The sequence below is a fragment of the Carcharodon carcharias genome, chromosome 21, assembly GCF_017639515.1.
Source record: "Carcharodon carcharias isolate sCarCar2 chromosome 21, sCarCar2.pri, whole genome shotgun sequence".
NCBI lineage: Eukaryota > Metazoa > Chordata > Chondrichthyes > Lamniformes > Lamnidae > Carcharodon > Carcharodon carcharias.
In genome coordinates this window covers 83,050,629-83,180,713 of record NC_054487.1, presented here as the reverse complement: position 1 = coordinate 83,180,713, position 130,085 = coordinate 83,050,629, and the positions used below count along the sequence as shown (strand labels likewise).

Here is a 130,085-nt window from a genome sequence, read left to right as displayed (position 1 = left end):
ATGATTAAACTGCATCTGAACTCTCCCTGTAAGACTTGTACCTTCATAATGGAGAGTTTCATGGCCCTTTTGTTGACTGGTAGGTGGTTTTGGTTTGCTAACTATGCTCCCAGATCACTGGAGTTTACTTCATCCCCATGGGAGAGGCGGTGTCAGGGTACAGCATCTTTCAAAGCTATTGTCACGGTTAGCAAACAGAGAAGCATTTGATGATGTCACTCCAAATACGATTACAGCATTTTGTGATTATCTTTGAATAGAACTGAAGGTTAAACAGAAAATTTTGCAATACAGAATAAGGTCATTCCACGCTTCTCCTTCCCCTTCTCCCTACCAATATTTTCTTCCAGGCAGCGCATTCTAGAACATAACAACTCACTGCGGAAAATAAATTTGCCTCATCTTCCCTCGTGTTCTTTTGCCGATTATCTTAAATCTGTGCCTCTGGTTACCTTTTTGTCATTGGAAACAGTTTCTCCCTATTTACTCCATCAAAACCCTTCACAATGTTGATCACCTCTATTAAATCTCCCATTGGCCTTCTCTGTTCTGGGGAGAAAGATCCCAGCTTCTGCAGACTCCCCACTTAACAGGAGTGCCTCACCCCAGACACCATTCTGGTAAATCTCCTCTGCACCTTTCTCCAAAACCTTGGAATGCTATCTCAGAAAGTAGGAGAGCAGTGCAAGAGGTAGCAAGTCCCAGGGATTCAGTCTGATTGTAACATTTCCATTAAGGTGATAATTTCCCCTTAATCTAGCCATGTATATCTCGTGATGAAAGTATAGCAAGGGAGCCGGGCTTGAGTTTCATTCACGAATTCCTCGTCCTTCTGTGGACAGTGTGACAATTTTCACATTTTGTAAGTTTTTAGTTTTCTCCTAGATATAGGACACATCCATTCGCCACATATAATCACAGAATCAGCCATGATCTTATCGAATGGTGGAGCAGGCTCAAGGGGCCAAGTGGCCTACTCCTGCTCCTAATTCTTGTGCTCTTGTGTTCAAACAGCACAGAAGGAGGCCATTTGACCCATCGTGTTCGTGCCAGTTCTGCGAAGGAGCTATCCAATTAATCCTACTTCCCTGCTCTTTCCTCAGGACCCTGCCCATGTTTCCTTTCCACGTATTTATCCAATTCCCTTTTGAAAGTAAATGTTGAATCTGCTTCCACTGCCCTTTCAGGCAGCGCCTTCCAGATCATTCTTTTTCCTTCGTGTACAAACCAGCATTGCCCTTAGATTAACAAGCAAAGTATTCAGACCTAGTCCTGGGATCTTTCCTATTTTTAGTCTGTGTCAATGATTTGTTAAGTAGGTTTTCCACATTTTCAGATTATACGCAAATAGAAGGCAGGGCAATTTTTAAAACTTCATTCTTGGGAGATGGGCGACACTGACCGTCCAAACTTGCTCTCAAAAAATGTTGGCGGGACTTCTTCTAGGATCACCAGTAGCGGTTTGATATATCGGAGAGGCCACTTCAGAGGACACATAAGAGGCCACCGTGTTTGGTGTGGGACTGGAGTCACATAGAGACCCAGGCCGGGTAAGGACAGGACATTTCCTTCCCCAAAGGATAGCGGTCGGGGTTTTTGCTGCAATCTGCCAGCGTCATGGCTGCTTTAACCAACCCCCCCGCTTTCATCTCCAGCCTTATTTTAAAACCGACTTCAAACTGCCAAACTGCCCTGGTGGGATCTGAACTTACATTCTCAGGATTACTAACCCAGCAGCAATCACTGTACTGGCTCTACTTGTAAATAACGAAGAACCAATGCAACCAGACTGAGTACAATTTAAATCTTTATGTAACTGAACTAGCATGCAGCAAGTGCAATGTGGTTAAGTGTAAAATAATTAACATGAGAGCAAAGTATGTGTTAAATCCAACCTTGGTGCAGCATGTTGATCAGGACGAATCAATGAAACCAGTGAATGAAACTCAAGCCTGGCTCCCTTGCTATACTTTCATTACAAGATATGCATGGCTAGATTAAGGGGAAATTATCATCTTAATGGGATTGTTACAATCAGACTGAATCCCTGGGACTTGCTACCTCTTGCACTGCAGATGAAGACAGTACAATTCAATTTCTGTAAAAAAAACTTCTAAATAGGAGCACTGCAACAGTCTGGTCACTGATAAAAAGGCAGGGGATCCACTGAGAAAGTAGAAACGAACGACAAAGACGATTTTCGGTAACAAGAAACGATGAGATATTTAGGGTTTATTTACAAATCCAGCAGCGATGTGAAGTGATTTCCTCTTTGCGCCAATGTTACAGCCTAATTTTGCGTTCAGGATCCGTAGAGGAGGGGGTGGGTGGGACTCACTGGGGGTGGTACTCTCACACAGCTGCACATTGACACTGTAAGGAATGGAAATTCAGTGCAGTGCTACGGTAAAAGCAAAATACAGCAGACACTGGGAATCTGAAATTAAAAACAGGAAATGCTGGAAAAACTCAGCAGGTCTGACAGCAACTGTGGAGAGAGAAACAGAGTTAACGTTTCGAGCCCTTATGACCCTTCTTCAGGAATGACGAGAGGTAAAAATGTGATGAAATTTATGCTGTTTAAGGGAGTGGAGCAGGTGAAGCTGGAAAAAGGCCAATGACTTCTTTGCAAAGACATCTTTACCAGCCTCTCCTTAGCCCCCGCCTATTGCTGGCCTCTTACAAGCTTCACCTGCTCCACCACTTAAACAGTATAAATTTCTCTCTTTAGCTCTGAAGAAGGGTCACACTGACTCAAAATGTTAACTCTGCTTCTCTCTCCACAGATGCATTTAGACCTGCTGAGTTTTTCCAGCATTTTCTGTTTTTATTTTAGTGCAGTGCGACACCTAGTTCACAATATGCATCAACGTAAGTGCGCAGAGGGCAAGCATTCTCCCTTTCCTGCTCTCCAATCGACTACATTTCTTTTGACCATGCGTGTATCCAGGCATACACACCCACAGGCAAAGCTGTCTCCCAGAGAGCCCCACCCAAGCAGGAACAAGTAGTGTAAACACAGTTCTGCCTCTCAAACCAGAGCCAGCATTTAAGTGCAAGGGAACTGATGACATTTATTCAGGTAAATTGTTCAGGGGACCGAAGTCAATGGTTATGGTCATGCGGGGTAGTCAGAACTTTATACTGGAACAAACATTTGTGTTTCCAGAGTGGTAAGAGAATGAGGGACATGGTGAGATGATGGGGTTCATCCTTAGGAATGGCTGATGTTGATATGACCTTCACATATTCCTAAACCTGCTCCTGCACTCCGACCTCAAGGAACACTGACTTTATTTAAAAGTACCGGGGATGCTTGTTAGGAGAAAGAAAAGCAGAATACTGTGGATGCTAGAAATCTGAAACAAAACCAGAAAGCTCTGGAAATAATCGGTAGGTTATGGCAGCTCCTGTGAAGAGAGAAACAGAGTTAACATTTCAGGTCAGTCAGGACTGGGAAATGGAATAGGTTTTGAGCAAGGAGAGGGTGTGGCGGGAGGGGTGGGGTGTGGGGGGGTGGGGGGGGGGGCGGGGGTGGGGGAGTGGTGGTGGTGGTAGGGGGGTGCGGGGTGGGGGGGGTCGCGTGGGGGAGAGGGGGGTGGAAGGACAAAAGGAATTCCCATGATAGGATGGAAATCAGGAGAGATTGAATGACAGAAAACATAGTCTTCCAGAGCCAAATGGAATGGAGATAGAGCAAGAAAAGAAACAAAGATATGTCTAGAGCAGATGTGCTCTGCCATCTGAAATGAAAAAAAATGAAGTAAGCAAAGGAGTGGAGGTGGTAGCTTAGCGGCATTGTCACTGGGCTAGTGTTCTGGAGACCCAGGGTAATGCCCTGGGGACCCAGGTTTGGATCCACCATGGCAGATGGTGGAATTTGAATTCAATAAAAGCTGGAATTGGAAGTCTGATGATGGCTATGAAACCATTGCCAGTTGTCCTTAAAAACCCACCTGGCTCACTAATATCCTTTAGGGAAGGAAATCTGCTATCCTTACCTGGCCTGGCCTACATGTGACTCCAGACCCACTAGCAATGACTCTTAAATGCCGTCTAAACAATAAATGCTGGTCTACCCAGTGCCGCACCCCACCCCCACCCCCCACCCCCCCACCACAGCCCATGAATGAATGAAAAAAAAAAGGAGCAGAGGTTATGGGCTGAAATAGTGGAGCTCAATGTTGAATCTGGATGGCTGTAAAATGATAAGCAAAAGAAGAGGTGCTGCTCCTCGAGTTTCACTGGAACAGTGCAGCAGGCTGCGGACAGAGATGTCAGTGTCAGAGCCAGGCAGAGAATTAAAACGACAGGAAGCTTGCAGACTGAACAGAGGTATTCCACAAAGCGGTCAACCAACCTGCATTTGGCCCTGCCGTTGCTTCGTTCCATTTTAGCACTTGAAAATGACCGTCTACAAAATTCACTGCTGCTTTTGAGCTCAGTTTGAAAATATATGGCTTATGTATTGTGTTAATAGAAGTGCACAAAAAGTGGAGGCATCAGAGGATAGTACCCATATAAAGGTAAAGTAATTTGTTAAAATTTTCTTTTAAAACTATAAAAGTGTGTCACTTTCATCAGCTTTAAGGGAAGGAATCTTTAAATTACGCTTAAGACATGAGTGACCGTGGGGAACCTGTCTCAGAATAAGATATCCAGGCTGTCTGATTGATTTTACACAATGCATTTGAAGGAATGGGAATAAGCAACAAAAAAAATAATAAAGCAAAGGGCGCTGGATCTTAACTAACAAATCTGCAACACTTTATGCAATCAGGATTACAGATCTGTGATTCACTTCAGACTCTGAGACACTCTTAATGGATATAATTTCATTCACAGGCCTTTGAAACAAATCAGCTTCTTTAAGCCTAATTAATCATCAGGTACAAAAGGCAGGGTTTCAATTAAAAGAAATTCTGTTAAATCTTCTAATTACGAGAGCCTTTTGAAGTTGCATCTGATGGACAGCACCACTGAAGTCTTTGGAATCAATCAAAAGGTAGGTGCGGAGTCTAGCAGCAGAATTCAGAAAAAATGCAAATGCCAGCTAAGCCTGTAAAATAAGCTTTTAGATTGTGTTGGTGCATCGCTGCACACAACAGCTGGACACTTTACATCTCTATCCATCTCAGAACCATAGAGAAACATGAAACATTGCAAGTGTGGAATTGAACTAGAAAATGCTGCAAAGGGACAGCAGAGACCCTCAGCGCTTTGTAAAGAGAAAGTGCTAAATCAGAGTAAGACCTTTCTTCAGTTCTTAAAGGGTTACGCCTGAAACAATCATCTTGTCTTTTCTCTTTGCAGGCGCTGATGGGCTCTTCTGTGCATTGCCAATAATGTATGGCCTAATTTTACACTTTTTGATATTAAAAGTAAAGTGTGTACATTTTGCCCATTATATACCCACTTGAAGGCAACTAGTTTAAATCTAATAGGAATGTAAGAAACAGCCACCTTGGTAGCACAGACTTTCAGTGCCGGTGTGGTGTCAGATACGTAGGCCATATGTCGCAAAGATTGGTTCACCAAGTCAAACAATTTGTTCCTCTGGCTATTTGAAATATGTAGAGCACAGACTGTACTCAACCAGCCGGCACTTCCAAAACCCAAATCAAAATGTCTACTGTTAGATGTGATTCTGCAATTGTGCAGCACTTGCTGAACAATCCTGAGTGTGCTAATAGCTACACTAACAACCAATTTACGATAATCACTTGAGCTCGTAATGTGGCTCATTTATACTTGCTAGAAGTGACATACATTCATACACAGGGACTTGCTCTCTGCAAAAAAAAGGAATATGTCCAACCCTTTTGAATTATCCGGAAGCATGGGGAACCAATAGTTTCCCTTGGCTTTCTCCATGGAAATACTTTGGCCAATCAGAGATGATATCCCAATCAACCAGCACCCTTTTCTCCTGTAGTATAAATTGTTTGAAATTTGCAATTCTTGCATTTGTCCTGATGAGTGCAAGATGAGAAACTTTGACAACGTGTCTCTTTTCAGCAATATTCAAGAAATGTAAGATTTGTTACTAGTTGCTCATTCCAATTCTGTTGAGTCATGTTTAAGGTTTGTAACTCAGTTAGTTCTTTGGAACTGTGTAAATGCAGTTTGTTGTTGCAATGTAGTTCTAGGTTACTAACAAAAGCCATCATAAATTCATCAGACTTCTTAAGAGTTTTTTTTCTGGCTAAAGACCCAGCAGCTGACACATAAAAAAACATCCAAAATTCATCCCCAAGTTCCTGCATTATGATTGTGCTCAGAAGTTGATCAATGACATGGCTGCTGTTGTTAAGTAAACCATCTGTGATTTTATCCAAATGTCAAATAAGAGACACACTGACTCTGGAATTTTGTTTTCTTGGAGCATTCCATTGTTTTGTTACTTTTTTTTCCCCAAAGTGTGACACAGTGAACTGCATGTGACCATTGAAGTATGATAGAAAGATGCTACAGTTGGGAATTGTGCTTTGGATGTACATTTGATGATGCAACATGCAAGTTTAACTTGGACCATCAGTTGTCCCTCAATTCGAGGATGACGTCTATGCAAGTTTGTGAGCTTCTGCCATGGGTCTTCATGCGACTGAACAGGCTGATTCACGACCCACAGATCATTGGGCACATGGGGCAGGGCATTCCACAAGGCAGTGGGATCGGAGTGCCGGACTTGCTTCCTTTTCTTTCCTTCTCTGCTGCCGCTCTGCGTCATCATTCAGACGTTGGGACTCAAAGTGTGATGCAGCTTGATGGACAAGTTGTCGCCATTGGTGGTGAGCTCCTCCCAGTCATTTTTGTCACTGCTGCCGCTCCTCAATGGGAGCTTCACAGCGTCTTTGAAGCATTTTCTTTGTCCTCCGCTGGACCATTGGCCGTTTGAGAACTGAGAAAACAGGGGAGACTGTTTTTGGCCATCCGGACGCAGTTTACAGTCCATTGAAGTTGAATTTTCAGGAGCTTTACCTGAATGCTTATGGAGCTGTTTTCAAGAATGACATTAGCGTTTGCTTGATGGTCTACCCAGTGAATCCAGAGGATGTGGCTGAGGCATTGCTGATGGAATTTCTCTAGCGCTCTTATGTATTGCTGATACACAGCCCAGGTCTCACCGCAGTTCATGAGGTTGGTGATGACAGCTGCTCTGTACACTAGGACTTTTGTTGACTTGCAGGGGTCTTTTTGTCAAACATTTGGTGCCGTGGTTTGTAGATGCTGAACTGGCGCAGCTGACATGATCTTAGATCTCCTCATCAATGGTGGCCTTTTAAGAGAGGTGGCTGCAAAGGTATGGGAAATACTCCTTGGATAACTGGGATAGATGGAGGAAGGAAGCGGGAGTGAAGGGCTATAAAGTCAGAGTGACTAACTGTACTTAAAACTATTTGTTCCTGTGGAGGGTATAGACCCGTTCAGGTCTGTTGGGCTGAATGGCCTGTTTTCATGTTGTATGTTCTGTGAATTTCCACTCAATATCTGAAAACCCACTGGCTGATATTAGTCAGAAAAAAGCTCTGTTTAAAATTTCAATTTCATGATTTGTTGGTGTTATGTAAAAGCTGAAAACTATTTTATTGTTGACAAATTTCCAAGGCTACTTTCTCCAGATATGGAAATAGTGTTTAAATAATGAATTAAATAATCTTGTTCTGGGGTCTCTCTAATTCATCATTGAACTGGATGGTAATATTAAACAACCCTATTGATATGAAATAATTTACCACAGACCTATTCAAATTAATCTCATTTGTCTGTAGTGTAGTGAAAGTTGATAAATTCAATGTTTCTTGCACTATAAAGTTGGAATTGTGCAACAATTTGAATTAATCAATTTAAACAGCACAGCAAGATGGGAATTTAACACTAAAGGTGAATGATTAGATCATTTGAATTAGGATCAGACTGGGGGTTACTTTGTGAACCTTAATAGCACGCAACTGAAAACAACAGATATGAATTAGTGGAAACAAAATGGACTCTGTCCCAAGAAACGCCCAATCTAAGCATTTTATGTATCATTTTAAAAAGTAAATAAATGTAACTTTGTTTTTACTGATAAAAGTGGAGTTGGGAGTTTTGGACATTGTGGTGTTGCTATTTAAGTGACAGAGTCCCACAGTTTAGAGCGCAGTTGTTAAACTTAAGTTCACTCGAATCTGCCTGGGCTGCAATTGCCTTAAAGTGATTTGCATGTGCTTTGGTTTTCATCTCACATCAACCTGCACCCACCCACCCCCACCACGCCTCCCCCACCCCAAACCCACCCACCACCTACCCCTGTTTCCCCCCTCCCCACGCCGGAGACTTAATGACAAGGATCTCTTCACAAAAACAGGAGAAGATTTGCACTTGTGAGAATGAGTGTCTTGCTTAAGGAGTGTTCATATTTCATATGGGGGGGTTTCGGGTTTTACATTTGGTGAGTTGCAGATGGGACACTCTTAATGTGGTGTGAACATCATTATTTTCAAACATCATTCAAACACGAGAGAGTTTATTAGCAAAGTGTGAAAGAGACCCAGCAAGGGGGAATGTGCAATGAAAGGTGCATGAGGCGGAATGCATTCAATCTCTTGGCAAGCTGTCTCTTGGTGGTGGGGTCAATGCCCTCCAACACTATGACCTTTGACACAGGACCTAGTACGTCTGTTATAACTGACCCACAAATCCATGAAACTCACAGCCAGACACCGCTCGGAGGGTTTGGATTAAATAACTGCACATGGGAAAAGCACACAAAATGTACTGCACAAAATAAGCGCTGTCACATCACTAACCAGAGGTCCAACTCACTATACCTTCCCCCCCTTCAATCCAGCGCTAATCCAAAATTTTCTATACATGTTAACTCTTAAAATGATGCAGCTGCTGAATTGTCGGAAGGTTTAATCCAATAAAGCAGCCAGTAAATCAGATTTGTCCAATGGTAAAGCTGGATGATGAATGAAGTACACTAATCTCGTCAGTGTAATCACAAACTGGGATCAATGACAGATTTACAATCTTAAACTTTTATTTAGTGGACAATGAGTTTTTGTGAAATTCACCATTTCAGACGGCCCAGAGATGCTGCTTGAAGCTTATAGTTGATGAGGTCGCATTGCGATATTACATTACTGCTCTGACTAAATAGTTTCAGCAGCTTATCAGTGTGAAACCAGCATTGTAACCCTGAATTCAGATTCCGATCTAAAGCCAGTACAGTCCTGTGAGAAACAGCTGAGAACCGCTCTGATACATAGTCCAACGTCACTTCACCCACCCTGTTCACCTATCACCCCTGCGCTCCTTGACCTATATTTGCTCCTGGCTCCTGGCAGTGTAACTCCATTCAGGCTTAGCATTCAACTGGACTTGGTACGGTCTTTGTAAACTTATTTGGAATTATTTCAGTCTGAGCAGAGAATCCAAATTTGCATCTTGTGTTCACTTAACATTACAAATGATATGGCTGTTGAGCTGGCTCTGCATATGGACATTCATACGCTATCCTCTCTCCCCTCACTGGGCAGAATGCAATAATCCTACAATCATACAGCACAGGAGGGAGCAACTTGTGCCTGTTTGGCTCATTGAAAGGGTTATTCCTACTCACTGCTCTTTCCCCATAGCTCTGCAATTTTTCTTTTCCTTTTCAAGTATTTCTCCAACTCCCTTTTGAAAGTTCCTATTGAACCTGCTTCCACCACCCTTTCAGACAGCGCATTCCAGATCCACAACTTGCTGCATAAATAAGTTTCTTCCTATCTCCCCTCTGGTTAGTTTGCCAATTACCTTAAATCTGTGTCCTCTGGGTTGCCAACCCTCCTGCCAGTGGGCACAGTTACTTCTTATTTACTCCATCATAAGAAGGATCACATGGACCACAGCGGTTCAAGAAGGCAGCTCACAACCAAGTTCTTGAGGGCAGTTATGGACGGGCAATGAATGCTGGCCTTGCCAGTGTTAAGAACAATGTATAATTTTTAACTTGCATATGTATGTATTTGTGTCTTACGTCCCTAAGGTAAAAAAAAAAGTTTTAGTTTCATTTTTGGTTCTTTATGAGCCTCTGGTGCCTAGAAGTCTGGATGGAGCTGTGGCTGGAAGGTCAGTCTTTTGGGTGTGTTTTTAGTGACAGTGGTCAAGTGTTACAAAGGCACAGAAACACAGAGAAAGGCAGGGAAGAGTTCAGTGAGTGTCAGAGAGTGAAGACAGGGATTTTCAGCTCTCTGAGATAAGAAGCACTACAAGGTCACTGGAAGACTGAGTTTAGAGAACTTGTATTTGTCCTGCAGTGGAAGAAATAGTGAGTTTAGAGTGTGGTTTTTGGGTGTCTCAGGAAAGGATACAAGGTGGATGGGAAACATCAAGTGAATGCTCAAGAATTCACCAGAAGAAAATCATTTGCATTTGTGCCAATCCCAAGCAAGGAGCTTTTGTGTCAAACTAGTGGTAACTCTTCACTGGTTTATGTGTCTGTAAAGATATTGCTGAGGTAAAGGTATATTGGGATAATGAATCATCATCTTGTGTTTGTATTGAGATCTTTCCAACCTTTTAGTCTGGTGTAATATAGTTCATTTTTCTTGTTTAATAAATATTTTATTCTTTGTGTTCAAAGTTCATCAGCAGACTCCTGTGAATTTGTTCAGTAACTTTCCTCCATGGATTCTAAAAAAAAGTTAGAATCTATCGAATCAAATTTCACTTGGGGTCAGACTCGTCCAGTATTAACAACAGGTGGGATCGTAACAAAGCGAGGGCTCCAGCATGATCATAAATCTTTGAATCTGGGTAGGATCTGTGAATCCTCAGGGGAGAATTTTCTCCCTGCTGGGCAGGCTGGTCGGGAGCTGTTGTGGGCGGGCACAGAGCTGATTGCCCCCTGCGATCGGCTGGGCGCTGCCATTTCATGTGGGCAGGCCAGATAAGGCCCGCCCAGCATGATGTGCACCTGGAAGGGCTGAGCACTACCAATGCGGGCAGAGGGAGGAGGGAGAGTCGGGGCCTGTGCTCTTTTGCATGAAAGAGCGCAGAAATCTCCCTGATGCATGGAGCTGCCTCAAGGAGATTCATTTGATGATGAAATGTTGACATGTCCCATCATGTGACAGTGTAACATGAGCCGTGACATGCCTATGAATTTTAATAAAAGTTATATTTAAGTTAGAAACCCTTCACGAAACCTCATCCTACCTGTGGATGAGGTTCCATGAAAAATGTAAAGGCTGCCTGGGCTCTTTGGAATGTTTGAGGACTCTGGGTCTATACTCGATGGAGTTTAGAAGGATGAGGGTGGATCTGACTGAAACTTACAGAATACTGAAAGGCCTGGATAGAGTGGACATGGGGAAGATGTTTCCATTAGTAGGACAGACTAGGACCCGAGGGCACAGCCTCAGAGTAAAGGGAAGACCTTTTAGAACAGAGATGAGGAGAAACTTCTTTAGCCAGAGAGTGGTGAATCTATGGAATTGATTGCCACAGAAGGCTGTGGAGGCCGGGTCATTGAGTTTATTTAAGACCGAGATAGATAGGTTCTTGATTGGTAAGGGGATCAAAGGTTACGGGGAGAAGGCGGGAGAATGGGGTTGAGAAACTTATCAGCCATGATTGAATGGCGGAGCAGACTCGATGGGCCGAATGGCCTAATTTCTGCTCCTATGTCTTATGGTCTTATGGTCTTTGCCTGCCCGCCAACCTTAACCAGGCAGCCTTGACAATTACCTCAATTAGATTATTAATGGCCTTAACAGGCCTTTGACAGTTCAGTGGGTGCGCAGTTGACTCCGGTGTGCGCCTGCCAAACTGAAGATTGGAATGATGTACAGTGATGTCGGGACACAAGCCCGATGTCACCATGCGTCATTTTACACATTGGGGCCCCCGCACAGTGGACAGAAGATTCTGGCCTTCAAGAAATAAGTATGTGGAGCTACTGGGCATATAAACAAGGTTTGCTGTGAAGCATATTACAAAGGTTGGAACTCAAAAAGGGCTTTAACTGCTGCTGAGGCTTTTCTGGGAGTAGAAAATGTAACAGTGGATTGTTTGAAATCCTTGATTTAGGCTCCACCAAGAAAGTTAGCAGATCAATTGAAGGTAGAAATAAAAGCAGGATCTCATAAGGATAATATGATTCAATTTATTAGCCAGCATTTTAGAATTAAAAGGGGAGAAACCTGAAACTGGTGTATCACAGCTGGAGTTAGCAAGAATTCAGTTGCAGTTGAAGCCACTTGAGATAGAAAAAGGAAGAGATGAAAAAACTCGAATTAGCAAAAGAAAAGGAAATTGAAATGAATAAGTTCGAATTGAAGAAAGAGGAAAAGGATAAAGGAAATGAAAGATTGAAAGAAATTGAAATGAAGAGAAGATTGAATTTGACCTCCAGAGAGAAGTTAGCAAGGGAGGAAAGAGATAAGGAAAGAGGTAGAGAGTTTCAAAGAGAAAAGTCAATGTGAATCGGGGGAAAACCCTCCACTGGTTGGAGTCATATCTAGCGTCAAGGATAAGGATATCACTGCAGGACTTCCTCAGGCCAGTGTTCTAGGCCCAACCATCTTCAGTTGCCTCAACGATGACCTTCCTTCATAATGTCAGAAGTGGGAATGTTCACTGATGATTGCACAATGTTTAACATTATTTGTGTCTCCTCAGATACTGAAGCAGTCCATGTCCAAATGCATCAAGACCTGGACGATATCCAGGATTGGGCTGACAAGTGGCAAGTAACATTCATGCCACATAAGTGCCAGGAAATTACCATCTCCAAAAGAGAGAATCTAATCATTGCCCCTTGACATTCAGTGGCATTACCATCGCTGAATCCCCCACTATCAAAATCCTGGGGTTACCATTGACCAGAAACTGAACTGGAGTAGCGATATAAACACTGTGGCTACAAGACAGGTCAGAGACTAGGAATCTTGCGGCAAGTAACTCACCTCCTGACTCCCCAAAGCCTGTCCACCATCTACAAGGCACGTCAGGAGTGTGATGGAATATTCCCCACTTGCCTGGATGAGTGCATCTCCATCACTCATAAAGCTTGACACCATCCGGGACAAAGCAGCCCGCTTGATTGGCACCACATTCACAAACATTCACTCCCTCCACCACCGATGCACAGTAGCAACAGGGTGTACCATCTACAAGAGACACGGCAGCAATTCACCAAGCTTCCTTAGACCGTATCTTTCAAACCCACAACCATTACCATCTAGAAGGACCTGGGCAGCTGATGGGTACACCATCTGCTGGAATTTCCCCTCTGAGCCACTCACCATCCTGATTTGGAAATATATCGCCGTTCCTTCACTGTCATTGGGTCAAAATCCTGGAACTCCCTCCCTAACAGCACTGTGGGTATACCTACACCACATGGACCGCAGCGGTTCAAAAAGGCGGCTCACCACCACCTACTCAAGGGCAATTAGAGATGGGCAATAAATGCTGGCCCAGCCACTGAAGCCCACATCCCATGAACGATTTTTTAAAATGATCTCACACAGATAGCTATTGTGGGGAAATGGCCATATGATAACCAACAGGGGAATTGGAGGAATGGAAAACACGGTGATGAAAAAGATACTAGTTCTAGGGAACAGACAGAAGGAAGCCAAAATAATGAAGGAGATAAGCTGGAACCTTGTGGTGATGTAAAGAAAACAGTATGTTTCCATTGCAATAAAACGGGACATACTAAAGCTAATTGCTGGAAATGAATTGGTTGGCCTGTTGCAGTAATAGGGATGCCTAAAGAATCTTTAGGAAAAACTAACTTGGGGGAGGAGACAAGTGACAAAACAGGAGCCATAGTGTAGGTGCAAAGCGAAGGCTCAGAATCTACCAAGGAGTTAGAGATAATTCCTCAGACTGGTCACGTAAATACAGAAAAGCAAATTATAGAAGGGTTTAAAGATTTTGTTTATAGAGGAGAAGTATCCCCTTATTCTCCTAATCAAAGGGGAAAGCCAATAATGATATTGAGAGACACTGGAGAAAGTCAGTCACTGATGCTGGCTGATGATACATTTGTCTTCCAGCGAGGTTAATGAAGGAAAAAGTATTCATTGGAGAAATATTGGCCTCACCAAGTGCTTTGGAACAATCAATAGAAGTGAAAGAAACTGAGGTGTTACAGGGGGAATATCCTGGAATGTTTCCTGACTGTTTAGTGACTAGATCACAGGCCCATAAAATTAGACAGGAAGAAGAAGAATCTATGACAAAGGGAAATGAAGTAGAAATTCAATTCTCTGACACTATTTTCAAAAACCTAAGCAAAAAGGAAGAAGGTAAAGAAAATGAGACTGACATGTTCAGCTCATCTTCTTTGGCAGAAATGCACCAGGTTGAAAACAAAAACAGAATTACCTGGAAAAACTCAACAGGTCTGGCAGCATCGGCGGAGAAGAATAGAGTTGACGTTTTGAGTCCTCATGACCCTTCGACCGATCCTCAGGTTGATCCTGAGTTGAGAGAGCTGTATCAAATAGCCTACTCAGAGACCTGAGTGTTATTATTTGAAAGGCAAAGTGCTAATGAGGAAATGGAGACCACCTCAAATATCAGCAGATAAGGAATGGGCAGTAGGTCATCAGGTGGCAGGTCCACCTGGGTATCGTAACAAAACTTTACTAGTGGTCCAGGAAATTGCAATGGCTGGTCACTTAGGCATTAGGAAAAATTAATCTAAAATAAAGAAACATTTTTATTGGCCAGGATTGCACAAAGATGTGGTTAAATTCTGCCAGACGTGTCGTACTGTCAGGTAGTGGGAAAACCCCAATCAACCATTAAATCTGCATCTTTAATTCCGATACCAGCTTTTAAAGAACCGTTTAGCGGTGACTTAATAGACTGAGTAGGACACCCCGCCCACCTAATGCTAGGGAAGATAGTCATGATAGGAGTGTGTTTACAATGGTAAATGAAGTAGGGAGCGAAATAAAAATATCAGAGCAATTCAAGAATGAATCAGAAGTCGTAAATCCTGAAATCAACCCTCCAGTAATCAGATTTGATAATATTGAGGTGCTTGAAAATTTAGATGTAATATTAAACTAACCCCCAGAAAATGGCCGAGGTCACTTGCAAAAGCTATTGCAAACTCATAAATCGATTTGTGCGAAAGCCCAGGGAAAACATCTTTGGCCAAACATGACTTTAATGTAGGGAATGAGTCACCTATGGAGCAACACCCTCACAGACTAAATCCAGAGAAGTTAGCCCAAGAGGGAGGAGATCAAGTTCATGTTGGAATCAAGTCACAGTAGCTGGAGCTCACCTATTGTAATGCTGCTGAAACCTGTTGGGATGCAGAAATTATGTATAGATTATCTCAAAGTTAATGCAGTAACAAAGGTAGGTTGGTATGCGATTCCACTGTTAGAAGACTGTATTGAGAAGATAGGACAAGCATAGCTCATTACAAAAATTGATTTATTGAAGGGATATTGGCAAGTTCCATTAACCGATACAGCCGAAGAAATATCGGCTTTTGTAACCCCGGACGGACTTCATCAATGCAAAGTTGTGAATGAGAAATGCACCATCAACTTTCCAAAGATTAGTCAACAAGGTTGTCGAAGGATTGTACCACTGGGCAGCATTTTCCTGTCGACGAGCGGGGCGGGTGGGGGGGGTGCAGGGGGGGCGGGGGGGCAGGACCTGCTAGCTGACAAGTAAAATGATGCGTGGTGATGTTGGGCGTGTGTCCTGAGATCACCCCGCGTCATTTAGGTGTCATTCGGTGGGGGCACAGCCGACACGGCTGCACACCCACTGAACTGTCAAAGGCCTATTAAGGCCGGTTAAAAACTAATTAAAACAATTAAATGAGCTGCTCGTCCAACCTTAAGGTTGGCGGGGGGGGGAGGTGGGGGCAGGCAAAGAGCCCAGGCGGCCTTCGCATTTTTCATGGAACCTCATCCACGGGCGGGATGAGGTTTCATGAAGGGTTTAAAAGATCAGTAACATTTTTTCTAAAATTTCATTAACATGTCCCAGCTCACGTGACATGAGGGGACATGTTTCAGAAGCTTAAAAACCCTTTACTTAAAAGTTTTACACTGAAACTAATCTCCCTGAGGCACCTCCATGGCTCAGGAAGCTCTTTGTGCTCTTTCAGGCGCATGCGCGAAATAGTGCAGGGATCCACTCAGGGAATTCCCCCCCCCCCACCCCCACCCCACCGGCACATGGAGCACACAGCGCTTCCGGGCGAGCCTTAATTGGCCCGCCCACGTAAAATGGCGGTGTGGACTCGATTGGGTTTGCGCACCGCCCCCCCCCCCCGACCCCCCACCCACCTCCGCACAACCTCCTCGACAGGGGACATTTCTGGCCACTGTGCGATTATATCGATGATTTGGCTGTCTTCAGCCAAAACTGGGGCGGGGAGAGGGGGGGTGAATTAAAGCATTTGAACGGATTGTTTGAATGGTTACAAAAAAGCCAATTAGGTCATAAACTTGGCAAAAGGTGAATTTGCCAAAGCAAAAGTAGCTTATTTGGGTCACACTGTGGGACAAGGCCAAGTAGCGCCTAGAGACGCAAAAATAAGGGCCATCTTGGATTTTCCAGCGCCTTTGACAAAATTACAGGTTTTGCAGTAAATAGGCATGAGTGGGTTTTATTGGCAGTTCATTCTGAATTTCAGCTCTGTAGTGGCTCCCCTGACAAGATTGTTAAAGCAAGGCAAGAAATTTGAGTGGATAGAGGAGTGTATAAGTGCCTTTGGCAGCTTGAAAGCTGTACTGACAACTGCACTGGTTTTACCAGCACTTAATTCCGTTAAGCCGTTTAAACTGACAGTCGACATCACCGATGTGGGTGTTGGTGCATTGTTATTCCAGGAGGATGAGGTGGGGATCAAACGGTCAGCTAGTTACTTTTATCAGAAGTTGAATTCTTGTCAGCGAAATTATTCAACGGTGGAAAAAGAGACTGAGAGTTTGGTGTTGGCTCCACAACGTTTTGAAATCTACGGGCAGAATCTTTGGGTTGACGAGCTGGTCTGGGCCCCGCTCGCCGATGTGTAAAATGACGCGCAGTGATGTCAGGCGTGGGTCCTGATGTCACCGCACGTCATTCAGATATTCACAAAAGCTCCTTGCTTGGGATTGGCACTCGTGCAAGTGATTTTCTTCTGGTGAATTCTTGAGTATTCACTTGACGCTTCTCTTCCACTTTGTATCCTTTCCTGAGATACCCAAAAACCACACTCTAAACTCACTATTTCTTCAACTGCAGAGCAAACACGAGTTCTCTAAACTCAGTCTCCCAGTGACCTTGTAGTATTTCTTATCTCAGAGAGCTGAAATTCCCTGTCTTCACCCTCTGACACACACTGAATGCTTCCCTGTCTTTCTCTGCATCACTGTCTAGGTGTCACTTGATCACAGCCACGAGGCAACAGCCCAGTTTTTTCTACTTTGTGTTTCTTTTCCCCAAAATCACTGACCATCTAACCCCTTTTTAACCCATCTCTTTAACCTCAGGGACTGTAAAACCTCCGGTGTGCGCCCGCCGAACTGTCAAAGGCCTACTCAGGCCATTTAAATACCAATTAAAATACTTTACTGAGCTGCCCGTCCAACCTTAAGGCCAAGTGTCCAGGCGGCCATCGCATTTATCATGACACCTCATCCATGGGCGGCACGAGGTTTCATGAAGGCTTTTAAAGTTGAATAAAATTTTTCAGTAAAGCTCATTGGCATGTCCCAGTTCATGTGACACTGTCACATGAGGGGGTGTGGCTTAAAATTTTTTTTTCTGTCTTAATTAAAATTTTTAAAGATCAGACTAATCTTCCTGAGGCAGCTCTTTGCCACAGGGAGGTTTCTGCGTTCGTGGGCACATGCATGAAACAGTGCAGGCCCCGGCTCAGCCTACTCCCCCCTCCCGCCCGCACAGCGCTTCCGGGCGCGCGTCATGCTGGGCGGGCCTTAATTGGCCCGCCAATGTGAAATGGCAGCGGGCAGCCAATCGCCAGTGGCAATGGGCTGTGCACCCACGCCCGCTCTCATCCAACTCCCCCCGACGGGGAGAAAGTTCTCCCCTGTATCTCTAACAGCTCTGCACCTACAGGGACCATAAACCTTTCTAGTGAAATTTAATACCAGGAACCTGAGACTGTTTTGTTAGAATTTAATGTTCTATTAACTATATAATTTAAAAGTGGCTCATGTAGCAGGAAGAGACAATATCACAGCCAATGCCTTATCAGGAATTTAAATGTAGAGGAACATGAATGTCGTGCTCAGAGTAGACTTGTGTGAAATAAAATTATTATTGAATGGTCAAGTATCCTTGTATATTTGATGTAAATATATAGTTCTGTATAATCAAGACAGAGGTTAATAAGAGGGGATTGTTTAATAGAAAATGAAAATGCCTCTTAAAGCTGGCTTTTCAATTTTTTTCTATGGGGAGGAGTTAGGAACAGTGCATAATTTTTAAGTTGAATATATATGTGTTAAGTTATGTTAAAAAACCCCTCATTTTTAGTTATTTATGAGCCTTGTTTCCTAGCAATCTGGGTGGACCTGTGACTGAAAGGTCAATCAATATATATATATATAATATATATAGATAAAATACATTTTTAATGAGGTTTTACTGTCCCTGAGGTTAAAGAGATGGGTTAAAAAGTGGTTAGATGGTCATGATTTTGGGGAAAAGAAACACAAAGTAGAAAAAACTGGGCTGTTGCCTCGTGGCTGTGATCAAGTGACACCTAGACAGTGATGCAGAGAAAGACAGGGAAGCATTCAGTGTGTGTCAGAGGGTGAAGACAGGGAATTTCAGCTCTCTGAGATAAGAAACACTACAAGATCACTGGGAGACTGAGTTTAGAGAACTCGTGTTTGCTCTGCAGTTGAAGAAATAGTGAGTTTAGAGTGTGGTTTTTGGGTATCTCAGGAAAGGATACAAAGTGGAAGAGAAGCATCACGTGAATACTCAAGAATACAGAAGAAAATCACTTGCACGAGTGCCAATCCCAAGCAAGGAGCTTTTGTGTCAAGCTAGTGGTAACTCTTCACTGGTTTAGATGTCTGTAAAGATATTGCTGGGTAAAGGTATATTGGGATATTGAATCATCTTCTTGTGTTTGTATTGAGATCTTTCCAACCTTTTAGTTTGGTGTAATAGAGTTCATTTTTCTTGTTTAATAAATATTTTATTCTTTGTGTTAAAAGTTCATCAGCAGACTCCTGTGAATTTGTTCAACAACTTTCTTCCACCGTTTCTAAAAAAGCTAGAATCCATCAAGTCAGCATTCACTGTGGGATCTGACTTGTTCAGTATTGACATCAGATGGGATTGTTATACCAGCAACACTCACATCCCAAGAACGAATGAAAAAAACATAATGTTTAGCACCTCTATTAAATTTCCTCTGAACTTTCTCTGCTCTCGGGTGAACAATTCCGTCTTCTCTACTCTCTCCGCATAGCTATTCCAATGCTCTCATTGACTGCTTCCCATCTTTCGCCATCCATAAACCTGAGCCCATCCTAAAGAGCTGCCTGTATCCTAACATGCACCGTGCTTACTGACCTACATTGGCTTCCGCCCACCAAAGCCTCAATTTTTAAATTCTCATCCTCAAGTTCAAATTCCTCCATGGCTTTGTCCCTCCCAATCACTTCAACTCCCCTAGCCCCGCAACTCTCTGAGTTTTTTTTATTCTTTCATGGGATGTGGACTTCACTGGCTGGGCCAGCATTTATTGCCCATCCCTAGTTGCCCTTGAGAAGGTGGTGGTGAGCTGCCTCCTTGAACCGCTGCAGTCCGTATGGTGTAGGTACACCCACACAGTGCTGTTAGGGAGGGAGTTCCAGGATTTTGACTCAGCGACAGTGAAGGAACGGTGATATATTTCCAAGTCAGGAAGGTGTGTTGCTTGGAGAGGAATTTCCAGGTGGTGGTATTCCCATCTATCTGCTGCCCTTGCTTCTCTGGGCATTTGAGGTCACTTGTGGTTTGGAAGGTGCTGTCGGAGGAGTTTTGGTGAGTTTCTGCAATGCATCTTGTGGATGGTACACACTGCTGCCACAGTGTGCCGGTGGTGGAGGGAGCGAATGTTTGAGGTGATGGATGAAATGTCTCCAAGTCTCGTCTCCACTGGTGAAAATCTCCAATGTTAATAGTTCCACCATTGGCAGCCATTCCTTCAGCTGTCTGGACCCTGAGCCCTGGAATTCCACCCCAAAACCTCACTAACTCTCTCTCTTCCTCGAGACCTTGAGGATGCTCCTTCCAACCCCCCCCCCCCCTTTTAAACAAGATTTTGATCATCTGTCCTCCAGCGTCTCCTCATGTGGGTCCATGTCAAGTGTTGTTTGATACTGCTCCTGTGCAGAGCTGGATGTTTCACTACCTTAAAGGTGCGATATAAGTATACGTTATTGTTGTCGTTATTGAGATCCATCATTCACAGTCCCATTCTAGCAGCTAGAAGTCTGGTAGAACGTTACCCTTGCACTACAGAGTTTAGAAACTTTTTCATTGGTCACAAAACAATAGAAACTGGTGAATTTAATTTTATTGGGCCAAGGCAATTTTCAGGCACTCAAGGAGGCCACCTAGGAGTTAGGGCCCCTGCATATGGTGATGCTTGCTTTAGGACCCCTTTGGTCAATGAGGCCAGTTCCCTCGGGTTGTCCAGGACTTTGGCAACTTGGCAAAGCAAGAGGCCGCCACCAAAAGTATAACTGCATTTGATTTGAAGTTTGATCTGGGGCCAGGAGGAAAAGGAATGCCCCCAGTGTCCTGGCTCATTGCAACCCCTGAACCTGTGATCAGCGCTCCTTCTCAGTCCCCCTCCTCTCCCTCCTCACCTGCACCCCACCACCCCCCACCCCCCTCCCACAACCCCACATCCCGACACGTAAAGACATTTGGCCTGGAATTTTCTCAAAACTGCTCCCACTGGCAATTTTTTGGCAAAGTCAGAATGGGAACAACTCTGAGGAAATTCTGGCTGCTGCAGGCGTAAAAGATCCCAGGAACTACTTGAAGAAGATTAACTCAGCACATTAGCTGTGGTTTAGTCGGTACCACTCTTGATTCTGAGTTGCATGGTTTTGGGTTCAAATCTCACTCCATGGCTTGAGATGTTAAACTGAAGCCCCATTTGGATGGGTATAAAATATCTCATGACACTATTTCAAACAAGAGCAGGGGAGTTCTCCCTGATATCATGGCCAAAATGTATCCCTCAATCAACATCACTAAAACGGACTATTTGGCCATTTTGGCATTGCTGTTTGTGGGATCATGGCTGTGTGCAAATTGGCTGCTGTGTTTCCTACATTATAAGAGTGGCTACACTTCAAGGAGCACGTCATTGATTGTAAGGTGCATTGAGTGGTTGCAAAAAGTGGTATATAAGCGCAAGTCTTTCTGTTATGTGGGACCTTGCTCGACACAGAATGGTTGCCACTTTCACTATACTGTAAGTGTGGCTGTGCTTCATCACTGTTCAATGTATATAACGTATTCTAGAATGTCCTGAGAGATATCATAAGGAGCTACAGAAATGCTAATACTCCTGAGTTCATTTTGCACAAAACCCCGTGGAATTACATTTAATATTTCTCTGGTATTCTCTTTGTTTGTGCCCATTCGAGAGATGAATGTTATTGCTGAGAATCGGAACGTTATTCACTTTCAATCTGCCAGATGACAGCCTCAAGCACTCCTAATGGAACAAGAGCCAGGGAATGGAACTGAGGGAGGAACTCTTTCAGGGAGTTGGCTTAAGGGTTGATGGACCAAATGGCCCCTGGTGGTGTTGCAGAATACAGTGGGTCGAAGTTACGCTGCTGTCCCTCAGCTCACGCAACTATTTAAATAAGGCACCAGGCCAAAACAGCGGCTTTAAAAGCGGCGCGATTTTTAATTTTCTTGCCCAAAACTGAAAGTAGTGTTTCCGCACGAATAAACCACTTCAATTTGTCTCTATGCGCAAATTGAATCAGCTTCCACCCGTTAGCAGCAACAGTGAAAACTATTTTGCGGCTTGTGCCAGGCCTTTAGTTGACTGTTCTTCACTATTTCAACCCAGATGATGTAACTGCCTTCTATTCTCCCCTTGGTGGAAATGACACACATACTTCCTTTGCCAGGATACAAATTACCGATAACCTTGGCATTGCTGCAAAGGCTCCAGCTGCACCCCTTGCTCGAGCAGAAATCCTCCTTCTGTCTGATTCATGGCCGAAAGGTTTCAGCAGCAAGTGAGAAGGGGTATTCCTGATCCATAGCAGCCAGACTCACCCTGCCCCGCAACTATAGCCTTACCCAAAAACATGCCAGCAGAGCAAAGTCTCGACAGAGGAAGCTTTCTTCCTACTATTTTTACAAAAACGTCCCTAAAACATTAACAACCATCTCTGAAATGGCCTCCTACCCAGCGTGCGACTAGACCCAATTTGTTATCTCTGAAAGCCGTTCTGCCCCACAGTGGCAAGTTATCAACAACACAACAGGTCTGGTGGACTTTCCAACTGCTATTTATCCACAGTTTATTTATAAGCACACGTGTTTTACAAGGTGTTATTATTTTGAGAATATTTAGTTCCAATCTTGTTTCAGTGTTTTGCCATTAATAGTCAATATGACCTTACAATGACCATGCATTAATGTTTTGAAAAATCTGAACAATATTAATCTATCAAAAGATTCATTAAGATTCAGTTTGGCTTTTGGGTTTTGTGTTGCGAGCAAAGTAACACATCGACAAGCAGCAAATTAAATTTTCTATTTCTTCGGAAGACTTTCTGCAGAAATACCTATATCTTGGGGTGCAGTACCTGAGTCATTTGAAACTGGTCGGAATTTGACCAGCCCTTTGGCAATGGGCTTGGAGGCAAGCATGCCGGCAAAATGGGTGCCCGACCTCCTCCAGCCACCATGCAATTTTGCCAGCAGGAGGAGATCAGCTGCCCATCCTGAGCCCAATTAATGGTCAATTCCGGCCTCCACGTTCCCCACGTCACGAGGACCTGTCACTACGTGGGGAGACTTCCAGGTGAATCCAAATGGCCTTCCATTGGGCTCTGGGAGAGGACCCCTCCTTTTTGGGCACTCCATAGCCCGGAGAGGGACCCCATGTCCCGTTGGCAATGGCCACCCCCAAGGCGACAGCATCATCTTCCCTCAGGGGCACCCCTCTCACAGGAGCCTGTCTGCCTGTAGTCCCCAAATCCCACTTACCTGACCTTGAGGGCACAAGGCCATTGATGTGCCCTCATCCTCCAGGCGCAGTCCTGGTAATGACCATCACTAGCAGTGGCGCTGCTGAGCTGTGACCCTCACAAGCATGCTTGCAAGAGGTGACATTTGGAGCCCACTTCATGTCTGGGTCTGTCGTAGACTAATTTACACAGATTGATTGCTATGACTGGCCAACAACTCCATTATCGTTGTATCATGTGACTGCCAGGATGGCAGAAGGCGAATGAGATGAAACTTGGTCTTTTAGCATTCAGAGTTCCTCTGTTCCTAAAAATACATTACAAATGATCACAACAATTTACACTACAGGAGAAAAAGGTGCAGATTGGTTGGAGGTGGATTCTGATTGGCTATGGCATTGTCATGGAGAAGGCAATGGCGAACTATAGGTTCCTGGGTATTTCAAAAAAAAGCTTGAACATATTCCTTTTGTTTGCAGAGAATGGGTCCCTACATATGAATCTATGTCACTTATAGCAAGTATAAATGAGCCTTGTTACAAGTCAAAAGATTATCTTAGATAGAGAAATAGAAACATGGAAAAGTTACATCACAGAAAGTGTCCAATAAAAGAGAAAGAAAGGAACTAGCCCATCTTCTGGCACCTGGCCTGCAGCCTTGCATGTTACAGCACTTCGAGTGCAGATCCAGGTGCCTTTTAAATGAGTTGAGTGTTTCAACCTCAACTGGCAACCACCAATTCAGACAATGGATTCCAGATGTCCACCACCCTCTGGGTGAAAACATTGTTCCTCATGTCCCCTCTAATCCTTCTACCAATCACCTCAAATCTATGACCCCTGGTGATTAACCCCTCAGCTAGGGGAAACAGGTCTTTACTGTCTACTCTATCTAGGCCCCTCATAATTTTGTACACTCAGTTAGGTCACCCCTCCTTTATTCTAAAGAAAACAACCCTAGCCCATTCAATCTTTCTCATTGCTGCAATTTTCCAGCCCTGGCAACACTAATTGTTAGTGTAGCTATTGGCACACTCAGGATTGTTCAGCAAGTGCTGTCTAATTACGGAATCACAGCTAGTAGGTAGGCATTTTGTTTTGGGTTTTGCCTCAGCCAATCGGAGTCATCTTGCCAAACAATCAGCGCTCTTTTCCCCTGTAGTATAAATTGTTGCGACCATTTGAAATTTGGCACTCTTGCATTTGTCCTGATGAGTGCAAGCCCAGTCTCTCTTTTCAGTAACATTCAAGTTAAATTCTGCAACTGTAAATTAACAGATAGACCAATATCATAGGAAACTTTGATCCTGAGCTTCTGGGCAACCCCCAACATTGGAGGAAGTGCTGAGAAGCAGAACACCCTGTGGGCCCATGGATCACGTTCCAAATAGAAAGATCTTGCATTTATATAGCACTCACCACTTGAGTGAGACCATTGAGTCAAGGCTGAGACCTGTGCTTCCCCAGACATGGTGTGGCCAGACTCTACAGCCTTGTCCTGCTCCAGCACCCCCCTCCCCACCCCACCCCCAGCCAACGTACTGTTGTTGCACTGCCTCTGAAAGGAGGTCAATCACCCCTAGGGTCAATCATGGTACAGTAGTGGTAATGGCACTGGACTACTAATCCAGAGCTGGAGATATGAGTTCAAAGAAGGTTTAATCTTCAGTGAAGGTTCTCTTGACTGATACCTTTAATGAAGGGGTCATATTATGAGGAAACATTGGGCAGACTGCGCCTGTAGCCATTGGAGTTAGGAAGAATGAAAGTTGATCTTCTGGAATAATCTAAGATCCTGAGGGGTCTTGCCAGGATGGATGCTGAAAGTATGTTTCCCTCATAGGAGAGGCTAGAGCTAGAGGGCTCAGTTTAAAAATAAGGGGTCTCCCATTTAAGATATAGATGAGGAGAAATTTCTTCTCTCAGAGGGTCATGACTCTTTGGAATTCTCTGCCCCAGAGACCAGAGCAGGCAGGGTCAATGATTATTTTTAAGGCAGAGGTAGATAGATTCTTGACTAACAAGGGAGTCAGGGTTATTGGGAATGGGCAGAATGTTGTGTTGAGGCCACAATCAGATCAGCCATGATCTTATAGACTGTTGGAGAGGCTGAAGGAGTCAAATGGCCTACTCCTGCTCCTAATAGGTATGATAGTATGTAAATCCCACCATGACAGCTGGGGAATTTAAATTCAATTTACTGAATAAACCTGGCACAAAAAGCTTGCCTCAGTAATGGTGATACCGAATTCTCAGAAAAACCCATCTGGTTCATTCATTCAGAACCAATGTAGTTGACTGGCATTGCCACTGACACCTACATCCAATGAATGAATGAATATATAAGAAAAAAAACTACTCTTTCCTGCATTTACGGGTCTTTGGAAGATCAGTTATGGAATGTATGTTTGCTCTTGCGCTGAATCTATCAGATATTAGAGTGGGTGGAATTTCCTGGGAAATCCTGGATTTCCTCTCAATGGGGGTGGGGTGGAGGCCAATGGAAGACCTGCCCATGGCATCCTGTCCACCTCCCATGAACCCTTGGAATTTTCCAGCATCTTCTGACTGGAGTGGCATTCTGGCATAACCATTGACCCATAAGCAATACAATGAGGATAATTTGTAATTTCTTTTACAGATCTGTGGAGTCTGTAATTATTTTTTAAAATAGTTTGAAAAGGACTTTTAAGAGTTTGCATCAATTGTAAAGAAATCATTTGTAATTTTCTTTGACAATAAGAAATACTGGTCCATGTGACCCTTGACCTGGAAGAAGTACCAATAGGAAGGAAGATAAGAAAGAAGTTGTGTGGCTGGCAGACTCAAAGGAGAGCTACAAACACAAAGGGGAGCTCCATGCAGAGGAGCTGGAGGGTGAAGGCAATCAACACACAGACGCAGACAAAAAGAGAAAGCAGACAGAGGCAGAACCCGGAACATGGTGAATTCATGTGAAGAGAAGAAGCAAATCTTTCTCAGATAGAGGTCAGTTGTTCTGTTTGGCAGAAAAAGAGACAGGAGCTCTTGGAGGCCATGTGTGAGCTGGCTAAAAAGATCGAAAAAGGGTTGGTGTTGGGACCCTTGCTCTCCCTGATATATATTAATGTCCTCAACTATGGTGTTCAGGGCATGATTTCAAAATTTGCAGATGAAATGAAGATTGGAAATGTTGTCAGCTGTGATGAGGATGATCTTGAACTTCAAAAAGGTATAGACACATTGGTGGATTGGGCAGGCAAGTGGCAGATGAAGTTCAATGCAGAGAAGAGTGAGGTGATTCATGTTGGCAGGAAGACTATGGAGGATAGTATTAAAAAAGGGAGAAACTCTAAAGGAGGTGCAGGAACAGAGGGGCCTCAGTTTATATGTACGTAAGTCATTGAAGATGGCTGTGTACGTTGAGAGAGCAGTTAATAACATATAAATCTTAGGCTTTATTAAGAGGGTCATTGAGTACAAGAGTAAGGAGGTCATGCTGAACTTGTATAAGACACAAGGTAGGCCTCAACTGGAGTACTGCATCCAGTTCTGGGTGCCATACTTGAGGAAGAATGTGAAGGATTTGGAGAGAGCACAGAGGAGATTCACAAGAATGACACCCGGGATGAAGAACTGTAGCTATGAGAATAGATCGGAGAGGTTGGGACTGTTTTCCTTGGAGAAAAGAAGGCTGAGACGAGGCTTGATAGAGGAATTCAAGATCCTGAGGGGTATGGACAGGGTAAATAGTGAGAAACTGTTCTCACTCAAGAGAACATCAAGAACTAGAGAGCACAGGTTCAAATTAATGGTCAAAAGGAGTAAAAGTGATGTGAGGAAAAAGGTTTTTTACCCAGAGGGTGGTTGGAGCCTGGAACAAACTTCCTAGAAGGGTGGTGGAGGCAGGTTAGATCAAGGTATTCAAAAGGGAATTGGATTGCTACCTGAAAAGAGAGAATGTGCAAGGTTACTGGGATAAGGCAGGGGAGTGCAGCTAGGTAGAATGCCCTTTCAGAGAGTCAGTGCAGACTTTGTGGACCAAATGGCCTCCTTCTGCACTGTAGAGATTCTGTGATTCTGTCCAAAACCTAGAAGGCTGTGTAAATAGCTCGGAGATGCTAAAGAACTGGATGTTTGCCCAGAAGTGGCCAAACCATGAATTGGTTCGTTGTTGTTGGTAGTTCGGTTGAAAAGGAACTCTGGAAAGCTACACCATCAGGATTGTTGGAAGCCAAAGGAGGGAGAGTTCATGGCAGAGTGTCTTGCGGATGATAGGTATACCCATGAAATGTGAAGGTGAAAGTTGCTGTTGGATAGGACTCCTGACCTACCCTGTTTGAATAAAGAACAGTATATTGTGGAACCGTGTGGCCAAGTGGTACACATTTGCGTGGGGACTGATGCAGACGCTTGTGGCTGCGTAAGATATGTCTATTGTTGTATCGATTATTTAAATGAAATTTACTTTTTATTTGGAGTATCATTTACTTGTTAATTCACATGTGATTTGCATTAGTTCTGATTCATGTTAAAATAAAAGCTACAAAAAGTGGAATCATATTGCTGCCAAATTTCACGCCGGCGGTATTTTACGGTTCTGCCGAAGCCAATGACCTTTTGAATGGGAAGCGATGGCGTAGTGGTATTGTCACTGGAGTAGTCATCCAGGGTAATGCTCTAGGGACATGGGTTCGAATCCCGCCAAGGCAGATGGTGGAATTTGAATCCAATAAAAATCTGGTGACCATGAAACCATTGTTGTAAAAAAACCCATCTGGTTCACTAATGCCCTTTAGGGAAGGAAGTCTGTTGCCCTGTGGGACATCAGCAGCAGAATTGTACTTGAATGCAATCTGTAACCTCATGGCCTGGCATACCCCCCACTCTACCATTACCATTAAGGCAGGGGATCAACCCTATTCAATGAAGGGTGCAGGAGGGCATGCCAGGAGCAGTACCAGGCATAAGTAAGTATGAGATGCCAGCCTGGTGAAGCTACAAAACAGGACTACTTGCGTGCCAGACAGTATAAGGAGAAAATAATAGACAGAGCTAAGCGATCCCACAACCAACAGATCAGATCTAAGCTCTGCAGTCCTGCCACATCCAGTCGTGAATGGCAGTGAACAGTGAAACAACTCACTGATGAAGAAGGCTACACAAATATTCCCATCCTCAATGATGGAGGAGCACAGCACATCAGTGCAAAACATAAGGCTAGAGCATTTGCTACAATCTTTAGCCAAAAGTGCCAATTGGCTGATGCATTTCGGCCTCCACCAGAGATCCCCAGCCTCACAGATGCCAGTCTTCAGCCAATTCGATTCACTCCACATCTTATCAAGAAATGGCTGAAGACACTGGATACTGCAAAGGCTGTGCACCCTGACAATATTCCGGCAATAGCACTGAAGACTTGTGCTCCAGAATTTACCGCACCCCTAGCCAAGCTGTGCCAGTACAGCTACAACACTGGCATCTATCTGGCTATGTGGAAAATTGCCCAGGTATGTCCTGTGCACAAAAAGCCAATTGTCTCCCCATCAGTTTACTCTCAATCATCAGTAAAGTAATGGAAGGGGTCATCAACAGTGCTATTAAGCAGCACTTGCTTAACAATAACCTGCTCACTGATGCCCAGTTTGGGTTCCGCCAGGGCCACTCAGCTCCTGACCTCATTACAGCCTTGGTTCAAACATGGACAAAAGAGCTGAAGTCCCGAGGTGAGGTGAGAGTGACTGCCCTTCACAGCAAGGCCGCATTTGACCGAGTGTGGCATCAAGGAGTCCTAGCAAGACTGGAGTCAATTGGAATCAGGGGGAAGACTCTTCACTAGTTGGAGTCATACCTAGCACAAAGGAAGATAGTTGTGGTTGTTGGAGGTCAATCAGCACTGCAGGAGTTCCTCAGGGTAATGTCCTCGGCCCAGCCAGCTTCAGCTGTTTCATCAATGACCTTCCCTCCATCATAAAGTCAAAAGTGGGGATGTTCGCTGATGATTGCACAATATTCAACACCATTAATGACTCCTCAGATACGGAAGCAGTCCATGTCGAAATGCAGCAAGACCTGGACAATATCCAGGCTTGGGCTGATGAGTGAAAGTAACCACACAAGTGTCAGGCAATGACCATTTCCAACAAGAGAAAATCGAACCATCGCCCCTTGATGTTCAATGGGGCATTACCATTACTAAATCCCCCACTATCAACATCCTGGTGATTGCCATTGACCAGAAACTGAACTGAACTTGTCATACAAATACTGTGGCTACAAGAGCAGGTCAAAGGCTAGGAATCTTGTGATGAGTAACTCACCTCCTGACTCCCTAAAGCCTGTCCACCATCTACAAGGCACAAGTCAGGAGTGTGATGGAATACTCTCCACTTGCCTGGATGAGTACAGCTCCCACGCTCTCAAGAAGCTTGACACCATCCAGGAAAAAGCAGCCTGCTTGATTGGCACCACATCCACAAACATTCACTCCCTCCACCACCGACGCACAGTAGCAGCAGTGTGTGTACCGTCTATAAGATGCACTGCACAACTCACCAAGGCTCCTTCGACAGCAGCTTCCAAACCCCACGACCACGACCATCTAGTAGGACAAGGACAGCAGATAGATGGGGATACCACCAACTGGAAGTTCCTCTCCAAGTCACTCACCATCCCGACTTGGAAGTATATCACCGTTCCTTCACTGTTGCTGGGTCAAAATCCTGGAACTCTCTTCCTAACAGCACTGTGGGTGTACCTACACCCCATGGACTGCAGCAGTTCAAGAAGGCAGCTCAGCACCACCTTCTCAAGGGCAACGTGGGATGGGCAATAAAGATGCTGGCCTGGCCAAGGAAGCCCACATTCCGTGGATGAATTAAAAGCAAAAAAAAAAAGAACGGCTTGTCGCATTTTATGGTCCTGCCCCTGCGATGGGGCCATAGAATTCGGCCCTTGGTAATTTCTTCATTTAGGGGGTCATTCAGTAAATATGGTTATTTTGGGCAAAGCTTCCCACCTGAGGATTGTAACACCTGATATTGCCCCATTTTCCAGTCCCTCTGGTGTGTATGCCAGAGACTGGATTGAAATGTTGTCCCTTTTATTTTTGGATTGTCCTTTTCGATGTTTCATAATTTGAAACTGAAAAGTAAAGCCTGAGATGAACAACGAAGGGCATTGGTAAGAAATTATTAAAAAGTCTCAGCATCATAGAAACGGGGCCTAGCATTGGATATATGATGGAGTGCACTTGTCTGTAAGTAATTGTGTTAAAATAATTAACGCCTCGTTTCTTTACCCATTAGATGGTACAAAGAAGCAACAACGGTGTCATTTGTACTAGCTTGTAGCATTAATAGGCTCCACAGTGTGTCATTAATTTAGAAGATGTTACAGGGATGATCAACTGAGAAACTGGTGGAATTTGTTTGTCTATTTCACGGGGTGACTGTGTGCTTTGTTTCCTCACAGAAAGGAACAGAATAATTGCGCAGATTGTTCAGTCACCACTGAATAAAATACTGAACTGTACAATTAGGTTGGATTAATTGAATCCCTGAGAAGTGAACATTTCTATTTCACAAGCAGACTTTTGTTTTAATGTTACATGTTCCATTGTGTTTAAATTCTTAAAAATGCTGCTCCGTGTGGTTGCTGTAGTGAGTCATTTCAACTTTTCCACAACACAATATGGACGGTCGGACAATTCACTTTTAGTTGCAAATTAAAGTGGATTTGCTTTATTTTACTGACTTCAGAGAGAAAGAGGAATTTGGATTTTTGTAGCATCCGTTACTTTTTTGGAGATACCAAGGTGTTCCAGTCAACAAATTTTTTGTTTTGAAGGGCAGTCACTGTTTGAACGTGGATGAACGTGACGGCCAATTAAAGTATTGCGAAGCTGCACATAGAGCAGAGAATTGAATCATCAATTTATTAGTCAGTTCTGATTAAACATCATTGACCTAAAACATGAACTCTTTCATCTCATTCTCCACAGATGCTGCTTGAGCTGCTCAGTATTTCCAGCATTTTCTGTTTTAAGTTAATCTGCTTCAAACATACGAACATAAGAAATAGGAACAAGAGTAGGCCATTCGGCCCCTCGAGCCTGCTCTGCCATTTAATAAGATCATGGCTGATCTGTTTGTGTTTCGAGTTCCCCCCAGTAACTTTTGATTCCCTTGCCAAACAAGAATTTATTACCTCTGCCTTAAAAATATTCAATGACCCCACCTCCACCACCTTCTCAGGCAGAGAGTTCCAAAGAAGCACAACCCTCTGAAAGTAAAAATTTCTCTCCATCTCCGTCCTATACGAGTGACCCCTAATGTTAAAACAGTGCCCCCCTAGTTCTGGACTCACCCACAAGAGGAAACATCCTTTCCACGTCCACCTTGTCAAGACCATTCAGGATCTTATGTACTTCAATCAAGTCACCCCTCACTCTTCTAAACTCCAGTGAAATCCAGCCCAGTCTGTCCAACATGCCCTCATAAGACAACACCCTCATTCCAGGTATCAATCTAGTAAACCTTCTCTGAACCACCTCCAACGCATTTACATCCTTCCTTAAATAATGAGACCAAAACTGCACACAATATTCGAGATGTGGTCTCACCAATGCCCTGTATAACTGAAGCATAACATCCTTACTTTTATGTTCAATCCCTCTTGTAATAAAGGATAGCATTCCATTAGCCTTCTTAATGACTTTCTGTACCCGCATACTAACGTTTTGTGACTCATACACAAGAACACCTAGATCCCTCTGCACCTCAGAATTTTGAAGTCGTTCTCCATTTAAGTAGTACTCTGCTTTTTTGTTCTTCCTGCCAAAGTGAACCACTTCACATTATTCCACATTATACTCCATTTGCCAGATTTTCCCACTCACTCAACTTATCTATGTCCATCTGTAACCTGCTTATGTCCTCTTCACATCATACTTTCCTACTTACCTTTGTATCATCTGCAAATTTAGCTACCATGGCTTTGATCCCCTCATCTAAGTCATCGATATACATTGTAAAAAGTTAAGGCCCCAGTATAGATCACTGTGGGACTCCACTCATCACATCCTGTCAATCAGACAAAGACCCATTTATGCATACTCTCTGTTTTCTGCCAGACAGCCAATCTTCTACCCAGGCTAATATGTTACTCCCTACACTATGAGCTTTTATTTTCTGCAATAACCTTTGATGTGGCACCTTATCAAATGCCTTCCGGAAATCCAAGTACAATACATCGATAGTCTCTCCCTTATCCACAACACATATTACTCCTTCAAAGAACTCTAATAAATTGATTAAACATGATTTCCCTTTCATAAATTCCATGCTGACTCTTCCCGGTTACCTTGAATTTTCTAAGTACTCAGCTATGACCTCTTTAATGATTGACTCTAACACCTTCCCCACGACAGATGTCAAGCTAACTGGCCACAGTTTCTTGTTTTCTGTCTCCCTCCCTTCTTGAATAGAGGGGTTATATTTGCTACTTTCCAGTCTGATGGAACCTTTCCAGAATCTATTGAATTTTGGAAAATTAACACCAACGCACCTATTACCTCATTATTCACCTCTTTTAAGACTCTAGGATGAAGTCCATCTGGATCTGGAGACTTGCCAGCTCTCAGCTTCATCAGTTTGCTCAGTACTGCTTCCCTAGTGATTGTAATTTCACCAAGTTCCCCTCTCCCCTCCACCTCCTGATTTACAGCTGTTACTGGAATGTTTTTTGTACCCTCTATAGTGAAGGCAGAAGCAAAATATTTTTCATTTCATCTGCCATTTCCTTATTATCTACTTTTAACTGCCCATTGTCACTCTCTAGAGGACCAACACTCACTTTACCTACTCTTTCCCTGTTTAAATACCTGTAGAAACCCTTGTTATCCATTTTTACATTTCCAGCTAGCTTCCTCTCATAGTTTAAGTTCTTTCTCCTGATTAACTTTTTAGTCATTCTCTGCTGGCCTTTATATTCTGACCAATCATCTGTCCTGCCACTCATCTTTGCACATTTCCATGCCTTTCCTTAAGTTTGATGCGTTCCCTAACCTCTTTAGTTAACCATGGATGGTGGGTCCTCCCTTTAGAATTTTTCTTTATAGTAGGAATATACTTAGTATTCTGAAATATCCCCTTAAATGTCTGCCACTGCTTCTCCATTGATCTATCCCCTAGCCTAGTATCCCAGTTCACTTCATCTTGCTCAGCTTTCAAGCTCACATATTTAAGTTTAAAATACTAGGCTTAGACCCACTCTTCTCCCTTTCAAACTAGATGTAAAATTCAATCATATTGAAGTCACTGCTACCAAGTCACATATTGAAGTCACTGCCTTTACTCTGATGTCATTAACTAATCTTGTCACATTACACAGTACCAAGTCTAATATAATCTGCTGTCTGGTTGGTTTCAGGATGTGCTGTTTTAAGAAACTATCTCAAAAGCATTCTATGAAATTCTCACCAGGGTTGAAGAAGAAATGTTACTCAGGGCATTGAGAGAATTCCCTTCTCTTCTTTCAGGTGATGCCACAGGATCTTTTTACATCCAACTAAACAGGGTGATGGCAGCTTGGTTTAACTTCCCATCTGAAACCCAACACCTTCAATAATGCTGCAATCTCTCAGCGCTGCATTAAAGGGTCAATTTGACAGTAATAAAAATTTGCATTTATATAGCACCTTTTTCGCCATAAGGATTCTCACTGTGATTAACAGCCAATGAAGTGTTGTCACTTTTGTTAGGCTGGTCAGCACATCGGCCAATTTGCAAATGGTAAATGTCCAAAATATCAATGCAATGAGTTTCTTTCATTTTCTTTATTCGTTCTAGGGATGTGGGCGTCGCTGGCTAGACCAGCATTCATTGTCCATCCCTAAATGCCCTTGAAAAGGTGGTGGTGAGCTCCCTTTTTTGAACCGCATGCAGTCCACCTGGTGTAGGTACACCCACAGCGCTGTTAGGGCATGGTTCCAGGATTTTGACCCGGCGACGGTGGTAAATTTCCAAGTCAGGATGGCGAGTGCCTTGCAGGGGAACTTGCAGTTGTTCCCATGTATGTGCTGCCCTTGTCCTTCCACATGGGAGATGTCACAGGTTTGGAACGTACTGTCGAAGGGGTCTTCTCTGAATTGGAATGTAATTACGGACAGAATTTTATGTCCCGCGGGCAGGCGTACACCCAAACCAATCAGGTATAAAATCAAACGAGAAGAAGCTGGGCGAGTGTCCCAACATCATCGTGCGCTCGCGCGATATTTCACTTGACAGGCGCACACAAAAGGCGCCATTGTCTCCAATTTTTCACGGCCTGTCCAACCTCACAGTTGGCGGACGGACGAATCGGCCAGGCGGCCTTTGCATTTTTCATCAAACCTCATCCAAGGGCGGGGTGAAATTTCCATTTTGAAGTAAAATAAAAATAAATATCGGTGGACAGCATTTTTATCGGTTATGTTTTCAGGTGATGGATTGTGATGCATGGACACTTTTTGTTGTTGCAGGTTTTAAACCTGAGCATTTTCAGGTCCGCAGCTTTCCTGAGTCAGCTGTCTGGCCCCAGGGTGCTCTCTCGCAGCGCTCACCTGCACCTGCAGTGACATCTTCTTGCCCCCACCCAGGCAGTGCTGATCCTTTCAGCACGTGTTTCACGCTGGCTGGCCATTGATTGACTTTTCTGTTTGCTGCTTTTCTGTTCTTCCTGCCAAAGTGGACAAGTTTACATTTTCCCACATTATGCTCCATCTGCCAAATTTTTGTCCACTCACTTAACCTGTCTATATCCCTTTACAGACTACCCACCTCCTCTTGACAACTTACTTTCCTACCTATCTTGGTGTCATGGGCAGATTTAGCTACCATACATTTAGTCCCTTCATCCAAATCATCGATGCAGATTGTAAATAGTTGAGGCCTCAGCACTGATCCATGTTTTTTGAGGAAATAACAAGCAAGGTGGATAAAGGGGAACCTGTAGATGTGTGTACTTGGATTTTCAAAAGGCATTCCATAAGGTACCACATCAAAGGTTGCTTCACAAGATAAGAACTCATGGTATAGGGGGTAACATGGATAGAGGATTCGATCCATGTGGCACTCCACTAGTTACAGCTTGCCAATCTAAAAAGGACCCATTTATCCCTACTCTCTCTTTCGTGTTAGCTAACGAATCCTCTATCTATGTTATCCCCTATACCATGAGTTCTTAAGTTGTGAAGCAACATTAGATGTGGCACCTTATTGAATGTCTTTTGAAAATCCAAGTACACACATCTACAGGTTCCCCTTTAGCCACCTTGCTTGTTACTTCCTCAAAAAACTTTAATAAATTAGTTGAACACATTTACCCTTTCACAAAACCATGTGGACTCTGCCTGATCACATTATGATTTTCTAAGTATCCTGTTATAACCTCCTCCTTAATAATGGATTCTAGCAATTTCCCAAGACAGATGTTAGGTTAACTGACCTGTAGTTTCCCGCTTTTAGTCTCCCTCCTTTCTTGAATAAAGGTTTACATTAGTACATTTTTCCCTCTTGTTGGTTCCCTCACAACCTGCTGCAAGCCTAGTTTAGCAAATAGGCCTTTGAGAACTTGTCCAGTTCAGTTTGTAGTGGTGCTACTGAGCCTTTCTTAGTAATGGACATTGAAGTCCCAACTCAAGAGTACATTCTGTGTCCTTGTTACCCTCCGTGTGTCTTCCAAGTGGTGTCCAATATGGAGGAAGGAGCACTGATCCTTCAGCAGAGGGAGGGCGGTACGTGGTAATCAGCAGGAGGTTTCCTTGCCCATGTTTGGCCTGATGCCATGAGACTTCATGGAGCCCAGAGTCAATGTTGAGACATCCCAGGGCAACCCCCTCCTGACTGTATACCACTGTGGATCTCTCCTGCAATGGGGTGGGAGGAATCTGAGACATTGGTTGTAAGAAATGGTTTGTTGAGTTTGACTATGTCACACTGTTGCTTGTGGGACAGCTCTCCCTGGGCACAAGTCCCCAAATGTTAGTGAGCAAGAGTTTGCAGGGTTGATTGGCCAGGCTGTGCCTTTGTTGTTTCTGGAATCTAGGTTGATGCCAAGTGGTTGATGCCAGGTGGTTGATGCCAGATGGTTGATGCCAGATGGTTGATGCCAGGTGGTTGATGCCAGGTGGTTGATGCCAGATGGTTGATGCCAGGTGGTTGATGCCAGGTGGTTGATGCCAGGTGGTTGATGCCAGATGGTTGATGCCAGGTGGTTGATGCCAGATGGTTGATGCCAGGTGGTTGATGCCAGATGGTTGATGCCAGATGGTTGATGCCAGGTGGTCTGTCTTGTTTTACTCTTATTCAGCTTTTATGTGATGGTTTTATACAACTGAGTAGCTAGCTAGGTCATTGCAGAGGGCATTCAAGAGTCAAACACATGGGCCTGGATTCTCTGGTCCCGCCCATGATAAGTGTAATTGTGGGTGGGAGGGGCAAGTATTGTGGGAGTGATAAAGTCAGCTTCCTGTCGGCATAAAAACGGGTCCCTCAATGGCACTGCGCTTTTCCCACCATGCAATGTCAGGAATGCCATTTAAATAACATTACAATATCATGAATGCTCATTATCAAGGGAGCTCACCGGAATCACGCTCCCATTGCTGGATCAAAGGGCCACTGGTGACCGACACTTCACTCATGACTTTGAGGATTGTTTGCCTATCTTGCATTGCGCAGCCTCAATGTTGGTTTCGCAGGCAGCACCACTTCACTTTCAATGGGAGTTACAGAGGCAAGGTTCTACATCCCAAACCAGTGGTAAGGCAGGCGTGGGTTGTAATGTGCTGCAGGGCAAGGGCTTAACTGGGGGCAACGGGGAAGATGAGACAGAGGTACAGGAAGGGGCTGGAGGGCAAGAGCTTGACTGCGGGGGTGGGGGAGGGGAGGGAAGACTGGGGAACGTTGCACTCAAGACACATGACTGCGGGGCGCGAGGGAAGTATCCTCTGGGCCAGAATTTGGAAAGATTCTCTTACAGAAGGTCATAACTGGGCCAGGGCCAGAGTGCAAGGATTGCAGAGTGAAGAAGCGCTTCAGATTACATCATAGAGCTTCTAGAAACAGTCCTTGTCCCAGACCTTGGAGGGGGAGGGTATGTCAGTCCACTGTCAGATATGTTCAGCTTGGTGTGCACAGGGCATGGTCATCACCTAACGCACAGCGTTCCGGGGGGTTTCTAGCATGGTACTCACCCGCAGATGCTACAGTCACAGACGGGGAGGCATCTGCAGCCTGTAGATCAGGAACAGGTAGTGCAGGGGTGGGCACTCAATGGACTCATGGGGTTGGTGGGGGAGGTCCCTATATGTGACGTACAGTAGGCCTCAAGATGGGGACGGGTAATGTCGACTTGGAGCATAGGCACATCCACCTCAAAGGACTCAGGGATATCAATCACAATTACAATGGGATCCAGGATGACAGGGGGAGGACTGAGAGTGATAGGAGGGAGGGATACCTGAGCGTTATACTCCTCCAGGACGATGGGAAGGATTTTCACGGTCAGACAGGGAGGGTTGAAGCTGGCCTTGTAATGAAACCTGAGGACCACCATCTTGAAACCGGAATGAAACCAGATGAACCACCCAGCATTGACTAGGCAACAGTAACAACAATGGCAAAACCTGCCCTGTTAACCCTGCAAAGTCCTCCTTACTAACATCTGGGGGCTAATGCCAACATTGGAAGAGCTGTCTCACAGGCTAGTCAAGCAACAGCCTGATATAGTCATACTCATGGAATCATATCTTACAGATAATGTCCCAGACACCACCATCACCATCTCTGGGTATGTCCTGTCCCACCAGCAGGACAGACCCAGCAGAGGTGGCAGCACAGTGATATACAGTTGGGAGGGAGTTACTCTGGGAGTCCTCAACATCGACTCTGGACCCCATGAAGTCTCATGGCATCAGGTCAAACATGGGTAAGGAAACCTCCTGCTGATTACCATGTACCGCCCTCCCTCAGCTGATGAATCAGTGCTTCCTCCATGTTGAATACCACTTGGAGGAAGCACTGAGGGTGGCAAGGGTGCAGAATGTACTCTGGGTGGGGGACTTCAATATCCATCACTAAGAGTGGCTCAGTAGCACCACCACTGACTGAACTGGCCGAGTCCTAAATGACATGGCTGCTGGACTGGGTCTGCGGCAGATAGTGAGGGAACCAACAAGAGGGAAAAATATACTTAACCTCATCCTCACCAACCTGCCTGCTGCAGATGTATCTGTCCATGGCACTATCGGTAGGAGTGACCACCGCATGGTAATTGTGGAGATGAAGTCCCAACTTCACATTGAGGATACCCTCCATCGTGTTGTGTGGCACTATCACCGTGTTAAATGAGATAGATTTCAAACAGATCTAGCAACTCAAGATGTGTTATGGGCCATCAGCAGCAGCAGAATTGTACTCGAACACAATCTGTAACCTCATGGCCCAGCATATCCCCCACTCTACCATTACCATCAAGCCAAGGGATCGATCCTGGTTCAATGAAGAGTGCAGGAGAGCATGCCAGGAGCAGCACCAGGCATACCTAAACATGAGGTGTCAACCTGGTGAAGCTACAACACAGGACTACTTGCAGGCCAAACAGCATAAGCAGCAACTGATAGATAGAGCTAAGTGATTCCACACCAATGGATCAGATCTAAGCTCTGCAGTCCTGACACATCCAGTCGTGAATGATGGTGGACAATTAAACAACTCACTGGAGGAGGAGGCTCCACAAATGTCCCATCCTCTATCATGGGGGAGCCTAGCACATCAGTGCGAAAGATTAAGTTGAAGCATTTGCTACAATCTTCAGCCAGAAGTGCCAAGTGGATGGTACATCTCAGCCTCCTCCAGAGGTGCCCAGAATCACAGATGCTGTGTCCCTAATGGGTCCCTCAGAATCCACATCCGATGTGGCTCTGGAGCTGGAGATGAGGGGCTGGCTCCTGGTGTCCCTGGGGTGTTTGGCTGTGGTATGTAAGAGGGTGGAGATAATTAGCGCATGGCAACAGACTCCGAGACATAACATTGCACTCGCAGTCTCACTGTCTGGAGGATCAGCTGGTGCAAGGTCCTCACTTGGGTGCATGCTGCTGACCTCACTGTCGCCACAGGCACTGTCCCTGTCCTTTCTGGCCAGCTGTACTGTTCACTGATTATACTGGGTGAGAGCCTTGCACTCTGGCATCCCACCACTGGTCTCTTTTTTGTTATGGACAAGCTTGGCCTACATGAAGACTGATGGAGAGAGTGTGAGCAGAAGCACATCAGGTGGATGATAAGGATACTTGCTTTGTGTGAGTGCTGAGCGGAGCCGTGTACAGGATGAGGAATCAAATTGCACGGGATGTGAGCCCAGATGGAGACATCAGGGTGTGTGTGTGTGTGTGTGTGGGAGAGTGAGTGCTGATGTCCCTTGTGCTGGTCGTGTGTGAGACCCCTGCGGACTGTCGTCCTGTGAACGTGTGATGGGCTGGTGAGAGTGTGAGCTGAGAGGTATGAGAAGGTTGGTCTTACCCTGGCTGTGCAGATGAGATCAGTCATCCGTTTGCGGCACTGTATCGCTGTTCTCCTGTGGGCCTGGTGTTGCTCACTGCTACATGCACCCCATCCCAATGTCTTGTTGAATCTCCGCTGGCCAGCCCCAGAGTAGAGAAGATCACAGCGAGCCTCAACAGCATCCAGAAAGTGACCCAGCGAGGTGTCACTAAACCTGGGGGCTGCACTGTTCCCGCTTTTGGGGGCCATCTCTCACCTGGAGCAGCCCTGGGCTACAGATATTGAAAGATCTGTGTGTGGGTGTCCAGAGTGAGGATCCATTGAAATTATGGCTGGTCTGGCGAATCACAGGCTGCCTGCCGGCTAAACAGCTGATGCTGATTTAATGAGGCGAGAAGCGGGTAATTGGGCGCGAAAATGCGCCATTGCAATCGGCGGAGGAAAAGCCGCTTTTCCCACCCACAATGCACTTAGTCCAAGGAGGGGAAAGTCCTGTCCATTGCTGTGGTTGTGGAGCCACATACAGGACCAGGCTGCAGAAAGGCAACTGGTTACCTCCCCTGCAGGACATTAGTGAACCAGACGGATTTTTACGATAATCCACTAGTTTCATGATCATTATTAATGAGACTAGCATTTTGATGGCATCGATTGACTGCCCAAGACATTGAAATCTCCCTGCTCCTCATCAAATTGTGCCACGGAATCTTTCACATCCACCTGAATGGAAAGACCTGTTTAATACCCCATTGGAAATTCAGCACCTCCTCAACACAGCTCTCTCCCAATGTTGCAGTGAAGAGTCAACCTGGATCACCTACTCAAGTCTTGGAGTGGGGCTTGAACCCACATTGCCTCATGCTTGTCCAGGTTCGAACTGCTAGATCTGTTCTGAATCTATTCCATTTAGCGCAGCACACAGCAGGGTGTTGTCAGTATGCAGACAGGACTTGGTCTTCACAAGGGCTGCGGGGTTGTTATTCCTACTAATACGCTGAAGGATAGATGCATCTGCAATAGGTGGGTGAGGAGAGATCAAGCCAAGTCAACTCAAATAGTGTTTGTTCTTCAGCAGTGCCCTCTCCAAAGACCTGAGTATAAATGCAATGTTTACTTAATAATTATATTCTGCAGCCTTTAAAAAATTGTTTATATATAAATGAATTGACTCCACTGTTGTTGGGTCTGTACTGGCCTGGTCAGTTCAGTCATCTTGATCCCTTCAAGACAGGTCGATTTTGATAGTGTCAATCCAGCGTTTCCTCACTCTCTCTCTCACCCTCTTGTTGTGTGTACCTCTGTGTGCAGGGCTATAAGGCTGATCCACATTAATGTTGCTTCTTGGCCATGCCATGTTGTCATTATATCATTCCTAATTGTTTGCATCCTGGATACACCTTGTATTCCTCTAGACCAACTTATCTCTGCTGTTAGCATAATTTCCTCGCCAACCTTTCCCTTGCTCCAGCATGAGAACCATCTCATATCCGTATAACTACATATAGAATTACTTAGCGTTTACATCACAGAAACAGGCCATTTGGCCCAATTGGTCCACGCTGGTGTTTATACTGTATCCTCCCACTCCTCTTCATCTCACCCAATCAGCGTAACCTTCTATTCCTTCATCTCTCATGTTTATTGAACTTTGTTGTAAACATATATGTACAAATAGCATTAAAATAATATATATCTCAGCCTCCTGTGGCATTGCTCTTGGGGAATTAGGCAGAGTTGCGCAAACGTGACTCAGACCCCATTTTCAAGTTACACACTTTGTTTTGCATTATAATTTCCTACTTCCACATTTACATTGCAAACCGCCTATGTAAACTTGTCAGGCAGCACTGGCCAGTGGTGGCTCTTTACCATGGTGCTCCTCACATTAAATTGGATGATAAGTTATTTTGTAAGGATAGAGCATTATACAGTGCATATAATTCTACTTCCAGGGAACACAGTTTAAGAATGAGAGGTCTCCTTTTTAAGCCAGAGATGAGGAGAATTTTTTTCTCTGAGGGCTGTTAATCTGTGGAAATCGCTTCCCCAGAGGGCAGCGGAGTCTGGGTCACTGACTTTATTCAAGGCTGAGTTAGATGGATTTTTGATGGACAGGGGAGTCAAGGGTTATAGTGGGGAGGAGGGGTGGTGGGGGGGGAGGGTGTGGGTGCAGACAGGAATGTGGAGCTGAGGCCACAACCAGATCAGCCATGATCATATCGAATGGTGGAGGAGACTCAAAGGGCCGAATGGCTTCCTCTTGCTCCAAAGTCCTCCGTTACTATGTCCTATGTTCTAAGGTGAAGCTGTGTTAATTCGGCTCCATAAAGTCAAATTGCTGTTAAGTAAACATGAGGTGGGGTCAAAATTTAATTGCTCTCCATTGAGCCTGACAGAAACCGAAGAAACTCCCAGGAATGGATGTAGTGCTAGGAACCAGGCCAAAAAGAATATTGCCTTGTAAAGCTCTTTATTCAGGCCATGGGAGAGGACTGTTCTGCGGTGCCTTTTGACTTTGTAAACTGAATTTCACACAGGCAAAAACAGTTAATGTCAAAAAGTCACCAAGCAGCAATCAAGAAGGATTTGCTTATACATTGTGATTTATAACATGTCCGAAACATAGCAAAGAGTGTCCTGGACAATGGGTGGAATCGTCCCAGATTTGCACTAAGTGCGGTAGCGAGCAGAGAAAATGATGTTTTACCCGCCGGCTGCGATGGTGGGTTTTTACGCTGTATCACCCAGTCATGAGTCACAGGGGATAGTGCGCTGTAACATCAAACCCCATTGCTCCCCGAACCATGACAACTGTGAAACGTTTGACCAAACTACCAGATCACCCCAGTTCTACCTAACTCTTTAATTTACAACAGAATACGAGCACCAGGTTTGTAAACTTAATAAATAAATGACTGTTCATTGAACAAATTGTCTTTAGCTAATGGTAAAAGAAAGAAATATGAACTGCTAATTTCTAACACTATAACTTAAACTCTACCCCCATCTTAAATCCTTATATATACACACACACACACACACAAGCACGCACGCACACACACACACACACACACACACACACGCACACACACACTATCATCTGGCCTGGCAGGCATCCTGCTTACACTCTCTCCATCTCTATGCATGCAGGACAAGCTGGCACACAAAAGGGAGAGTTCACACCGGTGGTGGAATGCCTGAAATCAAGGTCCCCATGGACTTTGAAAACAGCCATCCAGCTGGCTGGTGAGGAGCTGGACCGTTCCTGTGCTGATGGTGAGATCAGCGGTGCTCAATCAAGTGCGGATCCAGCAATGCAACATCCATCAGATAACCATGCTATGAGTGATGTGCCCTGTTTCACAGGCCACTGCCGTGCACTAATTATCTCCCCTTGCTTCCACAGACACATCGGCCAAACAGCTGGTAGAGTCCATGACCCAGGGCTTCCAATCAAGCCCAGAATAAATCCCTGAAGAGGAATCTGGTGGCACCTTCCATGAAGTCCCGTCACAGCGCTCACCCACACCCTCCAGCAGCGCAGAGACACACACCTCGGTGGGATCTATCTTTAGAATAGCCTCGGGATCACAATCTGGTGCATCGTCTGATCCATAGCAGGTGGAGATAGGAATGTCCCAGGTCCCCGGCACTCAGAGGACTGCTGGAGGTCAGAAATTTGCTAAGTCCGAGTCAGATGACAAGCCTCTGGTCTTGGTCATGTCTCAGTTGTTGGAGCTGCAAAAGCAAACTCAGGAACATAAGGAAGGGATGTCCGCTGCACTCCTCGGATTGCAAGGCACAATGGAGGAGTCCGTCCGCCTTCAGGTTAAGGTGATAGCACCGGCATTGCAATGCACCAAGGATAGCGGCCACCATGGAGACCTTGGTCCAGGACTACGCTCCTGCACTGCTGCACAGGCTCAACTCCATCGCTGACACCATATTTGGACTCTACCATTGTGTACGCAAGAGGGGTGCCGGGAAGCTCGGACTCACTCCTCAAGTCAGCTGGGAGCCCCAGGCACCCATAAGGAGGAGGGTCAGCAGGTGCACACTCCGAGTCCATCCATCCAGGTGACTCCGGGAGTGTCCAGCCCATCCGACCCCTCTCTTCCTGTGACCTCAGCTGTTCTCCTGAAGGGCTCAGGTGCTGAAGGTGGACAAATGGTCAGATGCTTTTAAAGTTTCATGGCTGCGTCTCTATGATATAACACTGATCACAGAGCGCAAGCGATCTGCCCTCGGCCAGACAGGAGTCAGACATTCTCAGAGGCTGTGTGAAGATCTATGGAGCGTCCTCTTTGCATGTCATCATCATCCTCCTGCAGTCGAGCGACTATTAGGGCCTCCACTGCATCTCCATGGCAGGACCATTCTCACAGAGGGTATTCATGCTGCCATAAGCCAGATTGGAGTCAGACAGATGCAATGTGAGGATCTATGGTGTCTTCTCGCTGCATGTTGTCATCATCCTCCACAAATCTAGCAGCTATGAGGGCTTCCCAGGCACACCTGCCTCATCTGGCCAGAGCGAGGACCTCATCCTCATCTTTGCCACCTCTGAGGATCTCTTTACCCTCATCCATGTCGGTGCCCTCCTCATCGGAGGAGACGTGTAGCTCTTCCACCTCCTCCTCAGCCAGCTCATCTCTCCGTTGGGGTGCCAGGTTGTAAAGGGTGCAGCAGACGGTGACGATGTGTGACACCTTCTGCAGACTGTATTGCAGGGCTCCACCAGACCGGTCCAGGCACCGGAACCTCATCTTCAGCATCCCGATGGTCTGCTCCATCAAGTTGTGAGCTGCTGCATAAGCCTCATTATAGGGTCGCTCTGCTGCAGTCTGAGGCTGCTGCACGAGTGTCATCAGCCACGTCCTCTGTGGGTAGTCCTTGTCCCCGAGGAGCCATCCCTGCAGCCTCTGTGGACCCTGGAAGACTTCAGGGATCTGTGACTGACTGGGGATGTAGGAGTCGTGCACACTCCCTGGAAACAGTGCGCAGACCTGCAGGATGCATTTCTGGTGGTCACACACCAGCTGCACATTCAGTGAATGGAACCTCTTGTGGCTGATGACGTTCACCGTGTGTTGCGATGGAGACCTGAGTGTCACCTGAGTGCAGTCGATCTCACCCTGAACCTGTGGGTATCCTGAGATCTGGGCGAATCAAATCCCTCTTGCATCCTGGCTGTCCTGGTCCTGGGCGAAATGCACAAAGCTGTGCGGCCCTCGAGAAGATGGCATCCGTGACCTCATGGATGCATTTGTGGGCGGAGGATTGTGAGATCCCACAGAGGTCACATCTGGAGCCACGTAAGGAGACACTGGCATAGAAATTGAGCGCCACAGTCACTTTCACGGCCACTGGCAGTGGGTGCCCTTCATGTCTCTGTGGCGCCAAATCCTGCAGCAGGTGGCAGACGTGACCGACCGGTTCCCTAGACATGCGCAGTCTTTGGCGACACTGGTTCTCGGTCATCTGCAGGAATGAAAGGCAACGTCTAAAGACTCTGGGTGTCGCTAGGCACTGACCAGCTGTCGCTCCTGGGCAGTGTGTGTGGGAACCCCAGCTGCCCCTTCTCCATGAGGCTGCTGCTCCTGCCTCTGTGCAGCCAGGAGCCTCGGTCGCTCTCTCCTCCATCATCTTCGTGCTCAGTAGGCCATCAGGCATATAGCTAGTTCACCAGGCTCCATGATCCCGATGTACTCCTCCTGCAGGATGAATGAGAGAGACAAGGTTAGTTGGGGTGTACTAAGAACCTGACATGGTTAAGTGTGATGGCCCCTTAACCCTTCCTGGAGAGTGCTGGCCACTACTTGGATGGCCAGAAATTGGTGCAATGCAAGGCTGCACCATTAGCTTGAACCATGGGGGAGACCATGGAGGTCCGGGCTGTGAGCACTTCCAGCAGTGATTGCTCCATGGCTAGCTTTAGCGAGGAGATCCTACAACATATGCAGTTGTCCAACTGTTCTGCAATCTACTAAAATGCTCATAAATTTGCAGTCTGTGCAGGAGGGGGGTGGGCGGGGGGTGAAAAACCGTGGAGCATTTGGTGGCGCTTTGATGCCTATGCATTGCTTGAGTGGGCAGATAAGCTAGAAGCCCGACCCCAATCATATCAATGTGGCTGCGCCTGAATTGTCTCAGTTGCAGAGGAATGGACACTTTATACATGTTTCCCTAATGCGTGGCCACTTCCCTCGTGCACCCTACCCACCCCCACCCTGAATGCTTGTGCGCTACATTCAATGACAGGGCTGCCCTTAACCCTGGCCCCCCCCAGCGCTCCTCAAGCTTGAAGTCCAACAGGTGACCCTGGTGAGTGCTGCACAATGTTACTGGGTACTCACCTCCGAGATCCCCTCAGTGCAGACCGGCAAGTGCACGCCTTTTATGTGCTGTTGTGAAACATGCCAGCGTGCTTTTCCACCAACGTATATGGACCATCCAGCGGGTGGGGAAGAATTCCAGTGGGCTGACCTGATAGTGATATGCTGATGTATTACAATGAGGTCCCCGACATCTGATGGTGGGAAATGCAGCCCACCGCCGGTGGGCTGAGCAGATGATCGCAAACTGGCTTCCCACCATCGTAAAACTGATCGCACCATATTGCCCGCTCATGCCACCGATCACACCCAATGCTGGCGGGCATGGAAAATTCCGCCCAATGAGTTTTATTGGATTGTGGTTACTGTCACGTGGGAACGATTGGAGCTCTTTTGAATGCAACGGGGTCCCAGAAATAATGTGTAAATCTATTTCCGGTGGTGATAGCTGAGTTGGCCAAAATCTTTGGAGAACTCGCACCTCTCCCTCGAACAGTGCCTTGGGATCTTAGATGTTCACCTGAACAGGCAGACGGAGCTTCTGTTTAACATCTTAACTGAAGAGCAGCGCCTCCAACAATGCAACACTCTTTCAGTATTGAAGAGTCAGCCTAGATGCTCAATTCCTGGAGTGGGTCTTGATCCCATGACCTTCTGACTCGGAGGTGAGTGTGCAGGTTAGTTCCAAGGAGGTTGGGTGCTTAGCCTGCACATGATATGTTTGTCAGGAGCCTTTTACTCCGGCTGCTTAGACGATCTTGTCTTTGACTTGGTAATTCAGGACCGTGACTACAAGGGTATAGTCCTACTGGGGGTCAAGGGGGTCAAGTCTGAGGTTCCTGTTGTAATCTCTAGAGGGGGATATAAGTGTGGCTCCTGAATGAGACTAAGTTTTGTGAGAACGCTGTGTGCATGCAGGTGAAAGACACTGATTGCATCGTTCACTTTATGCCAGGTTACAGTATCAACTATTCCTGAGTAAAGTCCAGGTTTTGTATAGCACAATGTTCTACAGAAACTAACTGAAAATACTGTGATGTAAACCAACATCTGCAATGTCGGAGGAATTGTTCCTAATATGGTTATATTTTAAGAATGAGCATTTATATTTAAAAAATTCAAAATGCTGGAGTCACAAAGAGAAAGAAATAAATGTACCTTAAGCAGCCTGTTGTAATCCTCCCAAAGCCATTCCCAGACAGGGAAAGGGAATAGAGGGATGTGGCAGCAGACTGGGAAGAGTTAAACACAGTGTGAGGAGGCTCATTTGGAGCATAAATGCTGGGATGGTGAATTTGGGCTGAATGGCCGGTTTGTTTTATAGGTTCGATCTAATTCTATGATTTACTGTGAAGTGCAGACTGTTGTTATGTAGGCAGAGTGTTTACTTACAGCATAATCCTCCAACCAGGCATGAGATGAACAACCAGTTAATAAGCTTTTGGTGTTTCTGGTGACTGTTGACCCTTGTCAGAACATTCTGACATCCAGGAGTGCTAACCCTTCTCTCTCTGAGATGCTGACTGACTTGCTGTGCATTTTCTTCAAGAAATTATTTTTCACAAAGAGAGTGACCGAACATGGAAGAGACTCCTGGACAGAGCAATGTAGGGCTGAAAACCCTGGACTCACTCAACAACCAATCTGGGACAGGCTGGGGAAGTATGGGGTTAGATGGGCTGAAAAGCCTCCCTCATCCTTAGTTAGCTTATTTCAGATTTGCAGCTTGTCCCCCACCAAGAGGTTTTGTGTTGAGTTTTGGAGGTTGCTTCTCAATGTGAGGTCTTAGACTTAGCATCTTATCACTGCCCTTCTCCCCCCAGCACCGGTGAAAATACACCACTACCCTCCGACCTGTCCATTACAGACCCGTACCCTCCCTCACCTCCATTACAACCCTGTATCCCCACTTCATATCCCAATACAACTAACCATAACTCCCATCTCTAACCCAAGTCCCTATTGTTGAAATGTGCTTTTAAGGGATGGCAGCATGACATCACTAGAAGGGAAGTGCGTCATGTTGATGCAGTTTTAGTTTCACTTTTGTCTGTCAGCAGAACACAGCGCTGCTCTGAAATCTTCAAGCTTTCTATCTTTGTATTAATGTTCCCATGTACCTAGTCTCAACAAGTTAACCCACAATGTGGTTACATAACCACTTATGAGCAATTGGTGCCTTTGTAACATTTTCAAAACACAACGTGGTGATCAGTGGTGGTAAAACAGCAGCAAGATTAGGTACAGATATGACATGGTGAACAGCCCTGAGAACAGCTACATGGCATGAGACAACCCTTGACGTTTTAGTCAGACCACAATGAGTTCACAGCGTCGGAGAGTGTTGAAATCGTGGCTTTAAAGACGCAGTGTAGATATAGCGCTCAAATAAAGACCTGGTGAGCAGATGAATCCCTTGTGGTGAGATGGCAGCGCGTAGCCTGCCAGCTCAGTGAGCGGGACAGTGCGTCGAGAGGAAGAGCACCGGGTTAGCTCAGGCAGGAAGGCAAGTGACCAGGGTGTGGGCTGGATTGATAGCAATCGAGGGACAGTCAAACAAAAAAAGCAAACAAAGCCTCGATAAAAAATTGGACCAGAGAAGGTTGTGATTATAACAGATGGCTTCAAGAGTTATTGAACAATAAATTGAATAAGACAAGGAGGAAGGTCAAGGGGTTATCATCAAAATGTCCACAAAGCTCCCCTGTTTGAAAGGGGATGCAGCTGGCCAACTGTCTGAATTCAGAATGTTTAAACAACTTACAGAGCTATGGTTTCTTGATTCGGGAGTGTTTGAATCAGACAAGCAAGCCATAAAAATTCACCTAGCAATTGGGCATGAAGGTCTACACTGGCTGAACATGTCAAGATTAACAGCAGAAGAGCTAAAGGATCCCCTAACGACATGGACTACATTGGAAGATCGGTTCAGCATCAGGTTAACTGCTGTATTCATCGACTAGAGTTCATGTAATTTCAACAACAGCCTACAGAGACCTACATAGACCGCTTCACCAGCAGATGCAGAGAAAAGATTACGTCCTGTGATTGTCAAAGCTAGCAGACAGAATTGTTGAGTTGGTGTTCACATCCACTCCCATGGAAGCCTTCCAGAAAGATCTGCTAGACAAGCCAACAGTCATTACACCCTTAAAACAACTCTCCATTACACCCCTATCCCAACTCCCATTAGACCCCTAACCCAACTCTCATTGCAACCCCCAACCAATTCTCCATTACACACCCAACCCAACTCTCCAATACAACCATGTCCCCAACCCCATTACATTCTTAACCCAACTCTCCATTACAACCCTCTGTCCCCAACTCCTATTACATTCTTAAACCAAATCTCCATTACAACGCCCTGTCCTCAACCCCCATTACACTCCTGGCTCAACTCTCCATTACAACCCCCTGTCCTTAAACCCCATTACACTCTCAACCCAGCTCACCATTACAAGCCCCATTCTTCAACCCCCATTCCACTCCTAACCCAGTTTTCTATTACAAACTTGTCTTCAACCCTCATTACATTCCTAACTCAACTCTCCATTACAACCTCCAGTCATCATCCCCATTACACTCCTAGCTCAACTCTCCATTACAACCCCGTGTCTTCAACCCCCATTACATTCCTAACTCAACTCTCCGTTACAACCCCGTCCTCAACCCCCCATTACACTCCGAGCTCAACTCTGCATTACAACCCCATCCTCAAACCCCATCACACTTCTAGCTCAACTCTGCATTACAACCCCGTACTCAACCCACAACACACTCCTAGCTCAACTCTGCATTACAAACCACTGTCCTCAACCCCCATTACACTCCTAGCTCGACTCGCCATTACAACCTCATCCCTCAACCCCCATTACACTCCTAGCTCAACTCTCCATAACAACACCCGTCCTCGACCCCCATTACACTCCTAGCTCAACTCTGCATTACAACCATGTCCTCAACCTCCATCACACTCCTAGCTCAACTCTGCATTACAACCCCATCCTTAACCCCTATTACACTCCTAGCTCAACTCTGCATCACAATCCCGTCCTCACTCTCCATCACACTCCTAGCTCAACTCTCCATTAGAACCCTGTCCTCAACCCCCATCACACTCCTAGCACAACTGTGCACTACAACCCCATCCTCAACTCTCATCACATTCCTAGCTCAACTCTGCATTACAACCCCGTCCTTAACCTCGATTACACTCCTAGCTCAACTCTGCATTATAACCCCGTCCTCAACCCCCATTGCACTCCTAGCTCAACTCTGCATTACAACCCCGTCCTCAACCCCCATTACACTCCAAGCTCAATTCTGCATTACAACCCCGTCCTCAACCCCAATTACAATCCTAGCTCAACTCTGCATTACAACCCCATCCTTAACCCCCATCACACTCCTAGCTCAACTCTGCATTACAACCCCGTCTTCAACCCCCATTACACCCCTAGCTCAACTCTGCATTACAACCCTGTCCTCAACCCCCATCACGCTAGCACAACTCTGCATTACAACCCCGTCCTCAACCCCCATCACACTCCTAGCACAACTCTGCATTACAGCCCCATCCTCAACCCCCATCACACTCCTAACTCAACTCTGCATTACAGCCCCGTCTTCAACCTCCATCACACTCCTAGCTCAACTCTGCATTACAGCCCCGTCCTCGACCCCCATTACACTCCTAGCTCAACTCTGCATTACAACCCCATCCTCAACCCCAATTACAATCCTAACTCAACTCTGCATTACAGCCCCATCCTCAACCCCAATTACAATCCTAAATCAACTCTACATTACAACCCCGTCCTCAACCCCCATCACACTCCTAGCACAACTCTGCATTACAGCCCTGTCCTCGACCCCCATCACACTCCTAACTCAACTCTGCATTACAGCCCCATCCTCAACCCCAATTACAATCCTAACTCAACTCTGCATTACAACCCCATCCTCAACCCCCATTACACTCCAAGCTCAATTCTGCATTACAACCCCGTCCTCAACCCCCATTACACTTGTAGCCCAACTCTGCATTACAACCCCGTCCTCAACCTCCATTACACTCCTAGCTCAACTCTGCATTACAGCCCCGTCCTCAACCCCCATCACACTCCTAGCACAACTCTGCATTACAACCCCGTCCTCAACCCCAATTACACTCCTAGCACAACTCTGCATTACAGCCCCGTCCTCAACCCCAATTACACTCCTAGCACAACTCTGCATTACAGCCCCGTCCTCAACCCCAATTACACTCCTAGCACAACTCTGCATTACAACTCTTTGTCCACACCCCACCATCCTATGAAACACCTGGCTCATTTTGTCTGCCTTACGGCGGGTACTGGGGCTGTGGCCAGAGTGACGGTAAGGGGCGGGGCCGGTTACGGTAGGGGGCGGAGCTATGGTCCGGTGATGGGAGAGGGCGGTGCGCGGCCCGACTGAAGGTAGGGGGTGGGGTTGGGTTTACGGTAGGGACGGGCCTGGCGTGACCTGAGGGGGCGGGGCTGTGGCCGGCGTGCCAGTAGGATGAGGGGCGCGGCTGGTGACGAAAGGGGTGGGGCTGGGGTGACGAAAGGGGCGGGGCGGGGTGCGGCTGGGGTGACATGAACTGGCTTGTCCGGGGTGGCTGGTGGGGGCGGGGCGGGGCGGGGCCGGGACGGAGTGTCGGGAGGGGGCGGGGTGGGTCGTGGCCTGAGTGACGTAGAGGGCGGGGAATGGCTGAGGCCGGAGTGACAGGAGGGGGCGGGGCGCGGCTGGAGGGACGGCAGGGAGCGTGCACGGAATGACGGGTGGAGGAGGGCCGCGGCTGAGGCCGGTGTGAGGATGGGGGCGTGGCCTGGTCGGAGTGACAGGAGGGGGTGTGGCCGCAGTGACGAGTGGGGGCGGGCCGCGGCTGGGGCCGGCGGAGGATGGGGGCGGGGCTTGGTCGGAGTGACAAAAGGGGGTGTGGCTGGAGTGACGGGTGGGGGCGGGACGTGGCTGGGGCCGGGGTGAAGGGTCAGGGCAGGCGGAGCTCCTGTCTCTCACCCACGGTGTCCGGCCCCTAATCAGGGCCCAGGCTCGACTTTGGCCTCAGTGATGGATGTGGTCCCGGAGGCGGCGGCGGCTCTGGCGGCGCTGGAGGGCGGCACTAAGGCAGAGATTGAGCCGATGCTTCAGAAATATAACCGGCAGGTGAGTGGCTGAGGGACCCGAGGTGGTGTCGCGGACCCGGGGCAGACGGTACAGACCGAGGCGGAGAGGGGGGACCCCCCCGCCCGGGATCACCGCCCCCCTCAACCCCGGGAACAACCCCAGCCCCCCAAACCCCGGGAACATCCCCAACCCCGGGAACATCCCCAAACCCCCCCCTCAACCCCGGGAACAACCCCTCCCCCCCGCAACCCCGGGAACATCCCCAACCCCCCAAACCCCGGGAACAACCCCAACCCCCCCCCCCCACCCCGGGAACACCCCCCACCCCGGGAACACCGCCCCCCCCCCCCCAAACCCCGGGAACATCCCCCACCCCGGGAACACCGCCCCCCCCCCCCCAAACCCCGGGAACATCCCCAAACCCCCCCCCCGACCCCGGGAACATCCCCAACCCCCCCCCCCCCCCCACCCCGGGAACATCCCCAAACCCCCCCCCCACCCCGGGAACAACCCCTCCCCCCCCCACCCCGGGAACATCCCCAAACCCCCCCCCCACCCCGGGAACAACCCCTCCCCCCCGCAACCCCGGGAACATCCCCAAACCCCCCAAACCCCGGGAACAACCCCAACCCCCCCCCCCCACCCCGGGAACACCCCCCACCCCGGGAACACCCCCCACCCCGGGAACACCGCCCCCCCCCCCCCAAACCCCGGGAACATCCCCAAACCCCCCCCCCGACCCCGGGAACATCCCCAACCCCCCCCCCCCCCCACCCCGGGAACATCCCCAACCCCGGGAACATCCCAAACCCCCCCCCCCCCCCACCCCGGGAACAACCCCCCCCCCCCACCCCGGGAACACCCCCAACCCCGGGAACATCCCAAACCCCCCCCCCCCCCCCACCCCGGGAACACCCCCAACCCCGGGAACATCCCAAACCCCCCCCCCCCCCCCACCCCGGGAACACCCCCAACCCCGGGAACACCCCCAACCCCGGGAACACCGCCCCCCCCCCCCCCAACCCTGGGAACATCCCCAACCCCGGGAACTTCCCCCCCCCAAACCCCGGGAACATCCCCTCCCCCCCCAAAAAAAAAACCCCGGGAACATCCCCTCCCCCCCGCAACCCCGGGAACATCCCCTCCCCCCACCAACCCCGGGAACATCCCCCTCCCAATCCCGGGAACACCGCCCCCACCCCCCCGTCCCAATCCCGGGAACACCCCCCCCCCCCCCCCCGAGCCCAGGAACATCCTCCCCCAACCCTGGGAACATCCCCAACCCCGGGAACTTCCCCCCCACCCCAAACCCCGAGAACATTTTCCCCTCCCCAACCCCGGGAACATCCTCAACCCCGGGAACATCCCCCCCCCCAAACCCCGGGAACATCCCCTCCCCCCCCCCAAAAAAAAACCCCGGAACATCCCCCCCCCCCCCCCCCGCAACCCCGGGAACATCCCCCTCCCAATCCCGGGAACACCGCCCCCACCCCCCCGTCCCAATCCCGGGAACACCCCCCCCCCCCCCCGAGCCCAGGAACATCCTCCCCCAACCCTGGGAACATCCCCAACCCCGGGAACTTCCCCCCCACCCCAAAACCCCGAGAACATTTTCCCCTCCCCAACCCCGGGAACATCCTCAACCCCGGGAACATCCCCCCCCCAAACCCCGGGAACATCCCCTCCCCCCCCCCAAAAAAAAAACCCCGGGAACATCCCCCCCCCCCCCCCCCGCAACCCCGGGAACATCCCCCTCCCAATCCCGGGAACACCGCCCCCACCCCCCCGTCCCAATCCCGGGAACACCCCCCCCCCCCCCCCCCCCCCACCACCCCCGAGCCCAGGAACATCCTCCCCCAACCCTGGGAACATCCCCCTCCCAACCCCGGGAATACCGCCCCCCCCCCCCCGAGCCCGGGAACATTCCCCCCCCCCCCCAAACCCAGGAACACTTTTCCCCTCCACCCCCCAAACCTGGGAACATTCTCTCCCCTCACCCACGACCTGGGAACATTCCCACCACCACCCCCCCCATTATATTGTTGATATTTAGTGATGAGGATCTTTGTACATCTGGATATGTTTTGTGGACATAACTAATGACAAAAAAAATCCAGTTAAACTGTTCTTGATCCATATCAAGTGCAGGGAAATTATTGGAGGCTCCTCTGTACCAGCATGAAACATTCTCGATTCCACAACAGCTCTTTCTGTCTGAGCATGATTTCTATTTGGTATCGAGTTAATGGGCCGTGTGTGCAGTGGCTTCACTAGATCACGAGAGCCTGAGTTTAGGCTGCTTCACAGACTCTGCTTTCATGTTCAAACCAGAGGAATGGCCGTGAGTTAACTCTACTGCAAAGTTCAGTACCTCTGCTCACGTATAATTCCAATAAGCTTGATCTTTGGAATTGTCCGTGTGCAATCTCTTGATGAATCTAGCAGACCTGTTCTTAAATTTGAACCAACATGGTAATATTTATATTGGACATGTCTGACACTGAAACATAGGATAACACCATATTTGAAATGATACGGGGTATTCCCACATTGTCCATACTCCTGCATCATTCAGCCATTGAGCTTGATTTGCCATTCAGTTAGGTCATGGCTGATCTGCACCGTGACTCCTTAATAAAGTTATAAACTTTTACCCAGCAAGTGGAAAATGTGGAACTTATGACCACAGGGAGTGTTGACGCATTTAAGGGGAATCCTAGTGGGGGAGAAAGGAATAGAAGGGCATGCGGATGGGGTGAGAGGAAGCTCTTGTGGAGAGTAAATTAAAATATGCACCAGTTCATGCGCTGTATATACCTTGTACTGAAGTGAAAACAGCCGTACTCCCAGAGGGCCACAGACGACTGGTAGTGAGTTTAACCCGAGGGTCACCACACCTCAGGCAAGGCTGAGAAAGCAGGGCCTTCATGGATGACCTCAGCTGGCATGGGAATTGAACCCACATCGTTGGTGTCACTCTGCATCACAAACTAGCTGTCCAGCCAACTGAGCTAATCGGCCCTTACCTTGCAATACTAAGTACTAGACAATATGTGTTGTTGCGGTTTGGGATTGATGCACCAACAGCTTTTTTCCAAACCTTTGGACTCTCAGGATTCAAATACATGAGCATAATTATGAGCTGAGATGCCTGGGCTTTCATAAGACCATAAGAAATAGGAACAATTTGGCCCCTTGAGTCTGCACTGCCATTCAAAAAGATCATGGCTGATCTGATTGCGGCCTAGTGCCACTTTCCTATTTGCCCCCCCCCTAACCCTTGACTCCCTTGTCAATCAAAAATCTGACTATCTCAGCCTTGAATACATTCAATGACCCAGCCTCCCAGTGCTCTCTGGGGAAGAGAATTCCACAGACTAACGGCCCTCTGAGAAATGGGGACTCCTTATCTTCAAACTGTGCTCCCAATTTTAGATCGCCCCACAAGAGGAAACCGGCATCTACCCTGCCAAACCTGAGCAGAATCCTATGTTTCAATAAGATCACCTCTCATTCTCCTAAACTTCAGTGAGTATAGGAATTTCCAACACTGAAGGGCTTTGTGGCCCAGCAAGTGCAGTTTGGATATCACGAAACTACTAATGATCTTTAATACAGCGAGGAGGGTTTTTTCCCTTTTGGATGTCCTGTTTTTGTTTTGCTGGCACAGTGATGGATCGCGTGTTCCCAGGTATGTACCTTGTGACAGCTTGGTTGGTAATGGTTACAGCCGTTTATTTTGCTAGATTATACAGAGAAATAGCTCCTGTGTGTTACAGCCGTATAACTTGATGGCCTAGAATTTGCTAGAAAAAAAGTGTTAATAACACCTGCCCTTATTAATGTGCAATGCAACCAGTAACTTAGGGCGAGGGAGAAATACCTGGTGAATTGCAGATCACCACAAGAAACCCCTTCCCGCCTTCATCCTCGCTGTAATTTTCTTGGGTTTACTGTGCTTGCACATTAATTGCCCATTAATCTGGGCAGAGAACATTAAGTCTAGTATTTAATAGTGCCAGTATCCTTTAAACATGATCATTGTTAATGACTGCCAATCAACCTCTCTCACCAAAAATGAATAATTAAAAGTGTGGAGTCTCGTTCCTTCAGGTAGTAGATTATTTTTGAATTTTAAATAAGTCGCATTAAAATTATAATTATTTCTTTCTGTCTCTCTTATTTTTCATTTTTTCCTTGCCTCGATCTTTATTTCTCTTTCTGTACTTGATTTGTCATTTGTCTCTGATTTACTTCACTCCCTTCTCAGCTGTTCTCTGTTCATGTTGCAATCCTTAAATCTCATTGTTTAAATAGATAGTGTTGGTTCTCTCGTTCAGAGGGTCAGTTCACACTTCCAGCAGCTTTGTGGGAATTTTTTTGAGCTGAGGGATACAGGAACAAGTCTGATTAATTGGGCACGCTGTGACATGTCCCATTCCAGCAAAATCAGGGCCACTGTGATTTCATAAATCGAGAATTGTTGCTGGTAGATGCATGCCCATGTTTGCTACTGAGTTTGCTCCTTTCTGAAAGCTGTGAACAATATATAAACTTACTGCAAAGCTGTCAGATTTCGATGATAGAGATAGGAAAACACATATCCACAGTACGTCACATGGCGAATAATTGAATTAGATAATTGTCAAAGCTTCCTTGCCAACACCCAAGCATTGTGCAACAATAGAATATTGGATTTATGTCACACCTTTCAGTGTAGTGAATCATCCCAAAGTACCTCACAGAGTTAAGAATAGGCGGTGTGCAGTACGGGATTTGAAGGACAGGCGTTATGGAGCTAGTGAGATTTAGTGACTATTCCAGAATGTCGGATAAATTGGCTGAAGTCTCTGTCACCAAGGACAGAAGGAGAGATGGGGTGGACGTGTAAAGGAGGCAAAGGCTGAAAGGTCATGGGTGTAGTGGATGTGCAGGGGTGGAAGGTGATGGGGTGCTGTTGAAAAAGCCTTGGTGTGTTGCTGCAGTGCACCTTGTAGATGGTGTACACTGTTGCCACTGTGCTCTGCTGGTGTAAGAAGTGAATGTTTAGGTTGTTGGATGGGCTGCTTTGTCCTGGACGATATTGAGCTTTTTGAGTGTTATTGGAGCTGCACTCAGGCAAGTGGAGAGTATTCCATCACATTACTGACTTGTATCTTGTAAATGGTAGGATAGACTTTGGAATGTCAGGAGGTGAATTACCTGCTGCAGAATTCCCAGCCCCTGACCTGCTCTTGTGGCCTTAGTATTTGTATGGCTGGTCCAGTTCAGCTTCTGGTCAATAGTAGCCCCAGGATGTTGATAGTGAGGGATTCAGTGATGGTAATGCCATTGAATGTCAAGGGAAGATAGTTAGATTCTCTTTGGTTGAAGATGGTCACTGCCTGGCACTTGTGTGGTGTAAACGTTACTTGCCACTTATCAGCCGAAGACTGGGTATTGTCCAGGTCTTGCTGCACATGGGCATGGACTGCTTCAATATCTGATTAGTTGTGAATGTGCACTGTTCAATACAATCATCAGCGAACACCCCCACTTCTGACCTTATGATGGGGAGAAGGTCATTGAAGCCGCTGAAGGTGGTTGAAAGTAACACCTGCAGTGAAGACCTGGCACTGAAATGATTGACCTCCAACAACCACAACCATCTTCCTTTGTGCTAGGTATGACTCCAACCAGTGGAGAGTTTTCTCCCTGATTCCCATTGACTACAGCTTTGCTAGGGCTCCTTGATACCACACTCTGTCAAATGCTGCTTTGATGTTAAGGGCAGTCACTGTCACCTCACTTCAGGAGTTCAGCTCCAAGTCTGTAATGTGGTCAGGAACCGAGTAGCCCTGGCAGAGGATCACGAGCATCACTGAGCAGGTTATTACTATGTAAGTGCAGCTTGCTAGCACTGGCGATGATACCTTCCGTCACTTTGCTGATGATCAAGTTTGGGTGGTAATTGTCCAGATTGGATTTGTCCTGCTTTTTGCAGACAGGACATACCTGGGAAAATTTTCCACATTGTTGGGTAGGGTATTTGATAAATGAATGTGAAGATGATAAAAGGTTTGGATGAGGCTTTCAGCGATAGCGTGCTGGAGGCGTGCAGTGTTGTGAAGTTAAAGGTAGGCAGTTTTGGTGATGAAAAGGATATGGGGTGTGAACTGGGACTCAGGCTTAACTAGGAATTCATGAGCAGGTAGGAAGGGAATGATGTATTTTTGAAGTCAAAGCACATATTACATCCTAATCCTGCATCCACTTCTCTCTCAAGTTTGGTAACTTTGGAATAAATTGATGACTTTGGTACATCATTCTGTCCACTTATTTGCAAAAAAAAGTTATACGAGTAGAAATTTTGGCAAGAATCTACAGGTAATTGTACAAAAACAGTGCTTTTTATTATACATCTTGCTGCTTTCCTCCACTGCTGCTGCTTGGAATGAAATACAAGCAGCAACTTAATACTGTTCTAATTAGAAGACTTTCTATAATCCTGTCTGCTAATCTATTCATGGGGCGTGGTCTCAATCTAAAATGAGGGAAGGTGCACTGACAATTTAGATTTAAGTGATTTACACCAAGGGAGATAAAAGCTTGCAGTGGACTTCCCAGGGATGTAGGGTTGGGCATACTGTATGAGAAAATTTTAACAGAATTGGAGAGGAATGTGAGGGAAGATATTAATAAGTAACTGAGATTTATGTTTTTACAACTGGTTAGATGGATTATGGAATCATGCGTAATAGTGTACTTTCCTACACTCCTGATACTGCAATCGTTTACTGTGTGTTTTATTTAACAGAACAGTCGGACTTTCACATTTGATCAAAACGAGGAAGAAGTGAGAAAGGTAAGAAACTGATAAAAAAGATATTTTATTGTCTAAAGGAAAATTGGCTTTCAGTGCAAAGCCATTTAACAGTAAATATACTACTGAACTGTAATGGCTAGGAGATCTCAAACATCAATCCTGTAGTACAAGCTGTGGACTTAGAGATATCTGAAATGTGATCATCTCTATCTCTATCTCTATCTCTATCCTTTATATATTTTGTTTAATGCAGTTTGAATGTCACATAATTTTAGCTGAGGAAACAGACTTGGCAAGAGACTTGTGCTGGTGACACGGGTTTTCTGAAGCATGGCTGCAAGCTGAAGGTAAAACTTCTGGGATTTGCAAAACAAAAACCATGGTTTTGGAGCCCGAACAGCCTTTGCCTTTGGCTTAGGACCAGCTGCATGAGGCCCGCCCTGCAGGAACCTAAGAACACAGTGCAACATAAAGCCACCTTCACAATATCCTGTACCTTTGGTCTGCAGCTTAAGCCTCAAGGCGGCACCTAGAGGTTGGAGTGAGGGAGGACTGGCCATTCTGTTCAGAGCTTGGTAGTTTTTTTTTATTGTGCTGTATTTTACAATAAAATAACTTACAAATGTCTTAAATGCACTAAAGAGGCACTTTAAATTTATTTAGCTTTTAGTTTGCAGCATCACTGAAAATAATATAAATGTATATTGACATAGCACCTTTCACATCCTTGATGATCCAAAGCATTTCACAGCCAGTGAATTAATCTTTGTGTAATCACTGGACTACACTGCAAACAGAACATGAAATAAGTAACCAGTTAACCTGATTTATTTTTGATATGGGTTGAAGGAGGAACATTAACCAAGACACTGGGAGAATAGCCTGCTTTTTAATAGTGCCATCAAATAATTTACTTCCTTCCATGGATAGTACCACAGGTAATGATAGAGAGATGGCAGAAATATTAAATAATTATTTAACTTCGGTATTTAGCAAAGAGGTAGAACAGGTTGACATGACATTGAATGATATCAGCAAAGAGATAAATGCATTTAAAATATATTTAAAAATGGGGGATGGACTGAATGAACTGAACAAACTCCGAGGATAAAGCCCCTGATCCTAATGGATTGCATCCACGTATTTTTAGAAGAATCTAGGGAAGAGAAATCAGAGGCATTATAAATATTTAATAATTAATCAGAAAAAGATGTAGTGCCAGAGGACTGGCCGATAGCTAATGTAATTCTTATGCTTAAGAAGAGGGACAAAACATGTCCAGGGAATTATAGATCAGTCAGCTTATCATCTGTGATAAGAAAAATAATAGAACCCCTACTAAAGGAGAGAATAGAAAAACATGTAGAAATGAGAAATATAACAATGAATAGTCGGCATGGATTTCAAAAGGGAAACTTTTTACTTGACCAACTTTATTGAATTCATTTAGGAGGTAACAGAGAGAGTAGACAATGGTAATGCTGTAGATATAAGACCATAGACATTGGAGCAGAAATTAGGCCATTCGGCCCAACGAGTCTGCTCCGCCATTCAATCATGGCTGACAAGTTTCTCAACCCCATTCTCCTGCCTTCTCCCCGTAACCTTTGATCCCCTTACCAATTAAGAACCTATCTATCTTGGTCTTAAATAAACTCAATGACCTGGCCTCCACAGCCTTCTGTGGCAATGAATTCCATAGATTCACCACTCTCTGGCTAAAGAAGTTTCTCCTCATCTCTGTTCTAAAAGGTCTTCCCTTTACTCTGAGGCTGTGCCCTTGGGTCCTAGTCTCTTCTACTAATGGAAACATCTTCCCTACGTCCACTCTATCCAGGCCTTTCAGTATTCTGTAAGTTTCAATCAGACCCCCCCCTCATCCTTCTAAACTCCATCGAGTATAGACCCAGAGTCCTCAAACGTTCCTCATATGTTGAGCCTTTCATTCCTGGGATCATTCTCATGAACCTCCTCTGGACCCTGTCCAGGGCCAGCACATCCTTCCTGAGATATGGGGCCCAAAATTGCTCACAATATTCTAAATGTGGTCTGACCAGAGCCTTATAAAGCCTCAGCAGCACATCCCTGCTTTTATATTCTAGTCCTCTCGAAATAAATGCCAACATTGCATTTGCCTTCCTAACTACCGACTCAACCTGCAAGTTAGCCTTAAGAGAATCCTGGACTAGGACTCCCAAGTCTCTTTGCACTCCAGATTTCTGAATTCTCTCCCCATTTAGAAAATAGTCTATGCCTCTATTCTTCCTACCAAAGTGCATGACCTCACACTTCCCCACGTTGTATTCCATCTGCCACTTCTTTGCCCATTCTCCTAACCTGTCTAAATCTTTCTGCAGCCTCCCCGCCTCCTCAATACTACCTGACCCTCCACCTATCTTTGTATTATCTGCAAACTTAGCCAGAATGCCCTCAGTTCCTTCATCTAGATCATTATTGTATAAAATGAAAAGTTGTGATCCCAACACTGACCCTTGTGGAACTCCACTAGTCACCAGCCGCTATCCTGAGAAGGGTCCCCTTACCCCCACTCTTTGCCTCCTGCCAGACAGCCAATCTTCTATCCATGCTAGTTCCTTGCCTCTAACACCATGGGCTCTTATCTTACTGAGCAGCCTCCTCTGCGGCACCTTGTCAAAGGCCTTCTGGAAGTCCAAGTAGATAACACCCATTGGCTCTCCTTTGTCTAACCTGCTCATTACCTCCTCAAAGAATTCTAATAGATTTGTCAGGCATGACCTCCCCTTGATGTAATTTACCTGGATTTTCAAAAGGCCTCCGATAAGGTGTCCCATATTAAACAAATGGATAAAGTCAGAGAATGCGGAGTCAGGTTGAAGTGAATAGTATAGATGCATAGATTTAGATGAGAGAAGATGAGCAGAGACTCGAGTGGATCATAAATACTGGCATGGACTGGTTGGGCTGAGTGGCCTGTTCCTGCTGTATTTCCTATGTATGTATGCAATCCCCTGTCAGATATTACTTCAAGTTTAACTAGGACAGCATGATTACAGGGACACAGATTCCAACTAATAAAAGGAAAATTTCAATCTGATGCCAGGAAGGTCTTCACCCAGGGAGTGACTGGAAAGGACTTTGGGTAGAAAACCCTGAAATCATTTAAACAGCCGGATGTTACAATGAGAACTCTAGGGCGTTTCATGAAAGATGAGCTAAGATCGGCCTTCCCCTCCCATGTTTACCTTAGGACCGTGAGATAAGATACATACTTTTCTCGTTCTTCAGGCACAGGTGTCAATTTTTTTCTCCCACTTTTGATCCCAATTCTAACCACAGATTTTGGATCTTCTCTTTTTTTCTTGTATTTATTCTGAACTGCCTGTGATTTTCTTTAAGATGACGGAGGTTAGGAGGGCAAACTGCTACTTAAATGTCTCAATATTTGTGGGACAATAGGCAGCAGAAATTCCCTGCTGCACTATGAAGGCACAACTTGTGTACAAGACGCTTTCTGCTTTTAGCGCCAAACCAAAACCCAGATATTTAGTCCTGCATGTATATATGGTACTTGAAATGGCTGAGTGTTGTGTGTGTATATTTTCCTCCTTGCATATAAGAGCCCTATCTTCTCAATGAAGCACTGACAATGAGGGTTAATCTGGCTGAGCTCAAACACTCCAGGTGGTTCTGACTGCTGTGGGTTAGTAAGAGAAGTGTAGGCAGCAGCCTCAAGAAAAGCCCCCTGAACTTGTTGCTAGGAGACTTGACTAGATACTTTTAGCCATTTGTGTTATTTATAGATTTAAAAAAAAAATTGTCTGCCAGTGGTTGTGAACATGCAAGGCTTGTACAAATGCAAACTTCATTCAATGTGATTCTAAAGTCCCTTTTATCTTATTTCAACTCTTTGTACTTTCTTTTGTTTCCTTGTTGCACACCAGTGGCTTAGAGGATGTTTAGCTAGGCAAAGTTATGCTGCAGCGAAAAGACAAGCCAACAGTATAGTGGATCTCCTCGGGGCCTCTGAGCGAGCTGGCAGGGTAGCAGAATCCTTTGTCCCTGCTCTAGATTTACGGTGACCTTCAGGCACCCTGTTATTTTGGTCTACTTTGTGCTGCTTTATAAGTCAAATGAGAAGGTGATCACTGACCACACCATTTCTGATTCCCCGTACAGTCTCGGACACTTGGTTTAGCTGCTGCTTTCAAAGATTAGCAGTGTGGATGACAATAGGAATTCAAATCCCTGTTACGAATCATTGAGCCTGCTCATCATTTAACCAGGACACCTGGTTCATTCTAATTTCCTCCTGCCTTTTCCCTGTATCCCTTAGTAGTTCTAAAGCAAGGATTTGAGTGTAGAAGTCTGAGCAAAGGGGGTGTCAGGTTACTTAGAGTTAGAATGGGCAAAATTAGCAACTGGGCAAAAACTGCGAATAAGTGGCAACAAGGCAATGTCTGGGAATGTGTAGGCTTTCTCCCCGCCCTCCCCCCCCAAAAAAAAATTAAAAAGGTAATAAAATGGCCATTGTCAGTTCTTGGAAAGCAACTGTAGATTTTCATCACTTGAACTTTGCAGTAATGGGACAGACACAGGTGAAAGCCAACCATTATTGTGGGGAGGGGGGTGACCCTCGGTCGAACAAAAAGGAAGACATTTCGGAAGCGCTGGTGTGGGAGGTGACATCGCCAGCAGATGCGACGGAGAAACTGAAGCATGGGGATGAAGTCTTTCAAGGAAGCTGGGTGGGCAGAAATATAATCAAGGTGGCTGCGGGAATCAACTGGCTTACAGTAGTATGGTATTTAATGAACTCTTGATGGAAATAAACCCATATATTTAAAATAGAAAGCATTAATTATAAAGCAATCAGGTTATTTTAAATTGATGCTGTAAATTAACCAACTTAATGCTTTTATGAAATATTCACAGCACAGAAACGGGCCATTCAGCCCACCAGGTCCCTGCAGGTGTTTGTGTTCCACATAAACCATTTTAAACGCCTTTATCAAAATGTCAGTGATTTTTCTAACTGTTTCACTGGCCAATGCAGCCATGATCTTTTCAGGTGTTAGCTCTGAAATGTAATGTTTACCCTTTGCAGACAATTTCTAACTGCCTGTCATTTTATGGTTGACAGAAAATATGTGATGAATTGCTGAAAGTGCTGCAGAAAGACCTGGGACCATCCTGTCAAACCACCTGTTTAGAAACGATCCGTATTCTCTCCAGGGACAAGAAGGTTTTGGCTCCTTTGACGACCAGGCCGGCAATGCTGGCCCTAATGAGGCTGGCTGGATTGGAGTATACGCAAAGTTCGGTGCAGGAGATGTCCAATTTTAGTGTTAAAGTTGAGGCTTTAAAATGTCTGTGCAACATTGTGTTCAACAGTGAGAAGGCACAGCGACTCAGTGTGGACTTTAAGCTTGCCGTTGGAGTATGTGAGCGCTTAAAGATGCACAGAGACAAAAACCTGTCTCATGAGATTAAGTTCTTTGACTTGCGCCTCCTTTTCCTACTGTCAGCATTGCAGACGGACATCAGGGCTCAGCTAAAGGAAGAACAGGGGCTACTGTTGCTGACCGATATCCTAGAGAACACACTGGACATCAAGTGGTCAGATAAATATGTGGTAGCCACAGATTGCAGGTATCCTCCCTTGTCTAAAGAGCAGGCAGATTTTGCCATGGAGGCACTAAAAGCTCTCTTTAATGTCACCTATGACTGCAGCCAGAAGAAAATTGATGACGTAAGTTTCCCATTTTTATCTAATGCTTCATGGCTCTGTGCCCAGATATTCGGACAAGAGAACAGATGTTTGAGAGATTATGTCGTGTTACACTCTGAAGATCTTGCTAGGCTGAGGTACAAGAAACAATAGAAGACCTAGTATTGGAGCTGAGGGGGCATGGTGATTCATTATATTGGAACGATTCTGTAGGTCAGGGGAGAGAGAGTATTAAATGCACAGTTAAAGGTTTCATTGCTAGAACTTCCATAGTTAAATATACAGACGCCATGCTAATGATATAAGTGAATGTGGTCTGTTTTGGAATATGGGCTTTATGTTAATAAAACGCTTGATTGATCCTCATACTTTAATTAGTTCCCTCCTTCGAGGTGCTATTCTAGAAGAAAACATTCTAAACTATTTTTGAAACATTTTATTCTATAGTTGAGCACAAACTGAAATTAAGTGGTGAGAGGAGGGAGCCAAACTCTGCTGCTTTTGTGCACAGTGTTTCTTCATCTCTCTTCCTGCGGCCCCTTAGTTTTATACCATTGACCTTGCTGTAGATGCAATTGGTAGCATACCCATCTAGGAATATACTTTACAGAACAGTTGCAAAAGCTGCAAAAGGCAAGGCTGAAGCATTTGCTACAATCTTCAGTCAGAAGTGCTGAGTGGATGATCCATCTTGGCCTCCTGAGTTCCCCAGTGTCACAGATGCCAGTCTTCAGACAATTTGATTCGCTCCACGTGAGATCAAGAAATGGCTAAAGGCACTGGATATTGCAACGGCTGTGGGCCCTGACAACATTCCAGCAATAGTACTGAAGACCTGTGCTCTAGAACTAGCTGCGCACTTAGCCCAAGCTGTTCCAAAACAGATACAACACTGGCACCTACCCAGCAATGTGGAAAACTGTCCAGGTATGTCCTGTCCACAAAAAACAGGACAAATCCAACCTGGCCAATTACCGCCCCATGAGTCTAGTGTCCATCATCAGAAAAGTGATGGAGGGGGAGTCCTTGACAGTGCTATCAAGCGGCACTTTATAGTCACTCAACTCCTGACCTCATTGCAGCCTTGGTCCAAACTTGGACAAAAGAGCTGAACTCCTGAGGTGAGCTGAGAGTGACTGCTCTTGACATCAAGGCAGCATTTGACTGAGTGTGGCATTAAGGAAGCCTAGCAAAACTGGAGTCAATGGGAATCAGGGGGAAAGACCTCCGCTGGTTGGCATCGTATATGGCACAAAGAAAGATGGTTATGGTTGTTGGTCAATCATCTCAGTCCCAGGATGTTGATGCAGGAGTTCCTCTGGGTAGTGTCCTCGGTTCAACCATCATAATCTGGAGAGAACACCAGTGGGGATGTTGGCAGATGATTGCACAATGTTCACCATTCACAACTCTTCAGATATTGATGCAGTCTGTGTCCTTATGCAGCAAGACTTGGACAACGTTCAGGCTTGGGCTGATTAGTGGCAAGTAATGATTGCGCCACACAAGTGCCAGGCAATGACTATCTCCAACAAGAGAGAATCCAACCATCTCCCCTTGACGTTCAATGGCATTACCATTGCCGAATCCCCGCTATCAACATCCTTAGGGTTACTATTGACCAGAAACTGAACAGGACTAGCCATATAAATACGGTGGCTACAAGAGCAGGTCAGAGGCTGGGAATTCTGTGGCAAGTAACTCACTTCCTGACTTCCCAAAGCCTGCCCATGATCTACAAGGCACAAGTCAGCAGTGTGATGGAATACTCTTCACTTATCTGGATGAAAGCAGCTCCAACAACACTGGAGCTCAACACCATTTAGGACAAAGCAGCCTACACCACCACCAGCAAGTTCCCCTCCAAGCAACTCACCATCCTGACTTGGAACTATATCGCTGTTCTGTCATTGTTGCTGGGTCAAAATCCTGGAACTCCCTCGCTAACAGTGCTGTGGGTGTACCCACTGCTGTGGTTCAAGAAGGCAGCTCACCACCACCTTCTCAAGGGTAATTAGGGATGGGCAGTAAAATTGCTAGCCTAGTCAGCAAGGCCCACGTCTTGTGAAAGTTTAAAAAATATTGTAACTTACGTGTTACCTTGGCTCTGAGCCAGTAGGCCATGGGGTCAAGCCACAGTCTAGCTCTTGAGCATTAAGCTGCCTCACCAGGGCAGTACGTAGCAAGCTGTACATGGTCAGAATTGCCATCTCTGGGGTACAACCTTAAGCTGAGGCTTCTCTACCTTTTTTGAAGTGGATGTAAAACGTCCATCAGGATTATTCAGAGAGCACCAGGGAGTTTGTCCAATGTCCCGCATTTATCCTCCCGACCAACTCTATCATTCACTTCATTGCTGTTTTGTGGGCTGCTAGGTTTACCTATAAGACCGTGACATTTTAGAAATAATTGGCAATAAAACACGTTGAGACATTATGAAGGTGGGAAAATACAATTCCTTTCTCTTATACTCAGGTGTCGTTAATTGTGTGGACTGCTTTGAGCTCTTTCAATATATAAGTGTGACACAGCCGTGTCATTTCCACTCTGGTGATGCCCCTGCCATTAGAGAGTTCCTGAGCAGCCTCAAGCTGAGTGAAACTGTTCTAACATTAGACAGATCCCTGTAATTGATGCATGTTACTAATAGCCTAACTAGATGGACCAATAAGTCTGAAACAGGTTTATGGTTAACTTAGAATAGAAAATGCTGGAAAAACTCAGCAGGTCTGGCAGCACCTGTAGAGAGAGAAAGATGGAATCATACAGACTCGAAACGTTAACTCTGTTTCTCACTCCACAGATGCAGACCACTTGAGTTTTTCCAGCATTTTCTGTTTTTATTTCAGATTTCCAGCATCCCAGTATTTTGCTTTTATTATGATAAAATGGATGTTGTCTACAAAGAACGTAATATAAGAAATAGGTGCATGTGTAGGCCATACAGCCCTTTGGGCCTGCTCCACCATTTAATAAGATCGTGACTTCGAACCCACTTTCCCACCCAATCTTCATATCATTTTATTTCCTTAGAGTCCAAAAACCTACTAATCTCAGCCTTGAAAACACTCTGAGCATCCACAGCCCGCTGGAGTAGATGAAGAAACTCCTCCTTAATGGCTGACCCTTGTCCTGAGACTACACTCCCGAGTTCTAAACTCACTAGCCACTGAAACGCGGTCAGCATCTACCCTGTCAAGCCGCCTTAGAATCCTATATGTTTCAGTGAGGCCATCTCTCATTTTTCTAAACCTCAGATAGGCCCATTCTACTCGATCTCTCCTCATACAACAATCCTCTCATCCCAGGGGTCAGTCTAGTGAACCTTTATTGACTCTCCTCTTAGGCAAGTATATCCTTTCTTCAGTAAGAAGACCAAAACTGTTTAAAAAAGGAAACAACAAAGCCTTGTACAATTACAGTAAGATTTCTTTTACTTTTGTAGCCCAACCCCTTTGCAATGAAGACCAACATTGACAGCTTCTTTTTGAACCTAAATAGTGACTTTGTGTTCCTTGTACAAGAACATCCAAATCCCTCTGAATACCAACATTTAATAGTTTTTCAGCATTAAAAAAAAAAAAATCTGTTTCGCTCCTCCTATCAAAGTGAATAACCTCACATTTCACCACAGGACATTCCAACAGTCAGTATCATGTCCACTTATTTAATCCCTATCTTTATCTCTTTGCAAACTCTTTGTGCCCTCAAAGCTTACTTTCCCACCTAGTTTTGTATCAGAAGGAGAGTATTTTGAATAAAAAGTGCTCCACCAACTATTCTCTTGCAGTTTGTTAAATGGGATCTGAACGTAAGTAACTTTACAATCATATTATTGGGCAAAGTAACATGTTTAAAATCCATTAAATTTGTCACATTAACTTAAAGCCATATTCTAACATAAATCATGAACTCAGCTAGGTCCTGAATTGGTGATGTAGGAGACGAAGGCAGAGCTACTTCTTGAGTTCTCTGCCGAAGGCAGGTCTGACCCACAGCACCACGACCTACACCATGGGTAAGGCAAGGAGGCAGGACCCAAATCCACCCCAGCTGGAACAGGGATCGAATTCCATGCTGTTTGTACCAATCCACACCAACCATCCAGCCAACTGAACCAACACCACCATCACCCTCCGGCCACCACTGTGGCAACGTGCACTTCTTATAAGCATGCTGTAGTCTGGAGCTATGGATAGTGATGGTAGAGGCTCCGATTCCTTTCCATCACATGGCTGACCAGGAAACCCCCCCCCGCACTTACCACCTGCTATTGTGTGTTAGAAGGATTTACAAGTTGACACTCAACCTCTTTGGCTGCTTTATGAATGCACCTTCTTTGGCCATCAATACTGGGACTTGAACCAGGAGCTTCTGGCTCAGAAACAGGGGCATTACCCACTGCACTGCAAGATCTCCCTGAGAGCCTGTCCAATATAACATACAAGTTAGGAGCAGGGGTTAGGCCATTTAGCCCCTCGAGCCAGCTCTGCCATTAAATAAGACCATGATTGATCTGATTGTGGCCTCAACTCCACATCCCATCTACCTCCGATAACCTTTGTTTCCCTTGTTAATCAAGAATCTACCTCTGCCCAGGTCCCTCTGCATCTCAGAGTTCTGTAACCACTCTCCATGGAAATAATATACTGCTTTTCAATTCTTCCTGCCAAAGTGGACAAGTTCACATTTTCTCACATTATCCTCCCATCTGCCAATTTTTTGCCCACTCACTTAACCTATCTATATCCCTTTGCAGACTCCTTATGTCCTCTTTATAACTTATTTTCCCACCTGTCTTTGTTGTCATCAACAAATTTAGCAACAATACAAGCAAGTCATTGATATAAATAGTTGAGGCCTCAGCACTGATCCCTATGGTACTCTACTCACCATATCTTGCCAACCCAAAAATATCCCTACTCTCTGCTTCCTGTTAACTAAGCAGTCCTGTATCCATGCTAATATGTTACCCTCTAATACCATGAGCTCTTATTTTGTGTAGTAACCTTTGATGTGGCACCTTGTCAAGTGCCTTCTGGAAATCTAAGTACAGCACATCCACAGGTTCCCCTTTATCCACATTGCTTGCTATTTCCTCAAAGAACTCCACTACATTAGTCAAACATGATTCACAGTCGTAAAACCATGTTGACTCTTGATTGCATTGCCATTTTCAAAGTGCCCCCCTGTAACCTCCTTAATAGATTCTAGCAATTCCTCAATGACAGATGTTAAGCTAACTGGCCTGCATTCTGTCTCCTTCTTTCTTGAATAGAGGGAGTTACATTCGCTATTTTCCATTCTGACGGGACCTTTCCAGAATAAGGGCATTTTGGAAAATTAAAACCAATGCATTTCCTATTTCAGCAGCCACTTGGTTAAGGTTCCAGGATGAAGTCCATCAGGATCTGGGACCGTGACAGTTTTTAGTTCTAATAATTTTCTCAGTATGCTTTACCTGGTGATTGTAATTGTTTCAAATTCCTCCCTCTCTTTCACCTCCTGATTCACAATTATTTCTGGAATGTTATTTGTATCCTGTACAGTGAAAACAAATGCAAAATATCTGTTCAATTCACCTGCCATTTCCTTATTTTCCATTACTAATTCCCCATTCTCACTCTCTAAAGGACCAATGCTCAATTTGCTTACTTTTTTCCTTAACAGGTACCTATGGAAACTCTCCCTCTCTGTTTTATATTTCTAGCTAGCTTTCTCTAATTTTTCCTTTCTTATTAATCTTTTATTCATTCTTTGCTGTCCTTTATATTCTACGCAATCTTCTGAACTGCCACTCATTTTTGTGGAATTATACTCTTTCAATTTGATACTATCTGTAATTTCTTTAGCTAGCCATGGATGGTGTGTCCTTCTGTTAGTCTTTCTTTCTCAGTGGAATATATCTTTTCTGAGTATTCTGCAATATCTCCTTAAATATCTGTGTCTGCATCACTACTGACCTATCCCTTAACCTAATTTTCCAGTTCATTTTAGCCAGCTCTGTTATTATGCCCTTATAATTGCCCTTATTTAGGTTTCAAATGCTAGTCTTAGATCCACTCCTCTCTCCCTCAGACTGAAGGTGAAATTCAATCATATTATGATCACTGCTACCTAGGGGCACCTTCACTGCCAGGTAATTAATTAATCCTGTCTCATTGCACGTTACCAGATCCAACATAGCCTGCTCTCTGGTTGCTGTTAAAACGCGCTGATCTAAGAAACTGTCCAGAACACACACTATTAACTCATTATCCAAGCTACCTTTGCCAATCTGCTTTGTCCAATCTATATGTAGATTAAATCACCCACGATGATTGTTGTACCTTTCTCATAAGCCCTCATTATTTCTTCCTATACATTGCATCCTACAGTGTGGTGACTGTGAGAGGGGCCTATAAACCACTCCCACAAGTGACTTCTTACTTTTACTATTTCTCATCTCTATCCAAACTGATTCTACATCTTGATCTCCAGAACCAAGGTCATCTCTCTGTATTGTGCCAATGTCATCTTTAATTAACAGAGTTACCCCTCCACCTTTTCCTAGTTTCATGCCCTTCTTAAAAGTCATGTACCCTTGAATATTCAAGCCCCAGTGTTTGGCATCTTGCAGATATGTCTCTATAATGGCTATTGTATCATATATACCAACATGCATATACATAAGGGATTAACATGTAAAATTAAAGCGCATGGGATTGGGGGTAGTGTATTGAGATAGATAGAAAACTGGTTGGCAGATAGGAAATAAAGAGTAGGAACAAACAGGTCTTTTTCCGAATGGCAGGCAGTGACTAGTGGAGTACCACAGGATCGGTGCTGAGACCCCCAGCTATTCACAATATATATATATTAATGATTTATATGAGGGAACTAAATGTAATGTCTCCAAATTTGCAGATGTCACAAAGCTGGATGGGGGGGGTGGTGAGCTGTGAGGAGGATGCAAGATCCTTCAATGTGATTTGGATAAGCTGAGTGAGTGGGCAAATGCATGGCAGATGCAGTATAATGTGGATAAATGTGAGGTTATCCACTTTGGTAGTAAAAACAGGAAGGCAGATTATCTGGCTATAAATTGAGAGAGGGGAAAGTGCAATGAGACCTGGGTGTCCTCATACACCAGTTGTTGAAGGTAAGCATGCAGGTGCAGCAGGTGGTAAAGAAGGCAAATGGTATGTTGGCCTTCATAGCGAGAGCATTCAAGTACAGGAGTAGGGATGTCTTGCTGCAATTATACAGGGCCTTGGTGAGACCACACTTGGAATATTGTGTGTAGTTTTGGTTTCCTTATCTGAGAAAGGATGTTCTTGCTATAGAAGGAGTGTAGCGCAGGTTTAAGAGACTGATTCCTGGATTGGCAGGACTGACATATGAGGAGAGATTGAGTAGGTTAGGATTATATTTCCTGGAGTTCAGAAGAATGAGGGGGTTCTCACAGAAACCTATAAAATTCTAACAGGACTAGACAGGGTAGATGCAGGAAGGATGTTCCCGATGGTGGGGGAGTCCAGAACCAGGGGTCACAGTCTGGGGATATGGGGTAGACCATTTAGGACTGAGATGAGGAGAAACTTCTTCACCCAGAGAGTGGTGAGCCTGTGGAATTAGCTACCACAGAAAGTAGTTGAGGCCTGAACAGTGTATGTTTTCAAGAAGGAGTTAGGTATAGCTCTTGGGGCAAAAGGGATCAAAGGATATGGGGAGAAAGCAGGAGCAGGCTATTGAGTTGGATGATCAGCCATGATCATAATGAATGGCGGAGCAGGCTCGAAGGGCTGAATGGCCTACTCCTGCTCCTATTTTCTATGTTTCTATACATATTTATTTCTATTTGTGCTGCCAATTCATCAATTTTATCCTTTATAGTTTACTATATTGGGAACTTGCCATCCTTAACCTGAGCAGACCTGTGTGTGACTCCAGGCCCACACCAAAGTCATCGCATCTTTGTATCAAACTGCTATGATTAGTCTGTCTAAGGATAGGCAATAAATACTTGCCATGCCAGTGATGCCCACATCCTGAGAAGGAATATTTTTTTTTTAAAAACAAGAGAGAGAGCAAATGTGTGGAGGCTCGTGTGAGAGAGAGCAAGTAAGCCAAGCTGAGAGTAAAATTAAGCCTAATCCTGCTGTATTCTCCTGATGCCGTTTCCACTGGCTAAACAACAAGGAACTCTTTCCTATATATCAGAGCTGTACTTGCTAGTAAAAAGTTTATTTTATTAACGCTAATTTCTCTCGGGCAGGATGACATCCATCAGTACAGACACCTTGCTGCTATTCTATGCCACTGTTTGCTATTGAAGACCCAGACTGAAGACAAAACTGAAGAATTTCATAGGTGAGTACACTGTTTATAACAACCGCCTCTCTTTCCTTACCCTGCAGCCCCCAACCTCATTTACCAATCACGCGCATGAGTGAAAACAGGAATGAAACTGATGTGAAAAAGCATTATTTCAGACTTTTGCCTGAGAGTACTTTGATATAAAAGGTCAGGAGGAGGTTTTTAAAACTAGCATAATGTTCACTGCGTCTTTGGCCACTACACCCGCCACTTGGTAGAGAGGATCAGAAAATAACGTCATTTTTGTCGACATGCCCAAGTTTTATTTTAAATTCCTTTCCAGGATGTAGATGATCCTGAAAATGCCTCATTATTACCTACTTCTGTCACAATTGTTTGTAGAACTTGCAAAAGAGGGCTAACCATATACTGTGGGTGGACTTATGTCCCTTTGCTGAGGGATATTGGTGAAGCAGTTGGGTTTTTCTCAATCTTGCAGCTTTGTGACCTGAGCCCTGAACAGTTATCTGTTGAAGTTGTTATTTGACTGTGTAATACCTTTCATAAATTAAGAGATACAAAGAAAACTGCCTCTTCCATGGAGATTTTAGAATCTACATGCATTGGGCTGCAATTTCATAATTCACGTTTTACTAATAAATTCGAGGCAGTCACAAGATGCCTCAGCACCAAGGAGCCATTTAGTCCAAGTTTGTTGATGCCTCTGCATCTTGCGCAGGATTTGCATAAAATAACTCGCCATTAAGTTAGAAAAGCCTGCTGTTCCAGCACGTCTCATCTGAGAGCACTGCTGTAGTGCAGAAACGTGCACTCATTTTATTTCTGCGCTGGGCAGGGCCGGGAGTGGTGGGGGTGAGGTGGGGCTGGGCAACAGGATGAAGAGTGGAGTGGGCATTTCACCAAAATGAGGCAGGCACGGTAGTTTGTCACAGCAAGACTTGATGTATTCTCAGTGATCTGGCAGGAGGTCTGAGTTGTTGCAATTTTTTTTTACTACGAAAGTATGACATGAATATTGCTGTTAAGCAATAGCACAGAACATTCATTCTCTGGAAAGTAATTAATAATGGCTATGTGCTAAAGTGCCACCCCTAATAAAAATGGCTAACAATTAAATAAATGCACATTGTGACGAGCGATTGTGAAGTCAAATCCCATCAAGGAAAAATATGAAATTAAACTCAATGAACTGGTAACTCGCAGACTGGAAACATAAATGACCGGTATTATAAAAATTTGAAAGCTTCACTGATGTCTTTCTAATTCAGGGAGCCCGTCACCCTTACCCAGTCTGGCCCATGTAGTTTACTCTGAAGAAGCCTCAGAGTTACTCTGCTATTAAGGAAAAAGCAGTATCAGAAGGCAGCCCATCACCACTGGGGATGGACAATAAATAGTACCGCCAGCATCTCAAGTGTGGTTGACTCTTTAAATGTCCTTTGAGCAAGGGCATTTAGGGATGGGCAACAAATGCTGGCCTAGCCAGTAACACCCACATCCCAAGAACGAATTTTAAAAATCTGTCTCAAGTACGATAGTTGAAGCTCCGCTCATTTTAATATATTTTGCTGCTGCTGCTGCTGGCACTCAGCGCGTGGCATTACTGATGGGGGGATTCCCAGAATGTTGGGCACTAGAGGCTAAGGAAAGTTTGTTGCCCACTATTTTTCTCCCCTACCAGGAGAAATCTTTGGACACCTGTTTTGTAAAATTGGCATCTAGAGGATGAGAAAAGTAAGCTGAGGGTAGCCAATCTAAAGGAGAAAAATATATACATTTTTTATATCTGATCTTTCTATTGACATTGCAATGTGCTATGAGTATCAGGTGTAGATTAGACTTCCAGTCTTTGCATGCGATAATACAGGACCCCTCATTATCAGCCCTGCGGCCACTGGAGGTTGGAATAAAAGTGCAGAATGCGTGATATGTACTGTACAAAACCAAATTCCAGAAAAGCTATTTCCTGCAATATGCCATCTACTTTCACCACCAAATAAGGAGAATCCAGTCACAATCTGGCTCCATTCACTAGTGTTTAAACTGGCATTTATATCAACAGCTTGCCAGCTGGCTGGGCAGCCACCCAGTAATGCTGCTCCTTCAATTTGGCAAGAACTCAGTACCAGAGCACATGCATGTTCACAAAATATAAGAGGTAAGTCTTAACAGTACCGCACACTAAGCACGTGCACTACTTGGACCCTTGCCAATCCTCCATTAAGTTCTCTCTAATCCTCTGCTCTTGGGAATTCAATAAAACCTCTGGACCTTTTGTTATCCTTCACATAATCCTCAAGTGTACCTCCAAACATATCCCTGTGCCATCACTTCAATAACTCATTCTGTCCATCTTTCCTTCTCTTTGGAAATGTAGATATGTTCACTCTAACCTGGAGAAAGACCATCTGCTTCCAGCCTCCCAACTATTGCCGCATGGAAACGCAGAAATATTCATGTAGGAGCTTTCACTGAGTTTTGTAATATTCTGGAAGCTGCTGTTCACCTCCGATTATTCATCAGATATTGCCCTGATCCATGATTGCCAGTATGACCTTTGATACGAGGCTTGCACTGGTGCTCTTTAATAAACACCTCTGGAACCTGCTGATAAATCATCTGTTCTTGCCTTGGCGAGCCTCGCATCTTGAACTTCGAAACAAATTAACACCTTTTTTATTTATTCATGGGAGGTGGGCATTGCTGGCTAGGCCAGCATTTATTGCCCATCCCTAATTGCCCTTGAGAAGGTGCTGGTGATCTGCCTTCTTGAACTGCTGCAGTTCATGTGGTGTAGGTACACCCGCCGTGCTGTTATAGTTGGAGTTCCAGGATTTTAACTCGGCAACAGTGAAGGTATGGTGATACATTCCAATTCAGAGTGGTGAGTGGTTTGGAGGGGAACTTCCAGGTGGTGGTGTTCCCATGTGTCTACTGTCCTTGTCCTTGTAGGTGGTAGCAGTCATGGGTTTTGAAGGTGCTGTCAAAGGAGCCTTGGTGAGTTGCTGCAGTGAATCTTGAAGATGGTACACGCTGCTGCCTCTGTGTGTTGGTGGTGGAGGCAGTGAATCTTCATGGATGGGGTGCCAATCAAGTGGGCTGCTTTGTCCTGGATGGTGGCGAGCTTCTTGAGTGTTGTGGGAGCTGCATTCATCCAGCCAAATGGAGAGTATTCCATCACACTCCTAACTTGTGCCTTAAAGATGGTGGACAGGCTTTGGGGATTTAGCATTCCTAACCTCTGACCTGCTCTTGTAGCCACAGTATTTATATGGTTAGTCCAGTTCAATTTCTGGTCAATGGTAACCTCCCCCAGAATGCTGATAGTGGGGAATTCAGCGATAATGCCATTGGATGTCAAGGGTTGATGGTTGGACTCTCTCTTGTTGGAGATGATCATTGCCTGGTACTTGTGTGATGTAAAAGTTACTTGCCACTTGTCAGCCCAAGTCTGAATGTTGTCCTGATCTTGCTGCATTTGGGCATGGACTGCTTCAGTATCTGAGGAGTTGCGAATGGTGCTGAACATTGTGCAATCATCAGCGAACATCCCTACCTTTGACCTTATGATGAAGCAGGTGCAGATGGCTGGGAGGAACACTTGCACAAATGTTACTTACACTTGTCAGCCCAAGCCTGGATATTGTCCGGGTCTTGCTGCATCTGGACATGGACTGCTTCAGTATCTGAGGAGTCTCGAATGGTACTCAAAATTGTGCAGTCATCAGCGAACATCCCTACCTCTGACCTTATGACGAAGGAAGGTCATTGATGAAGCAGCTGAAGATGGTTGGGCCTAGGACACTTACCCTGAAGAATTCCTGCAGTGATGTTCCAGAGCAGAGATGATTGATCTCCAACAACCACAACCATCTTCCTTTGTGCTAGGTATGACTTCAACCAGTGGAGGGTTTTCCCCCGATTCCCATTGACTCCAGTTTTTCTCGGCTCCTTGATGCCACACTTGGTCAAATGCTGCCTTGATGTCAAGGGCAGTGACTCTCACTTCGCCTCTGGAGTTCAGCTTTTTTGTCCATTTTTGAACCAAGGCTATAATGAGGTCAAGAGCTGAGTGACCTTGGCAGAACCCAAACTGAGCGTGTGTGAGCAGGTTATTGCTAAGCAAGCTAAGCTGGTTGATAGCACAGTTGTTGACCCTGTAAGGTCTTTCGTGCTGACTCTCTCATGCAGCAAGATCAAGGAACTGCATGTCCTACTCCTGCTCCCATTTCTTATTTCTTCCTCTCCTCGCTCTACCTTTATTGTAATGGCTGCCAGTCCTCTGACACTGTTTGTGTCATTGATTTCAGTGTTTCTTGGAGCTCAGTCCCCTTTCCCACAAATTGTTCCTTCATAAATTCCACTCCTCATCAACTCTTTCACATGAGCTTCCTTCACGTTGCACAATCTGTGCTCTCCCTTCAGTTCTGTCAATTACTGAGTTAATACATCGTTGTCTCACTGAAGACTGTGGAAAAGAAAATATCTTCAAAGAATTGAATGAAATAGGCTGTTCCTCTAGTTCCCTGTGCCTCTAACCAACAGATACCTCGTTATCCCTTGTGCAAATATTTTCCTCTGGATGCTTACGTGATTACAATAGTTGACTTAGGATACTTGGTGGCTCCCTCGTCTAGATATGGATGAGGCAGACAAAGATTGGCCACAGCCAACGTTCCCGCATCATCTGTGTCTGTTGATTTGTTGGAGACTTCCAATTACAGCCTAACACCGGTTCACCTTTGCTCGCCCAGTCAGAGCCCACTGCATGACCTGATGGGCTGTCCACGATGACACAAGGCAGGTGACATGACCAAACCAGCTGAGCTGTCTTTTGCAGACGATGGATGAAACTGGAGGTTGTTCTGAGTGTTTTCTACAATGGGTGTAAAATTCCACCGGTATACACCTGGAATCCTTTGGACACATCTGGCATTAAAGGCATCCGGCTTGCTGTCTTGGCAGGTTTTCAGGTTCCAAGTTTCGCAACCATATGGGAGAGTGGAGAGCACATCCACACTGTCGAGCCTAAGCTTTGTTTTCAACAGTTTGATTTTGCAATAGTCGGCATGAGTGTAAAACAGACTTTTGCTTTTCATGCTTTTTTTTTCCCCTTTTAGGAGCAGCCAGAGGAAATCTTATATTTTTGCCCTCCATTTATCAACATTCTTAACCTTCCTATTTTCTTTTCCTGGAAGCCTAAGTATGTTCAAGTGTTGAATTCTGCTCCCATATCTGGGGAGATTCCCAACACATTTCTGTCCTGCTCCTAAAGTTGATACAGCAGAACGCTGGCCGTCGATTGATTCCTCTGCATACTAAGCTTTCTCTTTTCTTTTACGACTGTCACCCTTTATCCTTTGAACTTTCCTGGCTCATTTCATTCAGTCTTTTGCACTGTCCTACACGCTATATCTGCATTGAAACCAGAAATAGCCTTGCCAGCTCAGGCTTTAATTCGTTGCCTGTCAGGACCATGGAAAGCTAAACGTAGTGGAATTTAACTCATACTTTTTGATGTACTTGGCATTATAAATCTTCTCAACTGCTGTGGCACTCTACATGGTGGGCATCCATTTTTTTAACATTTTAAAGTAGCTGTGGAATTGAATAATTATTTTTGAAAAAGGAGTATATGTTTGATTTTTATTTTAATAAAATTGCAATATAAATTGATTTAAGCAGGGAACATAAAGAATTGTTTTACTCTGTTGGACCTGAATTATGATTCCTGGGGGAATACAAAATTGGAGATTTAAGAAACTATTTTTAAATTTGTGCACTCACTTTTCTCTTCTAACCCAGCTCACTCGTTGTTTGATTTTGATTCCAGTTGTGAAGAATTGTGTGTTCCAGATTGTCTCACCACCTTCACAGGCTCTGGGAATAACAGAACAGTACATAAATAAATAAAGCAAATTGGGCCCTCTTTTAATTCAAAATGTACGAGACAGATTAAATGGTTCTCAATCTGTAATTAACTTGATTTAATCTGCAGAGGGCCTAGGAGAACTGCAAGTCAGAAGCTCCCTCTTTTGGAATGCTCGCAAGCTCTGAGCTGTTACTGTGTTGAATGTAGTTAGCTGATCTGTGTCAGCGTGCGCACATTGTAGACGGGTTATGAGAAGTGACTGGAAGTGCCGATAGCTTTATTCAGTGCTTTGGTCAGGAGGGGGCTGAGAGCTGAGGGGGTGAGTGTCATCCAAGGATGATTAATGGGCTCTGTAGGGTGCAATAAGGGCTAATATATGCTCAATACCAGTGTGCATTTCTACCTCCTAGGGGAAGAATGCTAATGGCTTTGTGTCGACCTATGTATGGTGGCAGACTTGGTGGAAGCTAAGGAATTTCATACTCTTTTCTGCAAATAAAACTGTCAGAGGAGTGACAGAGATCAGAAAGTCAGGCATCTATTACTGAAAAGAATAACTGAAACACAGTGATCCATAAAATTAAGTTTAAAGGTGTTGGAGAAGCTCCTTTGCATATTACTGCATGAAAGGGGACCTCACAGTAGAAAAGAGTGAAATATGCACACTCAGGAACTGCAAGGAGGCAGACTCTGGATCAGACACCTCAACCTCTGCTAGTTTAAAAGATCAGAAAATGAACAAAACATTTAGAAGATCAGACGAATTCCTTCCACAGGAGTTACTGGAGATAGCATTGGCTAAGAGCTGCGGAGAACTTGGGCCACATCGCACAGCTGTTTGTGAGAGCTGGGTCTAAGCTAAGAATCGGAGTAACAGTTCCTCATTTCTGATTGTGTATCTTCACCTGTAGCCCTAATGTTGGAACTTCTTGTCTTTTGAGAAAAGCGTACAGCAGGCTGTCTGCATTGTGCATTGTCCCAGTTGTGTTCATCAGCTTGTAAAGTCTATCATGTTAAACTGGACTAAAACCAAGTGATATTTAGGCATGCGATACAGTTGTGACTTGCTCCTAATTTTGCGTGGGGTGAATTTTGTAATAATCCTTTGTGATGCTATCAGATTTATAATACCTAGTGTTACTTGTGAACCATCCAAAGCACAATTTAGGTGCAAAGCACTTTGATGGGGGGATGGAATACAGACTTAGAGTGCAGGAGTCAGGTACGGAACACAATATAGATTCAGAGTGGGGTATTTTTTCTGCGTGATTGGGAATGCTTTGAGACAATGAAGATAATGATTGTGTGGACATTGGAGTTTTTTTTTACATAATCGCTCAAATTTCAGAATCACTGAGCTTCACACACCCTCGATATGTTGCCCTATAGCAAGTTGCAGATGCTAAACTAATGACATAAGAATCAAGTCCCTGCAGGTGTAAGTAGTTGTTCACTGCCCCGATCTTCCCAAAGGAACAGAATGTATACAAGCCTAAATTCAGAAGATGGCATCACCATGCTGAACACAGCTGTGAGAAACCACAATCCCAGTTAGTGGTGAAAGGAAGCAGATTTCTTTGTGCTGCTGATAGCATGCAGATACAAAGAGTTGTATCCATTTCGAGTGATTCATGCAGCTTTATCTGCCTGTTCTTTATAGTGGTGAGATTATGGCTGAGATTTTCCAGTCCATGCTTGCCAGCCTTGTCTTTCTCTCCAAGAGGAACATTTGGTTTGCACAGTTTGAGAAAGACTTGTGTTCACATCCAGTGAATGTAAGGATATTATACTGATGCAGATCAGACTACCATGGGTAGTCAGTGGACTGCAGAAAGGAACTACATTCATAATAACTCTCATTTCTGATTAACTTGAGAGTGCAGTAAATTGTGGATCAGTTTTCACGTTCTCGCTGGTAAAAGTGCACAGGCTGGATATGTGAATGGATTTTTTAAGTTTGTTCCCTCTTGCTGTGTTTTTAATTATTATGAAGTAAATCCAAGGGTAAACTCATGATTCTAATCTTCTTTCTTCAGCCACACAATCAATCTTTTAAGCAACATTCCAGTGTCAGCCATGGATCTCCTTTTCAGCCCCAACATCAAATGTGGAACAGTCGATTACAATGGGAAGAAGATGGATGCAGTTGAGATTTTGCTGTGTTTCATGGAAAAGAGAATAGACAGAGTAAGACAATGATCTGTTTTTTTTTAACAGCAGTATGCCAGTGGTGTTGAGAATAATGTTACACTTGTGCTGAGGGAGAGACTCACCTAGTTAGGCTAAGACGCATTGAGTGCCAATATCAGCTGGGAATCCGTTTTTTTTTTGTTGTTTTCAGCTTGTAAGTATTTTTCTTGGCCGGTATCACTAATTGGAGCAGATGTTTATTTGGGTTCAGTAAGGGATATAGGGTCAGTAGGACCAGTTGCTTTTATCTGTGTTTATTTTTTTTTTAAATCTATAAAAATCTTATGTCTGTGCATGATTCATATCAATTTTTTCCATTTATCCTCATTTATAATAAAAACTGTCTATCTAAATTTACCATGTTGTATTCACACTGCTATGTGTAAGTATAGTGCCACCAATGGCGGAAGTGCTTAATTACACTGTGACAAGTTTACATAGGAGGTTTTCAGTATTAATGACAACACAGTGTGAGAAATAAGAGCAGGAGTAGACCATATGACTCCTCAAGCTGCTCTGTCATTCAATATTACTTTTTAATTCATTCATGGATGTGACCATCACTGGCTAGCGTTTATTACCCATCCCTAATTGCCCTTGTTCAGAGGGCATTTTCAAGAGTCAACCACATTGCTGTGGATCTGGAGTCACATGTAGGCCAGGCCAGGTAAGGAAGGCAGATTTCCTTCCCTAATCCTTCCCAGTCGGTCATCATCAGACTTTTAATTCCAGATTTTTAATGGATTTAAATTTCACCACCTGCTGCCGTGATGGGATTCGAACCCCAGTCCATTACCCTGGGTCTCTGGAATACTAGTCCAGTGACACTGTAACTCTGCCACCGCCTCCCCTTAAATATGATCAATATGATCATGGATGATCTGTGTGAAGACATTTATCCTCATCTCAGCCTTAAATGATCAACTCCTTGTCCTAATGCTTTGTCCCCTGTGTCCGGCATTCTCCAGCCAGGGGAAATGACCTCTGTGTCCAGGGCATAGGAATTTATTTACGGGAAAGATATGAAAATAACAGATTGCATACTTTCCAGTGGTGACTAAATTACGTCTTGTGTGTCTCGGCTCGATTATCTCCTGGTCTGCATCTCCTGGTCTTACAACACTGCTTCACCTAGAGAAGAACTTTGTGTCTCTGAGATGATCAGAATTTCTCTGCCCATTTGCTGTTTAGTGCTGCTGGCCAAAATCAATTCTATCCCGGAGAGACAAGACCATGGAGGATCAACTAGTATTTCATTGTAAACATTACAACTTGCTTGGCAACCTTGACCTGCTAATGATAGGTTGGTGGTAATGTTACAAATGTTTGCGTTTGCTTTCTTAATATAAAACTGGTTCCATACGTTAAAGGTTAAAATTCAAGCACCTCACAGTACCTTTGTTATCACACGGCTGAGCAGACTTCTCAAAGTAAATGGAGCTCCAACCCGCTGACCGCAGTTGGGATGAACCTTTCCATGGGACTGCAGTTTTATTGGAACATTAGTCACCTGTAATTCTTGACTGTTTTTCAGTTGGTCTCCACAACGTACTGAGCCAATTCACCCTGTTGACCTAAAATAAAGACAGAAAATGCTGAAAACATTCCGCAGTTCACAGAATCTCGCAGAATCACAGTGCAGGAGAGACCCCTTGGCCCATCGAGTCACGTGAGAAACACCTGACCTACCTACCTAATCCCATTTACCAGCACTTAGCCCATATAGCCTTGAATGTTATGACGTGCCAAGTGCTCACCCAGGTATTTTTTAAAGGCTGTGAGGCAACCCGCCTCCACCACCTTCCCAGGCAGCGCATTCCAACTACCTGCCTGTTTCTCTTGGACTGCCTGGTGGTCACCCATTCCCTTCCTTCCTCAAGTCTCTTCATCTGTGGGCTATGGGAAAAGAGAAGAGTGTGGGACTAGCTGAATACCTCTTTCAAAGAGCGGGCAAAGACATGATGGGCCAAATGTGCTATAGGTTTCTGGATCAAGTTACTACTCCCCTAGTGCTATTTTCAGGTTATTTGCAGCAAGAAAGCATCTGAATAGAGTATAGAGTGAATTTTACACTGTATGTTGCATGTGAACTTGATCAAAATTTCCCATATGCTGCACGTTTACTGAAGATGATAAAAAAAGCTATAGACTCTGAAAGGTCACTAACCTGAAACCTTAACTCCGGTTCCCTGTCCACAGGTGCTGCTGGATCTGCTGAGGATTTCCGGCATTTTAATCAAAATGTACAAGTTGATTTTAATTAATTGTCTTGGACATTTTCGAATTAACACTTGCTGAATTTAAGTGACCAGCACCAACGTTTTTGAATTGTTGACTTTTTTTTTTTCTCGTCCCTTCTCTTAAACTTTTATACAAATTTTTATAATCCAGGGAAATATCGAAAGGTATGTGTTTCGGTGCTGAGGTCAAGAGAGATGAGAAAATAATCTGACCGTTTCCTGAATGTTGACTTAAACAGTAGGAGGAGTGAAGTGGACGTCTTATCCAACAATATTATTTTCCCACTGAGTTTTGATTTTTAATTTGATTATTTATACCTTTTATATTTGATAGGGGTCCAATTTAAAGGAAGGATTGACTCCAGTTTTAAGTGTCCTGACAGAAGGTTCCAGGAAGCACAGAGATATGAGGAAATATATCCGTTCACGGGTAAGGACTTGATAAGTTCAAAAGGAAAATAAGTTATTTGATTCTTTTCTTCCCCCCCAACCCACAGCGATATAAAAGAACAGAATTTGAATTAAGTATTGTAAAACGATCTAGCTGTCAACTGGCTAAACTTTAACCAGTCCCCGGTTATTGTTTGGAAAACTAGGAGGTGAAGATTCATATTAAAAACATAAAGAGCATTTCAAGCACACACACGTTTCCTCCTTTTCTTGTGCAGCCTCACATTCTACCTTCAATCTCCATGGGTTTCAAATTAATTAGTCATTTTCGTTGTGGGGCTTTGTCACAGAATTCCTGGAAGGCTAAATAAGCTACATCATACAAACTTTCACCGTCTGTTTCATTTGTGGCATCCTTAAAGTCAAGGAGGTTTACCAGGAGGGCATTCCCTGTCCTAACTCCATGCTGACTGTTGCTGATTCAGTGATTACTGTGCGGGTACTCCTCCTTGGTATTGTTTAGTACCTCTGTTCTAAATCCCTTGCAATTCATCTTGTATCTATGGCCTCTCATTCTTGACTTTTCAACTATAGTTTTTTTTTTCTAATTTCATTGACATAATCACAGAATTGTTGCAGCTCAGGCAGCCATTTGGCCCATCATGTCTATACTGGCTATCCTGAAAAAGCAATTTGCCCTGCCTAGTCTCCGTGACCTTGTGCATTCTTTCCTCTCAGATAACAATCCACTTTCCTTCTGAATGTCTCACATAGAAACGTAGTTCTTAGTTTTATGTTTAGTTTATGGTTAGATTAATTAGTTTAATATACCAAGTCTCTGAAGTGCTAGCTAAATGAATTCCCTTAACTGCTGGAAAAATTGTTTGGCAGACTTTTTCTTAAAAAAAAATCTTTATTGTTTGGGGTATTTCTTGCAATATATGTGATTTTAAAAGAAAGATATATGAAAAAATCTCCTGTCACACTTTAGTTAAAGTGGAGTTTTGTGACCAACAAATATTCCATCTTCACCTCACTCCCACTTCACTGAAACCCTTCTCCACATCATGGCCACCTCCAGGCTCGAGTTCTCCAACAGTCTCCTCACTGACTTCCTGAGATCCACCTTGCACATACTCCAGTCCATCCAGTACTTCCAACACCTAAACCCTGCCCCATATTAAGTCCCAATTGTTTGTCATCTGTAACCTCTCCTACTGCAGTAAATTCAATCTTCATTCCCCTTTGTAGATCATTTTGGGGTCTTGTCCCAATCATCTTGTATCAGTCAGTGTTCCCTGGATATTGACTCTTCTGCCAAGGGGAACAGTGTTTTTCTCTCTCTCTCTCTCTCTTTTGAACACCTCTATCCAATCTCCTCTCAGCTGCTCCAATCTATCCACATAACGGAAGTCCCTTCAAAGATTATAGCTGTAAAAGTAACCCAATTGCATGTCGTAGTGTTTCCGATCTAACTTTGAAATGTTCCCCTCATGAAAATAAAGCCAGTTTATAATAAAGTGCGACTATTAAATGGTTAACTGAGTTTGCTAACTATGAAATGAAAAAGCTCATTGATCAAGTAAAGACAGACGTTGGTGGCAAGGCAGAGAATAGGGAGCCTCCATATACCAGCTGCCGCACACCTCCTAATGGCCAATTACACAACAACAGAGGAGAATAATGTTACAGAGATGCAAAGATGATGGAACCTACAGGAAGTAAAAATTAAGCATGAGTTTGTTAGTATTTTAAGGTTTGCAATACTCAAAGCACAATCGGGAACCCAATTACTTACGTGAGATGTGTTTTTGTGACATTTGAGATGTGATGAGGTGTTGGTATAAGTGCAAATTCATTTTTAAAGTTTACTTCTCAGTTATATTCAAAGTCTGGTGTGATTTAACTGTTTGACCTGCAGTTAAATTGATAATTGCCAGTGAGTGACCTACCATTAAATAAATATTACCCAGCGGGTTCAGACCATGCGTGTTGTATCATGATGTGTCAAAACTTTTTCTAAACTATTGCCATTTTTGCATTGGCAGGTCCTGCCTCCTTTAAAAGATGTAAAGAATCGTCCCGAAATTGGCACCACACTTAGAAATAAGCTGGTACGTCTCATGACCCACATCGACACTGGGGTGAAACACACTGCAGCAGAATTCCTGTTTGTGCTGTGCAAAGAGAGTGGTGAGCATTGGTGTAACTTCATCTCCTATATTCCACTCCTTTATTGTGGTTAATGGAAGAGGCCCACACATTTAGGTTCTGATCAACATGATGTTGATTAGTGACATGTTTGATGCTAATTGGATTAAAGTGTGATGGGAGAGCAAAATCTGGTCACTATCGATCTCTTAATGTAATAAAAATCTGTGTGTACTTCCTGTCAACTGCTTTCAGTGAGAACTTCCTATGTAAACTTGTCATGCTGTAATCAACCCTCCCACCAACGGTGGTGCTATAGGGCCTTAGCCTTACATGAAATCATAGAATCATACAGCACATTTGACCTTACAAATTCAAAATGAGGTTCCTTTCAATTTAGTTCCTTTGCAGACACAGTTGTAGGGTTTACAGGCTGGTTAGATCTTACATGCCTCTAACTCTCACACAAGTTCCTCACTGTTTATACCTAGCTTTCCCTTTGAATGTAAATTTCCCATTGTATTACTTGATATTTTAAAATGTTACCTCGCCTAACAATAAACCTTTCATTCTACCAATTTTATTAGTAATATAAACACATTGCTTGGTGTCTCCCAGCTAGGTGCAAGATTTTATTCCCTTTTGAATGGTTTATTCAGCAAATGCAAATTGCTCTTTATCTTTCACTCCTTACTTTTATCTAATTAACATCTCAAACTACCATACATCAAAGCACCCAGACGAGCTGTCTTTAATCCGATTCCTTCTCTGTCTCACTCACTCTCTCACTCACTCACTTACCTACACTCCCCATTTAAAAATAATTTCCAATAACATTATACACATTAATATCTCTTCATGACACCGAGTTTTGAGGAAAGATTTTTAAAGCAGCATCTGGAGTGCATTGCCTGAAAAGATGTGGAATAGTAACTTTCAAGAGGAAACTGGATTAATTCTTGAAAATTGTGGGGCTATGAGCACTGAGCAGAAGAGTGGGACAAATTTGATAGCTCTTTCTAAGAGGCCTGACGGGCTGAATGGCATCCTTCTGTGCTGGATGATTCTGTGATCAGATAAATTCTTAGTTACTAACGATATCCAAAGTACATTAACGCTCCGTTTCAGATATTTTGCTAAGGTCTACCAGTGAAACGTAGCAGCAGCTCAAAAACTTAAAACAACGTTTCCCTCTTAATCCTAAACTGTGCTAATTGATTTTCAGCATCTACTTGGAAAATGCATCTGCAGGGAGGGATGTAACTTACTGATGAATGTTTCTTTCTTCCAGTTGATTGCTTGTTAAAGTACACTGGCTACGGTAATGCTGCGGGGTTACTTGCTGCCCACGGGCTGCTGGCTGGAGGAAGGGGTGACGGGCAGTATTCTGAAGATGAGGACACGGACACTGAAGAGTACAAAAGTGTCAAATCTTTGTAAGTATCTTCTCAAACTATTTTGGTGGTTTGAGAACGCAAGTGTGTAAAGAGTATTTAAAAGTTCCATCATTCCACACAAAGAGGAATGGTGGCTAGCAAACTCAGCAGAGGGTGGGTGAAAGTATCTTTTAAATTTAGGCAAGGGGTGTTGAATGTATGGGATGGGCTGCCAAGAGAGGCAGAAGGACTGTGAGCTGGGTGAGTATTTGGAGAGGGATCTAATGGGAGCGATAATGTGGGATGTGACAACTTCTAGACTCTGGTACTGGCTATGGCCTTGTATATTCCCAAGCTGCTGTGTTCTACGTTCCTGATACTTGAGTGGAAAAAAATCTTCCAATCCTAGTTGCGAAAGTAATCTCATTTCCATGATGGGGATTGAGCAATAGATTGTTTCGGACTTCAGTTAAACCTCCAGTTGCCCTATGAGGAGAGAAGACAGGGAGCTGGGATTATTCTAGCTATCATTTTAAGAAAACTTACTCTCCTGTTATACTTCGAACCAAGCATGTGTAATGCTGGCTGCTAACTCCTGATTCTGTGCGTCGTTTGATTTGCAGCATTAATCCCATCACTGGTCACGTTGAAGATCCGATGCCCAATCCAATGGACGGAATGACCGAGGAACAGAAAGAGTATGAAGCAATGAAACTCGTCAATATGTTTGACAAGCTGTCCAGGTATTCCTGTCATTGCTACTTATAACAAGACAGTAAAATTGTTAATGGATGAGTGGTTTGGTCAAGAAATAATTCCTCACTTTCCAGTATTCAGGCATGTTTGTCAGGCTTTATGTTGCTGCTAAGATTTTGTCCTGTTTTATGTTCTCCTCTACCTTTTACATTCACAGTCTGTGTATACTGCTGCGTATTTGGCCTTTTTTCCTGAGATTACTAAGACTGGTATGATGTTATTAGTAAAGGCAGCAGGTTTTCCTTTAAATCCATGTTATTGTCTTTAGTGTCTTTTTCCCCCACTCGATACAAGTCCAGTCTGACTGTGGATGTGGGGAGGGGAGATTGAGCTGTGCTCTACAGGCAGTGAGGCTTTCCACTTGGCTTAATATGCGGCTTTCTGAGAACGCGTGTGAACCGATGATTATAAAATTGCCTTTGCCTCTACTGGGAGGGAGCATTCAAGGATCAGTGAATCTCGGAGATGCAGGGTCCCATCCTTGAGCAGGGGTAATGTATTGCAAGGGGCAAACTCTCCGCTGGTTGAAGTCATACCTAGCACAAAGGAAGGTGGATGTGGTTGTTGGAGGTCAGTCATCTCAGCTCCAGGACATCACAGCAGGAGTTCCTCAGGGTAGTGTCCTCAGCCCAACCATCTTCAGCTGCTTCATCAATGACCTTTCTTCCATCATAAGGTCAGAAATGGGGATGTTCACTGATGATTGTGCAATGTTCAGTACCATTTGTGACTCCTCAGATACTGAAGCAGTCCATGTCCATATGCAGCAAGAACTGGATGATATTCAGACTTGGACTGGTAATAGCAAGTAACATTCGTGCCACATAAGTGCCAGGCAATGACTCTCCAACAAGAGAGACTCCAGCCATCTCCCCTTGACATTCAATGGCATTATCATCGCTGAATCCCCCCACTATGAACTTCCTTGGGGTTACTAAGGACCAGAAACTGAACTGGATCAGCCATGTAAGAGAGCTGGTCTGAGGCTGGGAACTCTGCAGAGAGGAACTCACCTCCTGACTCCCAAAAGTCCGTCCACCATCTACAAGGCTCAAGTCAGGAGTGTGATTGAATAAACTCCACTTGCCTGGATGAGTGCAGCTCCAACAACACTCAAGCTTGACACTATCCAGGTCAGAGCAGCCTATTTGGCACTCCATCCACCACCTTCAACATCCACTCCCTCCACCACCGACACACAGTGGCAGCAGTGTGTACCATCTACAAGATGTACTGCAGCAACTCTCAAAGCTCCTTCAACAGTACCTTCCAAACCCGCAATCTCTACCACCTAGAAGGACAAGGGCAGAAGATGCATGGGAACACCACCACCTGCAAGTTCCCCTCCAAGTCACACGTCATCTTGACTTGGAAGTATATTAGGGCTACCACACAGTCACTGGGTCAAATTCCTGGAACTCCCTTCCAAACAGCACTGGGTATTCTTACGAGACTCGGACTGCAGCGGTTCAAGAAGGCAGGGAAATTGGGGGTGGGCAATCAGTGCTGGCCTAGCCAGCAACGCCCACACCCCATAGACGAATATCAAAGTCATAAAACTTGCATTTGTATAGCGCCATTAACACAGTAAAACATCTCAAGGCCTTTAATTATTTACGGAGCTCTGATTTCTCCATGTGGCCCTGTCAAGTTGGTGACAGAACACCAGCTACTCTGGAACAGAGCAGTGTTTTGTATAACACCAGCTACTCTGGAACAGAGCAGTGTTTTGTATAACACCAGCTACTCTGGAACAGAGCAGTGTTTTGTATAACACCAGCTACTCTGGAACAGAACAGTGTTTTGTATAACACCAGCTACTCTGGAACAGAGCAGTGTTTTGTATAACACCAGCTACTCTGGAACAGAGCAGGGTTTCACATAACATGCCATTGATCAAATGTTCAGGAAAGGTAAAATTAGAGTGATCAGCAGAGGAAAGGAAAGAAGATGGGGGGCTCGGAGCTTGTTCTTGGTGCTTCCTCAACCACTCGAGCAGTCAGAGTAACCAAAAAAGGGAGACAGCAACAGAGATGCAGGAAGGGGTTACATTTTGGTAGCACTTCTCACTTCTGTGTATCAAGTGTATTACTTTCTGAAAAGCAGGCGCTGTCCTGATGTAATTAGAGGAAAGTTATGAGAGACACGGAGGGCCAGAGAGAGAGAGAGAGAGGGAGGGCAAGAGTGACAGAGACCTGGGAAGGAACAGAATGACAGACATGAGAGAGCCAGCACAGGCTTGACAGGCCAGATGGCCTCCTCCTGGTGCTGTAACCATTCTATGAGACGGGAAGACAGGAGAGAGTGACTGATAGTGAGGAAGGACAACAGATGGATGGAGAGTGTGTCAGAGGCAATTATTTCTTCTAATCTTTTAAAAACACAATATTGAGATCGGTGGCAACCTGGACTGCAGTAATAAGTCAAGTGAATCCTGCACTCGTACTTGGAACACAAATAAAGAAATCAGCATATGGAGAAGGAAAATGGTCCAAATCGCATTATTTACAATCCATTTTGGGGACCTCACAAAGGCATCTGTGTCCAGAATACCCTGGAACAAGTCTGCTACCTTGGTGCCTGGTCACTGTGGTCTGGGTATGGGAAATCAAAGAGAGTCCAACTCCTTTCAGACAGTCCTTTTTGATGCAGCATTTTTAATGAGGTTTTAAATGTTGTGAGTACATTGGGTTTTGTATTCTCTTAGTTGTATCAAAACTACTTATGTATCATTTTCTATTGTTATCAGAGGTCAGTTTAAATTAGCAAGTTTAAATTAATAAATTAAATTGTCAAATCACTGGTTTAATAGGATAACAAATTAATTTGAGATTAGTTTGATATTGTTGTACGAATGCACACTGCTGGATAAACATTTGAAGTAGAAAGATGCAGGACTATGGAGAGTAGACTGGGCTTCGTTTTGAATTGCTCCAGCAAAGAGGCAGTATGCGTACAATGGGCCAAATAGCTTCCTGGTGGACTGTAAATTTCCAAGGTTCGTTACTGTAACTTCTGTTATTTGGTTTTTAAATTCTTATTCCAATTCCAGAATTTTCAAACTTACAAAAATAATCTATATAAAACTGCAAAAACTAAAAGTTTCATTTGACTAAATTTGGTTTCCAAGTACATTTGTAATTTGGCCCTTTTCATTCTGTCTGTTTAAGAAGAGTTCCACACTGTTTTTGCCCAATTCCATTGGGCTGGTACTGCATGTACAGCTTGGCTTAGACAGAGGTAATGGGTAGAAAATGGGCGAGACCCTGTCTTAAATATGAAAACAAGCTGTTAAGTAAGTGGAAAAATCTTGCGGGGAGACTAAAACTAGAGGCATAAGCTCTCCCTTCTAAAACTGAGATGAGAAGCAACCTTTTCTCTGAAAGGGTCGTTGGTGTGTGGAAACTCTCTTCCCCAGAAAGCAGTGGAGGCTGGGTCTTTGAATTTATTCAAGGCAGAGTTAGACAGATTTTTGTTAGGCAAGGAAGGCTATGGTGGGGTGCAGACAGGAAAGTGGAGCTGAGACCACAACCAGATAGTCCATGACCTTATTGAATGCTGGAGCAGGCTTGAAGGGCCAAATGGCCTACTCCTGTTCCTATGTTGCTTAAAAGTAAGCTAACTGAGAGCTTATTTGTGCGTTAAAACATTTAAGGATTTCTTTGCTGTTTTGCTACTTTTTAATGAGAGGTTGTCTAAATGGTTCCAAAGATTTACATTACCCTGTTAATTTAAAACAAACATTGCCAGTAAATGCACACATCAGTCAACATCTGTAAAATGACAGCTTAGTGTTTTGGGTGAGTTCCTTTCCGTCAGAAGTCAAGCAAATTTTCCTCTTTTCTATTAGTCAAATATTACCTCTCGACTCATTGATGTAGCAAATAGGATCAGGAGGAGCCCTTCGAGCCTGTTCTGTCTTTTAAATGAAACTGTTGCTGATCTTCAAGCTAATTCTATTACCTGCCTTTGCCCCCCTATCCCTTAATACCCTTGACTAACAAAAATCTTTCACAGTTTTAAAATTAATAATAATACATCTTCATAAAATGATTCCTTGCCAACCTATTCCAGAAGCCTGGAATCTGTGTAAATTAGCGTGGACCAATTAACTTGAGCCAGACATTAGACAGAAACTCGCACAAAGGTTAGAGCTGAGCAGATACAGCAGAACCTGTGCTACTGTCGACCACATTCATTAAAAGCACTGGTTTAATTAACAGATCATTCAGGCCGACAGTACAGCTTTGAGTTTCTCTTTCTTCAGAATGCATCTCACAGTTGATGCCTCATGAAAAGGTCGGAACTATTATGTGGCACTCAATTAGAGAAAGATGAACAAGTCCCTCCAACACTAACCAAAGCGTTTTACCCGGGGAGAGCGGGGTTTTGCTTTGTTAAATTGCCAAAGGTACGAATGGTGTAATTAATTCCAGGTATTGGTACTGACAGACACACAACAGACCAGAAAGATTGTCATACAAAAGGTCTGACTCACAGTCATAATCAGGCTAAATGGCAATGCGAAGATGTAACCTGCATCAGTGAAAGGGGCTCTCAGGAGACCTGAAGCTGCAAGCAGGAATGCAAGCACCCAGTCCTTAATTGAGACCTCCTTTCCACAAAGCCACTCGGAAGATGATGTTTTATTTATAGTGAATAATTAACAAAGTGAGCTGGAATGTGATGCTGGTAGCTGTGTCAGAGGCAGGGTGTAGGGTAAGGTGCATACTCTTATTTCTCAGGACGTTGGTGTCCTTTCTCCCTTCCTAGAGCTATGGTTTATACATCTTTGCTACTTAAAGCTGATGCATTCACATTCAGAATCTCATAAGGGCCTTTCTGATGGCTAACTGTCTCTGTACTGATCCAGTTTGCACACATTCCCAGAGATTGTGACAGTGATAATTCATGACTCCCTCTGTATCGAACTTTACATAATTACCAAGCTTCCCAGCATCGGATTTGGGGGGTACCCCAAAGATGCACTGGGGAATCCCTCTGGGAATTTCCCCGGCTAAGGGTTTGCGTGGCAATTGCCCAGAAGTGCACACTTCCTCTGGACAATTGTGCTGCGTTGGGAACCTTCTGGAAATGCAATATAACGGATGCTTCCGCCAGGGTCATACCAACAGTTAGTCAGAAAAAGTTGGAAGAATTAAAACCTTTTCTAACTTCTGAGTAACTATTGTAAAGACCCAGACCCGTTCCACGTGACTCCCCTGAGCACCCCCCCCCCCCCCCAACCAACCCCTGACCTTAGAAAAACTCCCGAACTTCGATTTCCCCCACTCCCCCAGACCTCCAACCAACCTCGGACCCTCCCCCACCCTCACGGACTTCCGAACGACCCCCACCGGACCACCCACAGACACCCCCATCCCTCCAAACCCTATCCACTTACCTTAGACATTTACCTTCCCCCCCAGCCTGTCAATTTCCCTGGCCCTTTAAACTCACCTGCTTTATGACAGCAAGTGCCGTAACAAAGGGAGATGTGGCCTCTTTGATTTCATTGGAGCTACACTTCGCTGGGGCCTTCGAGGAGTCTGTTGATGCAGGCCCCAAGCAGCTCCGAGGTGCCAGCGTAATTTTCAAGACCAGGTAAGTAGGTATTTATTTCTTCTAATTCCTGCAGGCCAGCACTTTCCGACGCTAAGTTACGGCCCAATAAAATTCTTAATCCAATCTCCAACAATAGCTTGCATTTATAGCACCTTTAATGGTGTAAAACATCCCAAGCCGCTTCACAGGAGCGTTATCAAATAAAATTTGACACTGAGACACATAAGGAGATATTAGCACAGGTGACCAAATGTTTGGTCAAAGGGATAACTTACAAGGAGGCCGTTAAAGTCGGAAGGAGAGGTGGGGAGTTTTAGGAAGGACAGTCTAGAGCTTAGGGTGCTGGTTGCAGAGTGATTAAAATTAAGGATCAGCGTAATTGGCAGACAATGTGTAGATCAGCAAGGACAGGGATGATGGGTGAGTGGGACTCAGTGCAAGCTAGGACACGGGCCGTGGAGTTTTAGATGACCTAAAGTTTATGAAGGGCAGTAAGTAGGAGGCTGGCCAGGGGTGTGTTGGAATAGTCAAGTCTAGAGGTAAGGAGAAAGGTATGGAAGGCCACCTGCTTTACATTTGTTGTTAAATATCCTGTTTGCTATTTAAGTTTTAAAATTAGTCTTACCAAGCAGCGACCTTGCAGTTTGAAAGCGATTGAGAGCAGCCTTTACGAGACCACGGGGCCTGAATGCTCAAACTCCTGGAAGTTGAGCTCAGTCAGACGACCAGAATGGAGAAGCCCAAAGACGGCCCTAAAAAAGCTGTCCTCTGGCCTCATCCACGCCACTGCGGCAAGCTGCAGACGAGGCTCCCAGACCTGACCTTAGCTGGCTGGTTAGGGCCTGGTCGGTATCAGATGGCTGAGAACCGCAGGTGATCTTGACAGATTTGGTGGGGTGTTGGTGCTGTGGATGGAGGGAGAGCTGATTGGGAGGAAGGTGAAGTTTTAAAATACAGACAACTTCTGCGGCCTCCAGTCACCACTTCAATGAACCAGGCTCAGCTGCTGTGAAGCCTGAAAAATCAGTTGAAGTAGGAACCACCTTCCAATATCCAGTTGAGGCCTATGCTCAGTTGGGAGTCCAGGTATACAAATCACTGAAAGCTAGCGCACAGGTACAAAAAGTAATCATAGAAAATCATAATGAGTGCGTGGAGTTGCATGGATTTATGAAAGGAAAATCGCGTTCACAGAATCACAGAATTGTTACAGTGCAGAAGGAGGCCATTTGGCCCATCGTGTCTGAACCAGCTCTGAGCAATTCACTTGGTGCCTTCCACCTGCTTTCTCCCCACAACCCTGCACATTGCTGCTTTTCAGATAAATCCAATTCCCTTTGGAATGCCTTGATTGATCCTGCCTCCACCACACTTTCAGGCAGTGCATTCCAGACCTTAACCAGTATCACATAATTTTAACAGCGTAGGAGGAGGCCTTTTGGCTCATCGTGTCTGCACCAACGCTACAAATGAGCATTATGACCTAGTGCCATTGCCCTGACTTTTCCCTGTATCCCTGCACATTGCTTCTATTCAAATAATCATCCAGTGCCTTCTTGTATGCCTCGATTGAACCTGCCTCCATCACACTTCCAGGAAGTGCATTCCAGACCCAAACCACTTAAAAGTTATTCCCCCCATCACACTTCTTTTGCAAATCACTCTCGTTCTTGATCCTTTTACGAGCAGGAACAGCTTCTCCCTATCTACTCTGTCCAGCCCCCTCATGATTTTGAACATCTCCATCACACCTCCTCTCAGCGTTCCTCTCCCCAAGGAGAGCAGTCCCAAACTCTCCAATCGACCCTCATAACTGAAGTTTTGTCATCGCTGGAACCAATCTTGTAAACCTCTTCTGCACTCTCTCCAACGTGTTCACATCCTTACTATAATGCGGCGCCCAGAACTGTACACAATACTCCAGTTGCAGTCTAATGAGTGTCTTATATAAATCCAGCATTACCTCCTTGCTCTTGTACTCTATGCCCCTATTAATAAAGCCCAGGCTACTATATGCTTTCTTAACTGTTCTGTCCACCTATTTATAGGCCCCCTAACAATAACCACACTATAGGATGGGGTATACAGGAAGAAATAATGGGGGCTTGTGAGAAAGGTATGGCGATAATCATGGGTGATTTTAATCTGTGTATAAATTGGACAAAACAGATTGAGTTCATAGTGATTCTGGGACAGTTTCTTAGAACAGTACTTTGTAGCATCAGCCTGAGAACAGGCTGTACTAGATCTGGTGATGTATAATGAGACAGGATTAATTAATGACCTCATAGTGAAGGTGCCCCTAGGTAGCAGTGATCATAACATGATTAAATTTCACATTCAGTTTGAGGGAGAGAGAAGTGGACCTAAGACTAGTGTTTGAAACATAAATAAGGGTAATTTTGAGGGCATGAAGACAGCTGGGAAAGTGAACTGGAAAATTAGCTTAAGCGTTAGGTCAGCACAGATGCAGTGGCAGACATTTAAGGATACATTTTCAGAATACTCAGAAAAGATGCATTCCAGTAGGAAAGATAGATTCTAAGGGAAGGAAGCATCATCCGTGGCGAACTAAGGAAGCTAAAGATGGTATCAAAATTAAAGATAAAGTGTTATAAAGAATTTACTGCAAAGATGAGTGGCAGGTCAGAAGGTTGGACAGAATATAATGAACAGCAAAGAACGGCTAAAGATATATAAGGAGGGAGAAATTGGGAGTACGAGAGAAAGCTAGTTAGAAATATGAAAACAGATAGTAAGAGTTTCTACAGGTATTTAAAAGGAAAAGAGTAAAGTGAGTGTTGGTGCCCTAGAGAAAGAGAGAGTCTGGGTATTAATAATGGAATATAAGGAAATGGCAGAAGAATTGAACAGATATTTTGTGTCTCTCATCACTGTAGAGGATACAAATAACATGCCAGAAATGATAGTGAATCAGGAGGTGAAAGGGAGGGTGGAACTTAAAACAATTACAATCACCGGGGAAAGGTGCTAAGAAAATTATTAGAACTAAAAGCTGACAAGTCCCAGGCTCTGATGGGCTTCATCCCAGGGTCTTAAAAGAAGTGGCTGATGAAATAGTAGATGAGTTGGTTTTAATTTTTCAAAATTCTTCAGATTCTGAAAAGGTCCCATCAGATTGGAGAATAATGAACACGATTCCTCAATTCAAGAAACGAGGGAGACAGAAAGGAGGAAACTGCAGGGCAGTTGGCTTAACATATGTCAAAGTAAAACTGCTGGAACCTGTTATTACGGAGGTAGCAGTGGGGCACTTTGAAAATCTCAATGCAATGAAGCAGAGTCAGCATGGTTTTTTGAAAGGGAAATGATGTTTGACTAATTTATTGGAGTATTTTGAGAAAGTAACAAGCAACGTGGATAAAGGAGAACCTGTGGATATGCTGTACTTAGGTTTCCAGAAGGTCTTTGACAAGGTGCCATATCAAAGGTTACTATGCAAAATAAGAGTTCATGGCATAGGGGGTAACATATTATTATGGATTGGTTAACTAACACGGAACAGAGAGTAGGCATAAATGGGTCATGTTTGGGTTGGCAAGATGTTGACAAGTGGAGTACCACTGGGATCAGTGCTGGGGCCTCAACTATTTACAATTTATATCAATGACTTGTGTGAAGGGACAGAATATATGGTAGCTAAGTTTGCTGATGACACAAAGATGGGTAGGAAAGTAAGTTGCGAAGAGGACATAAGGAGTTTGCAAAGGCACAGTTAAGTGGGCAAAAATTTGGCAGATGGAGCATAATGCGGAAAAATGTGAACTTGTTGACTGTCATGAAGAATAGAAAAGCAACATATTTAAATGGAGAGAGATTGCAGGACTCAGGTGCAGAGGGATCTGGGTGTCCTATTACATGAATCACAAAAAGTTAATATGCAGAGATAGCAAGTGATCAGGAAGGCAAATGGAATGTTGTTGTTATTGCAAAGGTAATGGAATAGAAAAATAAGGATATTTTGCTACAGTTATACAGGGCATTGGCGAGACCACACCTGGAGTACTGTGTACAGTTTTGGTCTCCTTATTTAAGAAAGGATGTAAATATGTTGGAAGCAGTTCAGAGTAGGTTCACTCGACTGATTGCTGGAATGAAGGGTATTGTTATGAAGAAAGGTTGGACAGACTGGGCCTGTATCCATTGAAGTTTAGAAGAATGAGATGTGATCTTATTGAAACATATAAGATCCTAAGGGATTTCGACAGGGTTGATGCTGAAAGGATATTTCCACTTGTGGGAGAGACCAGAACTAGGGGACACAGTTTAAAAATAAGATCCGGGGGTGGGGCTGGGGTGCGAGTGTCTCATTTAAGACTGAGATGAGAAGAAATTTTTTCTGAGGGCTGTGAGTCTTCCCCAGAGAGCGTTGGAGGCAGGGTCAATGAATATTTTTAAGGCTGAGGGAGACAGATTCTTGACTAACAAGGGAGTCGAAGGTTATTGGAGGTAGGTGGAATGTTGAGTTGAGGTCACTGCTGCTCCGAATCCTATGTTCGTTTGAACCTCAGCTGTTTATGTCCATTTGAAGTTCTACCCTATCTTTCCTCTTCTCAGTTCACAATGCTTCCAAGTTTTGTATCATGCGCATATTTTGAAATTGTGCCCTGTACACCGCAGTCTAGGCATTAATGTACATCAGGAAGGAACTCCAGAGGAACTCCACTACAAACATTCCTCCAACCTGAAAAACACCCATTAATCACTACTCTCTTTCCTGTCACTCGGCCAATTTGATATCCACGTTTCTACCGACCCTTTCATTCCCTGAACTATAACTTTTCTCACCAGTCTGTTGTGCAGCACTGTATCAAATGCCTTTTGAAGTCCATGTACACATGAATGGAATTGTCCTCCTCAACCCTCACTGTTACCTCTTCAAAAATCTCAAGCAAGTGAGTTAAACATGATTTTCCCTTAACGAATCCATGCTGGTTTTCCTTAATTAACCCGCATTTGTCCATGTGACTATTAATTTTGTCCCAAATGATTGTTTCTAGAGGTTTCCCCACCACCATAGTTAAACTAAGATAAAAGCAAAATACTGCGGGTGCTGGAAATCTGAAAGAAAAAACAGAAAATGCTGGAAAAAAACTCATCAGGTCTAACAGTACCTGTGGAGGGAGAGACAGAGTTAATGTTTCAAGTCCATATGACTCTTCTTCAGAGCTTAAAAGGTCACCTGATTGGCCTGTAGTTGTTGGGCTTGTCTTTACACCCTTTTTTGAACATTTCGATTTCCAGTCCTCTGGCACCACCCCTGAGTCTGGCCAGTGCTTCTGCAATTTCCATGAGGGAAAGCAGAACGTAATGTCACTGGGCTAGTAATCCAGAGGCCCAAGCTAAAATTCTCTGGATAAGGGTTAAAATCCCATCATGGCAGCTGGTGGAAATTAAATTCAGTTATTAAATCTGGGATTGAAAGCTGGCCTCAGTAGTGGTGACCATGAAACCATTGTCAATTGTCGTAAGATCCCACCTGGTTCGCTAAAGTCCTTAGGGAAGGAAATCTGCTGTCCTTACCTGGTCTGGCCTACATGTGACTCCAGACCCACAGAAATGTGGTTGACTCTTAAATGCCCTCTGAAATGACCGAGCACATCACTCAGTCATATTGAACTGCTACAAAGTCGAAAAGTAATTAAACTGGACGGACAACCCGGCATCAACCTAGGCACCAGAAATGACAATAGCAAACCCAGCCCTGTCGACCCTGCAAAATTCTCCTTGCCAACATCTAGGGGCTTGTGCCAAAATTGGGAGAGCTGTCCCACAGACAAGTCAAGTAACAGCCTGACATAGTCATACCCACTGAATCATACCTTACAGACAATATCCCAAACACCACCATCAGCATCTCTATGTCCAACCGGCGGGACAGACCCAGCAGAGATGGCGGCACAGTGATATACTGTGGGGAGGGAATTGCCCTGGACGTCATCAACATTGACTCCAGATCCCATAAAGCCTCATGGCATTGGGTCAAACATGGGCAAGGAAACCTCCTGCTGATTACCATGTACCGCCCCTCCCTCAGCTGATGAATCCGTGCTCCTCCATGTTGAACACCACTTGGAGGAAATACTGAGGGTGGCAAGGGCGCAGAATGTACTCTGGGTGGGGGACTTCTATGTCCATCATCAAGAGTGGCTCGGTAGCACCACTACTGACCGAGCTGGCCAAGTCCTAAAGTACATAACTGCTAGGCTGTGTCTGTGGCAGGTAGTGAAGAACCAACAAGAAGGAAAAATATACTTAACCTCATCATCACCAACCTGTCTGCCACAGATGTATCTGTCCATGATAGTATCAATAGGAGTGACCACCACACAGTCCTTGTGGAGACAAAGCCCTATCTTCACATTGAGGATACCTTCCATCGTGTTGTGTGGCACTACCACCGTGTTAAGTGGGATAGATTTTTAATAGATCTAGCAACTCAAAATTAGGCATCCATGAGGTGTGGGCCGACAGCAGCAGCAGAATTGTACTCAGGCACAATCTGTAACCTCATGGCCCAGCACATTCCCAACTCTACCATCAAGCGGTGGGATCAACCCTGGTTCAATGAAAAGTGCAGGAGGGCATGCCAGAAGCAGCACCAGGCATACCTAAAAATGAGGTGTCAACCTGCTGAAGCTACAGCAGAGGGCTACTTGCATGCCAAACAGCAAAAGCAGCAAGCGATAAACCGAACTAAGCGACCCTACAACCAATGGATCAGGCTTATGTTCTGCAATCCTGCCATACCGAGTTGTGAATGGTGGTGGTCATATGAACATATGAAATAGGGGCAGAAGTAGAACATTCAGCTCCTCGAGCCTGCCCTGTCATTCGGTAAGATCATGGCTGATCTGTTTGTGTTTCACATTCTACCTCCAATAACCTTAGATTCTTGTTAGGCAAGCGAATCAATCTAGCTCCACCTTAAAAATATTCAATGACCCCTCACTCACCGCCTTCTGAGGCAGAGAGTTCCAAAGTTGCACAAGCGTCAAGAGAAAAAATTTCTCCTCCCCTCTGTCCTAAAAGGGCGACCCCTAATTTTAAAACAGTGCCCCCTAGTTCCTGGACTCACCCACAAGAAGAAACATCCTTTCCACGTCCATCCTGTCAATGCCTTTCAGAAACTTATATACTTCAATCAAGCCACCCCTCACTCTTCTAAACTCCAGTGGAAACTGGCCCAGTCTGTTGAATCTTTCCGCATAAGATAACCTCATTCCAGGTATCAATCTAGTAAACCTCCTCTGAACCGCCTCCAACGCCTTTGCATCCTTCCTTGAATAAGGAGACCAAAACTGCTCACAGTGTTCACGATGTGGTCTCACCAATACTGTGCCAAGTTAGTTTAAACCTTCCCCAATAGCACTACCAAGGAATTCAGCTCCAGTTCTATTTAGGTGCAACTGGTGCAGCCTGTACAGGTCCCAGCTCCCCCAGAGCCAATCCTAATGTCTCAAGAATCTTTCTTTTTTTTTAATTCATTCATGGGATGTGGGCTTTGCTGGCTGGGCCATCATTTATTGATTTATTGCCCATCCCTAGTTACCCTTGAGAAGGTGGTGGTGGGCTGCCTTCTTGAGCCGCTGCAGTCCATGTGATGTTAGGAGGAGAGTTCCAGGATTTTGACCCAGTGACACTGGAGGAACGGTGATATATTTCCAAGTCAGGAAGGTGAGTGACCTGGAGGAGAACTTCCAAGTGGTGGTGTTCCCATTAATCTGATGTCCTTGTCCTTCTAGATGATAGTAGGTTTGGAAGGTACTGTCTAAGGAGGCTTGGTGAATTCCTGCAGTGCATGTTGTAGATGGTACACACTGCTGCTACTGTGCGTCGGTGGTGCAGGGAGTGAATGTTTGTGGATGCGGTGCCAGTCAAGCAGGCTGCTTGAACGGTGTCAAGCTTCTTGACTGTTGTGGGAGCTGCACTCATCCAGGCAAGTGGAGAGTATTCCATCACATTCCTGACTTGTGCCTTGTAGTTGGTGGACAGGCTTTGGGGAGTCAGGAAGTGAGTTACTCTCTGCAGAATTCCCAACCTCCGACCTGCTCTTGTAGCCACAGTGTTTATATGGATAGTCCAGTTCAGTTTCTGGTCAATGGTAACCCCCAGGATGTTGTTAGTGGGCGATTCAGTGATGGTAATACCATTGGGTGTCAAGGGGCGACGGTTAGATTCTCTCTTGTTGAAGATGGTCATTGCCCGACACTTGTGTGGTACGAATGTTACTTGCAACTTGTCAGCCCAAGCCTGGATATTATCCAGGTCTTGCTGCATTTGGACAGGGACTGTTTCAGTATCTGAGGAGTTGCGAATACTGCTGAACGTTGTGCAATCATCAACGAACATCCTTCCATCAATAGGTCAGAAGTAGGGAAGATCATTGATGAAGCAGCTGAAGATGGTTGGGCCAAGGATACTACCCTGAGGAACTCCTGTAGTGAGTCCTGGAGCTGATATGACTGACCTCCAACAACCACCACCATCTTCCTTTGTGCTAGGAATGACTCCAACCAGCGGAGAATTTTGCCCCAATTCCCATTGACTCCAGTTTTGCTAAGGCTCCTTGATGCCGCACTCAGTCAAATACTGCCTTGGTGTCAAGCGCAGTCACTCTCACCTCACCTCAGGAGTTCATCTCTTTTGTCCATGTTTGAACTAAGGCTGTAATGAGATCAGGAGCTGAGTGGCTCTGGCGGAACCCAAACTGGGCATCAGTGAGCAGGTTATTGCTAAACAAATTGCACTTGATAGCACTGTTGATGACCCCTTCCATTACTTTACTGAGGATGGAGAGTAGACTGATTGGGGTGGTAATTGGCTGGGTTGGATTTGTCCTGCTTTTTGTGTACAGGACATACCTGGGCAATTTGCCACTTGGCCGGGTAGATGCCAGTGTTGTAGCTGTAGTGGAACAGCTTGGCTAGGGGCGCGGCAAGTTCTGGAGCACAAGTCTTCAGTACTATTGCCAGAATATTGTCAGGGCTCCAATCCTTTGCAGTATTCAGTGCCTTCAGTCGTTTATTGATATTACATGGAGTGAGTTGAATTAACTGTTGACTGGCATCTCTGATGCAGGGGACCTCCAGTGGAGGCCAAGATGGATCATCCACTCGGCATTTCTGACTGAAGGTTGTTGCAAATGTTTCAGCCTTATCTTTTACACTGATGTGCTGGGTTTCCTCATCATTGAGGATGGAGATATTTGTGAAGCCTGGTCCTCTAGTGAGTTGTTTAATTGTCCACTACCATTCATGACTGAATGTGGCAAGACTACAGAGCTTAGATCTGATCCGTTTGTTGTGGGATTGCTTAGCTCTGTCTATCACTGCTTATGCTGTTTGGCATGCAGGCAGTCCTGGTGTAGCCCCACCAGGTTGACACCTCATGTTTAGGTATGCCTGGTGCTGCTCCTGACATGCCCTCCTGCACTCTTCATTCAACCAGGGTTGATCCCCTGGCTTTGTGGTAATGGTAGAGTGGGGGATATGCTGGGCCATGAGGTTACAGATTGTGTTCAAGTATAATTCTGCTGATGGCCCACAGTGCCTCATGGATGCCCAGTCTTGAGCTGCTAGATCTGAAAGAAATCTATCCTATTTAGCACAGTGGTTGTGCCACACAACACGATGGAGGGTATCCTCAATGTGAAGGCGGGACTTCATCTCCACAATGACTGTGCAGAGTCACTCCAACCGATTCTGTCATGGACAGATGCATTTGCAGCAGGCAGGTTGGTAAGTAAGTATGAGGTCAAGTATGTTTTTCTCTCTTGTTGGTTCCCTCACCACCGGCTGCAGACCCAGTCTAGCCGCTGTCTTTTGGGCCTCGGCCAACTCAGTCAGTAATGGTGTTACCAAGTCACTCTTGGTGATGGGCATTGAATTCCCTCACCTAGAGTATATTCTGCACCCTTGCCACCCTCGGTGCTTCCTCCATGTGGTGCTTAACATAGAGGAGCACTGATTCATCAGCTAAGGTTTCCTTGCCCATGTTTGACTTGATGCCATGAGACTTCATGGAGTTCAAAGTCAATGTTGAGGACTCCCAGGGCATCTCTTTGCCAGCTTATCTCTGCAGAGATGGTGGTGTCTGCGACATAAGGGATATGATTCTTTGAGGATGACTGTCAGGCTGATGTTATTAAGGAGGGCTTTGCAGGGTCGACAGGGCTGAGTTTGCCGTTGTTGTTTCCGGCACTTAGGTCGTTGCCAGGTGGTCCGTCTGGCTTCATTCCTATCTTAAGACTTTGTAGTGGTTTAATACAACTGAGTGGTTGGTTTGCTAGGCAGAGGGCAGGCAGCAGTTAAGAGCCAACCACATGGCTGGGCCTGGAGTCACATGTAGGCTAGATCAAGCAAGGTTGGCAGATTTCCTCCCCTAAAGGGCATTAGTGAACCAGATGGGTTTTTACAGTTGTCAATGGTCATGGCTGTAACTAGTGGAGTAGCACAAGGATCAGTGCTTGGGCCTCAGCTGTTTACAATCTAAGTTAATGACTTAGATGAAGGGACCAAATATATCCAAATTTGTTGATAATACAAAGTTGGGTGGGAGAGTAAGCTGCGAGTGGATGCAATGAGGCTGCAAGAGTATTTGGACAGGTTAAATGACTGGGCAAGAGAATGGCGGATGGAATACAATGTGGAGAAATGTGAAGTTATCCACTTTGATAGGAAGAATGGAAATCAGAATATCTTTTAAAGTGCCATTTATTCCAGATCTGGCAGCATCTGTGGAAAGAGAAACCAGAGTTAATGTTTTGAGTCTGTATGACCCTTCTTCAGAGCTCTGAAGAGTTGTACGGACTCAAAACGTTAACTCTGTTTTTCTCTCCGCAGATGCTGACAGACCTGCTGAGTTTTTCCAGCACTTCTTGTTTTCAGATTTCCAGCATCTGCAATATTTTGCTTTTATCCCCTTTACTCAACCCTTTGAGCATAATCAAATGGGCTTCCTGTTGCAAGGTTCCCTCCGGTGATCCATCCTGCGGTCTTCAACTCTTCACAATCCTTGTTTTCTCGAACATGGATTCCATCTTCACCAGCCCTCCGCTTGGGTATTACCCCAAAAGCAGTCCTTTTCTTCTGCTTGGTCTAGTAGCACTTGTTGGTTGCCTTCCCCAAATCTTTCGGTCTGACTTCCTCGGAGAGGCCATAGGCAGCAAGAACAGCTGCCTTCTCCTGTTGCGTTTATGTTAAAACTTGCACCTTACTTTCAATAAGTGCCTATGGCAACCAGGTTACATGGGATTGTCTCTGGGCAGACTTTGAGGTTGCATGCCCCTCTCCACCACTCCATTTTTGCCTTGAATTAAAGGAGACCGGTTTAAACAACGATTTTATGCCCAGCAGTCACATTTTTAAATTCAGTTCTCATTTTAGCTGATGTTACGATCACTGCCTCAATAGTGTCTCTGTTTTGACCTTACTATAATTATTACGGTATGATTGGGTTGAAACTTTGTAGGCTGATTTGGAAAGTGAGTGTTTGGAGTTCAGTGTTTGGTGTTGAACTGCCCTTCAGTGATCTCAAGATAAGTTGGGATATATAGATGTGGTTTGATACTGTCATATGGGAGGGGAGAAGCATGGCACAGGTTTCCATCATCTTTATTGCAGTTGTGTGACCATTGTATTGCAAGGGTGGGTGAGGAGTGTATTTGTTTGTCAGTATGGAGCGCATAGGACAGATTTTTATATAAGCAGTAGCCTGTAGATCGGCACCCCTTCACCCCCTTAAACATTCACTCCCTCCACCACTGAAGCACAGTGTCAGCAGTGTGTACCATTTACATGATGCACTGCAGCAACTCAGAGGCTCCTTCAACAGCACCTACTGTGAACTCTAGCATCTAGATGGACAAGGTAGCAGATGCATGGGAACAACACCACATACAAGTTCCCCTCCAAGTTGCACACCATCCAGTCGTGGAACTATGTTGCCATTCCTTCCCTGTTGAGTCAAAATCCTGGAACTCCCACCCTAACAGCACTGTGGGTGTACCTAAACCACATGGACTGCAGCAGTTCAAGAGACAGCTCACCACCACCTCCTCAAGAGCAATTAGGATGGGCAACACATGCTGGCCTTGCTGGCGAAGTCCACATCCTATGAATGAATATTAAAAAACACATAAATTGACAAAATTGAATGAAGTTTGAACTTTTCCCTAAACTTATGTGTATTAAAAGTTTTACTGGTGTTTTGTGTTATATTTGTGCAGCTAATGCTTCTGATTAGAAAATCATCTTTAAGGCAGGCAGGACACAGAATAGATATAATTGGATTAGCTGTGAAGAGGTACAAAGAGTTCCTTTGAAGAGATTAAACTGACTGACAATTTTACAATTAAACTCTCCCAAACAATGACACTGTGAGATGGAGCTTGCCAGTCAGAGTCAGCTAGCAAACACTCAAATACCACTCGAGTTCACACGGAATGCATTTTGGAGGATGTGATCACTCTATTTACGGAAATTAAATAAATGTACTTATGAGAAAGCATTTCATAATGAGGTTATTTGCAAATACTTGTAGGAGGGGTGGGGGGGTTGGCGAGCTGGTGCAGCAGGTTGTGTAAAGCCAGGAGCATGAGTGGGGGGGAGAGCATTATCCAAGACAATGGCTCTGCATCCTGTTCATTAGGATTTGACTCTTTCCTTTCATCCCATAATTGGTTTAGTGGGTCTAATGAGACTCTCAGAATGAAGATTTGTTTTGGTAATATTTTGGCTTTTATTTCTGTCTAAAGCTTTTTTTAAGCAGTAAAGTATCAGCCACCAATCACCCACCCATTCATGGAAATTAACTCTTTTATTTTACAGGGAGCAGATAATTAAGCCAATGAGAGTTAAGCCAGACGGCACAATGGGTCCCTTGGAGGAAGTAGCCAATGAGTACACCAGTGATCACAATTCCACTTCAGATTCTGATGAGAATATCTAGTGGGGCACCTTCTATCCCTTCGCGGAACTCTGCCTTTCTTTAATTATTTTCACAGGACCTGTTCGCCAGAAAGAAAAAAAATGGTTTCCAGCCTGGAGTGCAGATGATGCATTAGGTCATCTCTAAAGCTTCCTGACAGCTGTACAGAAAGGCTGGCCTTATCTGCAGAGAGGATACTTTCTATTTATTTCTTTTGCACCATCTTTATACCATTGTTTGTAAGGCCAGAGCACTATAAGTTTCCAATGTCATCCGGTTCCACAACTGACAGCATCAACAGTGCACTGGAGTTGGAATGAAAGGACTGCCATTCTGGATTGATCTCCACTGGGAAGCAATATGAGCAGAACAGAGTGCGTCGTATCAGAGAGAGTGAAGTGACTGTTCCAGAATTACACTGTACAGAATCATGCTTGGTATATTTAAATTACTCAATGTATTGAAGTTAGTCCAACAACATGTAAATTTTAAAAAACTTGCATTTTCAGAGTATTTCACAGCATGTCACAACCGATTCATTATTTCTGAAATGTAGCCACTGCTGTTATGTAGGTAAACACGACAACCATTTTGTGTACTGCAAGGCCCCACTACTAACATGAATGACCAGCTGATCTGGTTTTGGTGCTGCTATTGAGGGATGGAAGTTGGTCAGGACACCAGGTGAATGTTTTGAAGAGCAGAAACAATGTGCTGCTTTTCCTCCTAAAAGAAATAGGACCAAAGGATTCAAAATTGGTGGCAGGAGGAATGATCTGGTTTAATGTCGATTACAAAAATTTGTCAAAAGAGCAACACAGCACTGCAGTGTCTTGCTGAGCAGTGGGATTATACCTCCTTGTGATCCAGATTGTAGCAGTCTGGGGAAAACTTAATCCTGGGCTCTATGTTGCCTTCAGTGAGGAAGGAACTTAAATTGAATTAAGTATAATGCAATATTACACAAAGAGAGCTTGGGGAGCCAAAAGTTCCCTGTTGCTTTCTACATGGCAACATCTCAGCCAATCAGTATAGACCATACCCAATTAGCTCGTGCTGGCAAAACTCAAAACACGGTGTCCAACGTTAGATGTGATTTCACGATTAGACAACATTTGCAACAAAGCTATGTCCAGTGCTCTGTCCTTTTTTTTTACTGTTGATCTTAGCAATTCAGTTGCATAAGTAGGAGAATTTTGATGATGCATCTTCTAAAACATGCATGCTAAATAATGACGCTGACACCCAATTTAATATTCCGTCAGGCTCGTAGTGTGGTGTATTTGCGTGTACTGGAAGCTACATATATTAATACACAGGGCCCTGTTCTTTGCAGACAGAAAGAACATGTACACACATTGCACCTGTTTCAACTAAATAAAACAAGTGACAGCCATTTGCTGACTCATTCCTCAGGGCAATGTCTTGATCAATCAGCGTCAAGCTACCTGGTTTAAATTTCAAACAATGCTTCGCAGTTAACTGTCAGTCACCATCACTGATACATTCTCCATAGCAATGCCTCTACCACTCAGAGTCCACTTGCCAGCCAATCAGCACCCTCTTCACATACAGTATAAGTTGTTGTTTTCCCTTTTATATCGGTTTTCTGGTGGTGTCCTGACGAGTACAAGACAAAACACTTTGACGTCTCTTTTTTTCAGCAATACTCAAATTCTCTATTACCAAATGACTATTTGAAATTTGACATTCTTGCATTTGTCCTGATGAGTGCAAGATGAAAAGCTCTGGCAACATGTCTCTCTTTTCAGCAATATTGAAATTCTGTTCTACAGAGCGACTGATTAAGTATAACTGATTAAATGGTGTGTTTCCGAGTTTGTAGGTTTGTGAAATAGAATATATAAATATCAAATGTGCATCGAGCAGCATTTATTGCATGTGATCATGATTAGTACAAACTGTTACTTTAGGCAATGATGGTTTAAACAAAGCTCAAACTTTAACTTTTAAGAATTAGAATTGGAAATAGGAAGCTATAATCCTATTTTTTGAGCTGGGTTGTTGATAAATCCTGAAATTAAATTAAACTTAACCTGGTTTTTAATGTTTTAAAGGTGAATAATCAGATTTCTTGTAAATGGTATTTTGCAAAACAAACAGAAACAGCTTCTTTGTCATAGCTGTGGAATGAAAGATATTGCCTCTGAGCATTAACCGATTCTCTTTGGTGTATCCTGATGATGACTCTATAGTAGCCACTACAGTTTCTGTTCTGTTTGGATATAATCAGCTCTGGGTGACTCTCTTTCACGGAGGCTTTACTGCCAAATAAGTACCACACATTCAACTTTAATCACTGGCTGTGGTAACCATCGATATCTGAAGTTGAGCTTTTATTATGGTGGAAACTGCAACAAGTCCTGATAGAAAAATTACATCTGTGAAACTTTCAGTACTTTTATAGTTTATAATGATGAGAAGGGAGGATTGGGAATCTGCCTTCCTTCAGTACTTTACAAATTTGCATCCTGTATCACACGAGCTAATAAAGTGATTACAAAAATATAGATTAGTCCAGTGGCATCTTTAGCTTCAGCTGAACAGTGGCCCAAGCACCTGTACTGTTATTTCCATGATGATTTATATCTGCATTAAACCTCTAAGCAAAATGTGCTGTTTTAAGTGCAGGGATTCTCAAATTTCTCAAGCATGCATGTTTTAGAAGATGCATCATCAAAATTCTCCTATTTATACAACTGAATTGCTAAGATCAACAGTAAAAAGGACAAAGCACTGGATGAAGCTTTCTCATAGAATCCAAGAATGATCCTGCAGAGAAGGCTGCTCGTTCCAGCATGCAGTGAGACGTTTGCTCCCTCAGAAGAATGATGCAAAATACATTGGCTTCTGTTGCATCTACACAGATGCAAAGTTCTTGTTGGCCATGGTATTGTAGGATAGTTTCAGCACAGGAGGAGACCACTTGGTTTGTTGTGAACATACTAGCTCTCTGCAAGGGAAACTTTGCCACCATCTCCTCTGAGTCTAACTTAGTGGTAATGTTGCTGGACTAGTAATCCAGAGGCCCAAGCTAATGCTCTGCGAACATGGGTTCAAATCCCAACCTGGCAGCTGGTGGAATTTAAATCCAATTAATAAATCTGGATTTGAAAGCTAGCCTCAGTAATGGTGACCATAGAACTAACACTGATTGCTGTAAAAACCCTACTCGTTCACTAATGTGCCATCCTTACCTGGCCTGGCCTACTTGTGACTCCAGGCCCAGGCCCACAGCAATGTGGTTGACTCATGAGAAAGTACTAGTAGGAGGAGGAGTAGGCCATTCGGCCCCTTGAGCCTGCTCTGCCAATCAATAAGATCATGGCTGATCTGCTTGTTCTGATTTGATTCCCTTGCTCCTTGTGTCCTCTTCACAGCATACTTTCCTACTGATCTTTGTATCACCTGCAACCTTAGCTACCATACCATCGCTCCCTTCATCTAAGTCATTGATGTAAATTGTAAAAATTTGAGGCCTTAGCACAGACCCCTTCGGGACTCATGGAAACTAGAAGCAGGAGTAGGCCATTCGGCCCTTCGAGCCTGCTCCACCATTCATTATGATCATGGCTGATCACCCAACTCAATAGCCTGCTCCCACTTTTTCCCCATACCCTTTGATCCCTTTCGCCCCAAGAGCTATATCTAACTCCTTGAAAGCTTACAATGTTTTGGTCTCCGTTCACATCCTGCCAATCAGAAAAAGACTCATTTATGCTTCCCTGTTTTCTCCCAGACAGCCAATCTTCTATCCAGGCTAATATGTAACCTCCTCCACCATGAGCTTTTATTTTCTGCAATAACCTTTGAGGTGGCACCTTATCAAATGTCTTCTGGAAATCCAAGTACAGCATGTCTACAGGCTCCCCTTTATCCACAGTACATGTCACTTCTTCAAAGAACTCCAGTTAATTGGCTAAACATGATTTTCCTTTCACAAAACCATGCTGACTCTTCCCGATTACTTTGCATTTTTTTAAGTGCCCAACTATAACCTCCTTAATGATTGATTCTAACAACTTCCCCACGACAGACGCCAAGCTAACTGCCCTATAGTTTCCTGTTCTCTGCCTCTCTTCCTCCTAGAATAGAACGGTTATATTTGCTACTTTCCAGGCTGATGGAACCTTTCCAGAATCAAGCAAATTTTGGAAAATTAACACCAGTGTGTCTCCTACCTCATTAGCCACCTCTTTTAAGACCGTAGGATGTAGTGCATCAGGACCCGGAGACTTGTCAGCCCAGAGCTCAGCATCTCTCCCTTTGTGACTAATAACTGCCCTCTGAAATGACCTATCAAGTCACTCAGCTCAAGGGCAACTAAGGATGGGCAACAAATGCTGACCTTGCCAGTGACGCCCACATGCCAAGAAAGACTTTTAAAAAAATTTACTCCCTTGTGTCCTTTCCCTATAGCCTGACAAAATCTCTCTTTCCTGATTCCCGATTGAATTTGCCTTTACCACCATCTCTGGTTCTTGATCCTTCTGCCAATGAGGACAGTTTCTCTATTTGGTCTCTCCAGATCTTTCATGATTTTGAACAACTTCATCAAGTCGCCTCTCAACCTCAGCTTCTCCAAGGAAAACAACCCCAACTTCTCCAATCTATCCATATTGCTGAAGTCTCGTTCCTGGAACCATTCCTGTAAATCTTATCTGCACCATCTCTAAAGCAAAAAGCCTTCACATCCTTCTTAAAGTGTGATGCCAGAACAGGAAGCAATACTCCAGTTGAGGCTAAACCAAAGCATTATAAAGATTCATCATAACTCCCTTGCTTTTGCAATTATATGCCTTTATTTATAAAATCCATGATTCTGTTTATCTTTTTAACCTCTTACTCAACCTGCCCTGCTTCCTTCAACAATTTGTGCACACGTACCTCCCCGGGTATCTCTGCTTCTTCATCTCCTTTTAGAATTGTGCACTTATTTACGCTGTTTCCCCTCATTCTCCTTACCAAAATATATCACTTCACACCTCTGCATTAAGTTTCATGCACCATGTGTCCACCCATTCCACGAGCCTGTCTGTGTCCTCTTGGAGATCATCATTATCCGCCTCACAGTTCACAATAATTACAGGTTTTGTCACCTGTAAACTTTGAAATTGTGGCCTGTGTGCACCCAAGGCGTTGATACAGATTAAGAAAAGCAGTGGGCCTAGTACCGGCCCTTGGGAAACCCGGCTGTCTGAAAAACACCCATTCACCCTGTCCCTCAGCCAACCAGGTATCGGTGCTACTGCTACCTCTTTTATTCCATGGACTTCAACTTCACTGGTAAGTCTATGATGCGGCACTTCATCAAAACACCTTTTGAAAATCCATGTACACATCAGTTGCAATACTATCATCAGCCATCTCGTTACCTCGTGGCAAATGGAACGTAACATGAATAAGTGTGAAAAATGGCAGAAATGATAGAAAGGCAGCATATTTTTTAAATGGTGAGTGGCTGGGAAGTGTTGGTGTCCCGAGGGACCTGGGTGTCCTTGTTCATGAGTCACTAAAAGTTAGCATGCAGCTGTGACAATTGATAAGAAAGGCAAGTGGTATATTGGCCTTCATTGCAAGAGGATTTGAGTACAGGAGTGAAGATGTCTCGCTGCAATTGCCTAGAGCCTTGGTGAAATTGCATCTGGAGTATTGTGTACAGAATTACTCTCCTTATCGAAGGAAGGATATACTTGCCATAGAGGGAGTGCAACTGTCTTATGAGGAGTGAGGGAGGAAACTGGACCTGTGCTCTCTGCAGAGGACGATTTCATTGAAACATACAAATTTCTTACAGGGCTCGACAGGGTAGATGTGAATAGGATGGTTCCCCTGGCTGACGAGTCTAGAACCAGAGGACAGAGTCTCAGAATAAGAGGTGGGCCATTTAGGACTGAACTGAGGAGGAATTTTTTCACTCAGTGGTGAATCTTTGGAATTCTCTACCCCAGAGGGCTGTGGAAGCTCAAACATTGAGTACATTTGAGACAGAAATCAATAGATTTCTGGAAACTAATGACATCAAGGGATATGGAGATAGTGTGGGAAAGTAGTATTGAAGTAGATGATCAGCCAATCTCTCTTTTCACTCCATCGAGCCATCTCGACATACGCACCCAGCAAAATTCTATTCACAGTTTTGAAATTTTCAGTTCACCCCCCAGCCTCAATAGCTTGCTTGGGGAAAGCTTACCAGATTTCCAAAACGTTGTGTGAAGACGTGCTCCCTGATTACTCCTGAACCTGTTGTGTGAAGACGTGCTCCCTGATTACTCCCAAAGCCATTGTGTGAAGACGTGCTCCCTGATTACTCCTGAACCTGTTATGTCAAGACGTGCTCCCTGATTACTCCTGAACCTGTTTTGTGAAGACGTGCTCCCTGATTACTCCCGAACAGCCTAGCTCTCATCCTGAGACAATGTCCCAATTATTCTGGGCTCCCCACACCAGAGGATATAGTTTCTGTCTAATCCTTTAATCATCTTACACACCTGAATTTGACCACCTCACAATCTTCTATACTCAAGAGAATATACACCTCAGCTATGGAACTGGTCACATAATTTAACCCTTTTGGCTCCAGTAATATTCTGGTGAATCTGTATTGCACCTACCTCCTCCAAGCCAATATCTGTCCTGCCTGAGGAAGGGGTCCTTGAGGACTATAGATTAAATACGACATGTGTAAAAGTAATTTTATTCAGTTAAAATAGATTCATCATGTGTGCAAAATTATAAAATGAACCTTTTTCCAATTTGCTGCAATTGATCGATTTCAGACCTAAACCATAACTGGCATTAATCTTTTTGGGTATCAATCATACTGTAGAGGTCGGAAATAAATCATACATTAAAAACTAACATTTTAAATCAACAACTCATGAAAACATTTCAAGTCAATAATAGGTAAGGTAATTCCTAAAGCGCTGAAGCCATTGGAAAATAGTGAAGAGGAGGTGAGAATTGCATTGAGAAAATTCACAGTGATCTCTATACTGTGCATCAAATCAAGGTGCAGTTAGAATGAATACATGGGCCCCATCGATCTTCTTGCCTATTGAAAGTTGGGTTAAACATTACCAAATGGTAACGTCTAAACTTCACTCCATCTACAGTTCAGAAGGTTCTGATGCAGGAGAATTCTCTTCAGAGCTGCTCTCAATGCAGGAGTGATCTGTGCAGTCAATGGGTGAGCTTTTCGATGCATCACAGTTCTGCCCCTGGGCTTTTATACCTGGCCCCATGTAGAATTTTGATGCCACTTGGTGATAGACGAGTGATCTGATCCTCCGCTTGTTTAGTGCAGGGTAACCTGGAACCATGGGCCCTGGGTCAGTTCTGTTCCCGGTGGGAGCACCAGTTTCACGCTGTGACACAAGTAAATGGGTCAGGTGGTTTATTAAACTGGAGAGTCACGTTTGCAGCCTCTACCAGGCCTGGAAGCGGACTCTTTAAAAAGTTAATTTCACCTAAGAGTTGGTCAGCTCTTAAAAAGAGGAACAAATGCAAATACTGGTGATACAAAAAAAACTGCTCAACCAGTACCCGTGCTTGCTCACCTACATTTGCCCACCCATCCCCACCTTCTAATAAAGGCTCAATTTGGAAATTTCTCATCCTCGTTTTCAAATCTCACTCCTGCCTATCTCTGTAACCTCCTGCAGCTCTTAAACCCTTTCTGTCAAACAACATCTTAAACTGGTACCGAGAAAGGGGGAGGGGGTGTATAATAAGAAGAGAATGCACTTTTAGCAGCAAGTAAACAGAGTCTGCTTGCTCAGATTTCCCAGTATTTTAGTTTTATGACTTCATGGGGACATGTTGGCAAGATCACCAAAAAAAAAAGAAGAGTTAAAGGGAACAGAGAAGGGACAGTTGGGGTGGGGGGTGGAATGAAGTGAAGAGTTCCCACTGAGCATCAGCAAATAGCAGTGGGTCAAATGGGCAAGAAAACTAGATCCATGCTGGCTGTCCAAATAGATCCATCCTCTTTCCCTATCCGGCCTAAATGGAGGAAACGGTGAGGTTTAGGGGAGGCGGTGGCATAGTGGCACTGTCACTGGGCTAGCGATCCAGAGATCCAGGCTAATACCCTGGGGACATGGGTTCAAATCCCATCATGGCAGCTGTGGAGTTTAAATTCGACTAATAAAAAAAATCTGGAATATAAAAAAAGCTAGTCACAGTAATGGTGGCCATTGTCATTAAAAAAAAACCCATCTGGTTCATTAATGTCCTTTAGAGGAAGAAATCTGACATCTATACCTGGTCTGGTCTACATGTGACCAATGTGGTTGACTTATAATTGCCCTCTGAAATGGCCTAGCAAGTCACTGAGTTCAAGGGCAAGTAGGGATGGGCAACAAATACTGGCCTTGCCATTGATGCCAACATCCAATGAAAGAATAAAAAGGGAAGAGCTTTCTCAAGGGTGTGGTGACTGCCCTCTTCCTGTGCTACATGGTAGAGTGAGGGGGGAGTTCACCTGGATCACTGGAATAAGTTCTTGGTGCTTCACAGCCTAGGTGGAAATCTAATGAAGCGAGTATCTCTCTGGCCACAGGGTGGAGAGATCAACATGGACCTCATCTGGGAACTCGTTACAAGAGAATATGATCGAAAAAAAATTCCCAACTTGAGTCAGATGTTGGTAATTTTGCCATTTCTGCATATAAATACCAACTTGAAGGTTAAACTAAATGGAGTTATTATTTTAGGCAGTCTTAGATATGATATTGGATCAGAGACACAGGACTGAGATAAATTGAGATGGAAAGAAATAGAATAATTTATACATCAGAACATCCCATTAGTTGAGAGGCCACAGACTAGGGGTACACAGGTTTACAATTTTGGGCAAGAGATATGAAGTGGGGAAGGGGCAGAACATGGGGATGATTTCCTTTATCTCGCACAGCGAGCAGTGATGACCTGGAGCGTTCTGCCCACAGAGGTGGTGGAAGTGGAGGCAGTGAGTGATTTCAAAAGGAAATTGGAGGGCACTTGAGGGAATTGGGGGATAGAGCGGTGGGGGGATGGAATTGCCTGGATCGCTCCACAGAGAGCCAGCATGGACTTAATGGGGCAAATGGCCCCCTCCTATGCCATAAAAGCTGCTGCTTAAGGTTGTTAGTATTGCTTATTTTCTGCATAAATAAATAATCAACATGGAAAATGTCAAAGTACGATAGATTTGCAAAGGCTTCCAGGAATATAGAAGATATTGCAGATTTTAAATGACATTCACGAGACTTTCCCACAGACACCCATCATTTTGTGTGTCTGCACCTTGAGCAGTTTGTCCAGGTCAGTGATCCAGCCCAGGAGTTGCACCAACAGCCGGACGCTGTTGCTCAGATCGCCCAGTTTTCTCACGTCCGTGTGTTTCAAGGGAGTTTGTTTAAAAGGGCCAACAGGATCCCAGTTCAGGAGCAGGCGGGGCAGATGAGGCTGCACAGAATTCACAATGCTTGCGAAAGGTTCAGTCTACATTCAGGAAGAGAAGATGCATAAGATTACATAGGTCGTACAACACAGAAACAGGCCATTCGGCCTAACCAGTCCATGCTGTCGTTTGTGCTCCATTCAAGCCTCCTCTCATCTTTCCTCATCTATATCAGTGTAACCCTCTATTCCCTTCTCCCTCGTTATGCTTGTCTGTTCTCTCCTTAAATATATCTGTGCCAGTTGCTTCAAATGGCTGTATTCACAGAGCTGTCACCAAAATCCAGAATAAGTCACACATAACAGGCTGAACAATAGCACTCAAATACACGCAAGTTTGGGTCAGGTCAGATGTTAACATTTTAAACAGTCTGAAAACTCTGCACCTCCCCCACCCCCTCCCCCTCCCCTCCCCCCAACCCCATTCCCGCCAAATGCCCTATCCAGGTTTAATGGAGGTGGCACAAGGGATGGACAATTAACCTGTTCCCAGAAGGGCAGGTTGGCAATTTAACTTTTTCTTTACCCTTTCACAGGATGTGGGCAAGGCCAGCATTTGTTGCCCGTCCCTAACTGCCCTTGAACTGAGTGGCTCGCTGAGGGCAGTTAAGAGTTAACCACATTGCTGTGGGTCTGGAGTCACATGTAGGCCAGACTAGGTAAGGATGGCAGATTTCCTTCCCTAAAGGACATTAGTGAACCTGATGGGTTTTTACAACAGGCGATGATAGTTTCATGGTCATCATTACAGAGGCCAGTTTCCAATTCCAGGTTAATTGTCTGAATTTAAGTTCCACCAGCTCCCGCGGTGGGATTTGAACCCGTGTCCCCAGAGCATTAGCCTAGGCCTCTGGATTACTGGTCCAGTGACATTACCACTGCCCCACCATCTCCCCCAAAACATGGCAATGAGGCTAGCAGCCTCAGATTTCACCTGATTTAACCCAGACTTCCGGACTTGCATCCAGACTCCACCCACAGAACCTATTAACCTGCAAGCGGAGTCTAGTTAGAATGGGACCGATGGCCTTTGCCCTATTCTGATTTTCCAGTGTTTGCATGGGGGCGCGCGCACACACACACACACACACACATACATACGCCCTCCTGGTTATTGCAAGAAATTAACCAGCCGGAAAGTATAACAGAAGCAGGGGAGCAGTATCTCTACCTCCAATGACGTTCCCATGACAATCAGCAGGTCACTCTGCTTAAAGTCCTTCCTGTACGAGGAGAAGCTTTTAGGAAGACTTTCACCAAAAAATACAATGTCGGCTTTCACGACTCCCAAACAAGTTTCCCACCTTGGAATTTCATCGTTTAGAGTTGCAGCCTGGAAGAGAAAAATATGCAGCGGCAGCAGCACAGACAGACAGACAGACAGGCGAGCGAACAAACTTACAAAGCACTCTGCATAAATCGATAGCTGAGCTACAGGCATTGGACCCAATCTCATGGCATTGTTTACTTTTATTAGGGGGTATTGTAGGGTATCTCAGAGTGACGAGTTGGTAAAAAAAGTGATTCCTAAAGTTGTTTTGTCTCCTCAATAAAACTGTTACATGACCCTGGATTGACACCTGAGCATCTATTTACTACAATCACATATTGGCGCGCAGCTACAGCCATTGGCGGCTATGGTACTGAACCCAGTGTTGCTAATCAGGGACTGAGAGTTCAAATTCCAACAGGGGCAAGATGTGAAACTGAATTTAATAATGTGTCCAGTGCCCTGATGTCATTCAGAGGATGGGAACCTGCCACCTTACCTGGTCCAGACGTGATGATAGACAATATGGCTGACACTTAATAACCTTCAGATCCCCAAATCCACCCTGGCCAGTGTCACCCCCATCCCAAAAACAAACCTACAATGTTTCACTAACTGTTTTGTTCATGATATAGGAAGAGTCAGTTAACAAACCTCTCCTACTTGGGTAAGCCATGAAAAGAAACATTTTTACTTGAATGAATTTCTCAGACCTTCAAACCACCCCCCCAACACCTTATAAAATAGCCCAGTGAGGTATTCTTTTAACTCGTATATCTCCAGATGAGGGCAACATAGAAACAGGGAGAGGCCATTCAGCCCCTCGAGCCTGCTTCCCCATTCTATCAGCCCAGGGCTGATCTGCGCTTCACCCCCATTTACCCATCTTTGCTCAATATCCTTTAACATCCTCAGCCAACAAAAATCTGTTGATCTCAGTCTTAAAAAGCTCGAACCGACCTCCAGCATCAACAGCCTTTTGGGGGAGGGGGGGAAAAAAAAAAGAGTTCCAGATTTCCAATACCCTGCCTCCTGGCATCACCCCCGAACAGCCTGGCTCTAACTTTAAGGTTCTACCCCCTTGTTCTGGACTCCCCCAACAGAAGAAAGGGAATCTGCCCTATCGAATCAAACACATTTACCCTAACGACCAAGAGCACGAACAGACCAGCAGCGTATTTGCCTTATACATCACTAACCCATCTGAATTCTCACCTCAAAGCATGCACCAAATTCTGGGTTGTTGGGTATAGAACTTACCAGAATAATTTGGACTTTAAAGGAAGGCGTTGGAAACAGAGACTGAGGATGGAAGCTTGGAATGTTGGGCCACCGAGTTCATTTGATCTTAATAAATATTCTTTACAGATTTGCAGGATGCATCTCAGAAGTTGCATCGAGAAGCTATCTGCAATCTCCGGCACACTTCTCCACCTGTTTCCTTCTCCCTGTAGCTTTGATACCGTTAACAGACATTGATAATCAACTCCTTTATGTTCAAAATAATTCCCATTTAACCGGGACTTTTTAAAATCTGATTTCAGTTTCTACTTGTCTCTACATCAAAACCCTCTTGCTTCTCCATTGTACTGAGAGCTTTAAAGATGATTTCCGTTCTTTAACCTTATCCCCACGCTTGTCAGTACTAAACTGCATTTGACATTTGTCTGCCCAATCTCAGGGCTTTTTGATGTCCGCCTGCACATATCTTTGAGAGGGTTGGCGGCAAGGGAGAGGGGGGGTGTAGAGAAAGAAAGGAAGAAAGAGAAAGAAAAATAGAGAAATAGAAAAATATTCCCTCAGTACAACACAGGGAATGTCAGTCTGGATTTTATGTTGAAGTCTCTGGAGTTGGGTTAAAACCCACAGCTCTCTGGTTCAGAGGGAAGAGAGCAAACCCACTGCGCTATAGCTGCCACATTAAAGGGGCACAACTTAAGTGTTTTCTAGAGCCCAAAGTTACCCACCACCGACTATTCTGACCACTTATCTTTGCTTTTTCTGACGGATGTGACGAGTTGCACAAGGAACAAGATGCAGTTGAAAAAGTGCCGTGAGCTTCTACCAGTCTCTGCGAAGGAATCCCAGCCGCTGTACAAAACATGGGCACATTAACCGGGGGGCAATTCCAAATGGAACAGACGTGAAAATCAAACACTGCTTTAAGTCAGTGTAACTTACATAACATCTCCTTCCAACATTGTGTCATTATCATGGAACCTACCCTCACTGGCTCCAGAGTGACCCTTACAATGTACAGGAACAGCAAAGGCCCTTTCAATGGAACTCATACAACATCTGGGTCATTTTAGTACAGAGTTAGTGCAAAGCGAGAGGTGAAAGTGCAACAGAATTGGGGCAGAAATCAAAACCTGGAGGTCCGAGGTATCAGTCCTCACGTTGTATTTGATGTTAATTTTTCTTTAAGGAAGGTCCTTTAATAGAAGTGTGTGCCTTAAATACAATCTTCCAATTGTAATTTTAATATCTGTATTTTCACTGGCAACCCAAGATAAAACTGACATCTTGACATCTATCTGAATTTGCTTATCCAATGGGATCAGGCATTAACATCCTCCCCATTTGGTGGCATGTCCGGCACGGAGCAAGTAAGTGGGACAAAATTAGTTCACTCGCATGGACAGGTCATCCCCCCACCACCGACGCACAGTGGCAGCAGTGTGTGTACCATCTACAAGATGCACTGCAGCAACTCACCAAGGCTCCCGAGATAGCACCTTCCAAACCTGTGACCTCTACCACGTGGTAGGACAAGAGCAGCAGGTAGATGGGAACACCACCATCTGCAAGTTCCCCTCCAAGCCACTTACCATCCTTCACTGTCGCTGGGTCAAAACCCTGGAACTCCCACCCTAACAGCACTGTGGGTGTACCTACACCACACGGACTGCAGCGGTTCAAGAAGGCAGCTCACCACCACCTTCTCAAGGGAAATTAGGGATGGGCAATAAATGCTGGCCCAGCCAGTGATGCCTAAATCCAGTGAACTAATAAAACAAAAACGCCCCACATGCCTGCAGAGAATTTAAAGGCCACCCTACCCTGCTCCAGTCCGTCAATATTCTGTGTGTATATTCGCAATAAGAGGCTCTTTTCATGCAGCAAACGCAGGAAGTAGTGGATGTCGTTCGGCTTGTAGGTACCAGGATAGAGACTCTTGGCTAGACAGAAGAATGGTTTTGGATTCCAGCTGAAAAAGTCGATGTCAAAGATGGCCTCGGGGTAGGGGATGTCATACTGCTTCAAGTTATCATACAGGCCGCTGCCTGGTGTTCTGTTCAGGGAAAAATGGTGGGGGGAGGGAAAGGAAACAGTTAAAGGCTGCGGTCGCTTTAAGTGAAGAATTACATGTGCCCCCTCCTACTGAGTCACTTAACACAGAGCCACATAATAATACGCCTCAACTAGTGTCCCAGGAAGCAGGTGTATGTCCGAAGATGAAGTCCATGGTTCTTTCAACCCTTCTCCATCAATCTAACTCCTGGGTAACCTACGGAAGGCATCCCAGGACTTGTGCTCCCTGCATCAAGCCTCCTTAGGCAAAAATATCTTCCAATTCACTGGGATGGTAGCAAAGCCCATGTGTTTGCCCCATTAGTGTCTGACTGTACCTGTGCTGGAGCTTTAGTGATTGAAGCCCCATTTCACTGGCTTGACCACATGTGCCAAAATCCCAAAACATCTAGTTTATTCGGGGAGAGAGAGAGAGATAAAGATTGTGTGAAATCCAAGATACGGAATTTTTAAAAATTATTCGTTCATGGGATGTGGGTGTCTCTGGCTGGGCCAGCATTTATTGCCCATCCCTAATTGCCCTTGTTCAGAGGGCATTTGAAGAGTCAACCACATTGCTGTGGGTCTGTAGCCACATGTAGGCCAGACCGGGTAAGGACAGCAGATTTCCATTGGATAGACACCAAGTTAAAAGAGTTACTTTAATGGAAAAGGTCTAGTTATTAACTGAACAACCAATCTCCAGACCCAAGACTACTCGTGAACAATACCTCAGGGGGTCTGCATGGACAGGAGTTATACTTAGAGGTCAGTTCAGCGATTGTGGGTGCAGTGTACCCGAGACTGATGTACATCATTCTAAGAGTGAAATTTTTATTCTTAAAAAAAAATGGTGAGATGAAATAATTTATCAATCACCAGGAAACTGTTAACTTATAGAATCTCACAGGACAGAAAACAATAGCTGCTGTTATCAATGGTTCTCTTTCCTCAGCGATGGTCCCTCTCTCCTTCAAATTTACCCCAGAAAACCAACCCTTGATCCCTCCATCCTTACGAACGACCGTTTAATCTCCAACCTCCCTTTCCTCTCCAGGGACCTCAAACCTGTTGTCACCTCCGAATCTATGATCATCTTCCCCGGAACTCCATGTCTGAATCCCTCCAATCAGGTTTCCATCCCTGCTGAAGTACCGAGACGGCTCTTATCAAAATCACCAATGACATCGTGTGTGACCGTGATGACGGTAAACTTCCCCCCCCTCATTCTTCTCGACCTGGTCTGCAGCTTTTGATGTGGTTAACCACACCATCCTTGCCCAAGGCCTCTCCAGCTGAACAGTGCTGCACTCACCTGGTTCCATTCTCATCTATCTAATCCCACTCAGAGTATCACTTCCAATGGCTTCTCTTCCTGCTCTCTCACCGTTCCCTCTGGTATCTCCCCACCCCCATGATCTTTCTTTGATCCCCGCCTACTTATCATCTATTTTTTTTTCACCTTGGTGACAACATCTGAGGGCAGAGTGTTAGTTTTCACATGTAGGCTGACAACACCCAGCTCTACCTCACCACCACCTCTCTCGACACCTGCACTGTCACTAAATAGCCACACAATCCGACATTCAGTACTGGAAGAGCAGAAATTCCCTCCGATTAAACATTGGGAAGGCTGAAGCCATTGCTCTCAGCCCCTGCCCCAAAATCTGTTCACGAGCTATCTGATTTTCATCTCTATAACATCACCCAACTTCACACCTGCCTCAGCTCATCTGCCTTTGCTCTCTCTCAATTCTTAAAATGATGTACATCCAACGCTGGTCACCTGCCTTCTCCTCTCTGTAAACTTGAAGTCATCCAAAACTCTGCTGCCCGAGTTCTTACTCATGCCACATCCTGTTTATCATCCTCATGCTCGCTGGCCTACTTTGGCAGCTCAAGCAACACCTCGATTTTAAAATTCTCATCCTTGTTTCCAAATCCTCCATGGTGTCAGCTCTGTAACCTCCTCTGGCCGTACAACTCTCCGAGATATCTGCTCGCTTCTAATTCTGGCCTCAAGAGTCCCCAATTTTAATTGCTTCATTGGCAGCCGTGCCTTCAGCTGCCAAGCTCTGGAATTTCCTCTCTAAAGTTCTCCGGCTCTCTCCCCTCCTTTAAGACAGTCCTTAAAGCCTACTCTCTTTGACCAAGCTTTGGGTCACTTGCCCTAATACCTCAGGTAGCTCAGTGTCACAATTTGGCTTTGTAAAGTTCCTGAGAAGCACCTTGGGATGGTTTATGATGTTAAAGGTGCTACATAGATACAAGTTGTTGTTGAATGAGGCTGCCACTCAACCCATTGTGCTGGCTCTTTGAAAGAGCTGTCCAATTAGCTGCCTTGGCCTCAGAAACTGGCAAATATTTCTCCTTCGAGTATTTATCCAATTTCCTTTTGAAAGTTACTATTGAAACTGCTTCCACTGCACCTTGTCATCGATTTTTAAAAAAAAGTTTTTAGCTCCCTCCAGAGTTCCACTGATGAAAACAAATCAGCCTTGCTGGATATTCTCTCTCTGATCAGACTCACCGGAAATCTGGAATCCCACTGGATGTGCTGATTCCCGCCCCGGTCATCACCACGATGTTCCTGTGACGATGATTCCCAACTTGTGCAGCAATATCACGGAGGCTCAAGAGCTTGGGGCCAACCTTGACTGAAGAATTTGGGGGGTTTTTTTGAATGAGGACCAGTGGCTTTTGCCTTTCCCTTCCTTTATTACAAAGTAATAGAAGTTCACTCACACGTCACAAGTTCAAACCCACATTTACGAACATAATTAACAGCAAGGGAGTGTCCCCATTACCAGCAGCTCTGCTGGATTCACAGTTTCAGTCCAAACGCCCTCCAAGTGGTCAGAACGCAATTGTTTTCAAACGTTCGCTTGGTAGTACAGAACATGAATATTACTGAAAGGAGAGACATTTTCCTGAAGCTTTTCAATTTGCACTCATCAGGACAAATGCAAGAATGCCAAATTTCAAGCAATCACAACCATTTATACTACAGGGGAAAAGGGTGCTGATTGGTTGGCAATTCTACTCTCATTAGTCGAGCCAGTGCCATGGAGAAAGGGATAGGGAGCTATATGCTCCCCAAGCTCCCTTGGAACTCAAAAAAGGTGCAACACTTGAACATATTCTTTTGGTTTGCAGAGAATGGGTCCCTGTGTACAAATGTATGTTGCTTCTAACAAGTGTAAACGAGCTTGACTGATTATCTTAAATTGGTTGTTAGTGTATCCATTAGTGCACTCGGGATTGCTATGATAAATTCATTTGATTGTATGAAATTTGGCATTCTTGCATTTGTCCTCATGTGCAAGACAAAAAACTTTGGCAACACGTCTCTTTTCAGCAATACAGAATTACATTCATATAGCAGCTCACCACATCCTCAAGATTACATAAAGTGCCGCACTTAATGATTCCTATTCACTTCGCAGTCAACGAATTATTGTTATAACACGGCAGTTGGTTTACCCACAGCAAGCTCCCACAAACAGTGTGATGAATAACCGTTCTGTTTTGGTGCTGTTGACTTGGGGGGGGGGGGTGCAGTGGGGGGGTGGGGGGGTGGGAATGTTGGCTAAGACACCTGACAGCAACTCCATCTTCTCGGTGACATGGAATCATTTATATCCAGCTGTCCAGATGAGGGTTTAGTTTAACGTCTGATCTCAAAGACGGACAGTGAATAAACACTTCACACCCACTTGTGTTTGAGAGGCCCTGGGCCTCGGCCTGGGCATTGAGGGAGGGTGGAAGCAGGGGTCAAGGGACCATGAACGCTGCAAGATTAGAAACATGATGGCTGGTGCTCCTAAGATGCAGTTAAGGCAGCACCATTTTGCCATTCAAAAGAAGCAGAATGCAGGATGGCCTTCAGAAATTATATTGTTTAGGGTCAGAGAGCTGGGTGCCTAGTGTGCTGGTCATTTTGCAGGCTTTATGGAGAGGCAGTTTGTACCATGTGAGGGTTGACCATTAAATCCTAAAATCAGGTCCTTAAGTGCATTAGAGTCAATTACAGCACTTTGTTTCCTTACTGAGGGAGTACCGCCCTGTCCGAGGGGCAGGATTGAGGGAGGGTTCCCCTGTCCGAGGGGCAGGACTGAGCGAGGGTTCCCCTGTCCGAGGGGCAGGACTGAGGGAACATCGCCCTGAGCAAGGGGCAGGATTGAGGGAGTGATGTCCTGCTGGAAGTGCTGCCATTTAGATGAGATGTTAAACCAGAGCCTCAGTTATTTGTTGAGGTGCCTGTACAAATGACAGGGCTCTGTTTGTAGAGTGTCCAATCCCTCTCACTGGGGGCCGTGCCTTCAGCTGCCTAGGCCCTGAATCCTGGAATTGTCTCGATAAATCTCTCTCCCACACTCTCCTTTGAAGCTGATTGAAATCTAACTCTTTGATCAAGCTTTTGGCTGAGAATCCTAATATTTCTTTATGAGGTTTGACGTCACATTTTTTCTGATTATAAAAAAAGGGTCTTTCATTTATATAGCACCTTTCATAACCACTGGATATCTCAAAGTGCTTTACGCCAATGAAGTACTTTTGAAGTGTAGCCACTGTTGGAAACGCAGTATCCAAATTAGCGCACAGCAAGCTTCCACGAACAGCAATGTGATAACCACCATTTTGTGCTGTTGACTGAGGGATAAGCATTGGCCAGAATAGCGGGGAGAATGCCCCTTCTCTTCTTCAAATTATTGACCAGGGGGTCTTTTACATCCACCCAAGATGGGGCTTTAATTTAACATCTCATTTGAAAAACGGCACCTCCAACACTGCTGCATCCTCTCAGTACTGCACTGTAACTTTATTTTTGTGCTCATGTCCTGGAGTGGGACTTGAATCACTTCTGCCCCAGTGGTGAGAGTGCTCTGAACTGAGGTATGGCTAACACATTAGATTAACCTCCTTTGGACATTTTCCTACGTTAAATCCGCTATGTAAATTCAAGTTGTTGTTGTTTGTTGTTGAAGACTTGCCTACCTGGTTACAGAAAGTAGCTTTTCGCTGACTGTTAATCGACTGATATTTTTCACCAAGGCCAACTCTGCTTTGTTCACTCCTGCACCAGCTGTAAGCCTTGTCCGTCTAATCCCAGCACCGCTGACTCGGTTCCCTGCCCTGATCCTCCGGGGATCTGCTCCTTTTCCAGCGTCCGCTCTCTTTCCCTTGACCAGCGTGGAGCTGTGTGGTGAAGTCATGAAGAAAGCTAGACAGATTTAGACAGAGCATAGATAACTCGGTCAAGAAAACTCTTAAAAAAGGAAGAGGAACCTGCAAAATATACTTCGACATCGGGATTCAACTATTAAACAAACCTTTCAGCAGAAACAACAAAATAAAACCCTAATCACAAATAAGAGATCTGACCAAAAATATATCCCTCCATTATAAAACAAACTCCAAGAATTCCAAACTCTATCTTTGTAATAATTCATAATTATGCGCGTTACTATTAACAGATTTCAGCCGGGTGATGGAAAGAATGTTGGAGCCTCCATCATCACCATCCATAACTCCACACTGCAACATGCATGTAAAAGTGCGCGTTGCCACAGCAACGCGAGCCTCCTGAGTGAACTGTAACACACCACCACTATTCTACTAGTTGCAGATGCAGCTTTAATCGCCCAATGGACAGAGGTTTAAGGCACAATTCAGTTTTTACTTTTGAAGAAAACATACTAAACACGTGTCGTTTTTTTAAAAAACATTCATTTACAGGATGAGAGCATCGCTGGCCAGGCCAGTGTCCACTGCCCATCCCCCGACTGCCCTCCAGAAGGTGGTGGCAAACCACCCCTCCTCTCCCCTGCCCCCCGCCCCGAAGTGCCGCAGTCTATGCGGTGCAGGCACACCCGCATGCTACCAGGAAGGGAGCTCCAGGGTCGGCAGGATGGTGACGGTGAGTGGCGCGGAGAGGGGGCTGTCAAGGCGATGGTGCCCCCATCCTTCCAGACAGCAGTAGCCACAGGCCCCGGGAGGCGCTGCCCAAGGAGCCCTGGTGAGTTTCTGCAGTGCATCTTGTAGCATTAGGGGCTCGTAAGGGTTAATGAATGAGACTGTGTAAATAGCATCACCCATAATGATGATGTAAGGCAAGGAGTCAAGGGGGAGAATGTTTATGGCTTCAGCAGTGTAACACCTCGTCATGAGTAGCTGTACATAGTTTAGTTGTATCAAATAAACCAGTTCTTGTATGGACATATCAATGCTTCAGTAATCATTCCTTGGCTAGAATTAATCAACATACAACCATATCAGATTAGGGTTCACAGTTCCGATAAAGGTTTCTTGACACCAAACATTGCTGAATGAATTAGTGTGCAGATGCAATCAAGGCCATTAAAAGAGATACTTACCTGAAGAGAAAAACATTGAAGGTCTACGGGGAAAAAGGCAGGAGGGTGGGACTAGCTGTGTAGCTCTTACAGAGAGCCAGCAGCGACACAATGGACCGAATAGCCTAGCTCCTTCCGGGCTGTAAACCATTCTATGATGCTAGGCCTGAAACGCTTACAATTTGGGTTATTAATATAAAAACACGTCCATTGAGAGCTGCACAAAACATAAATTAAGGACAGAGGGAAGTCTTGGGCAAGTTACTGAGTAACCAACGTGGACATTATCATCAGGTGGGTACTGACTGGATTCCATCAGGGAATGAGGAACCTGGTATGGGGAAGTGCTCGTGTAATGAGTGAAAGGAACTGCAGCTTAAAATGAATAAAAGAGGGAGGGGTTAGGACAGTGTTAATAAAACTTGTTGTGATGTGAAAGGTCGATGCTCCTGATTCTGATACATTTGGACGTTTGTAACAAATGGGTTTATCCAATAAGTACATAATTAAAATTTGGGGTGGTGGGGGGTTAATTTGGGCAGGTGTGACAGTATGACTAAAATCAGTTCCCAGGATGAAAACCGCTACTCTCCATAAAGTGCCGTGTCGGGCATTTCAAAGAGAACTGGATGAGAGAGAAATGACCTCAAGGCCCCGGGAGTTTTACAGATGAAGCCAGCAGCTGGATTTTATGGTTTCTGCTGGAGAGAGGGAGGCGGAACAGGAAGTGTGGGGTCCACTCACTCCCACCCCCACCACCTCAGCACTGCTAATCAAGCAGCACCGAGGCGGCTGATTGGCGTTGGGAAGGGGGAGCTGTGCACCCAACTGGGTATCAGGCACGAGGGGAATAATGTCAGAGGCTGAGAATCCTGCGGCGAGTAACTCACCGCCTGACTCCCCAAAGCCTGTCCACCATCTACAAGGCACAAGTCAGGAGTGTGATGGAATACTCTCCACTTACCTGGATGAGTGCAGCTCCCACAACACTCAAGAAGCTTGACACCATCCAGGACAAAGCAGCCCAGTTGACTGGCACCCAGTCCACAAACATTCACTCCCTCCACCTCTGATGCACAGTGGCTGCACCTACAAGATAAACTGCAGCAACTCACCAAGGCTCCTTCGACACCTTCCAAACCCATGACCATTATCGCCTAGAAGGACAAAGGCAGCAGATAAATGGGAACACCACCACCTGGAAGTTCCCCTCCAAGTCACTCACCATCCTGACTTGGAAATATATCGCCATTCCTTCACTGTCGCTGGATCAAAATCCTGGAACTCCCTCCCTAACAGCACTGTGGGTGTACCTACACCACATGGACTGCAGCGGTTCAAGAAGGCAGCTCACCACCACCACCTTCTCAAGGGTGACTAGGGATGGGCGATAAATGCTGGCCCAGCCAGCAACACCCACATCCCGTGAACGAATAAAAAAAACCAGAAGTCAGTCATGGCCACCAATTTAAAGGCCCTGTCATCCCATTCTATCCTTATTTGCGATATTAGCCTAAAAGGAAACAGGAGAAATAAAGTCTACCACCAGCCAAACTCTGCCACCTTCAGCTGCAGACTCTGCTGCTACAGGCAGCCATGGCCCTGTCTGCCAAGGCTTTTCATCCACCCTTGTGCCACCTCCTCATCCTTGGCAAATATCCCTCCCAGCGTTTTCCCTGTGGGACGACTGACAAATGGAGTGGGCAACGTGAAATTGCAGCCAATTGCCTCTTTAACAAGCTTGTTAATTGTTTTTTTGTTTAATCAAATGTCAGGTGGGCTTCTGATATTGGCACCCGCTTGCCCGCCTGTAATATCGGAGACTGGCAGAATGACGTCCGACTGCTGACCTAGGATCACCGTGCTGTGTTTTATAGTTGTGGGGTGGGGGAGTGCCCGATTCACGGCTGTAAAAATCCAGCCCCAGGTTTCCTTTCTCCGGATAAGCTCCGGTGTTAAAATCCCACGCGTTAACACTTGGTAGAAATTAATTAACCAACCGGGTTGTTAACGCAAGTGCCTTCCGCCAATAATCCCACTTCTTCGCCGTGATCCGTCTAACTTCACCGTTAGGAGCCTGGAGGATGGACCGATATTCAAATTAATTCAGTGCAATGGCTTAAGAGTTCCAAAGGAAAAATCCATCTTGTCTCATTGTCCTTTAAAAACCACCCTCATGTTTGCAGAAACGCCGCTTTTCAAGCCTTGAACTTTTCCACTCTGCTTCTGATCTATATTTAAAAGCATTTACAATTAAATTAGCACTTTTCATGGGTGGTTTTTTGCCTGCAGTGTGAAAGGCTGAAATGTTTTATAACTGTCACCTTTAGACAGGGGGTCTGGAAGGGCTGTATATTTAGTACCCAACAGGTTTTATTCAGTGAAGCTCGGCCAATAATGACCACAGCTGTAGATGCTTTATGGTCCGTTGGGGAAGTGGCGAGGGGGGGGGAAGGTAGAGGGGAGAGGGGACCCAGATTGACGGTACCATCAACAAATACAACTGAGAAAGAAAGGAGCGGCACTTTGAAAGCCTTCATCGCTGTGCTAAAAAAAAACACAAGATAAATTATGCTCCCATTTAAGAGCTTGATGTGGAATTCAATAAAGCCTGACTATAGGGCATTACTAGACCCAAAGCCTTTCTTTGCTTCCAGACAGCTTGCAAGAGAAATGAGAAAAATTAGCCAAAGGATAAAGGATACAGGGGGGCCATGAATGAACACAAAGGAACCTCCCAGCAAAAAAAAAAAAAACGTTTGGGAATCTCCACAAAAGAGTGAAGGGCGTTAACTCTTCCAATCCTGGTTCATGGGCTTGGGGCCATCGGTGTAACACGACTGTTTCATGCTTCGTAAATCCAGACACCATCGGCGGCTCAGTCTTGGGTCATCAACAGGCACCGACCGAACGGTCCCACATTTGATCCCTGGCCTGAGTATCAGGCCAGTGCATGTTGATGGCCCGTTCGGCCAGTGCATGTTGATGGCCCGTTCGGCCAGTGCATGTTGATGGCCCGTTCGGCCAGTGCATGTTGATGCACTGTAGGTCGCAGCTGCCAACGATGGTGAGGAAATTATAGAATCTTGCAGCACACAAGGGGGTCATTCAGCCCATTGTGTCTGTGCTAGCTCTTTGAAAGAATAAATCCCAC

General features: G+C 44.9%; 2 protein-coding genes across 3 annotated transcripts; one reads left to right on the top strand and one right to left on the bottom strand.

Moving 5' to 3' along the window:
• The first annotated feature begins 52,074 nt into the window (after positions 1–52,074).
• ric8b (RIC8 guanine nucleotide exchange factor B) lies at positions 52,075–109,075 on the top strand. Of its 2 annotated transcripts, none has more exons than XM_041216160.1 (10): positions 52,075–52,260; positions 59,023–59,065; positions 64,149–64,757; positions 72,994–73,088; positions 80,964–81,114; positions 83,692–83,787; positions 85,796–85,940; positions 87,190–87,334; positions 87,898–88,017; positions 106,447–109,075. In XM_041216160.1, exons 1-10 carry the CDS (start codon positions 52,169–52,171, stop codon positions 106,565–106,567), a joined length of 1,617 nt encoding a protein of 538 aa, XP_041072094.1. In that variant the 5' UTR covers positions 52,075–52,168; the 3' UTR covers positions 106,568–109,075. The 2 variants fall into 2 exon arrangements, with proteins under 2 accessions (XP_041072094.1, XP_041072093.1); XM_041216159.1 differs by having other exon boundaries at positions 59,018–59,065.
• Positions 109,076–113,676: 4,601 nt separating this feature from the next.
• On the bottom strand, positions 113,677–123,206 carry si:dkey-103i16.6 (uncharacterized protein LOC557125 homolog). The gene is made up of 6 exons (XM_041215676.1): positions 123,106–123,206; positions 120,344–120,576; positions 119,245–119,372; positions 117,183–117,344; positions 115,820–116,053; positions 113,677–113,934 (listed from the first exon to the last, which is right to left on the bottom strand). Exons 1-6 carry the CDS (start codon positions 123,150–123,152, stop codon positions 113,677–113,679), a joined length of 1,062 nt encoding a protein of 353 aa, XP_041071610.1. The 5' UTR covers positions 123,153–123,206.
• Positions 123,207–130,085: the final 6,879 nt, after the last annotated feature.

Excerpts from the sequence above, each read along its gene's own strand:
- ric8b (XM_041216159.1), top strand. The coding sequence starts at position 52,165 with ATGGATGTGGTCCCGGAGGCGGCGGCGGCTCTGGCGGCGCTGGAGGGC. Across the intron at positions 81,115-83,691 it reads TGGAAAAGAGAATAGACAGA|GGGTCCAATTTAAAGGAAGG; the intron begins GTAAGACAATGA and ends TATATTTGATAG. Across the intron at positions 88,018-106,446 it reads ATGTTTGACAAGCTGTCCAG|GGAGCAGATAATTAAGCCAA; the intron begins GTATTCCTGTCA and ends TTTATTTTACAG.
- si:dkey-103i16.6 (XM_041215676.1), bottom strand. The coding sequence starts at position 123,152 with ATGACCGGGGCGGGAATCAGCACATCCAGTGGGATTCCAGATTTCCG. Across the intron at positions 117,345-119,244 it reads GTCAGAATAGTCGGTGGTGG|GCTGCAACTCTAAACGATGA; the intron begins GTAACTTTGGGC and ends TTTCTCTTCCAG. Across the intron at positions 116,054-117,182 it reads TCATGGGAACGTCATTGGAG|ACTGAACCTTTCGCAAGCAT; the intron begins GTAGAGATACTG and ends TCCTGAATGTAG.